The 137509-nt window shown below is 50.3% G+C and overlaps 10 protein-coding genes and 1 non-coding gene across 29 annotated transcripts; 4 read left to right on the forward strand and 7 right to left on the reverse strand.

The window, feature by feature from the left end:
- PPP1R10 (protein phosphatase 1 regulatory subunit 10) lies at positions 9294-25811 on the reverse strand. Of its 2 annotated transcripts, none has more exons than XM_018038847.1 (20): positions 25741-25811; positions 24833-25359; positions 18677-18795; positions 17699-17785; positions 17409-17544; positions 16930-16981; positions 15114-15191; positions 14793-14966; positions 14507-14612; positions 14299-14411; positions 13721-13821; positions 13323-13467; positions 13088-13246; positions 12733-12979; positions 12503-12566; positions 12211-12405; positions 12000-12075; positions 11661-11774; positions 10785-11495; positions 9294-10529 (listed from the first exon to the last, which is right to left on the reverse strand). In XM_018038847.1, the coding sequence occupies exons 3-20, from the start codon at positions 18781-18783 to the stop codon at positions 10420-10422; spliced, it is 2775 nt and encodes a 924-aa protein (XP_017894336.1). In that variant the 5' UTR covers positions 18784-18795; positions 24833-25359; positions 25741-25811; the 3' UTR covers positions 9294-10419. The 2 variants fall into 2 exon arrangements, with proteins under 2 accessions (XP_017894336.1, XP_017894335.1); XM_018038846.1 differs by lacking the exon at positions 25741-25811 and adding an exon at positions 25585-25681.
- MRPS18B (mitochondrial ribosomal protein S18B) lies at positions 26155-32493 on the forward strand. The gene is made up of 7 exons (XM_005696623.3): positions 26155-26316; positions 27632-27740; positions 28012-28109; positions 28237-28305; positions 29753-29819; positions 31287-31346; positions 31928-32493. Exons 1-7 carry the CDS (start codon positions 26239-26241, stop codon positions 32221-32223), a joined length of 777 nt encoding a protein of 258 aa, XP_005696680.1. The 5' UTR covers positions 26155-26238; the 3' UTR covers positions 32224-32493.
- On the forward strand, positions 32965-45802 carry ATAT1 (alpha tubulin acetyltransferase 1). Of its 6 annotated transcripts, none has more exons than XM_018038848.1 (13): positions 32965-33115; positions 33578-33638; positions 33751-33842; positions 33967-34027; positions 34406-34519; positions 34684-34785; positions 39899-39944; positions 40061-40129; positions 41704-41775; positions 41945-42188; positions 44878-44957; positions 45049-45091; positions 45440-45802. In XM_018038848.1, the coding sequence occupies exons 1-13, from the start codon at positions 33009-33011 to the stop codon at positions 45612-45614; spliced, it is 1266 nt and encodes a 421-aa protein (XP_017894337.1). In that variant the 5' UTR covers positions 32965-33008; the 3' UTR covers positions 45615-45802. The 6 variants fall into 6 exon arrangements, with proteins under 6 accessions (XP_017894337.1, XP_017894339.1, XP_017894340.1 ...); XM_018038849.1 differs by lacking the exon at positions 32965-33115 and adding an exon at positions 33122-33405; XM_018038850.1 differs by lacking the exon at positions 40061-40129.
- C23H6orf136 lies at positions 45913-49758 on the forward strand. Its single transcript, XR_001917084.1, has 6 exons — positions 45913-46753; positions 47550-47951; positions 48225-48313; positions 48490-48690; positions 49295-49364; positions 49455-49758. It is a non-coding gene; the product is annotated as a chromosome 23 C6orf136 homolog (transcript).
- DHX16 (DEAH-box helicase 16) lies at positions 49909-62173 on the reverse strand. Its single transcript, XM_018038854.1, has 20 exons — positions 61756-62173; positions 60168-60418; positions 59922-60084; positions 59572-59628; positions 57359-57613; positions 56956-57159; positions 56685-56876; positions 55956-56066; positions 55694-55809; positions 55020-55230; positions 54734-54832; positions 54475-54627; positions 52943-53083; positions 52585-52747; positions 52370-52488; positions 52207-52274; positions 51350-51512; positions 51089-51250; positions 50647-50820; positions 49909-50147 (listed from the first exon to the last, which is right to left on the reverse strand). Exons 1-20 carry the CDS (start codon positions 61960-61962, stop codon positions 50019-50021), a joined length of 3138 nt encoding a protein of 1045 aa, XP_017894343.1. The 5' UTR covers positions 61963-62173; the 3' UTR covers positions 49909-50018.
- Positions 65041-74634, reverse strand: PPP1R18 (protein phosphatase 1 regulatory subunit 18). The gene is given in 5 exon segments (XM_018038855.1): positions 65041-65924; positions 67308-67518; positions 71816-72720; positions 72723-73455; positions 74540-74634. Coding segments are annotated over 4 exon segments (1842 nt in total). The 5' UTR covers positions 73429-73455; positions 74540-74634; the 3' UTR covers positions 65041-65904.
- On the reverse strand, positions 75437-78973 carry NRM (nurim (nuclear envelope membrane protein)). The gene is made up of 4 exons (XM_005696626.3): positions 78162-78973; positions 77406-77602; positions 76626-76802; positions 75437-76272 (listed from the first exon to the last, which is right to left on the reverse strand). The coding sequence occupies exons 1-4, from the start codon at positions 78292-78294 to the stop codon at positions 75991-75993; spliced, it is 789 nt and encodes a 262-aa protein (XP_005696683.1). The 5' UTR covers positions 78295-78973; the 3' UTR covers positions 75437-75990.
- MDC1 (mediator of DNA damage checkpoint 1) lies at positions 81056-96712 on the reverse strand. 11 transcript variants are annotated; one of them, XM_013973976.2, is made up of 16 exons: positions 96695-96712; positions 94696-94858; positions 92316-92457; positions 91039-91419; positions 90884-90953; positions 89168-90588; positions 88313-88378; positions 88055-88144; positions 86502-87299; positions 86351-86394; positions 83820-85865; positions 83616-83735; positions 83313-83495; positions 82967-83092; positions 82763-82873; positions 81056-81829 (listed from the first exon to the last, which is right to left on the reverse strand). In XM_013973976.2, the coding sequence occupies exons 2-16, from the start codon at positions 94771-94773 to the stop codon at positions 81662-81664; spliced, it is 5844 nt and encodes a 1947-aa protein (XP_013829430.2). In that variant the 5' UTR covers positions 94774-94858; positions 96695-96712; the 3' UTR covers positions 81056-81661. The 11 variants fall into 11 exon arrangements, with proteins under 11 accessions (XP_013829430.2, XP_013829429.2, XP_013829435.2 ...); XM_013973975.2 differs by having other exon boundaries at positions 88055-88147; XM_013973981.2 differs by having other exon boundaries at positions 87078-87299; positions 88055-88147; positions 96695-96711.
- TUBB (tubulin beta class I) lies at positions 96921-101378 on the forward strand. The gene is made up of 4 exons (XM_013973992.2): positions 96921-97165; positions 98547-98655; positions 98912-99022; positions 99303-101378. The coding sequence occupies exons 1-4, from the start codon at positions 97109-97111 to the stop codon at positions 100358-100360; spliced, it is 1335 nt and encodes a 444-aa protein (XP_013829446.2). The 5' UTR covers positions 96921-97108; the 3' UTR covers positions 100361-101378.
- FLOT1 (flotillin 1) lies at positions 101915-113473 on the reverse strand. Of its 3 annotated transcripts, XM_018038858.1 has the most exons (13): positions 113153-113473; positions 112795-113002; positions 112382-112457; positions 112204-112294; positions 111830-111973; positions 111573-111692; positions 111386-111481; positions 111021-111173; positions 105050-105231; positions 104848-104893; positions 104628-104765; positions 104216-104380; positions 101915-102497 (listed from the first exon to the last, which is right to left on the reverse strand). In XM_018038858.1, exons 2-13 carry the CDS (start codon positions 112835-112837, stop codon positions 102468-102470), a joined length of 1284 nt encoding a protein of 427 aa, XP_017894347.1. In that variant the 5' UTR covers positions 112838-113002; positions 113153-113473; the 3' UTR covers positions 101915-102467. The 3 variants fall into 3 exon arrangements, with proteins under 3 accessions (XP_017894347.1, XP_017894349.1, XP_017894348.1); XM_018038860.1 differs by lacking the exon at positions 112204-112294 and having other exon boundaries at positions 113153-113168; XM_018038859.1 differs by lacking the exon at positions 112204-112294 and having other exon boundaries at positions 112795-113297.
- Positions 113775-115062, reverse strand: IER3 (immediate early response 3). Its single transcript, XM_005696631.3, has 2 exons — positions 114805-115062; positions 113775-114706 (listed from the first exon to the last, which is right to left on the reverse strand). The coding sequence occupies exons 1-2, from the start codon at positions 115012-115014 to the stop codon at positions 114446-114448; spliced, it is 471 nt and encodes a 156-aa protein (XP_005696688.3). The 5' UTR covers positions 115015-115062; the 3' UTR covers positions 113775-114445.

Here is a 137509-nt window from a genome sequence, read left to right on the forward strand (position 1 = left end):
GGAGAGATTGGGAAGGAGTGTTTATGCACTCAGGCTCCACTTAGCAGAGACTTCTGTGGGTTAGCAAGGGTCTTCCTCCCACTGACCCTGCCTTGTGCCACCCACCCTCTAGGGCGTTGTTCATGGAACCCACGCTGCTGATGTTGGACGAGCCCACCAACCACCTGGACCTCAACGCTGTCATCTGGCTCAACAAGTGAGTGGCCCTGGATTATAGGTTTGTATCGCTGGTCTCCTCTCTGCCCCTGACAGCTCTCACCCCAGTCTCTCTCTTTCGATTCCTGCCCCTGTCTGCACTCTAACCTGGAGATTGTGACATTTCCACACTCTTTAAAACCCAGCTACCTCCAGGGCTGGCGGAAGACACTGCTCATCGTCTCCCATGACCAAGGCTTCCTGGATGACGTCTGTACTGACATCATCCATCTCGACGCCCAGCGGCTTCACTACTACAGGGGCAATTATAGTACGTGGGACGTTGGGGGCGAGGAAAGGGGTGGTTCCTGGAGAAAGGCCTGGGAGGAAGGGACATAGGGACGTGGTGATAATTCTGAGTTTTAGAGAATTCTGGAAATGACCCTTGCCCCCACCATCCCCCATCCTCCTGGGGACAGGGACAAGCATTGATGACCCCCCATCCCCTTGCCCCAGTGACCTTCAAGAAGATGTACCAGCAAAAGCAAAAGGAACTGCTGAAGCAATATGAGAAGCAGGAGAAAAAGCTGAAGGAGCTAAAGGCGGGCGGCAAGTCCACCAAGCAGGCGGTGAGCACTGGCTCTTCCTGGGCAGGGATCTTCTCGGGAGAAGGAGGAGGCCTTGGACCCTGCCTGCCACTCAGGGCCTCCCGTCCAAAGCTTGGATGTCTCCCTTTCCCCGTCCTCTTCAGGAGAAGCAAACTAAGGAAGCCTTGACTCGAAAGCAGCAGAAGTGCCGGCGGAAAAACCAGGATGAGGAGTCACAGGAGGCCCCCGAGCTGCTGAAGCGCCCCAAGGAGTACACCGTGCGCTTCACGTTCCCCGACCCACCACCGCTCAGCCCTCCAGTGCTGGGCCTGCACGGTGAGCGGCCGCGGCCCTGCCTGCCCGCCCCTCCAGGGCTCTAGGGGGACTCTGAAGAGAAAATAAAGTGCTGCTTTTCTTGCCTTCTCAGGTGTGACCTTTGGCTATGAGGGGCAGAAACCACTCTTTAAGAATCTGGATTTTGGCATCGACATGGACTCAAGGAGTGAGTTGGGGGAGGCTCAGTGCAGGGTTCGGGGTGGGACTCAGGCCGTGGAGCAGGAGCCCCAGGGAGTTTCTGGGGACCTCACCTCTGACCTCTCTCTTCCCTTGGGCAGTCTGCATTGTGGGCCCTAACGGCGTGGGGAAGAGCACCCTGCTGCTGCTGCTGACAGGCAAGCTGACGCCGGTGAGTCCAGGAGTCGGAGGGCCGTGGTGACGGGCGAGCGGAGGCATGAGAACACGGCTGTTCCCTGGAGGCTCCTGGGGAGCCCTCTCTGCTGTGGAGAGTTAAATACAGAACTTGTCATGGATGGTTCTTTTCCTTAAGAAGTGCTGTAGAGGAGGACAGTTTAGATCACTCAGACCTGGAGACAGACCTGGAGAAGTGGGCCCAGATGAAGGGCGTGCCTCCGCCATCCTGCTTGTGTGTTCTGGTTATGTAAGAAATATATGCCCACTGTAGAATCGTTAGAAATTATGTGAACCAGGGAATTCCTGGCAGTCCAGTAGTTAGGACTCAGGGCTTTTACCAGCATGAGCCCCGGTTAGATCCCTGATTGGGGAACTAAGCAAGGGACAGATGAAAAAAAAATTACATAAGCCAGAGAAAAATCTAGAAATAACCCGTATTAATTTTAATGGATCGCTTTCCTTTTTTTTCTTACAAGCATATATGTAATTATTTTTCTTAATAAAAGTGGGTTATCCTGTGAATTGTTTTGTAGCTAGCTTTTTTCAGATAATGTATATGAAGCGTTTTTTTGTGCTTGTAGTCAGGCAGTGGCACCCCACTCCAGTACTCTTGCCTGGAAAATCCTATGGACAGAGGAGCCTAGAAGGCTGCAGTCCATGGGGTCGCTGAGGGTCGGACACGACTGAGCGGCTTCACTTTCACTTTTCACTTTCATGCATTGGAGAAGGAAATGGCAACCCACTCCATTGTTCTTGCCTGGAGAATCCCAGGGATGGAGGAGCCTGGTGGGCTGCTGTCTGTGGGGTCGCACAGAGTCGGACACGACTGAAGTGGCTTAGCAGCAGCAGTCTTACATGCATTTTTCTTATGGACCTATTATAATTTACTTGACGTCTGTTGTTTAGAATGTTTCTGGTATCTCACTGAAGGACAACAGTAAAGAGTCTTACGGTACTTGTTCATGAATTTAGTTTTTCCTTAAGATGAAGTCCCTAGAGTTGCTTCGGGGACTTTTGCGGTATATGTAGTGCCAGGTGGTTGTAACCATCTGTCTGCCCTCCAGGCAAGTGTGGAGAAGGCACATTGCCTTACACCCACAGAGTAGATCTTCAGAAAGGTGTCCTAGAGCCTCCTGCAAACTCATTCCCATCTGAGGTGGAACCCTGAAAAATTGTGGCTGGAAGGTGGGGACGGGGTTTTCTGCTCGTGGTCAGCCTGCTCCTGGTTCTGAATCTCCACTTCCTCCTCGCTTTTCCTCTTGCCTGATTTCCTGGCCTGCTGTGGCCCTGTTAGGGACACACCTGTGTTACCTTTCTTGTGCTAGCTCGTTCCCAGCCCCCTTCTGGTGTTCATTTCCCTTCAGAGTTGGGAGGTGGAGCTGTGGCTCCTCTCTGTCCCCGCTTACTCCGCCCCGCCTTGCTTTTTCCTTGCAGACTCGGGGTGAAATGAGGAAGAACCACCGGCTGGTAAGTGGCTTTGGGAATCAGGTAGTCAGAGGCCGAGAGGAAGTCTGACTTTCATTGACCACCTTCCTCTCCTCTTGGGCAGAAAATTGGCTTCTTCAACCAGCAGTATGCAGAGCAGCTGCGCATGGAGGAGACGCCCACCGAGTACCTGCAGCGGGGCTTCAACCTGCCCTACCAGGATGCGCGCAAGTGCCTGGGCCGCTTCGGCCTGGAGAGCCACGCCCACACCATCCAGATCTGCAAGCTCTCTGGTACCGGGCCCAGGCAGGCGCCCCCTCCTCAGAATGCCCTCCCGCACACTGTCCCTCGAGGCGGGGGGAAGAGGAACCGGGACTTGGGGGACCTCAGCACGCACGCACGCACCTGCATGCACACACGGGCGTTCAGGGCCCACCTGCAGACATGTCGGGTGGTGGAAGGTGCAGTGGTTCTTCCCCTTTGCTCCAGGTGGGCAGAAGGCACGAGTTGTGTTTGCAGAGCTGGCCTGTCGGGAGCCTGATGTCCTCATCTTGGTGAGTGAATGGGGTTGCGGGGTGGGGCCAGCACCAGGAAAGGTAGGGGTCGTTAACACTCAGTTTCGGGACGCCTCCTCCCCATAGGACGAGCCCACCAATAACCTGGACATTGAGTCTATCGACGCTCTAGGGGAGGCCATCAACGAATACAAGGGTGGTGAGTCAGCTCTGGCTTGTCCTCCTCCTACCCTGCTTGGGGATGGGACTGTAGGTGTCCTGGGGCTGGGCACCCTCCTTGCAGGTTTTGATTCCCCTCTTCCTTTCTGCCTGTCCTCCATTCTCACTGTCTTGCCTCGAAGCTGTGATCGTCGTCAGCCACGATGCCCGACTCATCACAGAAACCAACTGCCAGCTGTGGGTGGTGGAGGAGCAGAGTGTTAGCCAGATCGACGGTGACTTCGAAGACTACAAGCGGGAGGTGTTGGAGGCCCTGGGAGAAGTCATGGTCAGCCGGCCCCGAGAGTGAGCTTTCCTTCCCGGACATCCCCTGTCTCCTCTCCATTTGGAAGCTTGCTCTGGACTACAGCCGGCATGGCAGCTGCTCAGGCGTGTGAAGGTGGAGTGTGGTCTTGATGTGACCAGGATATTTGATTGCTTCCTTTTCTTTGAAAGACTCGTCTGTTCTGCTTCTCTTGAGATAACTGAGTGGGCCTTATCTTTGAAGTCCCTCTGTACAAGCAGAGGTGACATTTGTCATCATGGGGTTCCATCCAGCCAGCTCACGCAGCCAGTTGTCTGAGCCTCTGTCCTCACGGGGAAGCTTGCCTCTGGGCCGCCCCAAGCTTCGGGTGCAGCTGCCGCCTGGTCTGAGTGGTGCTGCCCTCCTCCGGTGGATTCAGTGCTGACCTAATAGATACCAACAGCTGCTATGGCTCCTGCCACCCAGGATCTGGTGCCTGCAGTATCTGGTCTGATGGGGGACTTGGGGACAGGAAAGGAATGCTGCTGAACTCGAATCGCCCTTTACAGGGGGAAGAAATAAAGGAAAGGAGTTGCTGCCGCCTTGTTGCTGTTTGGAGATTTGTGGGAGCTGGAACTCTTCTGAATCTTGACTTGCTGTGTTCGCTTTTCTAGCAGTGGCGGGCAGCCTCTCTTCCCCACCGGTGCAGCCGGGTGCCACTTGCAATCTTACCTCAGTTTAGGTAGTGCTCGCTGTTTGAGGAATGCAAGGGAAAGGGAGTCCTCCCTTCTAGCCAGGACTAGGACACTCAGGTTTCTCACTATCCAAGCTCCACCCTGGGGTCAGGGACCAGGGTGTCTATCCCCGCAGAGTTACTGTGTGCACTGTGGGGTATACGGGAAGGGCGCAGACGTGGTCTGCTTTTGTGCATAATCTAGACAGAAGACTTAGAAGACGTGAGTGTACAGCGTTGATACAGGTAATTGCCAAATGTGCGGAGTTGTAGATTCTAAGTGGCCTTGAGCTCATAGAAGAGAAAGGTTACCCAGAACTTGGTTTTGTGGCAGGATCACTTGAGGGAGGACCTTGAGAAATATTAAGGCTGTTAACCATGAGCAGGGAGCCATTTTTTAAATGTAGGAAAAAGGGCGAATCTAAGGAAGAAAGAACTGTTTAGGGAGTTAATGAAGAACATGGCTGATGTGGCCTCTTTTTATTAGTGTTAGATTGGAGAGACGGGTTTGGAAAGTAAAACCCAAGTGGCAAGTGGTTGGTTGGTGGTCATTTCAGTGAGTGATGAGTGAGGTGGACTATAGAGACTTACAGGACAGGCCCCAGAAACTTCCTGGGGGGATGAGGTGATACATCCTGAATTAGGATGTGAGAGAGGGGTGGAAAGGACAGGCAGATGGATAGAGCCAGGTGTGCAAATTGGAGAGAAAACAGGTGCATCCACTTCTCGGGAACGTGAAGACCCATCTCAAGGCTTCCTGAGGTAGGATGTCTTGTCTTTGGGAAGTTACGTTCTGGCCAGAAATAGTACTGGACCTCAGTTACAAGGTTTATACTGAAAATTAAGATTTGGTATGAAGATAGTCACAGAGGTAGTACCATCAGGTACGTGTCCAGCCAGATTAGAAAGGATCTTGGAATTTGAGGGAAAAAATCAAGGCTTTATGCCAGGTACATGTTAAAGTAGTCTCCATAGTAAGGTCCTTTGTAAAACAATGAGAACAGCCTTCAAGTCCAGGACTAATGGAGTGACCTTGGACTTAGCCTCTTGGTACCTGTTTCTGCATTTGTGACATGAAGGAGATGAAAAGTGCATACCTCACAAGGTTACTAAGATTTCAGATAAGTATTTATAAAGTGCGCTTTTTTAAAAAGTTTTGTTACATGTATTTCATGTACAACTTAACACTTTGCACTTTAGTTGTTCAGTTCACTAGTATAGATGACACGTAAAACAGAGAGGAATCTTATTTATAAGACGAACACCAGAATTTTGCATTTCAAGTATTTGATGCTAATTTCACTACAAATACTTCAGATGCTGAAAGTAACTTCCATCCACAGGCAGAAGTTTTGTTTGTTCCCTCAATATATATACTGTTGTAATGCAGCTAAATCTAGACAAAAGAATGCGCTTCTCCAGAAAGGGGAGCCTAACCCAGTACAGTGTATGGCTAACCCAAAGCCTGAAAAATGAAATTTCATTAATAAAATTAAATGTTTGTGTTCATGACAGTCTTTGTCACCTACAAATCAGGCACTGATGTGGTTCATAATGAGCACTGTAGGAATGGTTTAAAAAATTCCTGATTCTTCTGCACACCTTTCCAGTGAGGAAACAGACCCTGAGCTGCCCCTGGCCACCCAGCCTGGACAGGACTGTTCCTGCGATGGCGACCCTTGTTTTCTGACCCCAGCACCCTGGGCATTCTCCCTTGGCTGTAGGATGTGGACAGATCCTTACTATTTCTCAAGGGTCTTCCCTTACATGATCCTGCCAAATCATCAAATTCTGGGTAATCTTTCTCTCTTCTGAGCTCAAGGCAATTTAGAATCTAGAACACTACACATTTGGCAATGTGGACGAGGTGACTGAAGGATGAGTCCTCGGGGCACGAGAGCCAGGACAGGTGTGTTAGGGCGGACTGTCAGCACTACAGTGGGAAAGGTGAAAGGCTTTCACTTAGAGCGCTGCGGCCATGCAGAACTCAGAGGAGGCCTGGGTGCGTGAGAAGCGGCCCTTGTGAGGCCAGTGCTGATGCAGCAGCTCAGATGCTTGAACCGGCTGCTCTAGGACCACGGTTCTCTACGAGTCCTAGACCAGCAGCGGCAGCAGCACCCAGAGTTTGTTAGAAATGCAAAGATAGGGTTGACACAAGTCAAGTTACAAGGTTATTTGGGGGGTGGGGGTGGGAATGGAATAAGAAAGGAAGAAGAAGTCAGTTGGAACAGGAGAGCTGTGCCTGCAAGTCTTGGTGAAGAAGCAGAAATGGGCCCAGTAGCACCTTTGGAGTTTGTCACAGGAAATGGTGTTCGAGTGGAAGGTAGGGTCGCCTTTAGTTTGAGTGATGAGGGAAGACTTCTCAGGAAGTAACACACTAAAGACAAGGCCTATAGGTGGACAAGGAACCAACTAGATGGATAAGAAAGAGCCTTCATGGAAGGGACCAGAAAGTGCAATGGCTCAGAAGCTAGAAAGAGCTGGTCCTGGAAGATGGCTTGAGCTTAGAGCTTGAGCAGCGGCTAGGACACATGAGGCCTTATACACCTTGATAGGGAGTTAGGATACGGTTCTAGGAGCATTAGAAGGCCATCGGAGTGTATGCAGGAGTGTGAATTTTCACAAAATTGTTCTGGCTGCTGGGTAGAGTGGTGGGTGGGAGGGTGATAGGGAGAGGAGATGCCAGGAGTGCTGTTAGATACTCCTTTGGGCAGGAGAAGATACCCTCCCTCCTCTAAGAAAGGAAGGGAGATAACGTGAACTCAGATATTTTCAGGTGAAGAGAAGAAACGGTGCTCACATTGGATGGGGCTGACTTTCTCAGAGGATTTGGTGCCAGAGAGTCAGGAGGAGTTAGGAAGTTTGCCAGCCAGCTGTGAATGTTGAGTCACTGCTAGTAATTTGTACTGGGCCAAGATAGTAGGATTTCATGATTTTTCAACATTAGGTGTACTGCCTGGGAGCAGGAATGGGAGAAATAGAATAATGGTGATTCAGAATTGGAGATGGAACCAGTGTGCTTGGGGAAGGGTTGACAGAGGAATCAAAAGTTAAAAGGTAATTTTGGGGGTGGGGGTGGAAATGGAATAAAAGAAGAGGAACAGACCACCTGAAACAGGAGAGATGTGTCTGCAAGGCTTCAGTTCAGTTGCGCAGTTGTATCCGACTCTGCGACCCCATGAACCCGAGCACGCCAGACCTCCCTGTCCATCACCAACTCCGGGAGCCCACCCAAACCCATGTCCATCGGGTCGGTGATACCATCCAACCGTCTTATCCTCTGTGGTCCCCTTCTCCTCCTGCCCTCACTCTTTCCCAGCATCAGGGTCTTTTCAAATGAGTCAGCAAGGCTTAGAGAAACAGAAATGGGTACAGTGACATGGACCAGATGCTCAAACTCTCTCCCTGCCTTAAAAAAGGAAGCTCTCAAGTGACAGGTTATTTTGGATTTTCATGGAGAATTTGCAAGAAAAATGGCTGAATTTAGTTTTAAAATAGAAAAAATGAAGTTCTCTTAAAAGGTTCTTGTGGCCTGTTGCAGGAGATGGAGGGAAGAGGGGGAGAAGCAGGCATTCGATGGAACCAGAAGCACAAGAATTTTTTTTTCACTTGAACTGTGTATTTCGTTGGTTATTTCTTAGCGTGGCCCTTGTATTATGTCTTCTCAGGTCCTCTCCCAGTGCACAGAGCACCAGTAGGCCGACTGAACACTCTCCCAGGAAGGGGCAAAAGGATAAAATTAGCCAGTGCAGGTGGCAGGTGTGAAGTTTAGGGAATTGCTGTCCTCTTGTGGCCAATCCTGGAAACAACAGCCAAGAAACTTGTGTTCTAGGGCTGTGTCCTTTTAGTGTTTTCCAGATCAGCAATCAGCAACACTTGGGAATATGTTAGAAATGTAGAATCTTGGAATTCACCCCAGACATACTGAACCAGAAAATCTGCTTGAACCCCATGCCCAATTCCGGTGACACTGAAAGGTTGGAAACCACTGTTCTCAACCTATAGCCCCAAATCCCCATCCTCCCTTTCCTTCTCCTCACAAAATGTTATCTAATATAGAATTAGCAGGACTTCCTACTTAAATTAATCCTCCTTGTGCCTCCTGTCTCCCTAGGAGGTTTTTTTTAATATACTTTTTTTCTTCTTGGCTGCACAGCACAGCTTGCATGATCTTAGCTCCCCAACCAGAGATCAAACCCAGGTCTCGGCAGTCAAACTGCTGAATCCTAACCACTGGACCACCAGGGAATTACCATCCCTGGGAATCTTACTCCATCAATTACACCCTCAATACCTAGCCTTAAGATCTAAAAATAGCTGAGTCTACACCTAGCAGCAGGCGTGTTTCCCTCTACACTGCAGAGCTGTGGGAATAAGCTGTCTACACTCTAAAATTTTTCCACTGGAGCTGCTCATGTTGCAGGAATCCACCTATTTTTCCTTCCTTCCCTCCCTAGGAACTGCTCTTGGATTTTTCCTTCTTCACTTTTATCCCTCCCATAAGCTAGTCACGGGGCTGGTAGGATCAACTAGAAGCAACACGCCTGTACCTCCTGCAGTTTGGGTGATCTGTGAGCTCTGCCCTCCCCAGCATTGAACTGCACACCACCTACCCTGTACTGTGTGTGTGGTATTTATAGTCAAAGCACTCCTTCACCCGTGTTTCACTTACCAAAAACGGATTGAAAACCACACTCCAGAGGTACTGATGAACCTTTGACCACAGCTGATCATGGTTTCTAACAGAGTCCAAACACACTCAGAGATTAAATACTTCTCTTTCCACTGTTTATTATTAATGTACAAAATATACAAAACCAAAAGAAAAAGAAAATACTCATCCTCAAATCCATTGTGGCTCTAACCCAAGACCCTGCACAAAACCTAACCAATCCACTGTTTTCATAGAAAACAACTGATGCCGAGACGGGTGAAGGAGAGGACTGGGAGAGGACAGGTCATCATCGAATCCACCCAGGAAGGCACCTGGTGGGGATTCAGAGGTGGCTGACAGGGCAAGGGAGCTGGAGGCCTCACACCTACGAGGTTCCAGGTGGGGAGCAGGAGCGCGCTCACTCCCAGAGGCAGTGCATGTAGTGTGACTGTCAGGCCCAGCATGCCAGGCTTCAGTTGATGAAAAGCTGGTCTCACTGTTTAACAGTTTCCAGAAGGAGCTGTAGGCAAGGGTGGACCACCACCATGGCCTCACCTCTGCCAGCTAAAACTTTCACGGGCTGCAGATGTGATTTGCCATCATTGAACCTAGCACACCCAAGGTGCAAACTTGAGTGTCCTCAAAGATTGCAAAAGTCTCACTTGAGAAAAGGACTCAATGTAAAAAAGCCTATGTTCGGGGAGGGGTGGGGATGATGTGTTCCAGAACTCAAATCCAGCCTGATTGAGCCCTCTCACTCAGTGCAGCGGGGTACACGGTACCCCTTTACATCCCCACCCATGGGGAAATGAACGTGGCTGGGAGGATTTCATAAGTGCAGCTGATCCCACGTCAGAGTTCCGTGTGCATGTGGAAAGACCCACAGCAGGAGAGCAGAGGTGTTCTCCAGGATAACCAGCTCTAGGTTCTCAGGCGTGAAGGGCAATACCGGAAAGGGGCTCGGGATACAGGGCAAAACTCCTCAAAGAGTGAAGCCAACTGGGTCTCCTCTTCAGCAGTCCAGGGTACAGAATCTGTCCAGTCTCCCTCCTCCCCAGACTGGAGGAAAATATGTACATTGATGCGCACCAGTGATCAGAAAACCCCCAGAACCCAGGCGTGTGGGCACTGAGGGGCCGGCTCCTCATCAGCTGGGGGAAGGGGAAATGGGCCTCACAGAAGCCATAAGAGAGTGGAAGGAGCAAGGCTGCAGTCCACAGGGCGGGGCGGGCGGGGGCCTAGGGCAGGGGCGGCCCGTTGACGCCCGGGTGGTAGAAGGCACAGTTGTTCTCGTAGCGGCAGTTGCCCTTCATCATGAAATGCCGACACACGGGGCGGTTCGACATGTCTGTGGGGATGAGGATGGGATCGTTAGACAGGAAGGCTCAGAGGCCGGTGCCACTCATCCCCCCAGTCCAAGGAATCCTGAGAGCCATCTTTCAGAGACCTAGTCTTGGGGGCCTGGGAGAAGGGCAAAAGGGGCATGTGGGAACTGGAAGTGAGGTGACCTCGTGTTCTGCCTGACATACCCCCGTAGTGAGGCCTCCCGGACACTTGTACGGGACACCAAGAGCTGCACGTGGGGGACAGGAAGCACACTCACCTCCTCCGTGGCTGTGGCCGCCATCATGCCCTCGGTGGCCCCCTCCTCCATGGCCAGGGCCATCGTGGCCACGGTGCTCGTGAGGGGGTGGCCCGCGGTGGTCGTGACCTCGGTGACCAGGGACATCATGAGGCCGGTGGCCATGGGGCCCCCCGTGTCCAGGGCCTTCATGGGGCCGATGGCCACCACCAGCACCCATTCCTCCACCGGGGCCTTCATGGGGGCGATGTCCACTGCCTCCACCCATGCCACCGCCGGGGCCTTCGTGGGGGCGGTGCCCCCCACCCATGCTACCACCAGGGCCTTCGTGGGGGCGATGTCCACCACCCATGCCACTGCCAGGGCCTTCATGGGGACGATGTCCGCTGCCACTGTTCATGCCGCCACCAGGGCCTTCGTGGGGACGATGTCCACCGCCGCCAACCATGCCCCCACCAGGGCCCCCTCGTCCATTTGGAGGCCCGCCTCCAGAGCGACCTCCTCTGGCCCCCCGGAATGGAGGAGGAGGGGGAGGTGGTTCATTGCCTCCTCGGCCACCTCGGCCTCTATGGTATGGCCCAGGGCCAGGTCCTGGCCCACCCCGCATCGGGCCACCCCGCATAGGGTCACCTGGGCCATCCCAGAAGGGGTCACCCCCCCGGGGAGGGGGTGGGGGACCCAGGAGACGTGGACCCACTGGCCCACCAGGCCCCCCAGGGCCTCCATGGGGACCTGTTAGGAGGGGGAAAAAAAGGGAGAGACAATGTCAGCTACCTGAATTATACCTAGGGACCACCATCTCCCAACCTAAACCACCCCAGGTCTGGTCAGTGCTGTGCTGTTACCAGGCCCAAATCCAGCAGACAAGCCCCTTCCAACCACTTGCTCTCCACCTACCTGGCATGGGCCCCCCAGGTCCAGGGGGGAAGTGCTGCATGCCCTTGGGGGCCCCAGGGCCTCCGGGTGGGAAACCATTGGCTATCGGACCAGGGCCTAAAAGCCCATGTGGCACTGTTGAATAAGGAGTAAAGCAGTCAGCAAGAGGACTCGAGAAGAGTGGCATGGTGTCCTCCCGCTTGGGCGCGTCCAGCCAGCCCTTCCCACCAACCTGGCAGAGCGCCGCTCTCTGTCCAGTCTTCCCCTCCCGCGTCTTGCCGCCCAGTGGCAACACCCGAGCTCCCCCAAGTCCACTGCCGGTCCCCTCGCCCAGGCCCGGGGGCTGGCCCTGAGCATTACCCAGCATCTGCTTGATCTTGTCTGAATAGTCTGCTTGCTTCAGCAGTTCTTCTGAGGGATGACTGTTGGGGCTACCCTGTAAGGCAAGGTCGTTGAGGACAAGGTCAACAGAGAACAGGGGTAACACCCTGAGGCTCGAGCAGGTGGGGAGGCGAGCAGAGGGGAGTGAGGAGCAAGGGAGATAGGAGAGCGGCAGGAGGGGGGCTCGTACCATGATGGAGGTGAGGATCTCCTGCACGTTGATGCCGCCTCCTCCAGGACCCTGGGGGCTCTTCCCAGCACCCATGCTCCCCATAAGATTAGCCAGAACCGGAGGCAACTTGGAACCACCTGCTCCGTCAGGTGACCCACCGGCTCCCCCAGGTTCCAGGGTCTCAACATATGGGGTCTCATCCATGGAACATTCCTGGAAGAACAATCGGGACCAACAAGGAATGAAGAGATTGTCTCACATGAAAGAGGCATTAATACAATCACAATCTCCATCAGCACGCAATACTCACCTCATCTAGGGGGATGAGCTTTGGGGGGATAGGTTCATAGGGCTCAGGATCCGGCTCATGAGGACTGTCAGGAAAGCCGCAGGCGATAGAAAAAAATAAAAGAATGACAGTCAGATTATTTACTCAGGCCCTCCGCTTTCTTCCTAACCCCACCCTCTTCTGATTACCTCAAGGCCCGTTCCCCTCAAGGGCTCAATACCTAAGGGAGCGACCCCCCGCCTATTGCTCACCTTTCCTTGTTCAGGAAGAGCTCCTGAAGGATCCCCTTCTCCCGCTCAGCCTGGATGTACCGCTCCTGGCTGTTGCTTCCAGGGGTGACGAGGGGCGAGGGCAGCACCAGGGGCCGGGGGCACACCCAGGGCACCTTCTCCTCCATGTTGTCATGGCTCAGACGCCGGGCCGTCTCAAATGCATGTCGGTCTGACAGTATCTCTCGCTTAGCTGCTTCGCCAAAGTCCTTGATCTTATTCACATTTACTATCACCCAGAAGAAAAAAAGCAAGAGGGGAAAGTAAGCCCAACCAAGTCCATTTACCAACCAAGTCCTTCAACCCCACCTCCTACAGAGGAAACCAGATCGCTCACCTCGCTCAGTCTCATCCAGTTCAAAATAGAAATACTCTCTTAGCTTGCCCTCCTCCGGCCACGTCACAGTTTTCCTCTTCCTGCCTTTCCGGGTCAGCTGGCTAGGATCACTGGGACTCTCCACTGGCTTCACATCCAGAGCTCCTGGCTCCAAAGAGGCTGGAAGCAGAAGTGATTTCAGACCAGTCCCTTCCTTTCAAAGAACCCCCAAACCTGATCCAGGTTCTGAACTCACCAGTATCCATGAGCTCTGGGACTTCGACAGGGGGAACTGGGGTCCCGGGACGTTCTGTGTCCATAGCCTCAGGAGGTGCTGGCTCTGGGGAAGAAGGTTTGGCCACACTTGGTTCTGTGCTTGTTTTTCCTTCAAATGGGCTTGGCTATCGTGGAAGAAAAAGACGTCACTGGGCACACAGGAAAGGCCAGGTCAAGGCAGGGCAATCAGCTCAGGTTCTAGGAAGCACCCCCGACGCTCCCTGTCAAGGAAGACCGCCCCTGACAACGCTCTGCTGCCGCCACAGTCTACGTCTGAGACAACGCCTCTTGCCTTCCCCAGCACTCCACGCTGCTGGGCCCTTCCTTTCCCTGTACCTTTTCTACCTGGCCGCGGTACCTACTGCCCAGTACCCGTACCTTGGCAGCTGTGGGTGACAGCACCTTCTTCTTCTTCTTAATTTTGATGCCTGGGACAGGGGCTGAATTGAGCGCATCCAGAAAGCCCAGGCCCTCCATAGCTGCAAAAGAAAGAAAACATAAAATAGCGTCATCAGACCTCTTCATGAGCCTATTCTTACAAAGTCTGGGCAGAAAATTGGTCAATAGAGATGCTGCCTGAATGTTGGACACAATAAGCTCAAGGTGACCAGGAAGCGTATGTAGGAGGATTTGCACAAGAAATTCATGTCATTCTTTCTTTCAAAGGCAGGCAAGCCACGGCTCTGGATATGAATCACAGCTCAGGTAAGCGACAAAGCCAGCCCCCACGAATGTGACAGCTGGGAGCACCCCAACCAGTCACTGAGTAGCAAGCCTCCCTAACTCCATCTCTCAAATCACTCCTAAGCCATCCTCTGAACGACTCCCATGGAGGGAATTTCTGAGGTACACACATTAAAGGACACCAAGATGTCAAATGAAAATGGAGAGAAGTGTTTCATTCCCATGAAGAGTTGGCTCCCAATTAAAAGTACGTCCTCCCACTTTAGACTCACGCTGTGGTGGGATGATCTTCACTTTGATCTCTTTGGTGGCATTGGGTGTTGTGTTGAGTGGTTTGTATTTCTTCTCTGCCGGAGGGGCAGCATCTCCTGGGGCAGCTGCAGAACTGTGAGAAAGGGAACCGTCAGCACCAGACTTGCCCCTTCCTTCTCCCTCAGGGCCACACACCCTGACCATTCAGAACCCAGAATGTGTCTGTACCTCTGACGCTTGAGGGGGATGGGTTTAAGGTTGTACTTGTCAGAAACCACCACCGCACTGGCATTCTTCTTCACGGGCACCAGAGACGGGGTCTCCAGCTCTAGTCCTGAGGGAAAAGACACGGTGTTGGAGATGGACTTTCCCCTCTTAACCTTCATCAAGCCGTATAAACCCCCGTGACGCCTCACCCACTTGAGTTCCGTCTTCTACAGAGTTATGGCAGAAGTCTGTAGGCCCGGCTGTGTACCTACCCACAGACCCTCCGGAGGCCAGAAGGCAGTCTTACCGGTGGAGCGGAACTTGGCGTGACTGGGCGCTGTGGTGCGGAGAGACTTGGGCTTTTCCCTCTTCTTTTCCGGGGCCTCCTCAGCCCGAGTCTCAGCCTTCACCTCAGTCACCGGTCGCTCAGGAGGGGTGGTTCGACTCTTTCCCTCTTCTTTCCGTTTCTTCTTATCTTTCTCTGTTGTGCAAAAAAAGAGAAACAAAGGATTTTATTTAGACAAAGAGAAAGACTGTCAGAAGTAAAAAGCAGGCTATGGGCATGGAAGGCCACAACCCAGTGGCAAAGAAAGAAATCAATCCAAGGGATCAGGGCCAAAGAGCTTACCAGCAGGCTGCGTACTGCTCTGGGAGCGGATGACCGCCATCCAGTCGCTGACAAGGACTGAGGCCAACTTCCGGAGTTCTGCAGGTAAGAGAAAGAGGAAATGCCTAAGTAATGTAACATACTGCATGGAGATTCAAGTCATAAAACTAGAATATGGCAGAATAAACCCGTGCCTATGCCCTTCCTCTAACCACTTATTACAATAAAATCAGGAGAAAGGTGGGCAGAGTTCAAGCATCTGAAGGGCTATTAGATTTAAAAAGAAATTGTATTAGTCTACCTCGTCCTAAAGGGAAACTTAATGCAAAATTTCAAGGAGGCACATTTAGATCCTCTTAAAAAAGTATTTTCTAGGCAACCTTTTTTTCCTAGAATGCTGCTAGTGACAACAGCTTTTTAAAAAATCAATTAGATGTTGCAAGAGTGAAAAAAGAAATTGAAAAACAGACCAATTTAGGATGAATGAAACAGTCTATCTAGAGAAAAAAGATGATCAGAGAATTTAAAGATAAAAAACAATTTATTTCTAAATACATGGGAGAAAAATTTGTTGCCCTTTGTTTCCTTCTGTACTTGGCAAATAACATCTCCTATCTACAGGACCTCTTTCTGGGCCAGTGTTCCAACTATGGGCTCATTCAATGACGAGATTATGGTAGAACATCAAAACAAGTTTTCAAAATAGTCACAAACCCGGTAACTTCTATACTTAATGCAGTATGAACCCCAGTGCATCCCCAATGAAGAAATATAATATCCTAACATCTTTTGGGAGCAACTGATACTATGGTCCAGTGACACAGTTGATAAGGAATGTACAATTTCAGTATCTAAAGTCAGTACAGAATAATGAAGGCAGCATAATTAAGCTAGCTGAAAGAGGAGCCAATACACCCTAACAGATAATCAAAAGATGGGCAATGATTTAACGGGATCTTTCTGTGTTATAGACCACCCTACAAAACTACTCTGAGATGTCCCAAAAATAGTGAAGTGCTCATTATATAAAAGGATGGAAAGCCAGGGAATATTTTTCACTTAAACAACACAATGTGAGTTAAAACAAAATCAAGATCATTTATCCTGGAAAATGTTCCCAGGGTTTTCTGCTCCAGCTAACGGAACTACAGCTAGGCCTGCTGAGGCCTGGATGCTCCCACCACACCAAAGCCATAGCCTCTTTCCAAAGGGACCAAATACATCATTGCCCACGAAGAGCAGGCCTATATTCTGATCAGGAGAGCAGCTCTGCTGCAAGACTGTTCACTTGTGGGAAACTAGTATCCTGTGCTCCTGGATTACACCTTGGGTATAAAATCTGGGGTGAACTCTTGGATGGATGTAAATCCTTTTCTTCTCTAAAGAAAAGCCAGGGACTTCCCTGGTGGCACAGTCGATAAAGAATCTGCCTGCCTATGCAGGGAACACAGGTTCGGTCCCAGGTCCAGAAGATTCCACAGGCTGCAGAGCAACTAGGTCCGTGCACCACAACTTCCGAAGCCCACGCGCCCAGAACATGTGCTCCCCAAGGAAGAGTAGCCCCTGCTCACCGTAACTAGAGAAAGCCCCTGCACAGTAACGAACACCCAGCCCCACCAAAATACATAAATGAATAAAATAAAAACACAAAAAAGAAAAGCCAGAACTGTATGACCCTTGCCAGGAGCTCCAAAACCCTTTGTCTTAGAAAAGGAAAGAATCTCTTGCCATCAAAGCTAAGACATACCCAAGGAGTCGCGATTCTGCCATGCCCTAACAGCAGGGTGTTTACTGGGAAAACTAGCATATATGTTGTTAGGAAAGGACAGGCCCTCACCTTCATCGTCACTCGACTTGCTCAGCTGTTTCACCAGTTTGGCTGTGTTGTTCTACCAAAGAAAGGGAGCAACAGGACGGTAAGTGACAGGAGGAAAAGCTGCCCCCTCAGAGCTCACCACCCCCACCGACTCACGCACAGTCTCTCAACAGCCACTAACACTGCACACACTCTCTCTCTTATAAAGCCCTGGGAGACATATTCTTACTCTAAATCAACCCACTTAGGTAGGTTCAATCACTCCCATTTTACAGATGAAAGAACTGAGGCTTGGATATACACAGTGCCCCATGTCACACACCTATTAAAACAGACAGATTTGAACCAAATCTTGATTCTAAAGTCCTACTTTTTTTTTTTTTTTTAAACCATTCTACCTCACAGGTCCAAGACTGCAGCCACATCAGAGTGGATGTGGGTTTTTCATCTGTTAGGCTAAACCAAAAAGGAAGAATCAGGATTCTAAAGACCGAAGGTACCTGCTTGAGATGGTCAACAGTGAGGGGCAGGTGCTGCAGGGTCAGCAGAATCTGCTGTAAGAGGGGAATGTTGTTGGTTGTCTTCGAATACGTCAGCCAATTGTTAAGAAGCTTGTAACCACCGACGTCAATAAACCTGCAGGCAGGCAGGAGGATCTGTCATGCCCTTCCTGGGCCTTGGGAGTACACCCCACCCTCCTTGTCCCCCATCAAAGACCGAAGAATCCCATGCCTCAGCACCCCACTTCTAATTACACCTCCCCATCCCAGTCACCCAGGTCCCCGCTTACTTGATCAGTACTTCCGGTGAACGGGTCTGCAGGAGAATGTTCAAGTACGTGCACCGACTCACCATCTTCCGTGCCTCCTTCATCAGGCTGTGTAAGAGGAAGCGCAGTCAGAAATGCAGGGCGTCTAATCTGCAGAAGTGCCCGGAGATTCCTGAGAACTCGGGACTCTGCTCCCGGGCTGGGGACCACACAGGCCCCCAGAAGCATGGGGTGGGTTAGGGGAGATGTGGAAACCCCTAGAAGGGTGGAACACAATGGAGGAGACGCACTGAAGTCTCCAATCCGGGGAGGCGGGTGTCCCTGCTTCCCTCACACTCAGGACATGTCTGATGCTGCTTCCAGGTGAAAGTCTTTGCCTTCAACTACCATCTCTCAGGACTGACTCAGTCCTAAGTCACTTTCTCCTGGAAAACGTGAGGATTCCTGAGGGAAGACATAACCAAACCAAGACTCCTGTCACCTGGCTCCTCTGCTTCCTTCCTTCGCTTGGGACTGTGGCTCTCCAAATATCCAGAGGCCATTAGGGCCAGGGGCCAACTTTACTATCACCAGTTCTAACATAATTGGATTTGAATCCTAGTCTACTGACTCCCACTCCTCAGAAACACACTTCACTATCTGCTTTAAGGATAGTCATATTCAGTTCAGTTCAGTCGCTCAGTCCTGTCCAACTCTTTGAGACCCCATGAACTGCAGCACGCCAGGCCTCCCTGTCCATCACCAACTCCCGGAGTTCACTCAGACTCACGTCCATCGAGTCAGTGATGCCATCCAGCCATCTCATCCTCTGTCTTCCCCTTCTCCTGCCCCCAATCCCTCCCAGCATCAGAGTCAACTCTTCACATGATGTGGCCAAAGTACTGGAGTTTCAGCTTCACCATCAGTCCTTCCAGTGAACACCCAGGACTGATTTCCTTTAGTCATATTACAACACACAATATCCCCTACTCACAACAAATTCAAAGGGTACAGACTCACCTGAAGATTTTCGAAATCCCATCCACACTCTTGACTTCCCCATCTCGGTTAAGGAAACTATCCAGGCCCTTGAGAAGCTCTTTGGGGTCTATGGGACCCGAACCCATGATCAAGGTTTTCTAAGAGGATAAAACAAACAGAGAATAAATGGGTGGCAAGGACAGCTCCAACTGCCTCTAATAAATTCCATCTCTACATTTGACAGATTAGCAGTGACTCATTATTCAATCTACATTCAACTATATTCACCATTACCCAGATAAGAAAAATCAACACAGACCATTGTTCCCACTAAGAGAACAGCCCTGGCAAGTGTTAACACTGACTGAAGGGACAATAATTAGACTGGGAGACTGAGGCAGCACCTGTCCTCTTGCTGCAAGTGACATCCTTCCTAGGATAGCTGAACTTCACAATGTGTAACAGGTAAGGTTCACGTTCCCGAAACACTCAACTCTCCAAGGCATTTCTGCTTATTATGTATGGTTTCTCCTTAGTTGTTAATGAATCTACCTTAAAACACACACATACACCACCCCCACCCCCAAACTATTAGCTTGAGAATAACTGGGCCAATCATGGGTGTTGGGCTAAGTGTCTTTCATGAGTCAATTATTTTTTGTCTTAGCCCACAGTCAACTGCCACATGTTTCCATCAGTAGATAATCGTTCTAAGCTGTAGGTCAAAGAGAAGGAAATAAAACTTGAAAACTGATCCTCTCCCCAATGGGAGTTAGGGGTGGCTCCCAGAAATCAGACAACTGGAGGTAACGAAAATCAAGCAGGTCCTCTTAAGCCCTGAAAAAACAGGTCCCTCATGAATCAAACACTGCACAAGTTTTTACTGTTTCAAAGTTAAGGGCAATATTACTTTGTGGTTTCAAAAGCAAACAGGAGGCTCGGACTCCTAACTCCCCACCTAAATGAAACCACCACCCACTATCCCTGAGGAGGGCCTGAAATTAGAAACCATGAAGCCGAAAAGAAAGGAGCAAATAAAAGCAAACGCTGGGGAATGCCACTACATTTTCAGTAGCTACTTTAGACCAGGTTAGAAAAGGAGTTAATTAAAAGCTGAACACAGCTGTTTTGGGACAGAGAAGAGTAAAGCCATTTCTAGGCCAGAACCCAAGTTCAGGAGAGGCAATTTAGAATCAATATGGTTCTGATTAGGATTTTTATCCACAATGCCCCTTAACACTGGCTTCTGAGAGGCAGAAAAGGCACCTTAGTAATATCAACATCTGGGAAAGACGACACTGGGTAGGAAGGTGGCAAGGTGAAAACAGCCTCCTGCATTCAGTGCAAAGACAAAGACAGGAAACAGTGGCGTCCTACAAAGACAGCTATGCTTTCTGCAGAAAGCAGGCTTCTTTTAAGATCACGTCAGTTAGTGATATTGAGTCTCAAGCTAAAAGAGAAAAACAACCGTAACAATCTCAACCTTTTACTCTTCCCAACAAAAAAGTCAATAAATTGCTAAATTTCCAGGTCCTAACAACCTAGGCCAAGAACAGGCAGAGGCGGGGGTTGGGGGCGGTGGTGGAGAGACTTGGTTCCTAAGACCAGAACCTGTGGGTTGAATACAAGGAGCGATGAAGAAAGGTGAGCGAATCTGGGGTAACTGTGCTGTTGCTACTGCCTTGCAATCTCCACAAGGGCAGGTAGAACCTAAGGTCAGAGGAAAAAACATTCAAGTCCAATACCAGATAAACTAGAAGTCCACAGGCCAAACCCACTGAAGTATGGTGACTCTTACACACAGAGACATAGGGATAAAGGAATTTTCCCCAGGTAGTAAGGCACTATAAAGTGATATATAGACACAACAAAGGAATACATAAAACAGAGTTCTCATGTGCTAGAGCCTGGAAAAGCAAGAGTGACTTCCAAGTAATATATATCATTAAGTAACCAATGATATGTCATTTGACAAAAAGCTTTCCATGTAGCTTCACTTCAAACCAATACCCCCTAAACAGAGCTAGGCCCTCAGATTCAAAGCCAGAGCTGAATACACAGCACCTTGGAAAAGTCCCTTTTGCACCACCAGTTAGGCCAACAGACCCATTCACCCTACTTCCTTCACACACACATATAAAAAACCTGTCACCTGAGCTCAAATGTTCCTTTGCTTAAGAGGGTGGGAGATTAGAGAACTTTCTTTCGAGAGAAACCAAAACTCTGAGCAAACGGAAAAACTCTGTCCAGTGCCTTCTACTAGGAATGGGACCCAGGGACAACTTTTTAATTCCCAACTGTAACAAGCAAGAATAAAAGACAATAGCCAAGGAAAGCTAGAAAACAAAGCAGAAGAAAAGTTAAACATTCAATTTGTACTAGTTTTCCTATTATTTATATTCTGGAAATATAATTAAACTTAACTTTATCTCACAATCATGTGGCTTTAAAATCTAGGTGGATCTTCTCATGATGGTTTTTCTTCAGGGAGGATAGCTTTCACTCACTTAGAAGGACCCCAAGTGGCTTACAACCTAACTGCCTTATTTTGAAGTCAATACATTTATAAAGAAGGTCCAAGGCACTCAAGTGGAAAGGAAAGAGCCGAGAACTCTGGCACAGGCCTACTGCAGAAAAAGGCAAAGGAGCTGACCAGGAAAGGAGGGGCAGTGACCATGTGCCACAACATATCAAGATCCCGGAAGGAAAGCTTAAGGAAGTTTTCTGGCAACAAAAATAATCCAGGGCATGATATGTTTTGATTTCCTTGAAGGCAGAACATATAGGAGGGTGGCGGGCAAGCAACCTCTGGCATCATCTCTACTTTGTCCTAAACCTGGGCTCTCCTTTCAGAGAAAGTTGCTGGCAGAGACATGCAGACACAAGGCACTGGGCAATGTTCTACCTTTCTTACCAGAGATAATTAAAATTAAGTCCAGAAGTGACACCAACTCCTGCCTCCAAAATAAATTTTACTGAAGAGTTATCAAATAAGGTGCAAAGTTACTCCATACCCATTGCCAATGAATCAGAACTGAATTGGTTCAGGACAAAAATTCTATGCAAGTTTAAAATCACTATTCAAAGGAGGGAGTCCAAGTTTAACTTAAGAGGCCTCAGCACTTCTGGAAATGAAGGGCTTTGTAGCTTACATTCCCTGCTTCCTAAGGCATCTGATGCATTTCCTAGTCTGTCTCCACAGTGAACTAAATTATGTCTCAGGTGATTCGCAAGGTTGCACCTCTCAAGTAGAAAGTCCCTCCCCTTCAAAATCATTCTGGAAACCTGGTAGCCCCTGCCCTACTCCAAAGCCTTTTCAATAAAAGTGTAAATTCACTTCCCAACCCACAGAACAGGGTCCCAGGAGAGAACTCTGGCCACAAACTCTAATGATCACGTTGTCCGACGTTCTCAGGATGGATGTGGGTCCCCTAGAAGACCTTTTTCCCATCTCCCACGTTAAGGCAGATCTTCTTTATTATAATCCCCTGCTCACTAGAGATCAGGAACCCCAGTGGGTAGAATGTTCAGCTCCCAAGGTAGGTATGCTGCAGAGGCACATGGCAAACTGCTTAAAAGATAAAAAACTTGTGGTCAATAGGACATGTGGAAGAGTCCCTCCCACCAATCCAGACGTTGAGTCATTGAGAATCCATACCCAAAACATTAGCCCTATAGTCTCACCAAGTCAGCACAAAGCAGTTGTACAAAATTGCTTTCCAATTCTGCCTAGACCCTTCACAGCTTCAGGGAAGGACTTCAAAAAATGAAAACTGTATGTAGAGTCTGATTAAGATTTGACTTGGAAAAACTTGAGAGGAAGAAAGGTAAGAAAGGGACAAGACCCTTAAACCACCCTCACCTCGGGCATGGTTTTCAAACATGCACCTAATGCTACAGCACCGCACAAGCTGAAAAACGAGGACATCATTTTCCCACTGTTTTTAAGGAATTTTAGAGGGGAAGGAAAAAGAAATTCAAAAAAGGGTGGCTCTTTGGAAAAAAGAAATGAAGATTGTGAAATGTAATACCAGAAAGGTTTTGCTTACCAGAAACCGTAGCTTGAATCCCCCTGCCTTGAGCTTACACCTGCCGCCTCCTTTCCTAAAGATTCACTTCTCATCTTAGTACCAGTGTACAGGAAGGAGCTAAGCAACTGGAGAACTGGGACAGCACTGAACACAAAGAGCTCACCCCCAGACCCAAGGCGGGAATAAGGGCCATTTAGAAATCAGTCCTGAAGGACCCACTCTCCCCCAGATTTCCATTATACAAATCGACCACACGCAGGAGGCCCAAGGACGGACTCAGTCCTGAGAACAAACGGCACATTTCAGGGTCATCAGGCCCCAGCTGTTTACTCCTGTTTCACCATCTTTGTGTCTTCCCCCAGGATCCCCCCACACACACTCACACCCCCGCTAAAGCTTCCAGTCCTAAAATACAGCTGTTTGGTTTTCCACCCCAGGCAACTAAAGCAGGGAAAACTTCCAAGCAGTAGTGATGAGAGAGGGTGAAAATAAAAGCAACAGGCTCGGGATCCTTATATACAAAAACTAGAGCTGCCCAAGGAGACAGCTTCAAGATCTAATTGCTACAAGCTTTTTTTCCTTTTAAGATAATGGTTACAGAAGGTTAAGGAACATAAGGAAAATGGCTTTTCCTGTCTAGCAGCAGCGTGCATGAGGAATCCAGTAGGCATCTGCTCGGGGGCGGGGTTTCGAGAGGGTGGAGAAAGGAGGAAGAAAGCTGATTACATCACCTTTCAGGGCGGCTCCTCCCCCTTGACCAAGTTTCTAGGGCGGCCCTAAGCTCTAGATGGCAAACGGGGAAGGAAAAACAAAGAAGCTGGGACGCCATTTTGTAATGGAGAAGACTCAAACTTAAAGCTATCCAGGCTCCGCCGGTAGCTCTTTCTTTACATTAAAAAAAAACACTTTTTTAGTAAAAAACAAAAAAGAAAAAAGCAGCCCATCCTGAATAGTCTGACCTATTATGAATCAATAAGAGCTTTGTGAGAATACAGGCAATTAAAAGTATTTAAAAGAACAAATTTTCTGCGGGGAGGAACTGAATTTGCAATTGAGGTTCAACTTGCTACTAACGACCACCCACCGCCCCCCCCCCGCATCTTCCCTATAAAGGGAAACGGGGTGGGGGGAGGACTTGGACCCCTCTCAACAAATAGGGTTGAGGTGGGAGGACAGGAGAAAAATGGGTCAAGACACAACCTGCGACGCCGCTTGGAAGACAAAGGACAAAGAAAGTCGCCATATTGAAGCAGGGAAGAAAAAAAAAAATTCCTTTTAACGACACAAATCTTTTAGATAGCATTCAATTGCACTAAATGGCTTGTAAAATTAATACTCCTGAATTCCACATTCCCCCAACCTTTCCACCCTCTAACTGTATTCCCCCGACCAGAAAGTATCAAGTTAAAATGTTACTTCTTTTAAATAACCTATGCAATCTGCAACAATTACAAAACATTCTTTACCTCCCCAGCTATCAATCTTGTATGTATTGGCACTAAGATTATATTTTGCCCTGAATTAAGTGTCTTGCAATCTTTATTCCTAGATTGCCACCTAAATTAACCACACAAATATACCCCAAGCATATTACATTAAAATTGAGAGGAGTTAACAATCATTTAAAAAGATACCCAACTATTACTTCTCTCCGCCCATCTCCTTACCCTGCAATCTTTATGTACAGATTGCTTATTAATCTGGCAAATTGAAAAGCGCCCTGCTTGTCTCACACACAAAGAAGTGGGACTTCTGGGCCACAAGATCCACCATCTTTTGTATGTGAGCTCATTAACCCTTTTGAAGACTGCTAACGAGAGGAAGGTAACCATTCCTCCTTATAAAAAGCAAACACTTATAGCTTTGGCAGTCTGGAAATTGGCTGGATTACCAAGGGTTAACCATCAAAATCCTAACTCGCAGGCCCTCCCTCCACCCTCTCCTTGCCTGCGGCAGAGCAGGGAAGAGGTAGGTGGTTAAGGGAGAGAGAACACTGTTTTAGACCCAACGGCCCTTTTTAATGGAGATTAAGTGACCGGATCGGTCCTTCTCCAGTTCTCTATTTGTTCTATGGTCTCATTTCTTCCTCTCATTATTTTTGGTTTCACAACGGGAAACGTTGATTTCTTGTTGCAAGGCTGGTTTTTGAAAATTCGACACTTACTATCCAATTTTTTTGCGACGTCAGCACCTCGGGCTCAGGGGGGGAGGGGATTAAAATTTTGGAGAAAAAAATAAAACAACCAACCAGGACCCAAAACTCAATTATTTGGGGGGCCTCATTGGATCAAAAAATCTCTTTAGAAAAAATAAAGGCCAACTCAGTATTCATTTCCCCCCCACCCAACTCCATTTAGGGAGGGGGGTCGTAGAAAAAAAGTTCTGAGTGGATTAAAAAAAAGTAAACGCTGGATGAGTGGACTTGGGTGAGTTTGGGAAGGGTGGGTGGTTGATTATTTTTGAAGTTATGTGGTGACGGTCCTTCGGCCACAGATTTCAAGTCCCAGGCAGCGTGGGCTGGTGGGGTGGGCAAGATAGGTGGGAAGGGGCAGAAGACACAAGTGGTTGGGCTGGTGGCTGCTCTTTTCCCTTTCCCCCCTCTCTCTGGATCCTTTCAAGGGCTTAGATGTTGCTGCGGCTTGTTTCTTTTCTCCTGGTGGCCGGCCTGTCTTTCTCCGAGAAAATTCAAACCTGGGATAAAAGGAACACAAGGGAGAAAGATGTAATCAGTACGGGCTGCTATTAAAACACCCAAAAGTACCATTTTTGTTGTCCCCAAACACTTCCATGTCCCACCCCGAATACAGCCGCTTAATACGAATCATGGCTCTCAACTGAGCCCGCGTTTGACCCGTTCCCCAGGCCAACTCTCCGAGCAAAATTTTACCCACCAACCGACAAAATGGCAACACTTACCTCTAAACGAACCCCAGAATGGCGGCTGCCCGCTCGGGCGGAGTCTTTTATACTAGGACACCGCCCAACGCGCCCAAACGTGCTAGTGGAACGCCCCCTTCGCGAGACAATTTGCGCGAGGCGTGAATTCATTGGTCAACCAGGTAAACCACTCACCAGCTGATTGGATATCCGGCCTTAACCTTCGCTCAGCCCCTTCCCCCGGGCACCTTCTTCCGCCTCCTTCCTTGGTTGGGGGTGGGGGCCCTAACGCGTGCGCGTGACCAAGCAGCCTAGTACCTCCCTTTCCTCTGCTTCCACCACTTCCGCCCTCGAGAACATGTCTCAACAAGGGTTGGTAGAATCGGCCCGGCGCATGCGCAATGAAAGGATCAGGGTCAAAAGCGACTTCAAAATTGCTTAAAACACAGACTCTAAGAATGAGAGTGAAAAGTCATAGTGACTGGTCCAGCAAAAACGCAATTTTAAGGCCGAATTCGATTGTGACGCAGTTGAAATTGCCCTCTCCCTACGCCCGCCCCTCACGCTTCCGTCCTGACGCAGACGCGCGTCCGCCTTCCGCACTGCGGGGTCGTCCTTGGCCCCACCCTACTCTGGTTCCTGGAACATGCGCAGTCTCGTTTGCGGTCTCGCCTGCTTTGCGGGTACGTCAAGATGGCTGCCTCCATATTGAACGTGTTGCTGAGGCGCCTTCCTAACGTTTCGCCCTTCAGAGGTGCCTACGGAGTTCAGGTAACTCCTTGGGGCACATTTTGTACAACCTCAGATTTGGTTGTACTTTCTCTAGGTCGTCGCTCCACTGCCAGGGATCCTGGAGCGGAGAGCTTCCCAAGTGCTTATACATTGGCTGTCAAGGAAACGCTCTGCTTCCCCCATCTCCCCCTTCCCCTCTCATTCCTCAGCACAGCGCGTTTTCTAATCTCGAGACAAGGGTAAAGAGCCAGGGTTGGATGTCATTCTCTTCCCAGCTTTCCATCTCGGCTGGATATTTAGGCGATGGAATGTGGACCCCTTGGCCAAACACAAACCAACTGTTAACTGTATGGTGGTGTCTAAATCTTTGATGCCCAAGGGTGTCATTGGGTTTTGAGGGACACTAACTACTACCAGCCCGGCTATCGCTCAATAAAGCCAGAATACATTCTCACGACCAGGGGACTAGTTTCTTGGCTCTTTATCTCACTAAATCAGTTTCTTACTAAAGCATACATGGGAGCATAACTACTTTGGATGGAGGTTTCCCCTCAGTCACACGTACTCACCACCCTGGAGATTCTTGATGGGGCAGCGTGATATTGGAAGGCTTGCCCATCTGCCACTCCCTAAAGTGAGACTGAAGAGTGATGAGAGGGGCTACCACAGAGTTAATTATAGACTTGGTAGCTTGGGACATAGCGTTAGGACTCACGTTTGTTCTGCCATATGGAATGTTGACCATCAACTTTTTATAAGACCGGGCAACTCAGTGATTCAGGATTCAGTTGAGTTGGGAGACTCACCTGTCCTTTACATCCTTTTCGTAGCACACATCTTGACTCCAGGAAGATAGACGTTCTCCCTTTTTTCTCCATTACACAATCATCTCAGGAAGCACAGAAACCTTATGTGTGCCAGGTTTTTGAGTTGTATTTTCAAATACATTTGCTTCCCAGTCACCTATCCTATTTATCTTCTAATGTTACCTTTTCTTGCAAGATCCAGCTGGAGGCAGGGATACCGGTTGTTGATGGTGTAGATTTAATAAACCAGTCAGTTCTTGTGCTTGAACTCAGTGTCTCGTTTTCCCTCTGTTGTTCAGTCGTTCAGTTGTGTCTGACTCTGCGACACCATGGACTGTAGCACACCAGGCTTCGCTTCGCTCTCCTTCACTGTCTCCTGGAGCTTGCTCAAACCTATATCCATTGAGTTGGTGATGCCATCCAACCATTTCTGCTCTGCCCCTCCTTTAATAGGTTCCCCTCTGTTGCTGACGGTGTAAGTTTAATAAACCAATCATGTTGTGTCCTGGAACTCTTGTCTCATTTTCTCTCTGCCCCTTCTTTTATAGGTTCCCCTCCAGACTCTTTGCACCAAAGGCCCCCCTGAGGATGATTCTCTGCCCCCAATTCCTGTTTCCCCTTATGAGGATGAACCCTGGAAATACCTGGACTCGGAAGGTACTTGTTTATTTTTTTAATATTTATTACTTATTTGGCTGTGCCAGGTCGTGGCTGCAGCATGTGGGATCTAGTTCCCTGACCAGCAATCCAACCCAGGCCCCGTGCATTGGGAACGTATGATCTTAACCACTTGCCTAGACCACCAGGGAAGTCCCTAGAAGGTACCTCTAAATGGACAAGAGGCGCGTCAAGTGAGGTCTGAAATAAGTGGACAGAGACAGCTCACCACCATCACCCAGGAGTAGCTTGTATGGTCTTTTCATTTCAGAATACCACAACCGCTATGGTTCTCGCCCTGTCTGGGCTGACTACCGTCGAAACCACAAAGGTGGAATACCCCCACAGCGGACTCGAAAGATGTGTATCGTGAGTTTCTGAGGATGGCACATGGATGGGATGTGGAGTGGGGCTGAAGGCCATAGTGACAGAGGCAGCAGTACGTTCTCTGACAGGGCTTTGAACGTCTTCACCTGCCTGTTACTTTTCTCTACAGCGTGGAAATAAAGTTGCTGGGAACCCCTGCCCCATCTGCCGGGATCAGAAGCTGCATGTCGACTTTAGGGTAAGGAGAATCTTGTCTTCAGTATAAAAACTTAAAGCCTCTTTGCAGTACTAAAAGAGATTACCTTAGGTGCCCCATTCTTCATATCCTGGGCCCCTACAATCCATTTTGCATTGACTTTCTGGCAACGTGAAAACATTACTCTTTCCAGCTTTTAGTATTTATTTACTGATGGCTGTGTTGGGTCTTAGTGGCAGCACACGGGCTCTTCACTGTGGCGAGGGCGTCTCTCTACTGGAGACAAATGGACTTAGTTGCCCCGAGGCATGTGGTATCTTAGATTAAACCCTAGTCCCCTACTTCGGAAGGTAGATTCTTAACCACTGGACCACCAGAGAAGTCCCTCCTTCCAGACTTTTGCCTTCTACTGTGGGTTATATATAAAAGATTCATCTCTTACTTGTGAAGTTTACAGTCTAAATCGGCAAGAGAAATGCTCATTTCTAATGAGAGGGAAATGCCCAAAGGTTCATTTGTATCAATCAGTTACTTCCAGATAGATTGGACTAGTTTTTTCCTGAGATTTTCTTTATTTTGTTGTCATTGATGTTTGATTGCATGTCAAGACTTGGGCCGGGAGGGCAGATACACGAAACAGTGTCTAATCTAGTTATTTAAAAAAAAAAAAAAAAACCTTAATTGTGAGGAGGAGAGGACTTGAAACAAGGATTCAGAAACTATAAAGATGACAGTGGAAAAGTGCCCTTCTGCATTTGCAGTATTAGAAGATGGTAGAGCAGAAACTGGCTGGTCATCAGGGAAGTTGGAGGGCATTCATATGTCAGTCAGCAGAGGCAAGTATCTGATTGCTTCCAGGCTTTTTCTGATACAGGTTGTAGAGGAGTCAAGGAGATACTTGTCAATTTCAGCTGTGTACTACTAGTTACCAAAAAAGGCTGTAATCATTTGATACAATTTATAAGAAATTACATGACTAAGGGAGAGAGAAAGGTTACAGATGGAACAGGGCAGATGAGTCCGCCTGCCATTGCACTCTGCCAGTATATCTGCTTTTCCTTTGGGAGTCTCATCACCTGTGATTAATTGCTGGCTGGGAGTCATTCTAACTATTAAATCTTTAAAATTGATCTTAACAAATATATATATTACATATAACATACCTTCATATAAATTAGTCACTTACAAACATATAACACATACTGCACTTTCTGGGTGATTTCAAGGGTTTGCCACCCTGCTGTCCCTAATTTGTTGCATGAAGAGCTGACTTTTGAACCTCACCCCTGCAAAAAAGAATTCTTTGTGAGTCTCAGTGACAGAATGTAGGATGTGCCTGTGAAATGGTTAAGAGGCCAGGAAAGAGGAAAAGTTTGCAAGAAAATGTATTCAGTAAAGGGATGGGGCTGAAACTGGGACATGGTGATTAACCTCTAACCATTTTGCTGACTTCCTTTCCTCTCTGTTTTTCCACCACTTTTCTCTACAGAACGTGAAGCTCTTGAAACAGTTTGTCTGTGCCCACACGGGTATCATCTTCCATGCTCCATATACAGGTGAGCCCATCATCCCCATCACCACCAGAATAGCTTTTTCTTACGGCACCTCTTATATTTATTAAGACAGACAACAGGTATTTCTTTGATGGCTCCTACTAATGGCATAAAAAGTGGGATGGAACCTTTTGGAAATCTTGATCTAATGGGAATAGTCATATGCTGAATAAATTACACGTGGACAAAAGATCCAGATGAGTACTGATATAAGCAAACTATCTAAATGGAGCTCTTAAAAGATAAATGGTGCTGATTGTTTCTTTTCTCTAGGGTCTCTTCACATTTCTGGAAGGCTTTCTCATAAATTGACTGTTCTTTAATGTGATTGACAGTTCAGTTAGATTTCCCAAATTTGGTGTAAACTCAGCAATTCAAGATTACGTCTGTTTATTCCCTAACTACAACCACAGGCCAAATCCAGCTCACTCTCATGTCCATTTATTTTCATACTGTTTACAACTGCTTCCAGTCTGCAATGGCAGAATTGAGCTGAGACAGATGATAATATATGCCTAAAATATATGCCACAGTGCCTCTGGTGTATGGCCCTGTACAGAAGCAGTTTGCCAACCTCTGTTCCAAAGCAAGATAAATTTGCAAAGAATAATCAGAATCCACCCTTTTAGGGGGTGATAGCCTGGTCAGTGGAGTTTGGTTTTTCAAGAAGTTGGGTTTTTTTTCCTTTGGGCTGCACGTGCAGCTTGTGGGATTTTAGTTCTCTGACCAAGGGTCAAACCCAAGCCCTCAGCAGTGAGAACGAGGAGCCCTAACCACTAGACCCCCAGGAAATTCCCAGGGAATTTTAAGAAGAATTTTATAGTCAAGCTGTAAAAGGCTGACGGAACTATTTTGCCACTTTCTCAGATAATCTTCCCCAGATCTGAAATCCTTTCTTCCTTTATTGACTCTTTCTGGGTGGATTGTCCAAGTCAGCCCTTTAACCACACTTTCCTTTTCTTTTTAATATTTCTTTTTATTTATTCATTGGGTTGCGCCAGTTCTTAGATGTGGCACACAGGATCCTTGAACTTCTAGTTGTGGCACGTGGGATCTATAGTTGCAGCATGCAGACTCTTAGTTGTGGCATGTGGGATCTAGTTCCCTGAACAGGGATTGAACCCAGGTCCCCCGCATTGGGAGTGGGAGTCTTAGCCACTGGACCACCAGGGAAGTCCCAGCACACTTGCCTTTTGAATGGTGTTCTGCTCCCTGTCTTGAAGCCTTTACCATTAGATGGCTTCTCTGTACTGGCCAGACCCTCCTAAGTCTTCATCCTGGTTCTCAGAGAACATTCTTGCCACTGAGCAGAAGGGGAAACCGAGGCTCATGGAGAGGTCAGGGGAATGGGGTCATTAGGTAGAGCTGGTCTTCCATAACTAGCCCTCAATCACCATAAGGAAACAGGTGTGTTATTTATTTACCGTGCCTTATCAAATGACCTGTGAGTTACCTTTTTTCTCCCCACAGGGGTCTGTATGAAGCAACACAAGAAGTTGACCCAGGCTATCCAGAAAGCCAGGGATCATGGTAAGCATGAGAAGGGGCACAGGGCAGTTTTCTTAGGCATAAGGATACTGACTTAGGGCTGGAGAGTGGATATAAATCCTCCCAGCTATCTGAGAAGTAGCACCCAACATGTTCTTCTCAAGAGTCTCTCCTTTCATCATTCAACTGTCCTTCAGTTTCCTCTCCTGAGTCTCTTACCTGTCATTGCCCTGTCCCTTTGTTCTTTCTCTGCCTTCTTATTTTGTAACTGTTGGTCCCAGTGCCATGGCTAGATCTTAAGAGCTTTGTATAAATTTTTGACCCTGGGCTCCATGACACTTTTACACAAGTTAGGAAGAGGTAGCCCTCTGTTAGGGCAGATGCAGCTTCCTCACCCTGGCACAGGACTGCACAGCTTGGCAGGCAAAAGCCCAGGCAGCACGTCAGCCCACACTTGCCCCCTTGGCCAGTAGCCTTTGGGTGGCACACCACATGCATAAATGTACCCAGTGGCTCTGATTGGTCCCTTCCTCCTTTTATAGGTTATTTTCCTTATTACCTTTGTTAATCTGAATTACCCCTTTCCTCTCTCCTGGCTTTCTCTCTTATTTTTAACCCCCTAGGTCTCCTCAGTTACCACATTCCCCAAGTTGAACCTCGGGACGTTGACTTCAGTACATCTCATGGAGCTGTGAGTGCTACTCCACCAGCCCCCACTCTGGTTTCTGGTGACCCCTGGTATCCATGGTACAGCTGGAAACAGCCACCAGAGAGAGAGCTGTCCCGCCTTCGCCGGCTCTACCAGGGCCATCTGCGAGAAGAAAGTGGCCCTCCACCTGAGTCGATGCCCAAGGTGCCGCTCACGGCCCCCACTGAAGCCACGCCCACTGAGCAGGCGGGCCCCCAGAGTGCTCTGTAGGTGTAGACTGGGACGGGACCGGCGGGTCTCCTTCACAATACTCATCCTGAAGAGGTGTGCCTACTTTGTGGCCAGTAGCAAGCTCAATCACCAGAGATTGTTGGTGAAAGGGATGAATACACATGAGGCTGAGGGAAGGTGGTACAGATTTGTATGGGAAACCTCAGTCCCTGCTGTTGTAAATAGATGGGTTACACATTCAGTTACTATTTCAGACTTGTGCCAGCTGCATTTTCCCACAATAAAGCTGTATCCTGTCTCTGGGCTGAATTTCAAATGAATGAATGCTATGGTGGGGGTTGGGGTTGCTGAGGGATTGGGCAGTGGGTGCTGCTGTGGGGAGAGGGGTGGTCAGGTTTGAGCCAACCCTGCCGGTGGGCTCTTGGGACCAGAAGCCACCTGAAATGAGCAGTTGTGCCATTCTCTCTTCATCACTTGTGGCCCCCTATGCCGGAAGCACAGTCTTCTCACTATTCCCAGCTGTTCACTGAGGAGCTGAAAGGTTTGGAGAATGAGACACTAGGCCCCAAAAATGGGTTGCTATGGCGCCCGCTGCCGTGGGAGGTGAGGATGGGCTGAGTGCTGTTGCTAAGCGACAGCTGGTCTGGCAAGAAGATTGGGGTCTCCGGGGCCAGCTGCTGCGATACAAGCGGGTGGTGGAGGAGGGGAGCGCGGGGAGGGGCGGTCCCCTGGGGACCTGCAGGCAAGGCAGGGGAGATACAGATTGCGGTGGGAGGGGCGGAAGTGACGTCGCGCGGGGCGGGTCCGGCCGCGCACAATGGGCCATGGAGTTCCCGTTCGATGTGGATGCGCTGCTCCCGGAGCGGATCACGGTGCTGGACCAGCACCTAAGGCCCCCGGCCCGCCGACCCGGAACCACAACGCCGGCCCGGTGACATCTCAAATCTTCCCTACGGCCCTTCTCTCCCGGTTCCACTTGGAACCTGGTCCAGGCACCACGCCCCCTTCTCGCGTTGACTAGTGACCGCTCCTTTTGATGTCCTGGCTCGCCTTTTTGGTGACCTTTGACCCTAGACTTGTGGGGTTGATCGGGGCTTGAATCTGCCACCTTTCACCGCTTGGCCCAATGCATGGTCGCAACCGAAGGATATGGTTGACCTGCCCTTCCTGCTTCCCCACAGTAATTTTAATGGAGAAGGGAGTGTACCACCCTGAAAGGAGGTGTGGCAAAAGTTTGGGTTTCAGAGTAGGGTGGGAAATCGGATTGGAAGACTCCAAGATAGAGGGAGGGCGTGAAGTACTGACCTGGGGTTATGGCCTAAGTTCCCAGGGAGTGATTGCCCAGGACCCTTTAACTCAGTGACTATCTGACTCTTCATCTCTCTTTCTGTAGTGTTGATCTGCAGCAACAAATTATGACCATTGTAGATGAGCTGGGCAAGGCCTCTGCTAAGGTACTGGGGAGTCTACATATGGTAAAGGGGAGGCCTCTGGGGACAGCTGGTAAGGGAGGCAGGGGTCCTTTGGAAGGGACTTGTGGAAAATGTGTCTTAAAATTCCTGGCAGGCCCAGCATCTTCCTGCTCCCATAACCAGTGCATCCAGGATGCAGAGTAATCGCCACGTTATGTATATACTCAAAGATACTTCAGCTCGACCGTGAGTGTCAAGTGCTCTTCCATCCTGTGCTTAATTCCTTCCTCCCCCAGCCCCTTTCCCTGTTTTGATTCTACCTCTTCCAAATAGGTGCTCACTATAGCTTGTTATTTTCTTCATCCTACAGGGCTGGAAAAGGAGCCATTGTTGGCTTTCTTAAAGTTGGATATAAGAAACTCTTTGTACTGGTGAGTGTCAATGGAGACTGAAAATCCATATGCCTTGGCTCCTGAGAACAGAAGCGCTGGAGGTTGGAAGGTGGCAGTAATGTTTGAGTCCTAGAAGATCTTTTTAAGTTAAAAATTAGTGTTGGCTGCTCTGGATCTTCATTGAGGTGCATGCTCTTTGTTGCAATGCAGGGGCTTCTCCTATCTGTGGGGCATGGGCTTTTCTTATAGCTCTAGAACAGAGTTGTGTTGCATGGGCTTAGTTGCCCTGCAGCATGTAGGATCCTAGTTCCCTGACTGGGGATGAAACCTGCGTCCCCTGCATTAGAAATCGGATTCTTAACCACTGGACCGCCAGAGAAGTCCCTAGAAAATCTCTGTTGTTCTTTTACCTCCTAGGATGATCGTGAGGCTCACAATGAGGTAGAACCGCTTTGCATCTTGGACTTTTACATCCATGAGTCACTTCAACGCCACGGCCACGGACGAGAACTCTTCCAGCATATGTTGCAGGTATTGCTTATCTCTTTGCCAGCTCTTCCCAGAGGCCTTCAGTCCTCCCAGAGGCCCTGCCTCCCATCCTCCCACCCCCACCATATTCCCATATCCTTCCCAGGATTCCTGTTGGCCTGCTTTCCCAACACCTTCTCCTACCCTCAGTCTCTTATTCCTTGCAGAAGGAGCGAGTTGAACCACACCAACTGGCCATTGACAGACCCTCCCAGAAGCTGCTGAAGTTCCTGAATAAACACTACAACCTGGAGACCACTGTCCCACAGGTTAGAAGTTTCAGAGAATAGATCCCTACTGAGCGTTCCCACTGAATTTACCTAGTCTTTGGGGGGCAAAGAAGAGGGACCTTCCAAGCAGTCCCTACTCCCCATTGTATGCTGCTGCTGCTGCTGCTAAGTTGCTTCAGTCGTGTCCGACTCTGTGTGACCCCATAGACGGCAGCCCACCAGGCTCCCCCGTCCCTGGGATTCTCCAGGCAAGAACACTGGAGTAGGTTGCCATTTCTTTCTCCAATGCATGAAAGTGAAAAGTGAAAATGCAGTCGCTCAGTCGTGCCCGACTCTTAGCGACCCCATGGACTGCAGCCTACCAGGCTCCTCTGCCCATGGGATTTTCCAGGCAAGAGTACTGGAGTGGGGTGCCATTGCCTTCTCTGCCCCATTGTATAGGACTTCCTTTATACAGCTAAGCTCAGGGGCGGGATCGGGGGATACCATCTCTCATCCTGGAGCTGTTTCATTATCATCTCATCTATTTTTGTTCTTTATCCTGGACTGTTGTGTACACCTAAAAGCATGTTTATACCCCAAACATGAGTCAGTTCATTTTCATCTCTTCATTTTCACATAGGCCATTACTTAGTCAATCAAGATTTAATTTAGGGAGGTGGGAGGGGGGTTCATGTTTGGGAACACATATAAGAATTAAAGATTTTAAAATTAAAAAAATTAAAAACTAAAAAAAAAAGAAAAAACAAAAAAAAAGTTATGCATATAAAAATAAAATAAAGAGATAGCCTAAAAAAAAAAAAAGATTTAATTTAGTAAGGGCTCAGAATAATATACATTCCCTGTCTCCAGAGAGATTTGGTTTATTTGGGGGGAAGGTGGTTTGTAAGTAGATGCAATATAATGTTGCTAATACTGTCTGTCCATTCAGCATATATTTATTGAGCACCCAGCAATATTCTGGGCTTTAGGAATACTTCATTCAATAAAACAGAAAAAAGTCTCGGTTCTTACAGAGCTTATATTCTAGTTGGGGAGACAAACATAATAAATAAGTAGATACTCTTGTCGATAAGCACTCTAGGAAAACAAGAGCAAGTAAGAAGGTGTGGGAATGCCCTGGTGAGGATGGGAGTGTGTGGGATTGCAAGTTTAAATGGGATAAGCAGGAAAGGCCTCACTGAGAAAGTGTCACTTGAGCAGTAACTTAAAGAGATGAGACTGAGCCATTAATACCTGGAGGGGGAGCATCCCACACAGAGGAAATAGTTAGTGTGAAGGCCATGAGGTGGAGTGGGCCTATAAATTTGGCTGGTGTGGCTAGAGCAGTGTGAGTGAGTGGGGAGTGTTGTAGAAGAGATAAGAGCAGTAACAGGGAAGGAAGGACACTTGGGGCCCTGTAGGTTATTGCAAAAACTTTGGCTTTTACTCTTAGTGAAAAAAGGAGAGCCATCATAGGGGTTTGAGCAGAGGGGGAATATGATAGGACTTACTTTAATATTCATTTGGCTGTGCCGGGTCTCCGTCAAGGATGTGGGGTCTTTAGTTGTGGCATCCGGGGTCTTTTATTTGTGGCACGTGGGATCTAGCTCCCTACCAGGAATTGAACCCAGGCCCCCTGCACTGGGAATGTGGAATCTTAGTTACTGGACTCCAGGGAAGTCCCTAATGGGATGTACTTTAAACCAGAGCACTTTGCTTGTTAAGAATGCGCAGTAGAGGAGTGAGAGTGCAAGCAGATTAAGAAGCAACAATCCTGATGATAAATGGTGGTGGCTCAGACCAAGATGGTGGCAGTGGAGGTGGGAAGGAGTGGTCAGATTTTAGGTATTCTGAAGTTAAAGCACATAAGGTTTCTTGATTGATTGTGGAGAAAAAAGAGAGGGAGTTAAGGGTGATCCCAAAGTTGTCGGCCTGAGCACTTGGAAGGATGGAATTGCGTCAACTGAGATGGAAGGAAGAGCAGCTTTGGAGGGGGGAAATAGTAGGAGTCCACCTTGAATATGTTAACTGGAGATGTCTGTGGTGAGTTCAGGTTCAGTACACAGTTGGTTGCTCCCGTGGTGTTGGGAGAAGAGGTTTCAGGTAGAGAGTTTTCAGCACCTGTAGGATACTTGAAAGCAGCGAGACAGGATGAGAATCACCATGGAGTGAGTTACCGATCCAAGAACTTGAGCCCTCAGGCACTCTTGGAAAGTCTGGGAGGAGAAGTAGCAGCAAATGTAGCCCAGAAGTGACTAGTGGAGTAGATGCAAAATTAGAAGTGACCTGGAAGGCCAGTGAAGAAACTGTTTGCAGAAGGAAGGAATAGCCTACTGAGTGAGATGCTGCTGATCCATGAGGTAAGAAGAGGTCTGAGAAGTGACCATTGGATTTAGCTGCTTGAGGCCACTGGTGATCCTGACAGGCAGTTTCAGCTCAGTGGTGGGTGGAAGCCTGGATGAAGTGAGTTTAGGTCACAGCAGTCCTCAACCTTTTTGGCACCAGGGACTGGCTTTGTGGAAGATAATTTTTGCATGGACCCAGTGGAGGTGGGGGAAGGGGGGAGTGGTTTCGGGATTTTTCATACACGTTACATTGATTATGCTGCCGCTGATCTCACAGGAGGCGGAGCTCTGGCCGTAATGGGAGCAATGAAGAGTAGTATAAACACAGATGAAGCTTCGGCTCGCCTGCCACCGCTCACCTGATATGTGGCTGGGTTCCTAGCAGGCCATGGACCTGCTGTGTGGCCCAGGGGCTGGGGACCCCTGGTTTAAGAGATTAAGAAGCTCAGTACTGGAGACAGCAAGAATAGGTAACTCTTAAATCCTGGTTTAAGGTCAACAGAGATAGAGCAAGAGCTCGAGAGGGCTGTGGATCAAAAGAGTTGATTCTTCTTAGCTGCATAAGAACAAACAGCATAAGAATGACTCAAAATTTGATGATGTCAGAGAAAGTGGGAAGAACTGAGAAAATCAAGAGATCTGCTGAGGCAGTGTTGCTGAGTGGGCTTGGGATTGGGTTGACAAGCGAGCCTTGCATAGGAGCACAGACAGTTAATCCATTGTAATGTGATTCATTCATGTGCTTACAGAGGAAGCATAAAGTGAGTGCTTACTTGGGTAAAGGAAGACTTGACTTAATCTTGAAAAGTGTTTGTCAGGGGGACAGAAGTGGACAGGCTAAAGTGCTTTTCATGCAGGAAGAAACATGAGCAAAGTCAGAGAGGTATTAATATGCTTTTCAGGGCACTGCAAGCAGTTTTTTGTTTGGCTGGAGTGCTGAGCATATGCTTGTTGGAGGAGAATAATGTCATGGTAGACATTACAGCAGGGTCAAGGCAGGAGATAGACAGGGTCTGCTTAGAACGTGCAGGACATCATTTCTCCATTAAGAGGCAGCAGAGAGCAACAGAAGGAACATAGTATCAGTATCTGGCATCAAATGTATTACCCAAGTAACATGTAAGAGCAGGGCACTGTAGAGTGTATGCATGCTAAGTCGCTTCAGTCATGTCCGACTCTGTGTGACCCCATAGATGGCAGCCCACAGGATTCTCTAGGCAAGAATACTGGAGTGGGTTGCCATTTCCTTCTCCAATGGAGTGTATAGATATAGACAGACAGATAGATAGATAGTATCATAACAACTAATGTTTCATGAGCTCTGTGTGGTATCTACATTGCATTATCTCTGTTGATCCTTGTACATTTCTTTGAGGTAGTTCTTATTGACCCCATTTTGGGTTTATGTAGATTAGGGACTTGACCAAGTGTGCACAGCTAATGTTAGAGTTTGAATTTGAACCCATAGCCCACTCTGATGACTACACTGTATTCCTGACTGACATGCCTCAGCTAGAATCAGGAGTCTGGGGTTTGAGTCCCAGTTCTCCCCTGTGTAGCTACTTAGCTTTGGGCCAGCCATGCCTCCAAGCATGTATATTTCTAGTTTTCTTGGGTATATACCTAAGAGTATGTAAGAGTAGAATTCCTGGGTCATGTGGTTAATCCAGTGTTTAACTTTTTCAGGAACTGAGAAACTTTTTCCACAGTGAATGCAGCATTTTACATCCCCATCAGCAATGCATGGTAGCTCTAGTGCCTTGACATCCTCACCAAAATGTGTTATTTTTCTTTTTATAATAGCCATAATAATGGCTGTGAAGTTTCTCTTTGTGGTTTTGATTTGCGTTTCCCTTTTGACTAATTATGTTGAGCATCTTTTCAAGTGCCTGCTGGCCATTTGCATGTCTTCTCTGAGAAATGTTCAAGTCCTATGCCCCCTTTTAAATTGTGTTTGTTGCCTGTTTGTTCGTGGGTTGGAAGAGTTCCTTATGTTCTAGACACAACACCCTTATTAGATATATGATTTGCAAATATTTCCTCCTGTTTATGGGGTTTCATTTTCTTAATAGGAAATCAATGTCCCATTTAAGAAATACACCATTTATTTCTTAAACAATGTCCGAAGTAATCAAGATTTTCCTTCTAAGAGCTTCATAGTGTTAGCTCTTACATTTAGGTCTTTGATCCATTTTTTTCTTCTTCTGTTTTCTTTTTCTTTCTTTGGCCACACACTTATCTTTTCTTTGGCACACAGAACTTCCCTAACCAAGGATCAAACCCATGGCCCCTAAAGTGGAAGTGCAGTGTCTTAACCACTGGACCACCAGGGAACCCCCTTTAATCCATTTGTAGTTATTTTTTGATCCAAATTCAGTATCTTCCATGTAGATATTCAGTTGTCCAAACACCAGTTGTTGAAGAGGCTATACTTTCCCTTTTGAAAGGTCTTTCACTTTTATTGAAAATCAGTTGACTGTTTCTGGACTCTGTTCATTCCAAGGGTCTGTTTGTCTATCCTGTGTTTCTACCACTGTTTTGACTACCATAGCTTTGGAGTAAGCTTTGAACTTAGGAAGTGTGAGTCCTCCCCAAAGTTATTATTCCTTTGTTAATCCTGAAGATTATTTTGGCTATTTGAGGTCCTCTGCAGTCCAGCTTTAGGGTCAGCTTATCAGGTCCTGAAATTCTGACTGAGTCTGTCAACAAGGACAGGAAGGCTGGCTTTTGTTCCTGCTGTGGTTTTTCTAGCTCAGGGTTCTACACCCAAGTATGTGCTGAGTAGCTGAACGGACAACTATTATTTCTCTCGTTTCTTCTTACAGGTGAACAACTTTGTGATCTTCGAAGGCTTCTTTGCCCATCAGCATCGTAAGTTTTCTCACCTGTGTGTTGGTCAAGCAGTCGGGGTGAGGGGAAGGAAAGAGGTGAATTCTTGGTCCCCCCGGCCCCCTCACTGAGGGGCACCGCCGCTTCCTTCCTCACAGGGCCCCCTGCTACCTCCCTGAGGGCAACTCGACACTCTCGTGCTGCCGCGCTCGATCCTATGCCCGCTGGTAAAGCTGCACTGAATGGGTGGATCTGTAGTGCTGTGATGGCTAGTCACCCTGGAGGCCACCAGGAGCTCAGTGTGTGATCTGTGGGCAATTTGAGAGAATTCTAAAGCAACCCAAGTCTCCAACAGACATTATCCATGGGAGCTCAGTGTATTTTATACCTGGCAAGACTTTTAATAAGCAAACTCACTGGGAGCCTGTTTGACCGTAGGCATTGATGGAGCCTCTTGCTGCTGCAGGCCCATCAAAATAGGCCAAAAGTCATATTCCTTCTTAAACCCCTCAGGCTCTGTCAGCCAGTGAGCGACAGGCAAGTGCAGTCTCCCCTTCCGCTTCCTGTCATAGAACAGTGACATGAATGGTCCAAAGCTTAAATACTAGTTCTTGAAGGTAACACTCAGAATTTGTAACACTTCCAACCAAACAGTGGAGAAACCTAGCCTAGGAGGTACTGAAATGTTGCCAGGTTCCTCATTCCATCCTCATTCACACACATGCTGCGTGCCAGGCTGAGTCCTACCCTTTTTTCTTCCTTCTCAAGGCAGAGGGGTGTAGCCTTCTGCTGGCTGTGTGGTACACACCTGCACAGAAGGCCCCCCTTTCTGAAGGAGCTGCTCTGTGGCTAGTTCTCACCTCCTCTGTGGCCGGGAAACAGAGTAACCACCACCCAGACAACAGTGTCCCCAGTGACTAGCATCCACCAGTATCAGGCAGGGAGAGGCAGCTCATATCTGTGACTGGCTTTGATTTCCAAGACCTCCCCTCCGTCCAGCTCCTACTGACCAAAGGCTGTGAGAAGGAGAGAGCCAACAAGGACAGTGAAGACCAGGTCTACAGGGGAGGGGACCCTAAAGCTTAACTGGATCCACTGGGCAGTCTCCTTTGCCACACATGATGGAGAAAGAACCTCTTGAGAGGGAAAGGGAGGAGCAAGTAGAGAAGAGAGGAGGTGGGAGGCTGAGCTTGGACAGTCTGTTAGCCTCCCATTTACTTTCTCTGGTAGCTCCTTTCCAGATACCTGTGTTGTTTCCTCATCCTTTTTCCCCCCTCCTAATAAAATGTAAATTTCTTCCTGTCTTTGCCCTGGAAGGAGAGGTTCTGCCCCACCCCAACCTCCCCTAACCTCTCCACAGCAATTCCTGATTAACCAAGGGCTTTGTCCATCTCATCTAGAGGGACCTGGGGTCCTCGTTGGCCCGGCTGGGACCATTGCTCTGCCCCCGAATCCCAGGGGGGCCTGACAGCGCCCACTGACAGTAAGAGCTCGCCTCCCTTGGCCGCCCTTCTCCTGTACCTCCCAGGCCCCAGAGTCTCCCCTGGATCTTTCCCCCAACTCTGCATTCGGCCTACTCCTTCTGGCTCTCCTCAAAATGCTCCAGCCTTCCCCCCGAATTCCCTTCTGGTGTGATGGCACTGCCACAGAGCTGCTTCCGCGGCGGAGCTGACGTCTCCTTGCCCAGGAGGAACTGTGGTGTCAGGGACCAGAGGTTTGGGGTCGCGGGGGTAGTGGCCGGGAGGAGGGTGCACAGTGCGTCTCCCCATGCTCACCTCACCTGTGTCCTCTCCACTCCCAGCTCCAGCAAGGAAGCTGCCACCCAAGCGAGCAGAGGGAGACATAAAGCCATACTCCTCTAGTGACCGAGAATGTAAGACAGCGGGGGATCTGGGCCTGGGGGGCCTCAACCCAGGGGAGGGATTTGTTCTCTCTTAAGGCTCTGACTTCTCTTTTTCCTTCCCTGATCTTTGCTCTCACGACTCCCTTCCCTGTCCTTTTCCTTCTTTCTCTGTCTTGCTCTGTTTTCTCCCTCCCCCCAGTTCTGAAGGTAGCTGTGGAGCCTCCGTGGCCCCTGAACAGGGCCCCTCGCCGTGCGACTCCTCCAGCCCACCCACCCCCTCGCTCCAGCAGCCTGGGAAACTCACCAGAACGGGGCCCCCTCCGCCCCTTTGTGCCAGAGCAGGAGCTGCTGCGTTCCCTGCGCCTCTGCCCACCCCACCCCACCGCCCGCCTTCTGCTTGCTACTGACCCCGGGGGCAGCCCTGCCCAGCGGCGCCGCACCAGGTAACAGGAGCTGGAGAGTTAGGGAGCCTCAGGACTGTCAGACAGGGCAGTTAGAAGTGGCAGAGGGCAGTGTAAATCAGACATGAAGCAATGGGACAGGAAGATTGGAGACTCCTTAGATGTTTTGAGAATATATTGGAAGATATGTGTGGAAATGGTCTGGAAATAAATTACAGTTAAGGAGCAGAATAGGACTTAGGGGGAGCCTAGGGATGCTAGTGCCTAGAGGAAGGTTAGGAAGAACGCAGACCCACTGGTGGGGGGGTTGGGAAATCGTGGTTTAACACTTGCTGGGAGGGGGCAGGGTCTCTGACAAAGCCTGGGGAGCCACTGGCCCCGGCTCAGTGCCTTGTGTGGCGGGAGCCCACCCCGGCAGGCAGGGACTGGGCCTCTCCTTTATTTCTCTCCCCAGCTTTCTCTTCACCTCTGACTTCTCTTTCTGTTTTTCTCTCCCCTCCATTTTCCCTCTCCCCCTCTCCTGTCCATAACATCCTTCCCCAGTTCCCTTCCCCGCTCTGATGAGAGTCGATACTGACAGACTGCTAACCCCCTCCCCTCCCTGGGAGACCTGGCGAGGGTGGAGACCCTTCTCCCTGAGAACCCCAGACCCAATCTCCCATTGCATCCCCCAGCATCTAGGGGAACTTGGCAAGAACCCGTAGGATCCCCTTTACCCCTTTCTTGGACAACTGGGTGGTCAGGGTCCCAGGTGGCCTAACACTTCATAGCTTTTCTTACAACAGAAAGCAGCCCTTCTCTCCTAACTTGGGCTCTGAACACTCCCACAGACAGCCGATTTGCTGCCAGGCCTCTTGGTTGGGCAGCTCATACTAATTATCCAGAGAAGCACACTCTTGCTTGCTGTCAGATTCTAGAACATCACGGAAGGTCCAAAGGCCTCCTCTGCCAGGGAAACCTTTCTAAAAGAGTCTTGTCCATGGAATAATTCCTGTAGTCCCTCTGTCTGCTGGTAGCTCTAATACTGCTTTGTGCTACCGGCTGCAGCTACCCTATCAGCCTGCTGACGCCAGCCACTGAACGAACTCTGCTTCGTAGCAGTCCGGTCAGGTAGGACAGGGACTTACCAGCTCCCCACGGGATCCACTCAACATTGCCAAACTCTTAATCTCCACATGTTTCATGTATGTGTTAATCTGTCAGGACCCCTGAGCTGATGTCTGCTGTGGGACTCTAGACTCACCACGCTTCTATTGACACTACCACCTCCGCAGGTCCAGGTCCTCTGAAGGAGTCTGTTTCTTGGCAGTAGATCCCAGCCAACACCCTAGGATCACTCTTAGCCAAGTTTCAGAAGCTAAGCCTGAGTCTCAAGGCTCTATTAGCTCCTGGAATACCCTCTCACATCCATCCCTCCCCGGTAGCTAGATATGCTGATAGATTCCTGTCTTGTGAGATTGTCTTGATGATGATGGGGGAACTCTTCCTCTGGCCTTCCTCTCTTCTTTCCTCCATAGCAAGAATCCTCCCCTGCTCCATACCCAGGCTATAGAAATCCTTCCCTCCCTACCCTCTGGATGTGTGCTAGTTCAGGTACCCCTAATGTGTTCCCCCAAATCCTTGGGAGCAGGATCTCCCTCTTTTCTGACTCACTCCTCCTTTTTCTTCTCCCTCTCAGTGTTGTCTGAATAAAGCGTGAACTCTTTTGTGTTTTTTAAATGGACATTTTCAATGAAAAAAAAAAAAAAAAACCCAAACAAACCTTAAGGTCTCAGCCTCGTTTGTGCGTCACCCTGTATTTTCCTGGTCTCTCAGGACTTCTGGCCCTCTTCTTCACCTCTCAGATCTGCAGATCTTCCAGCAAGGAGGCTTAGAGCTCCGCTCGCAGGATCTGGTGTCTGCCTGTCCCCATCTTCACTGCTGGATTTTCTCCTGCAGATTCTGTCTCCTCCAATGTAGTCACTGGATCCCTCCATATAGGCTTCTGTATCTATTCCTCCATTCTCTCCAGAAACCTCTAGTCTCTCTGTAGTAACTCCTACTGTTTACCCCAGGCCAGCCCTTGCTGAGATATTAAGATTTACTAACATCTCTAGGAGCCAATTAATTGCCTTCTGATAACAATCCCCTAATTGTTTCTTGGATTATTCTTCTCTAAACCCTTGGATCTCTTTCTCTAGGCAATCCTTTTCCTAAATTCAGCTTTGCCACTCCCTCTTCCCCTCTGGCTAAGTTATCCCATAATTAAGGTAACCGTGTTTTCCAACTCAAAACATCAGAGCACCTGGTTCAGCAAATTTTTTTTGCCTTTATGTGAATCCATTTTTTGTTTTTGGCTGCACTGTGTAGCTTGTGGGATCTTAATGTCCCAGCCAGGAATGGAACCTGTTCCCCTCCCATGGGAAGCACAGAGTCCTAACCACCGGACCACCAGGGAATTCCCCTGAATCTTTTTATAACATGATTTCGATCACATTTAACCTTACGGTTAACACATTGCCTCAGCTAGAAATAATAAAGCAGCAAATCAGGATTGCTCCAGAAAACCTTGGGGTATATAGTGCTCTCCCTTCCCTTCTCTGGGGCACAACTTGTATTAAACCCCATAGGAATAATAACTACCCCCTCTCTGTTCCTGTGCTGTTCTTTTATTCTTCTTCCCTGATTCCTCCATACCCACTCATCTTTCATCCTGTAGCCTCTTCCCCATCATTTCACATTTCTTCTACAGCGGGACTCCCCCAGGGCTGGTAGCCCAAAGCTGCAGCTATAGCCGCCATGGGCGGTTGAATTCCTCATGTCCCAATACAGGTAAGTTACTCATCTCCTTACCCTCAAATCAAGTAGGCCATATTCACTACCTACTACAGCCTTCCCATATACATGCCTGGTATTTCCACAGGCAACCAAGAACTGAAGCAGGGGGAACAGGAAACAGAGAATAGGTGAGGTCTGAGCCCCTTCCCTGCCAGCCTCTCACCACCTCTGACCCCTCTTCTAACATCACTCTCAGCTACTTCCTCCTCCTAAATCTCACTCTCTGAACTGGACACCAGCTCCTCCCACAGAGCCTTCCACCTAACAGCCTAAAAGCCTCTTTCCCCATAGGTTCAACTCTGGTGCTTCCCTTTGGCGCCACTCTGTGGGGTTTCAGGTTTGGACATAGCACCAATGGTTCCAGCCTCATACCCCATCATTTGTCCAAGAGCCTGACAGACCTTGAAGAAGCTGTGCTCTTAATCCTCACTTTAGTACCCGTGTAACCCACTCTCCATCTCCCTCCCACCTACTAGGTGTGCCATTGAGGAGCAGGTCTTGTCCCAGCATGGGTCTGGGGAGGAACCTATGCACACAGTTCCTCCACAGGCCCAGGTTCCACCAGCCCAGGCTTGGACAATGGGTGGGGACATGTTCAACGCCAGGTTCATTCGGAACTTGCATGAACGTCGCAGCACCAGGCCTTGGTGACCGCAGCCCCCTCTCACACCTTCAAAGTCATTATTATTTCTATCTCACACAGGACCTAGTCAAAGCTTGCCCTCACCGTGGATGTATTCATTCATTCATTTATTCATTCTACAGGCTTTTTTTTAATCAGTGCCAAGTCATTTGTATCTTATTTTTAACCAGAGCAATAAAGTATTTTTTACCACGAACGTTACTGAGAACTGCGGATGTCGTCATTTCAGTCCCACTCCTCACCCACCAGCGCCCACTTTTGTGCAAGCGTACAGGTGAGAGCCGCGCTCTAGGCCGCTAATTTACTGCGCAAGCGCCCTGAGGCTCCTCCGATTCGGCGGGCGCAGGCGCACTTGCTGTAGACCTAGCGCCTCACTGCCTCCCTGGAACCCGCCGCAGTGCGCAAGCGCGCAACATCTCCGTTTCCCTCCCCTCAGCCCCTCACCCCCCTCCTTTCCCCTTCAAGAAGCCGGCTCCGGGGCGCGCTCACCCCTGTGAGGAGGCCGGAGGCCGGACACAGGAGGCGCTCTCTCCATTCCCGGAAGATCATGTACCAGCCCAGCCGGGGGGCGGCCCGGCGCCTCGGCCCCTGCCTCCGCGCCTATCAGGCTCGTGTCCAGGTGAGAGCCGAGAGGAAGCGGGAGGGGAGAGGAGGGGGCGGGGAGAGACCCTCCTCAGCCGGCGCGTGGGGCGGAGCGCGCGTCCCGTTTCGCGCAGGCGTACTGACGTCCCACCACTGCTTCCCACCTGTGCGGAGCCGCGAGTGGAGGGGCGAGGGGCCTCAGGGACCGGAGGGCGGCGCTGCCAGCCCTGTCGCGCACGGGACGTCTGTCTCCCGGATCTTGGGGGGCAGGCGGGGTTGAGGCTGGCGCGGTGGGGCGCGTCCGCATTTCTCCCGCGTCTTCGCGGTTACCTGTGTCTGGAGGTGATTTGAAGGACAGAGGGCGGAGAGGTTCGCGGCGCCTCCAGGGAGCCGACCAGACGGACCTGCGGGCCGCGCTCTGCAGCCCACGCATCTTGCACCGGGATAGCGGTCCCGGCGGGAAGGCCGGCCCGAGTGGACCCGGTTCGGGCCCTTGTGCCCGGGCGGGCAAGATGGCCACGCCCCCGGCGGAGACGGCGCCTCCGGGACACCGTCGGGGACAGAGGTACCCGCGCGGCCTGCCCGCCTTCCCCGATAATAAGACCCCTCGGGGCCTCCTTGAAAACGAAGGAGCTCGATTCAGGCCTGACTTTGAGTGACCTCTGCCTCATCGCAGTTTCAACATCAGTAACCCAGGGGCATCATGAGGTCCATCCAGCCTTTAACAGTCTCCTGGGCTTTTTCGTGTCATTAGAGGAGCCCAGCTTACATTTATATACTACTTTACAGGTCGCAGTTTTATGAACATTTATTATCTCTTAAAGCCCTCATTGTGACTCAGTGTGGCTTCATCGTCCTTATTTATAGGACATTTATGGGAAACTCAGGCTGAGGGAATTAGAGTGCCTAACGTCACATTATAGAATTGGAACTCCAGAGTCTCCTAGTTCCAGTTGTTCTTTTCTCTGCAACAGCCGCCTCACATACTCCTGGAGTTGTGTTAGAGGCCGCATCATTTCATCCACAATATAACCAGACCTGTTTGGTATTCATTCATTTGTTCATTCTTAAGTATGCACTCTTGTGATTCTTGCTGTAAGAGACAGACCTGCCCCCAAACAGGTTTGGAATCTTAAATCTAAACGTATTTGCTATTTTGGATAGGTATTTGTACTTAAGTCACAAAAAAGTATATCCTCCTGTTTTAAGCAGAGATGGAGATGAATTTTTTCTCTAGTAATTTGATCTTTCCTGTCAGAAGGAGCAGGTGGATTGGAAGCATGTTAATGGGCAGAGTTTGGATGGAGGGGCATTAGGCAGCTGGATTCTTATCTTTTTGCTCTTTTGTTCTTCCTCCTTAGGACCAGTCTTCTCCATGGGCTCTACCATTCCCACCCCTTTGGCCTCACTCCACAACCACTACTTCTCCATCTTTGCCTCTTTTCTGGTCTCCCCCACCCCCAAGCCCTCCCACCCGACTGCTTCCCCCAGCTCCCCCACTGCCTCTCCCTCAGGTCCAAGCCCTCACCTCACCATGGGTGGTTCTCCCCCCAGGAAAGGGGGAGGAGGGGCCAGGACCCGAGTTACATAGCGGCTGCCTGGATGGGCTCAGGAGCCTGTTTGAGGGGCCTCCCTGCCCCTGTCCTGGAGCTCTGATACCTTTCCAAGCCCCTGGAACCGCCCACCCTTCCCCTGCCACTCCATCAGGAGATCCGAGTATGGAGGAGCACCTGGCTGTCATGTATGAGAGACTGAGACAAGAGGTAAGTCCATTCAAAAGTGGCCTTTGTCCAAAATGGGGAGAGAGATAGGTAATTCTTAAAAATAAGAAGTTAGTCAGCTGGATTCTTTCTCGGAACCATGAGACAGGCATCGAAATATGTTCCAAACATTTCCCAAGGAAAAAATACTCCTTGGTTTGAATTAGGGATGCGATAATCTTTCATTCAAGAATAAGGAGACACTCAGTATAGAAAACTGAGGAGTAGGATCATCTTTTCTTTGCTCCTGGTCTCACGCCGCCTTCTTCCACCTAGCTTCCCAATCTCTTCCTTCACTCCCACGACTACACTCTCTACTCATCGGATGTGGAATTCATCAATGAGATCCTGAACATGCGTACCAAGTGAGAATCCACTGAACGGGTAGGGCCTTGGGCAGGAAAAGGACCCAGTGCTATTTTCACTTATTAGAGAAGGTCCTAAGTTGCTTCTCACCACCGTCCCCAATTCCTCTGTCAGAGAAGAGTTTGGTTTTCTGATTGTGCTGTCATGAGATTTCTTCCCCATCTCTTCCTCTCAGAGGCCGGACGTGGTACATTCTGTCACTGACTCTCTGCCGCTTCCTGGCCTGGAACTATTTTGCACAGCTTCGGCTAGAAATTCTGCAGCTGACACGCCACCCTGAGAATTGGACCCTGCAAGCCCGCTGGCGGCTTGTGGGACTGCCAATCCACCTGCTCTTTCTTCGTTTTTATAAGCGTGACAAGGAGGAGCTTTACCGGTAAGAGAAGTGAGAAAAGAAACACACTGCAACTTTCTAATCTCACCCTTTGGCGAGTCTGCAGGCTAGTCTCCTAGACAATCCTCCATTTACCCTGACTTGACTGCAGGCTCCTTGAAGGCAGGCTTTGTTTTAGTCTACTTTAATATAGCAAAAATAGGGACTTTGAGTATACAGGAAGCTTCTGAACTCAGTTTCTTCATGTACATTACCTGGCACATAGTAGGGACTCATATACTTAATGAACAGATGAAAATAACCTGTCTCGTAAGTTGTGCTTCACAGCCTTGGGTAAAGTACTTGGTAAATTTCCGGCACAGAGTAGAATCCCGAGAAATTCTTAGCCTAAGCCCACACCGGTAGTTCCTAAACTTTGCTGCACAGTGGATTCTTGGATTTTTTTATCCAAGAATCTTTTTTAAAATATTGGTGCCAGACATCCTGATTTAATTAGGCCCAGAGTAGAACTCAGGATTTTTAAAAGATCCTCAGGTAATCTAACACATAGCAAAGATTAAGAACTACTAGTTTAAACAAATGCTTGAATTAAAACTTTAGGACCAATAACCCTCTCTCTCAGTGAGCCTCTTTCTCCCTTCACCAGGACCTATGATGCCTATTCCACCTTCTACCTGAATTCCAACGGCCTCATTTGTCGCCATCGCCTAGACAAAGTGAGTGCTAGGGCTGTTGGGGGCGAGGGGTAGTGTGCGGGGTGACAGAGTAGAACATCACACCAGCTACATTAACCTTTCTCGCTTTAGCTGATGCCTTCACATTCACCCCCTGCACCTGTGAAGAAGCTGTTAGTGGGAGCCCTGGTGGCTCTGGGGCTGTCAGAACCAGAACCGAACTTACATCTGTGTTCCAAGGACTGATCAGGAACTGGGGCAAAGGCAGCACTGATGACTTTGCTACGCACAAAAAGAGGCGGTGGAGGCAGCTGAGAGCCTCAGGGCCAGTTACCTCCCCTCTTCGCTCTCCTCTACTTTGCATCTCATGCTATGTAAAGCTGCTGTGTAATTTAACTTGTAAATAATAAAATCTACATGAATATATGAGATCCAATTTCCACGTCACTTTTTTCTGAATCTCAAAAGTTCCCCATGGAATTTACCTGGTGGTCCAGGGGTTAGGACTCCACGCTTTTCACTGCGGAGGGCAAGGATTCAATCCCTGGTCGGGGAACTAAGATCCCACAAGCCAAGTGGCCAAAAAAAAAGTTCCCCATAGCTTTACTCTAAAAATATTTTTATTAATAGATATTAAATAAGGTACAGAAGGAAAAGGAGCTGGTGTTAGGTTCTGATTGTTCTGTCCCCTGCTCTTCACCCTAGCTCTTCCCGTGTCTTGCCTATTTTTTTGGGCATTTTCTTAGCATGGGGATCTTCTAACTCCTTGGCCTTGTAATAGTGGGGCGCCACTTCGAGAAGCCAACTGCTCTCAATCTCTAATACCTGCAGGAGGAGAGAAAATCAGCAAGATTCTCTTGTCCATACTAGATTCTGAGATGTGTGTGATTTTTAAAAAGGTTCTCCTTTTCCCTTCGTCTGCAGGGCAAGGGAAATGGGTATCTGGCTCTATCTAATACTCTAGATCCCAACACTCTGTTATATGTTGTTCAAGGGCACAAGTAAGCTAACCCTAAACAAAAGCCTGAACCTAACGACTAAAATACACTCAGGACAAAGGCCACACCTGCTGCTTTCACCATTATTATCACGGCAGCCCCTGAAGCACCGAGACAATGCATTCAGCGCTTAGTGAATGAACAGTTAGATCTTAACGGATGCTGAGACGGCTTTAGAATGGATGCCTTTCTGTCTTATCCTACCTTAAACCAAGTTGCTTTCCTCTTTCTCTGCCAGTCCCAGCAACCTGAACCTGGGTTTTTCGCATGCCAGAATACCATCTCCCACACAAGCCACCTGCCTGGGCAGGCCAAGGTGCCCTCACCTGTCTCATGAACTCTTTGGTGGTCAAGACAAGTTCATGGTAGAGCAGCCAGCGTGGCTGTTCCTCAAAGAGGGAAGAGTTGGGATGAATGAACACTGTCTGCTGCTGTTTGACTGTGCGGTAGCCGCTGCGTGTCAACCGTGCTGTGTGGTAGAAGTAGCCAGCAGTGATGGCCTAGAAGCAGGCGGGAAAGGAAGTCAAGGGGAAAGGCCGGTATCCAGGGACCCTCAGCACTCGCTACCTTTTTAGTGCAGGTTTTCACTTCACTTCACTTTGGGAGAACTAGGAAGGTAAGAACCTCCAGTGCCCCAGGAAGAAAGCACAAGGGGAACCCACCTTACCCAGGGAAAGGGGCACGTTCTCAGGTCGCTGGCCCCAGACAAGCTTGCTCCTCAGGAGATAATGGGTGGACAGCAGGAGACTAGACTAAGGAAATGCTGACCTTTCGGACACGGATGTAGTCCCCTTGGCAGGAACTGAGACCAACTTCCACACGTTCCAAGAGCCCTTCCAGCTGCTCCCGCACATCCCGGGCTCGGCGCATGGATCTGAACTGAACAAAGTTCTCATAGCACCACTGGGAAGAGTAACCACTCTCAGCCCACTGTGAAGAGAGGGGAGGGGAAAAGGGGGTGTTAAGTTTATACAGCAGGACCAGAGTCCCCTGTGCCCTCCTCATTCCCATTCACCCAAGCCCAGGGACCTGTGTATAAACATTCAGCAGAACCAGGTGGTCCCCACCAGGGAGGAAGAAGTTGACCCGAGCGTTGTCAGCATGGACGACCTTGTCCTTAGGTCGGTAGAAGATGGAGTTGTTGACAGAGAGCATGGCAGCCACTGTCAGGATCTCCTCTGAACAGCTGTACCTGGGGCAGGAAGGGAGAAACATGAGAGCTCAAAGCAAGACAGAGGAACAGACTCGGTGAACAGGAAAGGGACTGCGGTGTGATGGATGTCCTCACGCAGGGGCTGCAGGCTGGGCTGATGGCTACAAATCAGAGCGTAGACTGCTTCTGGTGGCAGGGGCGCAGGATGGGGGTCCAGGAGGTAAGGTCAGGCTGTAGATAAAACAGCAACAGGAGAGACGTGCAGGGAGGCAGGGGCAGGAAAAGGTCATGAGGGTTCTGCAGGAAGAAGATGTACATTACAGCAGTTCCGTTAAGTTCATGTAATGCCTTTAACTTCAACCACGGCCAAGGGATGGCATTACAAAGTGGTCCCGCCACGGCTGCATCTAAATGCTCTAGTCGGAAACCAGAGGAGAGAGTAAGTCTCCAAGCCAGCCCTCCCTCAGCACCCCTCACAGATAAAAAGTCTTCCAATTTTCTTCATGCCCCACATTTTCTACATTCTTGGCTATCTCACCCCTTTGATATCATAACCAAAGACAGGATGGTGTCTTGTGGACCTCAAAAGGGCAATAAGAGTTATCCAACAACTTGTTATTGGTTAAAGAATAATGTGGTGGAGAGAAAAAGGAAGCACACAAAGATGGCCCCAGAGACACAAGCAGGCATGGCCAGTGTGTGTGCCAGGGGCCTGGCTGAGTCAAGGGCTTACTTCTCAGAGGCCAGGATCATTTTAGACAGCATGGGGTCCACAGGCAGCTCTGCCATCTTTCGACCAGACTAAGGAGAGGAAAGAGAGAGTTGAGGCCACTCCTCCTCCAGGTGTCCCTCCGCCCCTCGAGGGGTCACCCCAGCCCACTGCCCTCCCACCTCACCGTGGTGAGCTCCCCAAGGTGGTTGAGGGCTCCTAGCGCATACAGCTGCTCCAGAGCCAGCAGCAGGGTCTCATATGGTGGGGGGTCCAGGAAATCAAAGTGCATTAGGTCATGGATCCCTGGAAAAGGATGAGCGGGGTTAGGACAGAGTCCTTCGCGTGACCAGTGATGGCAGCCCCACCCTCCCCTCTCAGAGGACTGGGGAGCCCAGTCACCTAAGCTCTTGAGCAGCAACACGACATTGCCCAGGCTGGTCCTCTGAATCTCAGGCACCGTGGTTTCCTCCAGCTCGTGCTGGTAAGCCCAGGCAGTATACAGGCGGAAGCACTTCCCTGCAGCCACCCGACCCGCCCGGCCAGCTCGCTGATTGGCAGAGGCCTGGAAAGAAAGGACCGTTTGTCAGGCCCATTGACAGTCTGGTGATGGAAAAGAGAAAGGGCGGTATTTCTGCAAGAAATCTGGGGGCTGTGGGTGTGGACCACTAACCCCTCTGCTCTGAGCCATCCCCACTGCTTCTGAGTTGGCCTGTTGTCCCCCTCGCCCCATGGAGACCCCATTCCAGCCCAGGCCCACCTTGCTGCAGGGTGTGACAGTGAGTGATTCCATGCCTGTGCGGGGGTTGTAGCTCTTCTGCTTACAGAACCCTGGATCCAGCACGTAAATGATGCCCTCAATGGTGAGCGAGGTCTCAGCAATATTGGTTGCCACAACCACCTGAATGAGAGGATGTGGGGTCACCCAGAAACTCCACCCACCTAGTTACCCAGAAAAAGTCATTTCTGGAAGATAAGGAGTGGACAAACAGGGGCAAAGGAGCAGGAGCTGAAGCGATCTGTGGCCAAGGTCAAGAGAGGGGAACAGACCAGCAGAGAGGGGAGAGAGACGTGGGAATAAGCAGGGCATAACAAGGAAAGGAAAGGAAGAGGGTTCAGGGAGTTTTTTTCAGAGATGGGAGCTGAGGGTGTTAGGCTCCTGCCCCATCTTTCCCACTGTTGCTTTCATAATCACCTTCCTATGTTAGTTCCTAAAATGAACCCCCCTGATAAGTCTCGCTGCTCTACTCCTGCCCCTGGTTATGTGGCATCCAGGATGGTCCTTTTAAAATGTGAGCCTCTTACATCACTGCCTGCATCCTTCAGTGGTTACCTTCCTACCTGACAATCACAGCCAAGCTCTTTTAGGCCCCAAGTTCTCCAGCCCCTGGCTACCCTTCTGATCTCATCTCAGCACCAGGGCTCCTTGCTCCACCCCTGCCCTCACACCCATCCTCCCAGTGCGAGATTCCCTCCACTTCACGCACTCTTCTTCCGGATTAGATATCAGCCTGGCACCCTCCCTTGCCAGGTTGTGGCTCCAGCTTCACTCTCACCTCATCAGACAGGGGGTGTTCCTACACCCTAAGGAAAATACCTTCCTGCCATTCTTTCCCCGCCACCACGACTCCCCTGGATGTGCACTGTACTTCTTCAGAGCCTTTGTCACAAACTGACATTATGTATTTATGTGTTATTTCCTAACCTCTGTTAGTCTAAACTCCCTGAGGCTAGAGGCTTTGTTTAGTTCATCACTGTATCCTCATCCCTTAGAACAGTTCCTGGAAAGTGGGAGGAGCTCTGTAAATATTTGTGGAAAGTTACATCTTTGCTCACAGTCCTTTGATGACCACTCATTGGTCTGAAGTCCACACTCTTCCTCCTGCCATCAAAGGCTCTCTCTAACCACCATCCCTTTACTTTGCCATGTGAGCCTTCCACTAAGCCTGCTAGATTACTCTGACCTCAAACACCCATTAGGCTTTCCTCTGATACTCCCCCAGCATCTTCTTTAAAGATCCAGTTCAAATCCTGCCTCCTGGCACACCCAGACCCTCCCTTCTCATTGCATCTCTGCCACACTCACTTTCTGGACCATGCATTTGACTGCCTCTCTGTCCTTGCCATTGTCACCCTCTCACTCCAGCGCCAGCAGTGAGGGGCTGGCTGACTGCCACCCAGCCTCGAAGCTGTGCCCAGGACACACCTTGCACAGGGCAGGGGCATTCTTTCCTTTTTTCCACTAACTGTGCGAACCATAGGGGATGATGAACGTGGGCTTCTCCAACTGACCTTCCGTGCCCCTGGGGGCGTGGGCTGGAAGATCCGCGCCTGCATGTCAGAAGGCAGGTTGGCATAAATGGGCAGCACCAGGAGCTCCCGGATCTTGGAGCCCAGGCGGCGGCAGCGATCCTGGAGCATCTCGCAGGCAGCCTCAATCTCCTCCTGGATTTGGGTGGGGAGAGCAGCACAGGACCCAGAGTCACGCAGGGCCGACCCGCCAGCCCAGTCTTCCCTGGGATACGTACAGCAGCCCTGCCCCACATCGCACCTGTCCTGTCAGGAACACCAGGATGTCCCCGGGGGGCTGAGTCACGTGGATCTGCAGCACGGACACCACACAGGCCTCCAGGTAGTCCGCCTCCGGAGCCTGGGCAGGAGGACGCGGGGTCACGCGAGGGCCACCTGCTCCAGCAAACCCCTTCCTCTCCTCCCAGCTCGACATACACTTCATCCCGGTTCCCCTCAGGACTCTCATCCCTTCCTTCCCTCCAAGGCCAATCTCCTCCAAGGCTCTGCTGCCTTCACACTTAAGCCCGCCCTCCCTGAGGGGGCACCTTGGTGTAGAAGATGTCAACTGGAAACCTGCGTCCAGGGATTCGGAAGATGGGGGCGTCATCGAAGAAGGTGGAAAAGCGGGCCGTGTCCAGTGTGGCTGAAGCCACCAGGACCTTGAGCTCAGGTCGGAACCGCGCAACGTCCTTGATCAAGCCAAAGAGAATGTCTGTGTGCAGGGTCCGTTCGTGGGCCTCATCCACCATCACCACGCTGGGGAAGGAATGGGGGCAGCAGTGAGCCGGGGAGGGGTGGGACACTGAGGCCCCCAGAGGAGAGAAACAGAAGAAAAGAGCCAAAGGGTGAATGTGGGAGGAGGGGGCTCCAAGGAGAGGCCAGTCATCCCAGTTAAGACAGATAACAGCAAGTCAGAGAAGGAGCGGGCTTGTGAGTCTACAGCATATCCCAGCCTGGGCAGACAACAGCACCCACGATCTAACCCCGACTCTCTGGGCCCATCTCAGTGCTAGGTCGGTTAAAACCATAAAGATTCACGAACCGGTGGATAAGTCAGAAAGGAAGACAATGGCCAAACTGGCTGTTGGAAGTGAGAAAACAGGGTGGAAAGGAAGGAGAGAAAAGCCAGAGATGAAAGGATAAAGGTGCTGAAGGTCGGGAGAGCAGCAGACGGGAGGGAGGCGAGGGTGGCCGTGGGAGCTGGGGGAGCTGTGCGGACCTGTAACTCGCAAGGTCAGGCTCAGAGAGGAACTCCCGGAGAAGCATCCCATCCGTCATGTAGCGCAGGACGGTTCGCTCTGACGTGCAGTCCTCGAAGCGGATGCTGTAGCCGACCTGTTGAGGGGTCCGGGAGTGATGGACAGTTGGGCTGGTGCTCCTGGGAGGGAGGGCCAGGGGACAAGGGCGAGCACCTGGACGGGCAGGGGCTGAATCCCAGACCTGAAGGGCTCCCCGAAACCCTCAGTCGCCACAGGTCTCACCTCATTGCCAAGCTTCACACCCATCTCCCGGGCCACTCGGGCAGCCACACTCATGGCTGCCACTCGCCGGGGCTGGGTACAGGCGATCTTCATACCCTTCCTTGTGTAACCCTGCAGGACAAGAATAAAGAGGAGGCTTTCCCTTTGCTAAACATGCAATTCAGAGAAGCTGGAAATGCAGGCCAGGGCAGCAGGAATGGAGGAACAGACAGAAGTCAAAAACCAGACAAAGATCAACAGATAGGATGGCAGACCTGGAGCTCCCAAAGGGTCCTCACCCAGCCCTGGCAGTCCCAGCCTGTTGGGTCACCAGGTTCAGGGCTCTGCGAGATGTGAGCTGAAAAAGGACTGACTGGTTGGGTAGACCCCAAAGCAAGGGGAACAAAGGAAGGCATAAAAGCAGGCGAAGTCTTTTCAGTCCTCATTCCCTGGCCCTGCAGAGGCCAGGCTGGTGGAGCGCAGGGTCGCGATCACACCCACGTGCCATCTATCCATCTCCACCTCCTGCCGCCTCAAAGGCACAGCGCACCCCCCAGGCATGGACCCCGTGGCAGGAAGTGAGAACAGAAACAGGAAAAGGGTGTGGTCCTTCCTTTGAAGACCCTCACCACCGAGCAGAAAAGACTAAAGGAGTGAGACGAAAATGGAAAGCAATGACATAAAACCCCACGACAAGGAGCTGCCAGCACAGCTTCGGGTCAGTGGCAACTGAGGGCGTGGCTGCCGTACCTCCTCAAAGAGGTACTGTGGGATCTGGGTGGTCTTGCCCGAGCCCGTCTCGCCTTCGATGATGAGGACCTGATGGTTCGCAATAGCAGCCAGGAGCTCCTCGCGGAACGGGAACACAGGAAGGCTGCGGCGCACGGCCTGGATGGACTCCTTCTGCTGGGCCTGAGTGGGGGCGGGCGGGGCCGACGGCTCCTAAGGAGGAGGGAGAGGGCCGTGAGCATCAGGGCCGGCGCCGGCCTCCTCAGGATGTCCCTGAGCCCCCCACCCTCACCTCATCGCCCTGGAGCTGAGTGGCCCGGACAAACTCAATGGTCTCCTCCTCCTCCAGCACCAGCTGATACTTGGGCTCCTGGGAGGCAGCATCTCGGGCCCCAAACTTCAGGGATGCTGCCCCGAGCCGGGCCTCCTCCCAGCGCCGCTGCTCCTCCCCAGGGGCGCCGGACTCCTCCTCCACTAGATCCACTGCACGTGCAGGCTACGGAGACAGGGGGACATGGAGACAGGGGGACATGGAGACAGAGCTGCCCTCTCTGCCCAGCGCCCCCTCCCCAGCTGCTACCGCCACAGAGAAAGGCAAGACAAGAGAGGGCCCACCAAGCCGCTGCCCTAGTCCCCGAAGCCTTCCCTCCCCTCCGCTCGGGCACCTGGGCTGGAGCGGCGACCCCTCGCCTCACCTGTCCTCGGGTCTCCTCGGGCATGTGGTAGCGATTGGTGGCTTCCAGCTTCTCCTGCTCCCCAGCCGCCCGGTACTCCCGGGCCAGATCCCGCACACGCCGCTTGTACCTGAGCTCCCGGCGCTCGTGTCGGCTCAGCTCCACATCCCCGAAGAGGAACTCCTCGTCCGCCAGCTCGGCCTCCAGGTCTTCCAGCTTCTCTCGCTCCCGCTTGGCCAGGTACTCTCGGCGGGATTTCTTCCTCAGCTCAGGGACCTGGGTCAGGCCAGGGCAGTCAGAGCCTCCCCTCGCTAGAAGAGTGACCCCTTTCCCCTGTCCCCCTAAGAGGCACAACCTCCTGGGCAGGCCGGCCCGGGGAACCTAAAGATGTGACCTCCACCGCCCTTCCCTTTTCACTGAACAGCCTAACGAGGAGCCCGACGTAGGGCCCACACGCTGCCTGCCAGCAGCTCAGACGGTCCTTCCAGGCAGCCTCACCATCTTTGCCAACATCGACTCACCAGGATGATTATGTGCGTATTTTCTATTCTACCCTCGCTATTTCATTCGACTCAGTGTAAAGGGAGAAAACATGATGATGTGGAGGCAGAGGTCTGCAACTGAAAACAACTGAGACACTCAAAATCCGCCAGGGGCCCTCCCCTCGGGGGCAGAGTGTATCGGGTTGACCAAAGAGTTCATTCCGGCTTTTCTGTAACATCTTATGGAAAAAATGCCAATGAACTTTTTGGCCAGCTCAATACTTAATTGCTTGGTTTTTTTGTTCCATGATACACTAAAATGGAGTTTATGCTCATGACCTGATCTGAGTACCACAATCAAATTCTCCTTCAGCCTGACAGGCACACCGCTGGACAGTACCCACCCCTCGCCCCACCATGGGATGTACACACCACCACCCAAGTGGCGCTGCTGCTACAGCTGTTTAATCTGAGTCTAAGAGAGCTGCAAGACCCAATTTCCACTTTAAAGTAAGCCCTGGGACAGAACTTAACACCACAAGATACGGATCAGATAAATCCAGAATGTAGGACATGCTGTACAAGATAAGACAGAAAGAAAGAGAGAAGGGGAAGATGAAACAAACTGAAAAGACCTCACACTCAAATGCAACGCATGAAACGTGACTGGATTCCAGTTTGGAAAAGCAGTTATTAAAGACATTTTGGGATAATTGAAGAAATCTTATTGTGGGCCGACTCTTAGCTGATACATGAGACTCCTCTTCTTGGCTATGACAGTGCAATGTGTGAGAATGTCTACAGGCACCAGGGACGTGCTGATGGGATAAAATGCCACAATGTCTAAAACTTTCACATGGTTCAAAAAGGACCAAAAAGCTGCCATTTACACAAACATTGAAAATATTGCACGTGGTATTAGCAATTTTTTAATCCAAAAAGCCTGGATGGATGTTGTTATGCTATTCTTTCAACTTTCCTATTTGTGTAAATTATGAAGATTTTCATAATTGAAAAAGGAAAGAAAAGTTCAAGCAAGTAAAAATACTACATCAGCACCAAGAGACATCTCAGAAGTCTCTGGCTACAGTCACTTTCTGGGGTGTAACCTGAGATGGATACATCGGGGAGACCCGATGGCCACTATGGCATTGTTAAGACACCAAGAGTCTCGAAATTCTTTGGGGGAAATCTAAGCGTGACTGACATGTGAAGGCCAGGCCTTCAGAAAACTGCAACCCTACCGAGGCTCCCCAGTAACAAGTCTAGGGCATGAATCGTTAAGGGCCCAGTCCCTGTACAGTGAGAAGACCAACTCTGAAAATCAGTGGGTGATCACAAAGCCCAGGGGAGGGGGAGGTAGGGTGGGGAAACGGAGGGATTAGATGATAGGAAGGTACCGGGAGATGGTGTGCACAAGCTCAGTGGTCAGCACATCCCTGGGCAGTATGACCCTGCCCTGCCCCTGTCCTCCAGCCAGCCCCTTGACCTTCCAGCTGCCTTTTGAGTACACCTCTTTAAGTCCCAGGAACAGGGAAATACTTCCCTCACTAACATACAGTCTGATCTGATCCTAAGGAGTCAGAGGGTTTCTGGGCCACTTCCTTCCCCCTACAGTTTAAGTCTATCCTTAGCTGGCGCCTCAACCAGAGACCCAACAGCCCCACCACACCTCCTCTGCATCTTTCCTCCCTACCCTAACCACTCCATCAGGAAGCCTTTCCCTTTGTCTTCCTGGGCACAGGGACTCACCATGGCTTTCCGGTCTTCCTCAGCCATCTTGAGGCGCTTCTGAGCCTCTTCGTAAGCCTAGGAGAAGGCAAGAGTGGTCAAAGTCCCCGTGCCCACAGCCATTCCGGTCTAGAATCACAAGGATCACTGAGATGTTCCTTAGCACAAAGAAATGTACCCCCTTCACTGAGGAATCTCTGTGGTTACAGGTTCAGCAGAGAGCCACCTTAGCCCAAAGACCCAAAGAGATGACCAGACTACTGGAGGCGGCCCCTTGTCTTCCCAGAGATCACTATCTGCGGTCACACCCAACCTCAGATCGGATCCAGGGGTCTGCCTGGGGACTGATGGAACGTGCTGCTCCAATGCACCTTCTTGTCTGACCGCTCCAGGACGTTGCGAGTCCGATCCTTGTCCCGCTGCCGAACCCGCTCAGCGAATGCATCGCGTTCCTCCAGGTCCTGAAGGCGCTCTCGCTCTGTCCGCTCCCACTCATCCTCCGACTCCGGCTTTTCCGTCTGCTCTTTCTTCTCCCTGCAGCCCAGCCCGGAGGATTAACTGAGGGCACTCAGAGGCTTCCTGTCCCATCACCCTCTCGCCCCCTACTTCTGACTTACCCTGTCTTCCTCTTTCCTTTCTCAGAAACTTGTTCCTCCTCCTCGTCTTCCTCTTCCTCCTCACGTTTCTTCCTGAGGTGTTTCCGTTTTTTCCGCTTCTTCTGGACACTGCTCCCAGCCCTGCTCACAGTCTCCTCGCTGCTCTCCTCACTGTCCTCCAACAACATATAAGAGCGGTTCTTTTCCAGCAGGGCTCGGGCCTCTCGCTCGGCTGCCCGAGCTGGCTTTTCCACCACTGCCTTCCGTGGGACCTGTCGGGAGAGAGAGAAGTCAAGGGGATGTAAGCAACTCCTGATCTCTGCCCACCTACTCTGCCCAGTTCCTAATTTAAGGAGTAACTGATCTTAAACCAGCTGTCATTCTGTCTCTTCCCCAAGGCTTCACACCATGTCCATCAGCCCGAATGGGGTCTCTCAGTTCCTAAGCCTATCCCGTGCACCCCCTGCTAAGTACTAGAGATATAGGGGTAAAGAGATAAAACTTTCTGCCCTCATGGACTTTACATTCTCACACTCAATTCTCAACTGCTCAGCCTCTGTTCTTCCCGATGACTAAGTCATTCCTACCCAAGGACTGGACAAGGATTGTCCAGATCGTTTTGCAGAGCCCTGTCACGGGCCGGCACTGTAGCGGCCTCCAGAGATACCCTGGTGAACGGATTAACACAGAGCTCCTACCCTCACATCAAGTACATTCTCATCTTTCACCAAGTGCAAATGGGACAGCCACACCAAGTTATCTGCCATGAACAAGTTCAACACTTTTAGTCTTACTGTATAATTTCTGAGCTCTTGTTCTGCAGGGTACAATTAGATGGTATGAATACAAAGACAAAAATCACAGTCTTGCCTTCCAGGAGCTCACCATTACACCTTTACTCTTCCCCTTTCTTTACCCAACAAACTCCAGACAATCTTTGGGCCTGCTTTTCTCGATCACAGCCACACCACTTCTACCCTCCCACAACACTGCCCACACATCTCTTCTATAGACTCACTCTTCGAAGGGTGGGCAACACCCAGCATCACCCGAAAACTTACAAGATTTGTTAGAAATGAAGAAACGAAGAAACCATCCCAGACCTACCGAATCGGAATCCTCATTTTAACAAAAGCCGTGGATGAATCCTAAACCTGTTTGAGAAACACTGCTCTGTAGACCCTTAGTTCAGTTCAGTTCAGTTCACTCGCTCAGTCGTGTCCGACTCTTTGCGACCCCATGAATCGCAGCACGCCAGGCCTCCCTGGTCCATCACCAACTCCCGGAGTTCACTCAGACTCACGTCCATTGAGTCCGTGATGCCATCCAGCCATCTCATCCTCTGTCGTCCCCTTCTTCTCCTGCCCCCACCCAAACCCTCCCAGCATCAGTCTTTTCCAATGAGTCAACCCTTAAGCCCTCCTCAATCTTCTCCACTGAAGTGGTCGTCCAGCCCGAAAGTGATAACTGCTTGCAAACTGAGCTTAATTCTCCGTTGGACAGTTAACCAAGTGAGCCCAAACTCCGTTGGACAAGTAACCTGGGGGCCCCTCCCCTGCTCCACCCACTTTCCCGCCGCTCCCACGCCCGGTCCCGCCTCTCCCAGCACCTTGTTCCAGAGTCTCAGGGCGAAGTCCCGGGCCGGCCCACTGAGGTCCAGGGTATCGGTGTCTCGCAAGCGCTGCACGAACTCCTCTGCCGAGGCACAGCGCTGCGCGGTACCGATCAAGAACTGGGCCACGTGCCGCTCGCTCAGTCCCAGCACCGAGTGCAGCTCGTCTTGCACCCAGCGCTCCAGCCCCGCCGGTGTCGCCATGGCGACAACACGCTCCCTATTCCCGGCCCTGAAAGTGTCTCCAGCTGCCACGTCGGCGGCCGGGCGGGTCGGGGGCCTAGAGCTCCAGGATGGAGCCTCTGCTCCGGAATGGAGCTGCCTGAGAACCGAGGGGTTCGGTTTCCGATAGTCCAAAACAATCTTCCTGGACCGCTGAGGCCGGAAGTGGCTGCTCTGTTCCGGCCTATGCACTACGGTGGCGAGCGAGTTCAAATCTCGCGTAATTGTACGCGAAGCTCGGAATAAAACATTTTCATTTCTTCCCCTACTGAATTTCTGTTGCCCTCTGTTGATCATTCGTGAGTATTACACCCATTCATTTCATTCAACTATATTAAGAACCTAAAGTGCCTGGTGGCTCAGGTGGGTAATGGCACCCCACTCCAGTACTCTTGCCTGGGAAATCCCATGGATGGAGGAGCCTGGTAGGCTGCAGTCCATGGGGTCGCGAAGAGTCGGACACGACTGAGCGACTTCACTTTCACTTTTCACTTTCATGCAGTGGAGAAGGAAATGGCAACCCACTCCAGTGTTCTTGCCTGGAGAATCCCAGGGATGGGGGAGCCTGGTGGGCTGCCCTCTATGGGGTCACACAGTCAGACACCACTGAAGCGACTTAGCAGCAGCAGCAGCAAAATGCCCGGTGGCTCAGGTAGGAAAGAATCTGCCTACAATGCAGGAGACCTAGGTTCTATCCCTGGGTGGGGAAGACCCCCTTGGAGGAGTAAATGGTAGCTCACTCCAGTGTTCTTGCCTGGCGAATTCTATGGGCAGAGGAACCTGGCCTACTACAGTCCATGGGGTCACAAAGAGTCGGACATAACTGAGCGACCACCACTTTCAGTGTGGGCCAGGCACAGTTTTAGTACCCAGGGATATAGCAAGGAACAAATCAGAAACAAATCGGTTACTGAATTTACAGTGGCAGAGTGTTGGGGGTGGGGACCAGCCTGACAGAGACAAGATAAAAATATAAAATACTAAGTTATATGGAGCCAAAAATAATGCAAGGTGTGTGTGGGCGCTTGTGGGGTGGGGCATTCAAATTAGAAGATCTGGTCCATGCTTGTTACAGATCAACTAATTAGGAGTGACCTTTGCTAGGACCTTCTGCAAGACGTGAATACAGGTTAGGCTTATCAAGGACTCCAGGCAGATGAAAACTCAAGATGTGGAGAAAAAGCAAAGGTACCCTCTTTTCTTGGTGCTATCTCATAATGTTATTTTAAAAGATCTGCAAACTAAGAAATATGCAAATTGTATTCTGCTTTTTTTTCTTTTGCCAACAGCTTGAGAAAGTCACTGGTGTCTGCTTAATTTTAAATAAGCAGAACTTGTTGCTTGACTGCTGTCTGGCCTCTGGTTCTGCTTCATACTTGTACAATTAATTGGATTTATCTGACACTGTGTTGGGAAACTAAACATTTGTTATTCCAACTAACAGCCACAAGTAGTTCCACATCATTGACGTCATGAGTGCACTGTTTTCTGTTTCTGAAATGGACTGTGAACACCCCTGGCATCTCAGAGCTTCTTACTTCTGCTTTCCTGGGTCAAAACTAATTAGGGTCTTTACCTAATTAGCTACTAATGTGAGTACTCTCCCTCCATACTCACACCCTCTCTGAAGTGGCTTATTCTTTTGACACCTTGCTTATTCCCTTGCTGGGAACATATCTGGCATGTGTTTAAGATCAATTTTTCTAATACATTTTGTTTTAAATAAAGGAGGACCTTCCTCTAGTGATAGGACTATATCTGCCATATCTTTATTAGCATGGAGAACTGGAAAAAAAATCTGATAAGTAAAATGTAAATATTCCACATGTAGAAGATACAAATTCAGTGAAACAGGAAAGTGTCCCAGTGCCAACTATAGTTGGGCCACAAAGCCATGAATTATCTATGGTTCTTAAAACTTTAGGAATGTAAAACCAGTTGTCTATCAGAGAAGACCGTTTTCAGGAATCTGCCCCTCTGTACTATTTTGCAGCAGTTTCAAGAGACTTATTACTTACAGTCTTGAGTCTTGGAGTAAAATCCCCTGGATTAGCTAGCCACTTCTAATCATACACTCTCTGGCTGCTTGCCTTGCACTAGGCTTCTGGATACCAGAATCTTTCAATTCAGAGTGTCCTTTGCTTCCAAATTTTTATCTCCTTTCATCTGCTCATTCGTCCATTCATTCTAAAGGTAATTGTGTGTGTCTATCAGGTGCCAGGCATGGGGATGCTGCAGTGAACCCAGCCGACTGTTTATTATCATGGTATGTCCAGTGTGGTGGATGATCCAACTGTCCTTCCTCAAACCAGCCCTAGACTTAAAAAAATAATAATTTAAAAAATTATTTTCAAATCATTTTAAATAGTTTATTTATTTTTGGCTGCACTGGGTCTTCAATGTGCATGAACTTTCTCTAGTTGCAGCAAGTGGGGGCTACTCTTTGCTGAGGTGGGCAGGAGGGCTTCTCACTGTGGTGGCTTTTCTCGTTTCAGAGCATGGACTCTAGGTACCCGGGCTCAGTCTTTGTGGTACACCAGCCTAGTTGCCCTGCAGCAGGCATCTTCTGGAGCAGGGATCAAACCTGTGCCCCCTGCATTGGCAGGTGGATTCTTAACCACCAGACCACCAGGGAAGTCCAAACAATTTTTAATTTTTTTAAAAAAGAGAGAAAACAAAACAGGGAGTTCCCTGGTGGTCTAGTGGTTAAGATTTGATGATTTCATCATGGAGGCCCAGGATGAGTCCCTGGTTGGGGAACTGAGATGCCGCAAGCTGAGAGGCACAGCAAGAACAAAACCAAACCAAAGCAACAACAAAAACTCCCCAGTCCCTCTCCTGTTGGTCCTTGGAGAGACCAGTGCCAGGTTCTCCCAGAACCCACTCTCCACGGTCAGTGCTGAGCTTCTGGTTCCCTGTCATATTTTCCCCTCCCACAGCCACGGCTGCTTCCTCTTTATGGCTAGTAAGAAGGTGAGAGAGGCCTGGAATGAGGAACCCAGAACCCACTCCATCCCCCCCCACCCCCATTCCCTTTTTCAAAAGAAAGAGAAGCAGCAGGAGAGTCGGAGAGAGCTCCATTTTATTACAGAAAATAAAAACAAAAAACAAAAACCCAGGCAATTGAGAAGGAAGGAGACACGGGGGGAAGAGAGTTGAGGTCCCTCATGACTCACCTCACACCCTCCTCGCAATTCAATTCAATTGTGAACCACCAGGAGGAACAGAATTAAATAACTAGAGGGGGATACAGAGTCAAGATTCCCAGCCTTCCCTCTTCGGGGAAAGTGAGACACGGGAATACTGAGCAAAAATGGAGGAAGCCGTAGTACCCCGGGTCCCCCCAGTACGGGGACTTCAGGGGACAGGGAAGAGGATTCTACATGGACACGCAAGTAGGCGTGGCTTGTAAACCCAGGACTTTGGCAGGTGGGGCTGGGGATGGTGGGGGTGGGGGGCTGTAAACCAGGCTGTAGTCAAGAGAAGCAGCAGGAGCTGGAAACAAAGGGGCAGGGACCTAAGGAACAGGAGGGAGAGGCGCTGGAAATGCAGTGGGGGCGGGGTCTCCCTGGGAGATGGGGGAGCCTCCAGGGGGCAGCAAGGAGTCAAGGAGAGCGTACCCTGCCTGTGGAGATGGCAAGGGTGCTCCATCTCTACCCCTGCCCTGTGAGCTCTGTGCTCCTCCCCAGGACTGGATGGGGGTCTAGGATCACCTAGGAGGCACCAGCCTGTCTGAGGAGGGTGGAAATTGAGCGGTTGCCTCTGCCCCCAGAAACAGGAAGAGGAAAGTAAGGTGAAAGATGCTGGTTGCCCTTCCCTGCCAGGCTCATGTTGAGGGTCTCTGTCTGTCTGCTCTGAACCTTCTGGGCTCCAGAATCTTCAGTTCCAGGAAGGAGGGAGGTATATCTCCGTGTTGGAAGAGGGTCACCTCCGGCAAGACTCATCTGTGCAAGAGGAGGCAGCAAGGATAGAGGATGAGAGAGGGTCTCCATCTCCCGCCTCCCCACCCACTCCCCACACGGAAGGCCAGTTGGCATGCAGAAAATCTTATAACATCTCCCACATCCTGAGTGCCTCTTGCTACTACTAGTAACAGCAGGATCACTCATTTCATTTAGCCTGGATTCTCTGCCAGCCATTCTCATAACTTGTTTAATCTTGCAATAACCCCAGGAGAGGTTAAGTTATTCAATGTCCAGCCGTAGTTCCTAAGTGCTTCCCCAAAAGTTCTTAACCCTCTCAACAATTCCAAGAGGTGGTTATTATTAACCTCATTTCAAAAATAATAAACTGAGGCCAGAGGTCAAGCAGTTACCCTGAGGTAATACCACAAAGTAAGAGACAAGATGGAATTCAAACTCAGGCCTGTCTGATCCAAATCCTGTGTTAACTACACTGTAGTGCTCAGAAAGAGTCGTGGTTTAGAAATGTGGAGATCTTATGTGCCCTTTGCTTCTCAGGACCTCAGTTTTCCCATCTGTTAAAAGGAACTGTGAAAGAGGAGAGTGAAAAAGTTGGCTTAAAGCTCAACATTCAGAAAATTAAGATCATGGCATCTAGTCCCATCAGTTCATGGCAAATAGATGGGGAAACAGTGGAAACAGTGACAGACTTTATTTTTTGAAGCTCCAAAATCACTGCAGATGGTGACTGCAGCCATGAAATTAAAAGATGCTTGCTCCCTGGAAGAAAAGCTATGACCAACCTAGACAGCATATTAAAAAGCAGAGACATTACTTTGCCAACAACGGTCCATCTAGTCAAGGCTATGGTTTTTCCAGTAGTCATGTATGGATGTGAAAGTTGGACTATAAAGAAAGCTGAGCACCGAAGAATTGATGCTTTTGAACTGTGGTGTTGGAGAAAACTCTTGAGAGTCCTTTTGACTGCAAGAAGATCCAACCAGTCCATCCTAAAGGAATCAGTCCTGGATATTCATTGGAAGGACTGACGTTGAAGCTGAAACTCCAATACTTTGGCCACCTGATGTGAAGAACTGACTCATCTGAAAAGACCCTGATGCTGGGAAAGATTGAAGGTGGGAGAAGGGGACGACAGATGAGATGGCTGGATGGCATCACTGACTCAATGGACATGAGTTTGAGTAAACTCAGGGAGTTGGTGATGGACAGGGAGGCCAGTCCATGGGATCGCAAAGAGTCGGACACGGCTGAGAGACTGAACCGAACTGAACTAAAGGAGCTGTTGGGCTAGAGTCCCCGCCAAGCTCCTTCCAAGCGCCAACATTAAATCCCCCTTCCTCCTGAACTGCAGTGCCCGCTCAGACCAGCAGGCGGCGCCAACGGGCCGGCGAAGTCTGCGCTCACCCACTATCAGGGCCTTGGTGCGCAGCCCGCCCTGAAGCTCTGGCTGCAGCAACAGCAGCTCCTCCTCCTCCTCTTCGTCGTCGGCTTGGGCCGCTGGCGGACTGGGGGCGCTGGGGACCTCAGGCTCTGGGCCCAGCTCTTCTAGCACCGAACTCTCCGAGGGATACTGATACGTGGTCTCCAGGGCTGTCTCGCTGAAGGAGATCTTGAGCTGAGGGTGGGAGAGAAAGCAGGGAGGAGGCGAGGTCAGACGGCAGGGTAACAGGTGCAGGACCACGGGGAGTGGGGACTGGGTTTGGGCACGACTCGCTGACTTTGCCCGCCCCAGCCACTCTGGAAGCCAGTTTTCCTTTCGGTACTCGCTACTCGCTGGCCAATCCCAGATTTCCCCTCTTCAATCATATCGTTTGAAAAACATTGACTTTGGCCTGAGCTTCGGCAGGGGCCTGGGTAGCAGGAGTGAGGAACCCAGGATCGAGGCTTCTGCATTTGGAGTGTGGGAAGTGGAAAGGTAAAGAGAAATTAAAAACCTGGATATAAGTCCTGTGATCAGAACTGAGTCTTTGGGCACCCTGGGAGCAATGGGGGGGCTCTCCAGGGGAGGTGAGAGCTGAGTTTCCTGGGTAGGAAGGAACTGGCTGGGAGGGAGTCACAGGCAAAAGCCAAGTCAGGCACATTGGTTTCCAGAGCCTTGGTCCCTTACTGTTCGGGGGAGAACCCAGGACCCTGAACACCAGCCCTTCCCACCTCACACACTCCTCTCCTGCAGCTGAAGTGAGCCCCCAGGAAAGGGTCTTGGCTCTGACAGGGGAGCGGAGACCAGCAGAAAAGCCAGAGGACCCAAAACCCACTGAGATGATAAGCCCAAATCCCTGAAAGCGGTAGCTGCGGGGGAGGTGACAGGGCAGAGAGGAAAGTCCAGGCAAACACAGGACGGGGGTGGAGATTGCACCAGAAGGGACGTGCAGTGACAGAGACAGGCGACCAGAAGGAATCTGGAGGGGGCAGAAAATCCTCGGAAACATACTGGAGCAAGAGCCGGCGAGCCCCAGCTGTTCTCACCACCTTTTTACCCTTCCCCTCTGCCCTCCTAAGAAGCTCACGGGGAAGGGGCAGGGTGAGATTAACTCTAGGAGCCAAAGCGATTAAGGAGACAAACAGGAGGATTCTACGTGAACTGCTCAGAAAGGTCCAGAGGATCTCCTCGGGCCTTCTCCAGCATCCTTTGGGGAACCTGGGGATTGGGGGCCCTGCATCCCCAAATCTCTGCATGAACTGGCGTATGAGAAGAGAGTAACCCGGATGGTGGCTGGACAGGTGGTTGCTAACACTTGGGTCCCCATGGGAAGCGAGAACTCAGAGACGTGTGTGCGTGTGTCACTCTCTAGGTCCAAACCTGGCATGGGCCCACCTCTCTGGGAAAAAAAGCCAGAACCTGGCCAAGGCCTAGGAGGGGCTCCAACGTGCCCCTCCCCACTCAACACTGTGCATCCTCCTCCACTCCAGCCACATGGGCTGTGAATTCCTCCAGGCTCACCCCAGGCATTCTTACCTCAGGGGCTTTGCACTGGCTGTTCCCTCAGCTTAGAATACTCTTCCCCCAAATATCGCTGTGGCTCCCTCCCTTTGGATCATGCTATTATAAAGTCGTATTTGCTCCTCCCACCATCTGGCCCTCAAAGTTCCATTTGTCCCTGTCCTAATTATTTCCCATAATCACTTAACCACCTTCTAACCTAACCTACAAAAAGAAAGTCGCTCAGTCGTATCCAACTCTCTGGGACCCCATGGACTGTAACCCACAGGCTCCTCTGTCCATGGAATTTTCCAGGCAAGAATACTAGAGTCGGTTGCCATTTCCTTCTCCAGGGGATCTTCCCGACCCAGGGATTGAACCCAGGTCTCCTGCATTGCAGGCAGATTCTTTACCTTTTGAACCACCAGGGAAGCCCTAACCTACCAGAGGATTTACATATTTGGTTACTTATTTTTGATGCTGTCAATAGAAGCATGGAAGTTGCTTCAGTGGGTAAGGAAGGCTCCATTCATCCAGATGTCAGATGGCATCCCAGCAGACCAACCCTGGGGGAACACTCTTGCCGGGCGGGGTGGGGGTGGTGCAGGCCAGCCTGCACACGGTCTACCCCCAGTCCGCGTCTGTGAACAGCCAGCTGGTACAGTTGAGGGACAGGAACCAGACCCCTTATATCCTAACTTCTCCAAAGGAACCACTTCTCCTGCTGACAGGTTTACCCAAACTTCTGGGAACCCACTTCTGTTTTCTTTTCATGTCACCTTTTGAGATAACGAGCTCTATAGTTTATTACCGCTCTGGCAAAAGGAGCCATTTTATTTGCTCTCTGACCATGTTTGTCTCTCCCCCAACCCTGCTTCTCTCACCACCCCCCCAACTTCTGACTGGGCTTCTCAGGAATGCACAGCCTTCATGGGGTGTGTGTGTTGGGGGGGGTGGGTACGGACGGGGTGACTCACTCACTCCTCTCTCATCAGCTATATAAGGTCACAAGGGGGCTGGGGAGAGGAGGGGCTGACCTCCCAGCCAGAGGGGCCTCTGGGGAAGGGCACGGGCCATGGCCCAACCCCTGGGCTCCGTGGCAGGGCTGGGGCTTCTTTCCCGGTGGCAGGGAGACCTTTGATGGAATTAGCCTGCAAACAGGAGTTATTTAGGGAAAGGGGGACAGTGTTAGATGGCAGGGTCCTCCTATCCCTGATCTGATAGGCAGGGCTGGACATGCCCGTCCCTGATGAGCAGGGTGCGGGGAGAGAGGAGAAGGCCTCAGGGAGAGCTGAGGGGAAAGTGTCTGGGCCCAGAGAACTCTGCACTGCTTCTTCCCCACCCCCACCCGAAGCAGCTGCTTCCTTATTCTCTCACCACATCCTGAGCACAGTTCTGGCCAGGCCCATGGCCCCATGTTCGCCACTCAGCCCCACCAGCCTTCCGGCCCCCACCCCAGGCTTCCTGTTTGGGCGATCTGCTTCCGGCTCCCTAGCTCCCTGACCTAGGACCTAGGACCTCCCTCACTCTCACAGGTCCTGCCCTGCACTCAGTCCCCAGCCTTTGGGGCCCAGACTTCATGTCTTCCCTTCTTTGTTCCTCCCCAGAGGCACAAGACAGCCTCTACGGTAGGAAGTGACTTCTCTGAACATCTCACCCTGGTTATTCCTGACCTAGTTCCTTGCCCAGCCCGGAGGCAAAGGGGTCACCTAGCAGTCAGCTCAGGACAGACCCAGGGTCCACGGCTCTGGGATGGGAGCTTAAGCTTCATGTGAAGATGAGCTGGGGTCTCCAGTGACTCCCGACCTTTGTGCTTTCCCACTGACACCGGGGACACGAAAAACAATCTGAGGATGACACACACGGGATGAGGGCTGGAGATGTTAGATACAGAACTTCTCTTTCCTTGGAGATTTTCAAGCTGGAAACTGGTGTATGGGGCAGGAGTTGGGCCAGCGCCAGGGTAAGAAGTCAGCTTGGCTGTTTTCAACTTCCCTGCACTGCCTTTTTTCCAGTTTAACCTCTGACCTTCTGCTGGCCCCAGTCCCTAACCCTGCCCTCGACTCCCATTGTGCTCTCTGCTCTCAGCACAGTGCCTCCAAATTCACTTCTCTTTCTTTCTACCCCAAGCGGAGGGAGAGGCCAGGAAGAAAGGGGAAAACCAACTGCTGAGCCAGTTCTGGGGAGGGAGGGGACGCCCAGGGAGGAAGGACTGGGAGGGAGTGGTGGGGCGGGGAGTATTTTGGAAGAGGAGAAGGCTTTTCTTGTCCCAAGAGAGAAGGGAGCACTGTCTGAAGCCGTGGCCCAGCTGGGGGTGTGCAACCCCGAGGTCACCCACTTCAAATGGCCTCTGTGTGCATCTCTCCCATGGGGCAGACTCGGGGTTCAAAAGCCTTCTCTCTGCTCCTTGGCTAGCCCCTGTTCCACTCCCCTCCCCCACTATCCTAGGATGTCCCCACTCCGCTCTGCAGCCCCCCCTTCCTTGGGTCTGTGAGATGTTCCTCCACTCGCTTCTCCCTGCCATTTCTCCCTAAAACCCGAACCCCTCTGCCTCCCCAGGCTTCCTACCCCAGCATTCTTTTGCCCACTTTTGCCCTGCAGACCCTGCCCCCATAGATTCCAGGCTGTGGCCTCAACTCTGGTCTCCCACCCAGATGGGCTGGGCTGGGTCAGAGACTCGGGAATGGAAAGCATGGGGGGGTGAACTCAGAGCCTGAGGGAGAGAAGAGTGAGGAGCCTGGGCACACCCTGAGAGAGACACACCCAGGACAGCGAGCCTGATTGCGGAGCAGGCTCCTTGGGCTGGGAAATGAATGGAAAAGAAGGGCCACAAGAAGGAAGGGTGTGTGTTCAGGGGAGGAAGGGTGGCAGCAGGAATGAACAAGAATAGATGAAGACAAGGATACAGAGGTATAAAAAAAGGGAGAGAGACAGGAGTCCACAGAGCAGCGATGGGGGGCTGGCCAAGAAGTCTGGGTTGGCTGCTCCCTACCTGTTTGTGGCGCCTTTCAGGGGACCCCTTGACAAGGCAGCTGCGGCTGAGGCGGAGGTAGCCCCCCAGAACCAAGATCTCCTCGGCAGTCGGGTACCGCTTCTTCCCAGCCCCAGGGACCGCCGTGTCAGCTGTGGCTGGGGCGGCTGGAGTGGTGGGGGCTGCAGGGGGCGCGGACCGCCGGGGGTTGACTGTGAAGGTGTGTCCGCTGCGGCGGGGGGCCCCCACCCCTGGCCCTGCCTTCACCCCGTAGAAGAGCCGGCTCATGAGGGGATCCCCAAGGGACTGGGGGGCAGGTGGGGCTGGGGGTGGGGGAGACAGAGGGGCTGCGGCTGGGGGCCGGAGTTGCCCTGCTTCCTCTTCCTGCCGTCTAGAGGCTCCAGTCCCGGCGTCCTCTGGGGAGAGGGGGGAGGGCGTAGAGCAGCGGTCCTGCAGGGCGCCCAGAGGCCTGCTCTGAGCGCCCGCCTCCTCCTTCTCAGCCTCTGCACCCAAAGGACCCACGTGTTTCTCGACAGACTCTGGAGTGTCTGGTTTCTGGGGCTGAGGCTCTGTGTCCCTGGGTGTCCAGTCTCGGGCCTTCCCAGAGTTCAGGGTCCATTTCCATCCTTCCGGCGGCCGCAGGCCCCTCTCGCCATCCTCTACGGGGCTGGGCCTTTCTTCTGCTCCCTCTGGTCCTGCAGAGCGACTGTCTGGAGCCTCCCTTGTTGGGGTCTCTGACGACGCTGTGGTCCCTTCTGGGTCCATTCTTGGAATCGGCCTCTCGTCTTTTCTCCCCCATTCCTCTGAGCAGTCTTTTCTTTCTTCTCCTGAACTCGGCCTCCACTCTGATGCCTCCAGTTGTCCCAAACTCTGTCCCGGAGACTCTTTGGGGTCAGGCCTCCATTTATGGGAGTCTGTCAGGCCCACTTCTGGTTGTCAGACTCTTCGGGGCTCCGTTTACTGTCCACCACCTCTGTTCTCCTGGGGCTTTGTTCTCGGGGCTCTGCCAGTCTCAAACTCCGCTCAGGAGTTTCTCCAGGGCTCAGCCTCCATTTCCGCACCTCTGACAGTCTGGAGCTCCTGTCTCCAGCCTCTCCTGGGCTCTGCCTCCAGTCCCGAGACTCCAAAGGCCTGGGGCTCGACTCTCGAGCGCCCCCTATCCCCAGCCTCTTCTCTCTGGCCTCCCTAGGACTGAGCCGCTCTTCCCTGGACTCTCTTCCCTTGGGGCTGGGATCCCGTGTCTCCCCGGGGCTGGGTCTCCGCCCCCGGGTCTCCAAAGGTCCAGGCCGTTTGTCCGTGAGTAGCTCTTCACTCCGCTGCTGTTGCTGCTGCTGCTGCTGCTGCTGCTGGCGCTCTTGCCGGATAAATCGGTTCTGGTGCACAGGCCCAATGGCCTCCAGGAGGACAGCAGACTCGTCTGGGTTTGGAGGTCCAGCCTCCGTAGTCCCAGGCGCAGGGCTAGGCTCCCCAGGAGACAGACCAAGCTTGGCCCGGCGGCGCTCCAGAAGGCCCCGCTTCCAGGCTGGCATCTGCGACAGCCGCTCCCGCTCTGCCGTCTCACGGCCGCGAACGGCTGCCTCTTCCTGCCGGCGCCGGGCTAGCAGCTGTAGCTTCCAGTCTGGGATGGTGGCCATGGTCGCCTTGGGGAGGGTGGGGGAACGCTGGGGGGCAGAGAACAGGAAGGAGAGGCTCCAGAGGGGCCCAGGATGTGAGAATGGGGGTGGGGGAGAGGAAGCAGGGGGAGAGGTGGGTCACAGAGGAGCTGAGGGTGAGGACAGTAGGAAAGGGGGCGGCGGAGGGGGGCAGAGAAAGGGGAAAACCTGAGAAAGTGAAGAGGAAACTAAGAGCCAGGTGATGGGGTTGGGGGAGGTGGGTCGAGAGGAACAGTGGAGATTCAGGGCAAAGAGACAGGAGTCAGATTTGTGGGTACAGGTTACTGGGCATCAGAGACAGTCCCCAGGTTGTGAGAAGAGGGAAAAACGAAAGAAGTTGGCACGAGGGAGAAGAGAGAAGAGAGGCTGGGGGTGAGCGGGGCAGGATCCGAGCGAGGTTGCCTGACCGCTACCTCAGGAGCGGCGGGAGTGGGAAGCGAGGTCAGCGGGATCCCCGGCGGAGAGGGGGCAGTGGGACCTGAAGGGGTGTCGGGAAGGTGGGAGGGCGGAGAGTGGACAGGTCCAGGGGAGAAGGGGGAATCGGGGGCAGAGGGGCGAGGGAGCTCGGCGGCTGTAGCCCGGCGAGTCTCAGCGCGGGCCCCGGAGGTCCGGGCTCCCCTTCCAGCTCCGCTTGAGCCACGCCTCTCAGACCCCCCAGCCCCCACCCCTCCGCCCTGCACTCCGCCCCGGGGCGGGCCAGGGGAAATACCCTCCCCCGGGGACTTTCGGAACCCGGCGATCGGAGCTGCCAGCTCGTTCCCAGAACCCTGGCGTCCACCCCCCACCAACCCTAACCCGGTCGGGGCCCCGCCACCGGCCTCCCCCACCGGCGATGCCCCGGGGTCCCGGGCGAGCGAGCGCCTCAGGCGTACGGAGCACCGGCTCCACACCGCTTCTCTCCGGAGCCGGCCAGTCTCGCGCCGGGGTCTCGGCGCTCATGGAACCCCGACCTCGCCAGCCGTCCCCACCCGGCTATGACCGCACTGACGGGCAATCTCGGCACAAAGAGAGGAGAGACAGCCCGAGGTCCGCGCCCGGGACGAAAGGGAGGGGACACCCCCTCCCCAAGTCTGAAGCCCCTGGGTCAACTCACATGCCGCGGGGCTCCCGGGGGAGGGGGTGCGAAGGAGCCTGACGTCCGGAGAGAGGAGGAGAGAGGAAGAGGAGGAGAGAGGGATAGAGGGAGATCCGGGGCAGGAGGTGGGGGGGGGCGCGCGGGGGGGCGCGGGAGGGGGGAAGGGAGGAGAAGGGGAGGGACGGAGACAGACCCGGGGGCCGAGCGGGGGGCGGCCGCCGCTTTGTCTGAGGACAATGGGGAGAGGGAAGGGGGCGCTGGGCGGAGCCGGGCACGGGGGCGGAGCCTCGCTCCCCGGGTCCCCAGCGTGGGGCCTCGGCCCCGGGACTCCTCTTTTCCCGCCGCGATCCCCGGCACTCCGCGGTCCTTCCCCAGGGCCTCTCACGCGGCTGCCGCCCGGTAACCCTGGACAGCCCAGGTGTCCAGACCCCCACCCCCAGCTAGCCAAGCCGGGGCGGCGGCCCGTGACTCAGACCCCTCGAGGGACTTCGGGAGGAAGCGGCAGCTGCTCGGAGCCGGGCCCGCCCTTCCCATCTCCTGCCGCTCCTCCCCACGCTTTTGCCTTCCCGGGCCAGCCTTTGTTACCGTGGGGGCGCTTGCGGGGCCCGTGGGGAGGGGGCTGCCACAGGAGCAGGGCTGGGAAGACAACGGTTTCGGAAGCTCGCTCCCTTACCCGAACCGTCTCCCCACTCTTCCGTTTCAGCCCGTCCCCCACCCGGGTCTGCAGCAAGGAAATTGGGAGATTTGGAGGAAGGGGGACCGGGTGCTCCGGGAAGGGGGTGGAGGGCTGGGTGCGCGGGGAGTGGCCGCCGCCCAGCGGTCACCAGAAGGCGCGGCCGATGCCCAGACTCCAATGTAACTCGCCTTTCCCAGAGTCAGCCCTGCAGCTTTGAGAGACACTGACAGACTGCATTCTACACGTAGAAAAACCAGACTGAATTTTATTTTCCTGTAGCGTGAGTTCCTCGGGAAAGCAGGGAGCCTCTAGTCACCTTAGCTAAGAATGGGAGAAACCGCTCAACTAGGTTCAGGAGGATGGAGCCTAGGGTCGGGGCCTAGGGAGCTGAAAAGGCCAGACAGTGGGCCTCGGTCCAGCCCCTGGGAGGGAGCTAGACGTGGAGAAAGGAGCCCTGAGGCACAGAGGGTAGTAACAGGGCTAAGGGAGTGGTCAAGCCAGACTCTTCTCTTGGTGAGGAAATTGTTAACGGAGGGTCAAGCCCTGAACTGTGAGAAGACGGATAAGTTCCCAGCCACTCTTCCTGGCTGGTGAGAAGTGGCCGTTGGAGTCCAATGGCTGAAATTCAGTATGGAGCTGGAACCAAGGAGTGGAGGCTCAAGCAAGGAAAGGGACCACTCCTTCAGTCCATGGATTTGGGCCTCTGGTCTGAAGCAGCCAAGGCCTGGATGTTAAGGGAATTTGGGATAGGAGGGAGAAAGGAAGTACAGGGCTTGCAACCAGGGTTAACCCCTTACTCGGCCTCCCCATCCTGGGGCCGGGAGAGCAGGTGGAGTTTTCTTTGTAGCTGGGCCCGGAGATAGCGGAGATCATGCTGGTCCAGTCCGTGAGCCAGGCCCAGGTAGAGGGTAAGGAGGAGAGCAAGGAGCAGGCGGTCAGTGCCCAGGGTGGGTACCACCCATAGCACTGTCAGCAGCTCCACGCACACTGGATGGCGCAGGTGGGAGAAGAGTCTCAGAGCCCGGGGCGACTTCAGGGCCAGAGGCTCGCCCAGCCCCAGCACATGGTAGTACACCTAGCAGAGGGAGAATGGCTTAGGAATGGAGTCGAGCCCTTGTCACAACTTAACTGCCTCTTTCCTCCCCTCCTGGGCACCCTCCTTCTATGACAAGCTCAGGAACCACCCTCCTGAGACTGGAGGTCCCTGACCCTCATCTCTGGCCCATGAACCTTCCCAGGCCCAAGAAGCCCATGATTCCTAGCCTTTGAGGGAGGGCTGGGGGGAGACTGTCTTATAAGAAAGGGAGGTGAAGGGCTCAAAAACAAGAGGCAGGTGGAAGACAATGGGAGGCACAGGGACATCCTTGGAGGGGAAAGAGGTATTCTAGAAAGGATCAGATGTCTTGGGTAGGGATCTGGGAGCCTCACCTGTTTCAGGCCCATGAGCTCTGCGTAGTCGAAGACGAGAAGGATGCTGAAGATGAGGAGCCAGGAAATGACGTGGAGGACAAAGCAGAGGAGGGGCACCCAAGTGGCCCATGGCTCAGCCCGAGCCTCCCACAACACAGGACCCCTGGGCACAGGCTCCCAGTACCGCATCACCAGCTGAGGAAGGAAGAGGAACTGGGTTTCCCAGCAGCCCACCCTTGACAGACCCAGACCCAGGGGCTGCCTCCAGTCCAGGCTGGCCAGCTGTTCCCCCCACCTCTATCATGAGCATGTTCACCATGTGGAGGGTGCTGGGTGGGGTCCTAAGGATGTAAGAATGACTTGTCTCCACTCTGAGGACTTAGAGAATGGATGAGAGTGACCAGATAGGCACACAAAATAGCCTATGCCAAGCACCCACTGAGGGGACAGGTGAGTACTAACCGGGAAGCTTTCTCTTGAGATCTAGGGAAGTGCTTTTGAAGAAAGGATAAGACTGAAGAGGTGTTACCAAGGCACTCTCAAGCGGGACAACAGGAACGAAGTTGCAAAGGTGAGAATGCACACATCATGCTTAGGGGATGACAAGCAGTACATACTTCTTGATAAAAAGGAGAATGTGTGCTGTGAAATAATGGGAGCTGAGACTAGTCCTGAACACCCTCAGTTCTCCTCCTAAACCCACACTTTATCCGAAGCCTGAGGTTCTTGCAGCTCCAATCAATGACATCCTTCACACATGCTGTTTCCCTTGAGGACTCAGCTGCCAGGGCTTCATACCTGCAAGGCCAGGGCAGTGCATGCCACGTACAGTGACCTCTGAAGGACCCCAAAGTACCGGGACATCCATTCCTTCACGGTCTCAGTTGCCATGAGGCTGTGCTGCCCCACAAACAGTAACAGGAGCCCCAGATCCCAAACCAGCGGGACAAGGATGCTTTGGTCCTGCAGGGCAGCCAGCCATCCCTGGCGGGCATCTAGCGGGAGTTGGAAAAAGGTACAAAAGATCAAGAAGACTGTGGGAAACACTCTCTACCTTCACCTCCTCTTGGGGACCCCAGGCCATGTCCCTTAATGTGTTCAAGAGCCTTATCGCTTCCTCTCTAGGCTTTGCCCACCTCACTTTGCTATTCCCTGTTTCTCCCCCTTTCGCCATGCTTCTTCCAGAGCTGGGGAAGAACATTCCTGTTGGGCAGTCACGAAAGGCATGGCTGGAGTGCCCTTCATGTTTCGGTTCTCCAAATGCTGCCTCTTTGTAACACCCTCTATAGTCCTCTCTACGAAGCACTTTCCTGAGAATTTCTGTTCATTGCCCTTTCCCTCCCCATCAATCCTCACTCTCCCGCCTCCCCAAACCGCTAATCCCAGAGTTCCTAATTTAGCCCTCCGGTCTCCTCGGCCTTGTCTCGGCGGCTTTCAAGGCTCTAGTTCCCTCTCCAGGACTTCCCCTGTCATTTGTCTCCAAGCCCCGCCCCACGCTCCCTCTGCTCCGGCTCCACCTCCCTACCCTACTCATCCTCCGTCCCTCCCGCTCACCCGGATTGCCAGACTCCGAGATTCTTCCAAGAAGTGGCCGAAGGGAGGTAAATCGTACGAACTCCACTCCGGTGCCAAAGGCCAGGATGAAAGAGGCGAGGGCAGCAGGGACCAGGAGCAGTGCAGGGGCCATGGCAAGAAGTGGAGGGGTGGGGAAAGGGGCGGGTTTGGGATTCCCGCGGCGGCAGGCTCCGCCCCGGCCCCGCCTCCCGCCTGGGACCCTGCCCGGGGGGGCGGGGCTCCCGCGCGTCTGCGCCGGGTTTCCGGCCGGTGCGCGCAGCTCGCTCACACCCAGCTGCGGAGCAGCTCCCCTGGGTTCCTTTCCCCAGCCGGCGGTCTCCGCGTCACAGAAGGGAGTGTTAGAATCCCGAGTGAGGGATGAAAAGGGCAGAGATTGTGCAGTCACTCACGTGGGTTGAATTGCAGCCAAGTTAGTTTTCTCATCCAAAATGAAGACTATTTCCCTCTTGCAGGGTTCTTGCAGAAACAGCACTATGAACCAACCCCCTTTCCTTTAACAGCTTTGACTTGAAAACAGCCAGAGTCAGAGGTTACAGAGCCTCAGTTAACACTTTAGTAATGAGCGGTGAGAGAACGGAAGACTGTTGACCTAGGCTGAGAACCCAAAGCTCTGAATCACCTATTGCAGCTTGTTAGGTGAAAAAGAGTGACTATTTTACCACAAATTAATGCTTACTCTGTAATGTATTATAAAGTTGCGTCTCCACTTGCCGAGGGCAGAGAACTTGTCTGTAACACTGAAAGACTGGGTCTAATAATGCCAAAAACAGCCAAGGTTGGCTGTTTTGTAACCATGAGTGTAACAATATGTTAAAATATTTGTGATAGAAAACTTTGTTATAGTTGTAAATTTTGTAGTAGGTTAAACTTGTGATAATTAACTACCTATGACTTTAGTCTGAAACCTCATTAGTTTGACTCCACTTACTAGTCAGAAAGCACTAAGATCTTCTGTCCAAAATGTTTTCCTACAGATCTATTTGTAATACCTACAGATGAACATTCACATCTAAAAATCAAAATAAAAGCAAGGTTTTTCTCCACTAAATATCATGTAGCTAAGGAGCTAGGCATAAGCTGGTAAGGACCTTAGAGATCATTAAGCTAATTCTTTCAGATGATAGATGAAACATAGGCCTAAAGAGATAAAGAAAATTTCCTAAGATAAGGAACTGCTAGTCCTGTGGGCTCAGGGATGACAAAATTGCCAAACAGCATGCCACAGGCTCTACATTCCTTTCCCCTCCCAGAGACTCAGTACTCCCATTCTCCTCTGAATCAAAGCTACTGTGAACTGTGCTACCAGACAGCACGGTTCCCTCCTGATTCACTCTCCATCCTGCTTTCTGCCTCAGGAAGCTATCCTGAATGTACCTCATCAAACAACATCACAGCTTTAGAGGGAAGCCTCTCTATATAACTGTTCCATCCTTGCAAACCCTTTGGGTTCCATCCTTGCAATAGACCTTCAGGTACTGGGATACTGCAATATACTTTGTGATTGCTCTACACTCTGCCTCCTAATTTTCACTTCATTAAACTCTCTCCAAATTATCTTAATTTGACTTGCCATCATTTGTTGTTAGGCTCCTGATGGATTGACATTACATGATGTACTATGTATGAGCTGTAGGATTCATTGGCAGTGTAAGAAAAGATCTCTTCTCTAGAAATTTGAATTGGGGCACTTAAACGTTACCAGTCATAAGTGGATGTGCACATGAGTGGTAAGTGGGGCTAGAAAGGCAGCAGGTGCTGTAAGAATGTTCATCTGTAGTCCAGAACCTCAAAGACTCAGACAGCGTCAGACAGTACAAGCCTTTGGGTAGGGCAAGGGGACTAATATTTATCTAGGTCCTACTGTGGGCCACACCCACAATGGCTGTGCTTAATATATATTGTGAGGTTGGGTATGGTTCTTTTTAAATTTTTTATTCGGCCAGCAGCATGTGGGATCTCAGTTCCCTGACCAGGGATTGAACCCATGCCCCCTGCATTGAGAACACAGGGTCTTAACCACTGGACCACCAGGGAAGTCGCAAGATTGGGTATGTTTAAAAGCTAGCACAGTGTTTGGCAAAGCTAATGCTGTTTTTACTACACCAAAGTTTTCCAAACTTAAGTATAACTTAACCTGCAGAAAAGTGCACAAAACCAATCAGTATTTTTTTTTAATTGAAGTGAAATTCACATAACAAAATCATTTTAAAGAGAGCAGTCCAGTGGCATTTAGTACATTCATAATGTATGCAACCACCACCTCTATCTAGTTCCAAAGCATTTTCTTTTCACCCCAAAATAAAACCGTGAACCTGTTAAGCAATTACTCCCCATCTTCCCTCCCCGAAAGCCCTTGACAAGCACTGCCTACTGTCTCTGTGGACTTACCTATTCTGTGTATTTCCAACAGGTGGAATCATACAATGTGACTTTTTGTGTCTGACTTCTTTAACTTAGCATAATGCTTTTGAGGTTCATCCTCAAAATACTGTAGCACAATTAGTACCTCATCTCCTTTTATGACTGAATATAATACTCCATTGTATGGATATGCCACATTTTGTTTATCCATTCATCTGCTGATGAACATTTGTGCTTTCATCTTTCGGCTCTTGCTAAAGTGTTGATATGAACATTTGTGCAGAAGTATTTGTTTGAACATCTGTTTTAATTCTTTTGGCTGTATATCTATGAGGAGAATTGCTGGATCATATGGTAATTCTATATTTAACTTTTGAGAAACCGTCAAACTGCTTACCACAGTGGATGAATCATTTTACATTCCCATGAGCAATGTATATGGGTTCTAATTTCCTCAAATCCTTATAATCAACCAACTTTTAAGATTTAAAAAATAAAACTGCACTACACCATAAGGCACAGAGTGAATATTTATTTATCACAGACATTAAACCTAGGCTTTAAATTTATAAATACTAGAAAAGCAAGCCAAAAAAAGAAAAATTGCAGAGATTAGCTCAACGTCAAAGCTAAAGGATGCTTCTAACAAGATGGGGTAAGGAGAAAGGAAATTTTAGGAGCGTTCCATAACTCCACCCTCAAACTTACTCACTCCAAGCATCTTTTCAAGTTCCTGACGCTAAAATTGTTTTCACTATCTTGTACAGGATGAGTAAGAGTCCCAGAAAGAAACGACGAGGAGAAATAAATGGCTTCCAAACAGGAGGCAAGACACTGTGTGCCACAAAGCAATCAGTACAGCAGGCCAGCCAAACCTGAGCGGCGACAAGACATCTGAGCCTGGGACTGGCCAACTTTAAATGGCCATTTAAGAAAACCCATGGCTCCCAGTCTCCCTATCTTTGTTTACCAAAAGGCCTGTTTTGGCCCCACACATGTTCCAAGACAAATCAGATCAGACACCCCAATCTTTTCTAAAGCCCTAAGTTCTTTCTTCTGAATATTTCTAACATTTTCTATATTGGTCTGGGAGGGAAAAGGGTACCAGGGTGGGGTTTTCAGGTGGATGACATTTCCACAGTGGAGAAGGCAAAGGCCTCTGGCTTGACTTCCTGCTTCAGTACTCCCGTCAGCAGGAATTCGGGTGAGAGGATAGGCAGCCCAACCCGATATGGAACAGCACATCGAGGAAAGTCCTGGGAACATGTGATCACGAACCTCTGAGGCTGGAGAAAGACAAAGAGCGAAAAGAGAAAGTCAGGGGTGAAAAAGAATCCAAGAAATAGGTTCAGGACTCATTGATCACTCTGAGCATCACTAAAACAATACTTCCTGATGGGAAGTCACATGGCACACACTGTCTATGCAGAACTCTTGCCAGAAAGTTGAACCTGAATTTGTTCAAGTTTTTTAAGTGAACTATGATTTACAGGAAATACAAAAGATAGAAAAACAAGGTAAATGATATAACAGAAAAATGCAGACCATGGGACATTCTAAAGGGAAACTGACCTAGTTTCTGCTAGAAGTCAGTGGCAGAAAAAAGGCTGGGTGGGTTGGGGTGGATGCTCTAGACTAAAAGTGAATCAAGAGATACAGCAATTGTGGCAATACATGGACTTTGCTTGAATCCTTACTTGAACTGTAAAAAGACACTTTCAGATGACTGGAGAAATTTGATTAATGGACTATGACAAAGTGACAGGAAACAACTTAATTTTGTTATTGACCAATAGCGACATGTGATTATACAGAAATGTGCATATTTCTTACAAATGTATATTTTAAGTATGTAGGAAAAAATAATAATGATGTTTACAGATTCCCTTAACAACCTCAGCAAACAAAATGAAACAAAAAGAAAAAAAGGGAGCAACAGAGCAAATGCAGCAACATCTAAATTAGTCTGTTGAATCCGAGTGATTGGTATACGGAGGTTCGCTGGGTTGTTCCCTTTGTGTACATTTGAAAAGACTGTAAATATAGGAAAAAACAAGTCCATTTGTATCAGCAGACTTCTTCCGTCTTCTCCACCCGTTTCTGTACCACAGGACTTCCCCAGCCTCTCACTGCTCCGTGCTGCCAGCTGCACCTCCATTTCTCCTCTCACCTGTACCCATTCCAGCCACCTCTCCAGACCCTCAGCACACCACCCCTACCTTGTAGGACCGGGGCATGCTGGGCAGGATGGCGCCTCCACAGCAGCTGATGATTTCTCCCATCTGAGGTGGCGGTGGCTGGACTCCGGGGGTCACGTGAATCTCATAGCCCTAGGAGGCAGGAAACAGTGGAGACAGTAGATGCTCTGAGAGGCTGTGGACGGCTGGGAAATGGCTGAACCAGGGGTCAGCAGACAGCCTCACCTCCAGCAGCCTTCGCTCCTGAGCTCGGCTCAGGGCCTCCCGAAGGCTGAAGCCGAAGTTCTTCTCCTGCTCAGGATCAGTCACCAAATATTCGTCCGGGGGCAAGAAGCAGCCTGCCTTGCGGGACTAAGGACGGTAACAGTCAGCACCAAAGCTCAGCCCAGCCCTTCACACAGCTTTTCTGTCTAGAGTTTACAGTAGGGAGCTCAGGGAATGAAGCCTTCTGCTTCACTAACCTCATTTTCCTGTAGCCACGCTCCTCCCACCACTTCTTAGAGCCTCACCTGAGCAGCCTTCTCCCGTCACTGTCTCTGCGGGTGTGTGTCACCATCTCCTGGCTTCTCACCTCATGCAGCCAGGCCAGGGAGAGGATGGGGATGCCCCGGCCCAGGGCACACAGAAACTTGACCGTCCGGCGGATCCGATCAGTCACCAGGTGAGAAGCCTCGGCCACCGAGCTGGCCAAACTGCCCCCCAGGGCCAGCACCGTCCTCTCTCCGCGAGCATCCACCACACCGGTGAACAGCACCTGTGAAGGCGGTTAGCCTGAGCTGGTACAGCAACCAGCCCCTCCCTCAAATCCCCTGGGTCTCCTTCCGTCCTCCCACATCTCCATCTCCCATGAGGCCCCTTGGGCCTTCTCCCCTACTTTGGGGGCCGTGGACTCCTGCATCGGTTTGGTCCGTCGCAGGCTGCGGCTCGGTCTTCCCTGGGACTCCTCCTCTGTCTGCTCTCTCTTTCTCTTGCCTGGACCTGGAATCACTACACCCTGGGGGATTGAGAGAGAACTTGGTGGAGGTTTCCGAGCCCCCAGGCCCTTTCCTAACTTCGTGGCCCCAAGCCTTCTTCTCACCTCTTCCTTCCTCGGCCTCGCTACTGGATTTTCCTCTTCTTCCTTAAGGGATGCTGCCTTCTGAGGGACTCTCCCTCTCTGGAGCCGTTTTTGAAGTGGAGGTGAATGTGCAGTAGCTGAAGGCCTCTTGTGGTTTTGAGAGGCCCTAGGCTGGGGCTCTGGGGTGAAGCCTGATCCATCTGCTGCCTCCTCCTTTGGCACCTGGGGAGTGTGAGGCGGTGCCTTGGGGAGCTGGGCAAAGGCAGGCTCAGGAATGGTGCTAAGGGGCTTGGCTGCTTTCACTGCCCCATGTCTTTGGTTCCTTGAAGAGCGGGAGTTAGGTTCAGGGGGTACGGTGCAGGGCTCATGAACATGAGCTATAGGAGACCCATGTTTCCTAGTGGCCCTCAGCCTCCTGCTGCAGTTGACTTCGGGGATGGGGTCAGGGGGAAGAGGCTGTTCTGACGGGACTGGAGACTGGAATTCAGGGGTAGTAGGAACCAGCACAGCACTTGCTGTGGAAGCCCTTCCTGTCCTGCTTGGACCACCCTGAGCTATGACCTTGGGAGTGACAGGCTGGTCTGTGGGGGAGGAAGGTTTGAGGTCAGGGGCTGTGGGTTCCATTGGCTGGGATGCCTTGATAGAGGACCTATGTGTTTGGCTCTCAGTGGCCTGAGATGGGGGCTCAGGAGTGACAGACTGGTCTTTAGAAGTGGAAGGCTGAGGTTCAGGGACTGTGGGGACAACTGGTTCTGGGGTCTTGACAGAAGACCTATGTCTTCTACACTGAGTGGCCCAAGGACCAACAGGCTGGTCTGCAGGGGCAGAAGGCTGGAGCTCAGAGGCTGTGGGAACAACTGGTTCAGGAGTCTTGGCAGACAACCTACGTGTCCTGCCTCGAGGGGCCCGAGATGTGCATTTGGGGGTGACAAGCTGGTCTGTGGAGGTGGAAGGCTGGAGCTCAGGTGTTGTGGTGGTAACTGGATCAGGGGTTTTGACAGAGGACCTCTGCGCCCGGCCCCGAGTAGCCCTAGATGTGAGCTCAGGAGTGACAGGCTCATCTGTGAGGGCAGAAGGCTGGAGCTCAGAGGCTGTGGAGACAACTGGTTCAGGAGTCTTGGCGGAAGACCTAGGTGTCCTGCCCCGAGGGGCCCGAGACGTGGGTTTGGGGGTGACAGGCTGGTCTGTGGAAGTGGAAGGCTGGGGCTCGGGGGTTGTGGGCATATCTGGTTTGGAAGTCTTGATAGACCTCTGTGTCCTGCCCCGAGTGGCTCTAGATGTGAGCTCAGGAGCAACAGGCTGGTCTTTAGGGGCAGCAGGCTGGAGCTCAGAGGCTGTGGGGACAGCTGGTTCACGAGTCTTGGCAGAAGACCTAGGTGTCCTGCCCCGAGGGGCCTGAGATGTGGGTTTGGGGATGACAGGCTGGTCTGTGGAAGTGGAAGGCTGGGGCTTGGGTGTTGTGGGGTTATCTGGTTTGGGAATCTTGACAGAAGACCTCTGTGCCCTGCCCCGAGTTGCCATAGCTGTGAGCTCAGGGGCAACAGGCTGGTCTGTGGTGACATTGGGTTCAGGGGTTTTGACAGAAGACCTCTGTGCCCTGCCCCGAGGGGCCCGAAGTGTGGGCTTAGGGGTGACAGGCTTGTCTGTGGAGGTGGATGGCTGCAGTGCAACGGCTGTGGGGACAACTGATGAGGCAGTTACATCAAAGGAACTACGTGTCCTGCTCCGAGAGACCCCAGATATGGGTTCAAGGGCAATAGGCTGGCCTGTGGAGGTGGTAGGGTGGGGCTCAAGGGGTAGAGAAGAAACTGGAGAGGACGCCTGGAGCCTGACTTTGGGTTCTGGGTGGACAGAGTTCAGCTCTGAGGAGAAGGGAGTCTCTGGAGCTTCCTGAGTCTCATTTTGTCTGGTCCTGGGAATAGGCAGTTCTAAAGGAGCTAGAGAGGGAAAAAGGAGGGACTGAGGAGCGGGAGGTTTTTGGATCTGAGAGATGAGGGAATTTGGGAGTGCGGCTGAGGCTTCAGGCGCTGCAGGAGGCAGACAAGCATCTGGGGATTCCTGATCACCCTGGGGAGAAAGAGAAGCCAGTGAAGAAGAGGCAGAGAGAAGGGAGAGAGGACTTGGATATTGTTCTCACTACTTGTTTAGACAGTGTGCTCATGGCACTTCTCTTTCTGTTTGTTCCATTAGACTGGAATTAGAATTTTATTAGTTCCATTAGAACTGGAATTTCCTCTTTCCCAAAGACCCCGCCCCAAAAGGCCATATATGGACAATAGTAATAAAGAGGATGGTTGGGAGAAAGAAGGGAGGAAAGGGACATGAAAAAAGGAACGTTCTGAGACAGGCAGAGGAAGACAGAATGTGGGAAATAGATATGGAAAATAACCGGTGTCAAGGTAAACAGAAGCTAACTAAGGAGCAGTGAAAATGGAAGAAAAGTAATAAGAAAAGGAAAGGAGTAGATGAAAGCAAGGTCAGGGGAAGGGGCTGTGCAGGAGATGCAGAGATGACCTGTGGAGTGGGGTGGGGGTAAAGACAGCAGTTCTCACCCTGGAAGCCTTCTGAGCAGGTGGCATCTCGCAATTCAAGTCACCTGGACAGAGGGAGAGACAAGCAGCTGAGGTCTAAGCAGTCAGTCACCTAGGAGTCAATTACCATAGGGATGTGGACCACTTTGGGCTCCCCTCTACCTTCACTTACCTCTCTGCTGCCTCCTGGGGCTCCCTGGGGCTCCCCTTCCTCCACCTGCCTGGCTCCCAGAAGCTACTGGGTCTGAAGCAAGTCCCTGAAGGTCTCCTGCCCCTGCTCCAGGCTCTGAGGGCAGACCAGAGGCTTGGCCTTTCTGGTCCTGGTCCCCCGCCTCTGTCTCCCCCATCTGTGGGCTTCTGTCCAGTAGCTCTTGGGGTCCCTTGACTTCTAACCCATCTGCCTCACTCTCTCTCTCTACTACCGGTTTCCCTGCTTCACTCTCAAATATTTCCTCTGCGAGAGTCTGCTTTTCTCTCTCTTTCTCTTGTGTTTCCTTGGGTGTCTCAATTTCTACCTTTACAATCTCCATTCCCCTTCCAGTACTTGCACTTTTCACTTTTTTGTCAGATTCTTGGCTCTGAGTATCTCTAGCTAACACCTGATTTTTTTCTCTGCCCTGTATCCCCCCGATTAATTCTTCCTCTCCCGTCACATCTTCCCTCTCTCCTTCTGAGGGCAGTTTCTTGGTTTCCTCCTGCGGTGGCCCTCCCTCAGGGATCACCCTCTCTGCTGTTTCTCTTGGGGTACCCATTTCTTTCTCCACAGTCTGCATCTCTCTGCCTTCCATCCCCAGTGGCTCTTCATGGACTGGGCTCTCTGGATGTTGCTCTTGCTGTGCTGTCCTAGATGGAGGGGGCCAAGATGCATGGGTGTCAAGGAGGGTGACAACGGTTTGGGTCTCGGAGGCCTCAGATTCTCTCGGACAGAATGGCTGTGTTGCCAAGGCCTCCCATGACTCATCCAAGGAACCTGGAAGCAGAGTCAGAGAGAGAGGGATGTAGGTTAAAGAGGTAACAGCTTGAGAAAAGATTAAGACAAATTCATGCATAATAAATTTAAGTGAGTTATTAAAGGAAAGCTGGGAATAAGGAAGAGAGCCATAACATTTCACTGGTGGTCCAGTGGCTAAGACTCTGAGCTCCCAATGTAGGAGGACCAGGTTTGATCCCCGGTCAGGGAACTAGATCCAACATGCTGCAAGTAAAGAGTCCTCGTGCTGCAACTAAAGACCCTGTGTGCCACCACTAAGACTCCGTGCAACCAAATACTTAAATTAAAATAAGCTAGTTGCTAGAGTAGTTGCTCTCTGGGTCTGACTTAATGTAGCATTCTTTTCTGCTGAGATGGAGGAACATCAGCAAAAAAATGTCAAAGGCTATAAAGACAGGCTTTGGAAGGAATGATGCTAAAGCTGAGACTCCAGTACTTTGGCCACCTCACGCGAAGAGTTGACTCATTGGAAAAGACTCTGATGCTGGGAGGGATTGGGGTCAGGAGGAGAAGGGGACGACAGAGGATGAGATGGCTGGTGGCATCACTGACTCAATGGACGTGGGTCTGAGTGAACTCCAGGAGTTGGTGATGGACAGGGAGGCCTGGCGTGCTGCGATTCATGGTGTCGCAAAGAATTGGACACGACTGAGCGACTGAACTGAACTGAACTGGACAGAGGGGAAATAAGGATGCCAAGTTAAGGGCACAGAAGAGGCGTGAGTTTCTCATACCTGTGGCCTGGGAGCTGCAACAGGAAGGGCCAGGCTCTTGGGGCAGAGGAAACAGGAAGGCCTGGGTGGGCTCATCCTCCATGCTGGGGGCTGCTACACAAAAAAGCATGGCCTGAGCACTGCTCCTCCATAGAACTCTGAGGGCCCATTCCCAGTCTTCTCTGCTGCCTATGCCAGCCTTCACATCCTTCAAGGACCACCAATCTAATCTCCCAGCTCCTGCTTGTACCAGTATCCACACAACAAAGATGGCCTCACCTTCCAGGCTCTGATTCTTTCTGTCTACAAAGCACTGGGTAGCTGGTAGGTCCAGATCTTCAGAATCTGGTGGGGAGGAATGCAGGATAATTAAAAAACCAGAGCTGATCCTAACTCCTTTTCTCTACAGTTCTCTCCACAGCCCCAATCCTATGCAATAGCCTGAATCTGTGTCTCCCCAAATATTCTTATGTTGAAACCTAATTTCCAATGTGAGGGCATTAGGAGGTGACTGGGAGGTGACTAGGTCATGAGGGCGCAGCCTGCATGAATGGTATTAGTGCAGGCTCAGCCGTGGCTCAGTGATAAAGAATCTGCCTGCCAATGCAGAAGACACAGGTTCAAGCCCTGATCCAGGAAGATCCCACATGCCCTGGAGCAACTAAGCCTGTGTGCCACAACTACTGAGCCTGAGCTCTAGAGCCCATACTCAACAAAAGAAACCACTGCAATGAGAAGTCAGTGTACTACAACTAGAGAGTAGCCTTGGCTCCACATAACTAGAGAAAAGCCAGCGCAACAAGGAAGACCCAGCACAGCCAAAAATAAATAAAGTCATTTAGAAAAAATGAGAGAAAGACTCCAGAGAGCTCCCTTGGGCCCTTTTGCCATATGAAGACATAACGAGAAGACGGCTATCTGTAAGAAGCAGGGCCTCATCAGACACTGAATTTGCTGGTATCTTGATCTTAGACTTCCCAGCATTCAGAACTGTGAAAAATAAACTTCTGTTGTTTTATAAGCTACCTAGTCTATGGTCTTCTGTTATAGCAGCTCACATGAACTAAGATACGCTAGAAGCAAGAAGCATTCTTTATCGCAGGCCTCCAGGGAGGAAGAAAGGCCAGCACTTACCGTGGAGGTTGTCTCCAGAGTCTGTGGCCCTATTCCCATGTGGTTCTCTCTCCCTTCCTGTAGTGGTCTGGGCCCCCTCTCTCTGCGGTTGGGGCTCCCCTGGAGTGCCTATGTCCACCACCATATCTGCTAGGTCTTCCCTTGAGACCGGGAGAAGGTCTTGCTCTCCTGGTGCCGTGGATGACCCACCCTGGGTCCCGATGGCAAGTGCTCTGTCCTGTTCAGGAACGGCTGCAGCCCACGTGGTCCCAGCATCTTTTTCCGCCGGAAGCTGGCTCTTTCTGACACCAGATGTGTTCTCCGAATCCAGTTCACAGTCCCCAGCTAGAGGAGGCCGGGCTTCCTCCAGACGCAGCACGGGGAGCTGTGCCGGGTCCCCTTCTGCCTCCGCATCGGTGTGATGTGGCCACACTATGCCTTGTACCTGACGCTTCTCCGGAAGTGCAACAGCTGGCCCCAGTGGGACCTCATCCTCCACTTGTGCAGAGGCCTGGCTTCTCTCCAGGTGGACCCCCGGTGAGCTCTCATCTTCCTTCCCCTCTGTATCACTGTCCCTGGGAGGGTGCTGGCTCTTTTTTGAATATTCCCTGTCCATGTAACCCTTGGGAACCATTCCCCTCCTTTCCACTGGGAGCCCCTCTTCCTCCACATCTGTGTCACTGTCTCCCCCAGCAGAGGCCTGGCTTCGCTCCAGAAGGGCCACGGGTTGGGCCCTGGTCTCTTCTGCATCTGGATCTCGGTTCCACTTACCAGCCTGGCTCTCTCTTAGACGTGCCAGTGTCAGTGCTGCTGAGACTTCTTCCTCATCGTCTGTATTGCTGTCGATCACCACGGAGGCTTGGCTTCTGTCCCGGGGGGCCTCCCCCTCCTCTATATCTGTATCACCATCAGCTGGGCTCTCCTGCTGACGTGCCACACCAGGTGCCTGAGGGCTCTGTGTACCAGCTTCGTGGAAGATCTGCCTCTCCTTCATGGGAACCACTGCTGGGGTAGCAGGGATCCCCTCGTCCTCTCCATCGGTATCACTGTCTATGAAGTTACAAGACCAGGCCCTTTTCGGACGGACCCCAACAAGCCTTCTTCGAGGCCCACTCTCATCACTCACATCTGTGTCACTGTCCTCCCCAGAAGGCTGGCTCCTCTCCAGAATCACTCCAGTCGGAACCACCCCATTCCTCACATCCCTCTCAATTTCTGTGTCCCTGTTCCTCTCCTTCACGGAACACTGATCCTTCTCAATCTGGATCTCGGCTGTGACAGGTTCAGGCTGTTCCGTCTCTGCAGCGGTACCTCTTCTGGCAGCTGAAGAGGCCTCCCCTGCTCCTGACTCCTGACTTTCTTCCTCATCCGTGTCACTGTTCAAGTTGAAGGCAGAAGGTGGCCCGGGCCCATCTGGGGCAGGGGAAGGCCCTTCTTCATCACTGTGAAGGGAAGAGAAGAGAAGAAACCTATAGAATCAATTCTCCCAGAAGGGATATCCCACTCAAGTAGGAACTCCTTGAGAGCAGACGCAAGGTAGTACTTGCTGTTCTGTCTCCAGCAATTAATTCTCTAGTTGGCACGTGAGACGCTCAGTAAAAATTCAGTTGAGTGAAGGAGTATGTGTGGTTCCCCAGCCCAGACTTTGATGGTAATTAGCTCTCCCAGAGATGGCTCCTCCAGCCCCTGCTTCCTCATCCATCTGAAGACTCAGATGCCTGGCTCTTTGACACTCACCTCTCTGGAACGACTGTTGCCGAAGAGGAGGTCCTTGGTCCTTTCACCACACACTTGTCCAAAAGGGAATCTGTCATGAGTAGAAATGAGTAAGTGGAGAGTTTCACACTCACCGTCCCTGTCTCCTCACCCACCCTCCTGATACACAAACTTACCTACTTCTTCCTCTGAGTCCTCAGCCAACAGAAGCCTGGGGGGTTGTGTTCCTCCCTGTACCCTGGGTGTCTCCTCTACAGTTAGAGGGCCCCGGGAGACAAAAGGCCGGGGGACATCCAAGCGATGGTACTGGCAGGGCAAGTCAGCAAAAAGAATCAACTCCCGGTCCCGCAAACGATGACTCACCCCAGGGCTCAGGACCTTAGGAGGCCGCAGGATTTGAGTGCCATTGAGGCTCCCGCAATCCCGAAGGACAGGCGCCTTGTCCCAGGCAGAGATTTCAATCACTGCATGTTGTTTGGAGATTGATGAAAAGGGCAGGGCCACAGAGCAATCAGGCATTCGGCCTATCATGTTCTTTCCAAGGTAGAGTGGGAAGTCTAAGAATTAGAGAGGTAGGTGAGTTCCAAAGCCATACTCCTAACTTGCTATTAAGAAAAACATTTGTTAAGTTCCCCACGACTCACTCAAGGTCCCCCTCATGCATTAGAAAAATAAAAGGCCCTAGAATAACTAGCTAATAAAGAATATGTGCAATGCATTATTCATAGTCAACATTCCATCCATCTACACTGGATTGTTTCTATTGTGGTAAAATATATATAAAATTTGGGCTTCCCAGGGAGCTCAACTGGTAAAGAATCTGCCTACAATGCAAGAGATGCCGGTTTGATCCCTGGGTCAGGAAGCTCCCCTGGAGAAGGGATAGACTACTCTCTCCAGTATTCTTGGGCTTCCCTGGTGGCTCAGACTAGAAACAATCCACCTGCAATGTGGGAGACCTAGGTTTGATCCCTGGGTTGGGACGATCCCCTGGAGGAGGGCATGGCAACCCACTCCAGTATTCTTGCATGCAGATTTCATGGACAAGAGTCTGGTGGGCTACAGTCTATAGGGTCACAAAGAGTCAGAAACAACTGAGCGACTAAGCACAGCACAGCATACATAAATTTACCGTTCAGCCAATTTTTAAATGTATAGCACAGTGACATCAAGTACATTCACATTGTTGTGGAAAACATCACCACCTTCCATTTCCAGACCTCACTGGATTTTTATCTGAATTCGAATTCCTTCATCTTCTCCTAACAAGGTAAAATCACCCCCATGGAGTCCAGGTTCCTTGCCTGGAGCAATGAGATAATCATCCCCACTTTTCCATCCCCAGTAAGACATTTTTTCCAGATCTCACAGATGCATATCTAAGCTTGCAATCATCCTATTACCTCCCCACAGAAATAAGAGGCCAGTACTTTAGCACGAAATTACTCCCGACCTTTTTCTGGTCCATAGGAACTACTGAAGATATGCAGCTGTGCTAGGGGCTCCAAGCTATACCCCAGAGATTCATTGGGGCTCTCTGCAACCTCCTCCTCTTCTTCAACTTCCCAGTTTAAAATCTGGGTGTCTTCCATGATCTGGGAAAAAAACACATTATCCCTTCCTTCAGTGGCTCACACACACAGCCTCAGGGAGGAGACTGGTTACTACAGTCTCCTGGATAGCTATGGAGGCTGATGCTTCTCTTTCTGCCAATCATTCTGTTGTTATTCCTCTGAAGCATTTAAGAAATATCTCTGACCATGACACAGAATAAGAAAGAAATGTAACAGAGTTCCAAGTACAGAAATATAAGGGTCTTCCCTGGTTGTCCAGTGGTTAAGACTCTGCACTTCCACTGCTGGGGGGTGCAGGTTCCATCCTTGGTCAGGGAACTAAGATCCTGCATGGCCAAAAAACCAAAAAAACAAAAAAACAAAAAAAAACCACAAAACACCAACAAAACAAACAAACAAAAACTGAGTTGAGAGACTTCTCTGGCGGTCCAGTGGCTAAGACTCTGTGCTCCCAATGCAGGGGGCCAGGGTGCAACGCCAGGTTAGGGAACTATAGCCCACATGCCCCAACTAAGGCCACACAGCATGTGGGATCTTAGTTCCCTAACCAGGGATTGATCCCCTGCCCCCTGTAGTGGAAGCACGGAGTCCTAACCACTGGACTGCCAGAAAACTCCTTATTTTACTTTCTATTTCTCAGATAAAGAAACTGCAACAGGGATGGAGTAACAGATTTGTCTAAGATCACTCAGATAATGGGGCTTCCCTTGTGGCTCAGCTGGTGAAGAATCTCCCTGCAATGCGGGAGACCTGGGTTCAACCCCTGGGTTGGGAAGATCCCCTGGAGAAGAAAAAGGCTACGCACTCCAGTACTGTGGCCTGGAGAATTCCAGGGACTGTAGAGTCAGACAAGACTGAGTAACTTTCACTCAGATAATGTCTCTTCCTGTTTAATATTCTTTGATGGTTTTCCATACCCATAGGATAAAATATATCTAAACTCCTTAGCAAGACCCTTAACAATCAGAACCTCATCTCCTGAAATGTGTGTCCCATCCCCACCCCGTCCAAGCCTGTGGTTCTACAACATGGACCTTCTCCTTAATCTCTGAACACACTATCCTCGTTCTCTCACATCTGCAGGCCTTAGCCAGCTCCTTAGGACGTTGCCCCTAGTGTCGTGATCCAACTCCAATCCATCCTTTTAGCTCAAATGTCACTTTCGAAGCAAAGCCTTGCCTTTAGTCTTCTCTGTGTTCTGGTACTTTCCCCTATTTCCCATGTATCCTAAGTGTTTCACGGTGGTTGGTGGACTTATATTATCCTAATAGGTCTCACCATAGTGTAACTATTACATTCCATTTCTGCCTCACACATCCCCCTTGAGAACTGGACCAGTTAGAACTGTCTTTTCCCCAAGGGTCCATCATGTTAATTCAACAGTAGTTACTGTGTACCTGATACCATTAGAGATATTTCGAATACATTCATGAGTCAAACGAAAATTAACTCTGCTCTCCTGATGAAATAATAAGATGAAAAGTCAAACTAGTATGGGTGGGAATTAAATTTGAAAGATGCTACCTTAAAGGGAAAATGTAGACAAGGAAAGTGGGACACCTCCATGGAGAAAGTGTTAACATCGTTTCATGAAGGCGAAATGAGCGGCGCCCATGACCTTCGGCTCCAATACAATGGGCCTTCAACTTTGATCTCGATCCCAAGGGTTCCCTCTGAGCCCAACCTCTCCCAGTGTCTTCATACCTAAACTCAGGGAGGGCCGTCAAGTGAAGATGAGGGTTATAATCCGAGAAGCAAATTTCCAAGAATCCTCCGCCCAGTCGTAACCAAGGCACGCCCCTCCCGCCCTCCGGGAGAACCAAGATGGCATCCGGGGAGTCGTGGGCGAGGCCCCCCAGAACTCACCTACTTTGAGTCCCCGCGCGCGCCACCAGTAACGGCCGCGACAGGGGTGGTGCCAGTGCCTGAGCGGGGAAGGGGCTGATTAGCTGATTGGCTGAAGCCTTTGTCTTTCTCGGCCCTGCGGCAAGCAGACGGAGCAATCCAACGCGGAGGCATAGCCGGAGCCCCGCCCCCGCCCCGCCCCGCCCCCTTACGGCTCAAAGGGGCGGCTTCTCCGGGGAGACAGATCCGTTGGACGAGGCGGTAATCGGAAGCCTCGGAGGCGCACAGAATAGCGCACTTCGATTGGGCAGCTCCAAAGGGACAACCCACTGCGGTTTCACCACCCACTTCCCGCGTATATTTCCAAGTTGCGACCACAGAGTCTGGATGCCAGCAGCGGATAGAGGGGCTTACCACAGTCGTCGACCTAAGCATGTAGTGCGGCCAGAGCGCCTTCTCTGGTCCTCCCAGAAATGGTGTCCGCTGACTCATGAGAAATATAAGGGTTGCGGGCTGCAGTCGTGGCTGAAGACTTCAGTCTGGAGAATAGCCCGTAGGCGTGGCGCTTGAGGACTCACTACAATGGAAGTTCATTTCCTTTTGATTTAGCTCATCTAGAAGTCATGTCATTTCCTCCCTGAGAATCCATTCCTGATGGACACTTTGAGGTCATTATCCTAGAGTAAAGATATCTAGGCAAACGGAGAGAACTCTTTTGTTAACCATCTTAAAGGCTGACCGAGGTCTTTGAAGGGCTACAGAATGATAAATTATTTTGCTAAATTTCATACTAAGACAATTTCACGGGAATAATTTAGGAGGACCGTTTGCATTCGTATTCTCACTTCGTTCTGACCAGAAATAAGAGTTCTGCGGAAGTTAGCTTGCCTAGGCTCCTACGGCTGTTAGAGACAAATTGAAACTTTAATCGTGAATTCTGAACTCTCTTCACTACCACAAAATAACTACTTTCACTGTGATTGTGCCTTCAAACATAAACATTTTAACTGGGTAGACGAGTTTTACAGAAATTTATGTTCTTTTATTTAGAAGATGAGAAATGTGTGTTGAATCCAGTGTGAATTAACACCTTGCTATCATCTAACCAAGTGCCTCATAGGTAAACAGCCCTCTTGCCAATTCAGGAGACGCAGGAGAAACGAGTTCGATCCCTGGGTCGGAAAGGTTCCGCGGAGAAGGAAATGGCAACCAGCTCCAGTATTCTTGCCTGGGAAATCCCATGGACAGAGGAGCCAGGCGGGCTGCAGTCCATGGGGCCGCAAAGAGTCGTACATGACTGAGCACATACGGAGCCTGATATCCCATGTCCTTTAATCATGGTGCTTACCACACTAGTGGTTATACACTTCTCACCAAATTGCAAGATCCTGGAGGACAGTGAGGTAAGGTGAAGGTGAAGTCGCTCAGTCGTGTCCTCTTTGCGACCCCACAGACTGTAGCCTACCAGGCTCCTCCGTCCATGGGATTTTCCAGGCAAGAGTACTGGAGTGGGTTGCCATTTCCTTCTCCAGAGGATCTTCCCAACCCAAGGATCGAACCCGGGTCTCCCACACTGTAGGCAGACGCTTTACCGTCTGAGCCACCAGTGAGCTAATCCTTAATCATTTTTGTATTCCTAGCTCCTTTGGTGCACATTTAATATCGCTCAAGTTGAATTAATCCCTGAGAAGAAACATGCCACTCAGATTTGAGCTCATCCATTTTTTTCCCATCACCCTCCCTACTTTTATTTTAATCCCGAGGTTCTTGAAAGATTGCAATGGTCAACCACCTCTCAGTGAAATCAGCGAATTGAAAAAACACTGACTTCATCAAAGTGCCTATCAGGTATCTCACCCCACAGTTCGCCTCTTGACAAAACTGTGTTAAACGCTGCTCTAAGGCGCAGATTCCCCACATGGACGGAGACTTCCGGCATATCTGCTTCTCTATTCTTGAACATACCTTCCAAACAATTACTTTTTATACTGAAAAGTCCTTGATGCAATTTTGTTTCTTTCTAAATATTATCGTTAGAAAGCTCCCAAGGAAATAGCAGGAAGGCAATGCCCTCCTCCTTCCCGAGATATCTGGGGGAGCCGCAGCTCACTGGAGTTCATGCCAGTTGGGTCACCAGGGACCAGCTGTTAGCAGATCAGGGTGCCGCATTTCTCCCCGTTTTCGCTGAGCTAAGCAGTCCTGTCTTCCCAAGAGCTACCGCAGCGGGGAGCTTTCAGGGCGTGCCCTCACTCCACCTTCCAAAGCCTGGCACACCAGAGTTCCCAATTCCTGTACCCTGCTAAAACTACTCTCTTTTGATACCAGAAGAGTCAGGCATAGAGGAAGGAACCCTAGCGCCAGGCCGTTTTTCAGTCAAAACACCTAAACCAAAACCCCCAGACCCAGTACCCACCCATTCGTCCTTTCATTTTGCAGCGTGGACAACAATAGAGAACTACAACTCCCAGGCAGGACTGCGCTCGTCCAGCAAGGACCAATGGACTTGTGATACAGGACCGGCACGGACTAATCAGGGCCAGCCTAGTGAGGCTTTGTCTCTCCACCGCGGCGCGCGGCGAGTTCTCCCGCCTCCAGGCCCCCGCGCACGCGCGCCCCGCCCTGCCCGCCTTTCCTCCCGCGCCCTCCCCTCTCCTTTCTCCCTCTCAGAACCTTCCTGCCGCCGCGTTCGGACCTCGCTGCTTCAGCCTCCGGGTCCCGTTCCATCTTTTCACCCTGCGACCAGCAGCAGAGAAAAACTAATTCCGTATTATTTTTTTGCCCCGTACATACTTTGAGGCGAGCAAAAAGATTAGAATAAATTTTAACAATGAGGGAAATCGTGCACATCCAGGCCGGTCAGTGTGGCAATCAGATCGGTGCCAAGGTAAGGATTTTTAACCTCTTTTGACTGTATTTATTTTTAAGGAAAAAAAAAACAAATCCAAACAGGTATATTATGACGGATGGTTGTAGAACGTTTGCATCTTCCATTCTTAGTCCAGATTTGCCCCTCAAAACTTTTATATATAAATGCACCTTTGAACCTTAGGATTTGCTTTTGAAAAATGAGGAATTATTTTTCTTGGCAGGCTTATTTTGGGGAAGCTGTTAAAAGCACCCTTCAGGGTTAGGGGGCGGGAAAACCGAGTTTCTGTAAAATTTTACTTAGAAAGGGGATCTCCTAACGGTCCGAGGACCGGGGAGCGAGGGAGATGCGGAAACGGCCCGAGACAAAAGCTGGATGAGGTTTTCCCCATGTGCATCCCCCTTGGCGGGGCTTCGTGGGGCTAACCCAGAGGGGGGAAGGGGCGAGGATGGCGGGCAGCTGCCGAGAGGTCAGATCCAAATGTAGGGGCGCGCTGAGCCAGGTGGGCTGGGCGATATCCTTTACAAATGATCAGGAATCTCCGGGCGCCCGCGATCCCCAAGGGGCGGTCCCGCAGTTTTTCGTGCATGGAAGGCTAATATGTGCTAGACTAATTTGTTCCTTTTATTTCCCCTTAACAGACTCTTAAGGGCGTGGACAGATAGGGAGAAAGGGCGAGGAGGGAAAGGGAGTCCATTCTTTAAAGGGGTTCCTCAGAGCTGGAGAATAGGACAAAGGAAGAAAAACCTCATTTAAAGCAAGGGGGTTAAAAGCTAGCAAAGAAATGAAATTTTGAGGCCAAGGGGGAGGGTTTTTTTTTTTTTTTTTTTTTTGCGCGCGGTTACAGTGTAGCGGGGGAGGGGCAGGGAGGAAGTGCGGCTGCTACGTTGTAGCAGAAGGGCGGGACCCGGGCGCCCCTGGCGCGCTGGGACAATGCGGCCAGGCTGGCCGGCGGGGGGCGCGCGAGCCCGAGCCAAGCCCCGCCCCTGGCGCGCGGAATTCGCCCTTCGGCCCCGCCCTCGCGCGGCACCTCCCTTTGTCGGCCGCCTGGCGCGTGCGTGCGCCGCGGTCACGTGCAGGGCGGGGTGGGCTGCTGCAGTGCCTCCTTTTCTCGGCCCCCCCCCCACCCCGTCTCTTTGTGCCCAGGGCGACTACCTCCATCTACCCACCCCGCGCAATCGCCGGACCCTTTAAGCCACACAGCATCTCACGTCCCAGGCAGTGAAAGCTGCCTTTTTCCCGAAGGTGCATGTGGCTAGGGGAAGGGTGTGGCAGGCAGAAGAAATGCTAGATGTTTGGGGAGGGCCCGCCAAAGGCGAATCTGGAGCTAAAATGGCAGTAGGGGAGCATAATTGGCTGGACCCTGAGATGCTGAAGACTCTTTGCTCTTCCCTGGCAGTTCTGGGAGGTAATCAGTGATGAACATGGCATCGACCCCACCGGCACCTATCATGGGGACAGCGACCTACAACTGGACCGCATCTCCGTGTACTACAATGAAGCCACAGGTGAGGGCAAGAGCCCGGGAAGCAGGGGTCCCATCTCTCCCACTTCTTTGGGGTCTCTGCCTCCCCGGGACACCTTTTACCCCCTTTGAATGAATCTATCTACACTCACTGGAGACCTTTCTCGCTTTTCCCAGTGTCTCTGCTGCCACCTGGTGGCAATGTCTGAAATCACACATTTGGGTCCCCGGCTCTCTTGGCCCCAGTTTATTTATCTCTACGTCTTCCAGTTTTCACTCTTCTACTTTATTTCTTCCAGGTGGCAAATATGTCCCTCGTGCTATCTTGGTGGATCTAGAACCCGGAACCATGGACTCTGTTCGCTCAGGTCCTTTTGGTCAGATCTTCAGACCAGACAACTTTGTTTTTGGTGAGTTAGGGAAATATCAATAGATAGTGCTAATCGAGTTATTTGGGTGCAGCAAGAGTTAGAAATGATTGTACTGGAGTTTATACAGACTTGTGTTTTTAAATCTAATGGAGAGTGGTGGTAGTAATTTAGATAGCAAATTATACAGGGGCAGATGTATCATCAGGGAGTAAGAAGGAAGATAAATCCACTGGCCTTAATCCAAAAGTTGAAAGGTAGAAATGGGGCTGTGTATCTTTCACACTTGACTGAACAAGCTTGCCTTTTAACCCCATCACAGGTCAGTCCGGGGCAGGCAACAACTGGGCCAAGGGCCACTATACAGAGGGAGCCGAGCTGGTTGACTCGGTCCTGGATGTGGTTCGGAAGGAGGCCGAGAGCTGTGACTGCCTGCAGGGCTTCCAGCTGACCCACTCACTGGGTGGGGGCACTGGCTCCGGAATGGGCACCTTGCTCATTAGCAAGATCCGTGAAGAGTATCCTGACCGCATCATGAACACCTTCAGCGTGGTGCCCTCACCCAAAGTGTCTGACACTGTGGTTGAGCCCTACAATGCCACCCTCTCCGTCCATCAGCTGGTGGAGAACACTGATGAAACCTACTGCATTGACAACGAGGCCCTTTACGACATATGTTTCCGCACCCTCAAGCTGACCACGCCAACCTACGGAGACCTGAACCACCTCGTCTCGGCCACCATGAGTGGAGTCACCACTTGCCTCCGCTTCCCTGGCCAGCTCAATGCTGACCTCCGCAAGCTGGCCGTCAACATGGTGCCCTTCCCACGCCTCCACTTCTTCATGCCTGGCTTTGCCCCTCTAACCAGCCGTGGCAGCCAGCAGTATCGAGCCCTCACTGTCCCTGAGCTCACCCAGCAGGTCTTCGATGCCAAGAACATGATGGCTGCCTGTGACCCCCGCCATGGCCGGTACCTCACCGTGGCTGCTGTGTTCCGTGGGCGGATGTCCATGAAGGAGGTAGATGAGCAGATGCTCAACGTGCAGAACAAGAACAGCAGCTACTTCGTGGAATGGATCCCCAACAACGTCAAGACAGCTGTTTGCGACATCCCACCCCGTGGTCTCAAGATGGCAGTCACCTTCATTGGCAACAGCACAGCCATCCAGGAGCTGTTCAAGCGTATCTCAGAGCAGTTCACGGCCATGTTCCGCCGGAAGGCCTTCCTCCACTGGTACACAGGTGAGGGCATGGACGAGATGGAGTTCACCGAGGCTGAGAGCAATATGAACGACCTCGTCTCTGAGTACCAGCAGTACCAGGATGCCACCGCAGAAGAGGAAGAGGATTTCGGTGAGGAGGCCGAAGAGGAGGCCTAAGGCCAAGTCCCTATCACCTTAGGCTTCTCAATCCCCTCAGCCTTCTTCCTCAACGACCCCTTTCCTCTCCCTCAGAATTTGCATTTTCTGCCTCTATCTTGTTTTTCTTTTTTGGGGGGGATTCTAGAACAGTGCCTGGTACATAATAGGCGCTCAATAAATATTTGTTGTTTGTTGAATGTCTCTTCTCTCTTTCCACTCTTGGCGAGCCTAGATTTCTGCCATTCTGGGTAACCCTGTCATTTTCCTTCTGGTGCCCACTCCTCCCATCTGTCCAGTTAACATTTCCCTCTGTTTTCAAGATAGCTCTTGAAGAGGCTGGGTTTCCTCAAATCTCATTTAGAACTGTGTGCTGAAAACCTGGATTGGTGACTGCCATCCTAGGCCATTGTGCTGGCCCAGGGGAAGGAAAGTGAGCAGCGGGTAGAAGTCCCTACCAGAAAGGGTTGGGTTTGGAAAGGGGCATCCAGGGTACTGAAGTCCTAGGTGCCAGGTATCTCCCCGCTCCTCTCAGCTTCTGCAGAGCTGTTGACAGTATTATCTTCATTTTCAGTCTCCTTACAAGCTCTGTCCTGAGCTATTACCTTTGCAAGTTTCTGGCCCCTACCCTATCAAGTGGGAATCCCTTCCTCTTCCACTTTATCTCCTTCATAATAACGTTGGATTCCCTCCTTTCCCCTGTTTGAGAAAGGGGGTCAAGAGAAGTAAGAGATAGCCCTGGTCTCTAAGCCTCTAGGAAGCCCCTCCCCACCCCCATCTTTTCTTACCAAAAAAAAAAGTCAGCCCCTTCTGTACCTATATGGAAAGGTATGTGCTGCCACCTAAATGTCATTCCCCAGAGAGAGGACAGAACACCTGCCGTCTTGGCAAACATCTCATCTCTTCTGCTACTGCTTCCCCACCTCTTGATTTTGTCCTATTCTACACTTCAGATTTCTATTGTGTTGAACTTGCTGCTTTTTTTCATATTGAAAAGATGACATTGCCCCAAGAGCCAAAAATAAATGGGACCTGAAAAAAACTTCGCGACACGTGTGCTCATTCAGGGAAAGATTGCTGGTGGAGGAGGCATGGGGCTCCAGGTCAGTTACACAATATACTCTGCTCCCTATAAACAGGTGAGAATATCCTTACACCTTAATCCCTGGTACCCTGTCTTAGTAAGTGGGATAGAGGCTCAGATCGGAGATCTAGGGATAGAAAGGAGAAATGAGGTGAATGTCATAAGTGGTTGCCAGATGAACATCCCTTCGAACTCAGAGAAACAGATTCTCCCACCTGCCCAGATGTACTGAACCAAAAGTGGGTTGGACCCCTGAAGTCTTTTTTTTAACAGTGCTCCAGAAGAATCTTGGGAAATGCACAGACACTATTTACCACTTGGAACACACAGTACCTCCAGAGTTCCTTTTTAGTTATGGGTATGTGGGTTTTCTCGGCCTAAGGCAAAAGACACCTGGGGAGGGGTGGTGTCATATCATAGTCCCATTCTAAACTGACAGTTTAGTGTTCCACCTAATAACTCATGCTATAAAGAACACAATGTTAACAGTCTCAAATTTCCCTTTTTGCTTTATTTTCAGTAATTCTAGGGACTAACGTTAATTACTGATACTGCTTCTACTTAAGGATGCTTTTCTGACTAATGAACTTCAGGGTAGAGTGGGGGTATTCTACAACTCTTATCAGTATACAAGTAACTGCCGCTTCACTCCCACTGTAAAAACCACATTGACTGCAAGAGAGAAAGCTACACTCAAGCATTTTTTGAATTCGTTACACTGAACTAAGTATCAGTACTTACTGATTTATTTCACAAAGTTGAGACCTGCAGACCATCCCTCAAGATTTGGTCAGGGAAGAATTCTGGACAACAGGCTTAGTTTAAATAAGTTGGGGGTGGGTCATCAGAAGGCATGGGAGCCCTAGGGGACTGGCAGTCTTGGCAGTATGGGATTGGGAAAGGGAACAACTCCCTTCCAAGGCAAGGCACAGGCTATTTGGCAAGGACAGGTGATGTGCTCAGGGAACCAGCTGAAGTGCGTGCAGTAACGGGACCATTCAGGCAACTTGAGTTATGAGATGGGGCATCACGAAGGTCCAGGGCTCAGGCTGTTCGCAGAGGCTTGTGGTTCACCTAGCAAAAAACAACAGTGGTGACTGTGTGAACCAGGTACCCTGTTCTCCCAGGCTCCTATATGGGTGAATGGGCTGCAGGGAAGACATTCTTACAGAAGTATTCTAGTTTTCCCTAGTATCCTATCTCACCCCCTTTGCCAAACAGTCATTCAAATTCTTGCATGAGTGAAGAAAGGGATGAAGGGGGCCAGATCTCTGCTTGTACAGGCCCTCAGCTCCCAATCATACAGTGCAGCCCTCAGGGAGACTCCAAGGAACCCAGCTCAAGGGTCACTGATTAAGCCCAGTGCTTTTATTTACATAGGCATTTATTTAACACACTCTTCATATAGTACTATGTGCTAGGCACTAAACTCTGCAAGTATTTACCCATTTAATCCCCTTAATTCAACAAGGTGGTTACTTCTAATTGACCTGGCTTTAAGGTGAGGAAATAAGTGCAGAGAAAATGAACTTGTCTAAGGTCAGCTGGCATGCACTGCAGCCAGGATTCACACCACAACAGTCTGGCTCCAGATCCCACTCCCTGATCCCTACCATAACCAACAGGTGACTAAACAGGCACCAAGGAAAGCAATGATACGCCTTGGAATTCAACGTCAACAGGCTGTAACCAGTTCCTTCTACTAGTGGGTTAGTTCCCTGGTGACCCAGAAGACAGTCTGCCTGCAATGCAGGAGACCCAGGTTTGATCCCTGGATCAAGAAAATCCCCTGGAGAAGGGCATGGCAACCCACTCCAGTATTCTTGCCTGAAGAATTCCATGGACAGAGAAGCCTGGTGGGCTACAGTTCATAGGGTTGGATAGAGTTGGACACAACTGAGCTACATACACAGAGCCAGACACACACACACACACACACATCACAGTTCATAGGGTTGGATAGAGTTGGACACAACTGAGCTACATACAGAGCCAGACACACACACACACACACACACGTCACAGTTCATAGGGTTGGATAGAGTTGGACACAACTGAGCTACATACACAGAGCCAGACACACACACACACACGTCACAGTTCATAGGGTTGGACAGAGTTGGACACAGCTGAGCTACATACACAGAGCCAGACACACACACACACACACACACGTCACAGTTCATAGGGTTGGACAGAGTTGGACACAACGAGCTACATACACAGAGCCAGACACACACACACACACACACACACACACACACACACGTCACAGTTCATAGGGTTGGATAGAGTTGGACACAACTGAGCTACACACACACACCCCCCCATACACCCACACCCACCCACACACCCACACACAGACACACACCCCCATACACACACACACACACACACACACACACACCCATACACCCACCCACCCACACACACACACAGACACAGACACACACACACACACACACACACGTTGACCAAGAAGAGCACAAGCTCTACAGACAGCGGGCCTGGGTTTGAAGCCCAGCTTCACCATGTATGAATGACATGGGCTAAACTGAAAGTTCAGTTTCTTCACTTTGTAAAACCCTACACACCCCAAAGGAAGTTTGATTTTAAAAAGTTTTCTAAACCATTTCTGCAGGAGCTTAGCACTCTGTCTGGCACACGGAAAGCAGTAACTAAACGTCAGCAGCCCCAGGCCTCCTGGGTGCTAGCCCCATGCTGGGCCAGCTGTGTCATGTGCCACAGGAACCTGGCAATTTGGCTCCCAGCCCCACCCTAGAAACACTCACCTGGGAGATGCTGACGCCTGTGAGTCTCTCGACGCTCTCCGGCAGGCGGCTCAGGATGTCCAGCACTTCCCCGGTCACTTTGGCCGCCCCCATGGCCCCACTTCCACTGGACACCAGTGTGATCTTATTGGCTGAGGTCAAGGGACCACTGATCTCCTCCGCCACCTGGTAGGTAAGATGTCCACTCAGCACCAGGGTCTCACCACACCCATCCGAAGACTCCTTACTCTGGGTTTTAAGACCTTGTTCTTCACTTTTGTGAGGATCACCCTTCCTTGTTCTGGTCACTGGCTTGTAATTCCCACCCCTAATTCATGGCCCCTAGCCTGGTTCTCCCCGGCCCCTCGTTCCCTCCTGTCCCTCCTCTGCTCTTGTTCATATGCCCTCCACCACCCCCACCCCCACCCCAGACCTGGGGCAGCTTCTCCAGCAGCATGTCCAGCTGAGCAGCCTCCTGGTACAGCTGGAATGCCTCTGCCTTCTTGGCCATCTGCTCAGCCTCGGCCCTGGCTCGGGCCCCTATTGCAAAGGCCTCTGCTTCCCCACGCATCTGAGGAGGGTACAGGACACGTGAGGACAAGAGACCCCAGCAGCAGCAGCACCCCACTCCCTCCACCAATTGGCTAGCTCACCCGCACAGCCTCTGCTTCTGCCTCCGCCTGCATGATCAGCTGGGACCTGGGCAAAGGAGAGTTGAGAGGGTAGCTGAAGAAGAGCCCTTGCTCTGGGAGAAAGACTCGGCAGAAGGAGGACAGGTAGAAAAGGCCTCAACTTTTTGTCTGGGGACGCCCAGATGGTGAAGGAACCCTGAGGGGGGCAGGGAGGGGTGCTTACTTCTCTGCCTCCGCCAGACGCTCCAGCTTGTAGCGCTCGGCTTCCGCCGGCTTGCGCACGCGGGCCTCCAGTTCCTTCTCCCGGCGGGCGATCTCCTGCTCCTGCACTGCCACCTGCTGGGCCCGCTCCACCACCTGCACCTGCACCCGCTGCTCCTCGATCTGCTGTTTCGTCTTGGCCACCTGCGTAGGAGGGATGCTCAGAGTCAGAGTTGCAGAGCAAGCACCTGGGAAGCAGGGAGGGCCAAGGCTCCAGGGCAGGATATTAACACAGAGCACAGCATGTGCAGCTGGTCTCTGTGGGCTCAGCCTGCCCAGTGCAGTCCATTTCTGGGACAGATCTGAGGTATGGCCTGGGGAGGGTTCTGGTCCTCCCCCAACAGAGCCAATATCCATGGTTAGGGCTGTTGCCCAGACAGTCTTAGCTAGCTTCAGGGCTGAATAGGGCTGCAACCCAGCCTCTGTTTGCCCTCAGGCCAGGTGAAGCATCCCTCCACTGAGCTCCCCAACCTCCTATTTCACCACCAAGTCTTCCTGTAGAGTATGAGCGCCTGGAGAACACTGCACGCATGGTGACCATCCCTCACCTCCAAGTCCAGCCATTTCTCTCCATCAGTGCAGTGGTTATCATAGTGCAAGCCACTGGTGACTGGCTTCTGAATAGCCTCTCGCCAGCTTTTGGGGAATAGGGGGACAGTGTGTGTGTGTTTATCTTTTGTAGGTCATCCAAATTCAAAAGAAAAAAAGCAAAGCAAGATCTCTTCCCACCTGTTTCTCAAGCTACCTGGTTGGTTCCCTTCCTCTCAAACCACCACTGTGACCAGCTTGTTGTGTATCCTTCCAGGGCTACTGTAAGCAACTACAAGGGTATGTATACATCATAGACTACTTCCTCTTACTTAGGCAGATTTCATTTTCTTATTCCTTGGAGAGTACAGGGGTCAGAAGGCTCTTGCCAACAAGTCAGTGAGCAGAGGTCTGGAGGAAGAACATACTTCTTGCCTCATTGCTCTGGCTTAGCCATGCACCATCTTGCCTGTGATATATCCACATGAGAGATGGAGCCCCTGCCTTTAAAGGGCCCATGTGTTCATTCCAGAGGAAGGGGGCTTCTAGACGTGGTACCCTGTCCTCTTTGACCCTAAAATTTCAAACCTGTTCCAAACTGGACTAGTTAATGCTTGACCTCAGCATGCAGCTCATGGTGCTCCTGTGTTAGAGCCCCCACTTCCACCCACTTCTTTCTCTTCTTTAGACCCAGCCTCCAGCAGTTCCCTCAGAAAGAGTACACGGGATATAAGTTTTTGAGATTTTGCTTCTGTGGGTTTTTGATTTTGTTCTTCTATTTGAATGATGATACAGTTGAGTACAGGTTGTGAAAGTGAAAGTGTTAGTCGCTAAGTCGCGCCTGACTCTTTGCAACCCCATGGACTGGTAGTCCGCCAGGCTCCTCTGTCCATGAGATTCTCCGATCAAGAATACTGGAGTGGGTTGCCATTCCCTTCTCCAGGGGGTCTTCACAACGCAAGAATCAAACCAGGGTCTCCTGCATTGCAGACAGATTCTTTACCGCCTGAGCCACCAGGGAAGCCCCCTGAGTTCAGGTTACTATGCTGTTATTAATTTTCCACCAGAATTTTGAAGGCATTGCTCCATGGTCCTCTAGCTTCTTGAGAAATCTGAAGTCATTCTGCTGCTTGACCCTTTGCTTGAGATCTCGTCATTCTCTCTGGAAGCTTTTAGTTCTTTCATCCTTGGTGTTCTGAAATTTCAATGATGTGCTTCAAGGCAGATGTTTTTCATCCAGTATGTTAGGTACTTGGTGGATCATTCAATCTAGAAAGTCAGATAAACATGTCTGATTTTTTCCACTGATGACTTCCTTCCATTTTGTTCTGTTTCATCTCCTGGTCTGGCCTCTAATATTCTTTCCTAATTTTTCCATCTGTTTTGTTCTATCTTCTGACAAATTTATTAGAATTTCTCTTCCATTGTTTTTTTTTTCTTCCATTTCTGCCACCTTATTAATTTTTAAAAGCTCTGTTTCCTATGTCCTGATTTGCTGGATATGAATTATTCTTTTATCTTACTGAGGATATTACCTTTTTTTAAAGCTTTCTTCTCTCTGCATAGCACATATCCTTCAAACTGCTTTGCCCTCCTTGTGGTTTTGGCCTGTCCTTCTTGTTGCAGGACCCTTCATATGTCAGGGAGTCCGTGCTTGTCTGCTCACAGGGAGGAAGGTCAGAAACACTGAAGGGAAGCTCTGGGTATGTGGGTGAGGCTCAGAGGCTTTCAGCTTCACTCTAGGGTGACCCGGGTAGTTCATCTGCTGAGGAACCTCTGATTTAGGACCTTCAAGTCTTTCATGTTGGGTTGGTCATGTTCCCCAGAGCAATCTTCTGATCTCTTCTTTGGAATATGGGGGTTCTGGGAGTCATGTGGAATAAGGGGCTGGGGAAGCAGTCAGTATTCAGCATTCAATAGGCAGTCTCTTGGCTGTTACTGGGAGATGGAGCATCGCTCAGAGGCAGACAGCTCTGAGAAATCACTTTTCACCTGTTTCTCCTTATTTCAACTGACTTATCCCAGCTCCAGAGGCCCCTGGTGCTGACAACTTCTGTGCCTTGGGTCATTTCATTGTTTTCTCCCCTGCAGCTTTGCACTCAGCTGTCTCAGACACTTCTTTAGTCGTCAGTTGCCCTGACTTTCCAGCTTCCACAGCGATGCCATTGTTTCTGTTCCTTCTGTTCCTATTCGCTCCACCTTTTGTTTCTCCCCCAATTACTCTATGTGAATTTAGTGAGATTTTAAGAGAGAGTGCAATTAGCTGCATTTATGTCATTCATCAGCTTTGACAAACCTTCTAATTCATCTTCTTGCTTCCTCTGTTCTCTTTTGACAATCAATTCTTGATGCAACAGCTGGACTGCTCTTTGTAAAAATGTAAACTAGACCAGACTGGTGTTGGAGAAGACTCTTGAGAGTCCCTTGGACTGCAAGGAGATTCAACCAGTCCATTCTGAAGAAAATCAGCCCTGGGATTTCTTTGGAAGGAATGATGCTAAAGCTGAAACTCCAGTACTTTGGCCACCTCATGCAAAGAGTTGACTCATTGGAAGACTCTGATGCTGGGAGGGATTGGGGGCAGGAGAAGAAGGGGACGACAGAGGATGAGATGGCTGGATGGCATCACTGACTCGATGAATGCAAGTCTGAGTGAACTCCTGGAGTTGGTGATGGACAGGGAGGCCTGGCGTGCTGCGATTCATGGGGTCGCAAAGAGTCGGACACGACTGAGCGACTGAACTGAATTGAAACTAGACCAGAGTACTTCCCTTCCTGAAGTTCTCCAATAGTTTCCCCTCGTGCTTTGAATCTCCTTCTAAGTTTCCATCTGTTGTGTGCTTAGTTGCTCAGTCATGTCCTACTCTCTGCGACCCCATGGACTGTAACCCACCAGGCTCCTCTGTCCATGGTGATTCTCCAGGCAAGAATACTGGCTCCCCAAACCCTAGGAGATCTGGTTCCCTCTGCCTCTCCTCACTCACAGCACACCAGTCATGCTGGATCAGAAACCTCCTTTGTGTTCCTAGGACACAACCCCTCTTTCTTACATCAAGATCTTTGCATGTGCTAGTCCCCTGCCTAGTCACTTGCCTTATATAACTAAGTTAAAATAAAAAAATTATACAGCATTTCCATTATCACAAGTTCTATTTGACCAGCACTGGACTAGAGCGTTCTTGGCTCGCAACTCTTAACATTGCTGGCTCTCTCATCTTCAGGGTCATCTATCATTTTCTCACAGAAGCTTTCCCTGATCATCCCAACCTAACAAGAGTATCCCTCCAATAGAATACCACCAATTTATTTTCTTCATAGCACTTAAACAACTTAATTAAGCCAATGAAGATTATTTATTTGCTTATTAGTTGTCTCATATATTATAATGTAAAGCTCCATGACGGCAGGAATTTTATTCTATCTCATTCATACTTATATACTCACTTCCAAAACAATGCTTGGCATTTAGTAGGCATTTAATAAATCTCTGTTGAACAAATCCTTATTTTTACAGCACCTAGCACAAAGTCTCGGAGAAGGCAATGGCACCCCACTCCAGTACTCTTGCCTGGAAAATCCCATGGACAGAGGAGCCTGGTCGCTGAGGGTTGGACACAACTGAGCGACTTCACTTTCACTTTTCACTTTCATGCATTGGAGAAGGAAATGGCAACCCAATCCAGTGTTCTTGCCTGGAGAATCCCAGGGACGGGGGAGCCTGGTGGGCTGATGTCTATGGGGTCACACAGAGTCGGACACGACTGAAGTGGCTTAGCAGCAGCAGCAGCACAAAGTCTGACACAAAACAAGGGTCTAATAAAAGTTGAACAGAACCCAAACCAGGCCATCCTTTGATTAGCAGACAAGGAAAGCCATGTTGAGAAGATAAAGTCCCACGCAAGCTGGTGATTTTCACTAAATCAATGCTTCTCAAACTTCAATGTGTACATGAATCACCTAGAGATTTTGTTAAAATACAGATTCTGATTTGGTCTGTTGGGCTGGAGCCTCGGATTTTGTATTTATAACAAGCTCACCAGGGATGTGCTGGGAGGCAGACCACACTTTGAGCAGCAAAGTACTATGCCACACTCAGGTACCTGTCAAGCCACCCAGGGATTTAACATCATAACTAAAGATGTGCTACACTTAATGCTTTCAGCCTGCACCAACTCTTGGCAAAAATGAATCTCATAATATTGGGTAAAGGTTTCAAAGTACAGTTGATCCTCATTATTCATGGTAGTTCCGGTTTTCATAAAGTAGCCATGAACGTTGAATTAACAAATACTTATTGTGGGATCTTAGTTCCCCAACCAGGGATTGACCCCTGCACTTGGAAGCACAGAGCCTTAACCACTGGATTGTCAGGGAAGTCCTATATATCTTTGTTTTATCTATTTCTGCGTAAAGACACCATATGTAATGTATTTGTTGATTCATTAACAATGAACTCACATCCAACAGCACTATAACTCATGCCTGAAAGAAGCTTATCTAACACACGTTATTTTCTCCATCAAGCACATCAAGTCTTCTTGGACTTAGGAACGCTAGACGGCACTCATTACACTTGGGGGCATTTTGAACTGTGAAATCACCAACACAGAGCACAAAAGTGCAAAATATGTAGCAGTGAATATACTGCGAAAATGACATTGTTTACAGCAGGAGCTAAAACAAGAAGGGAAAAACATCTTGTTCAACCTCAACTGAGAGGCACGTTATCAGGCAACTGAAATTTTTCTCCACTCTGTGCATGTCTGCAAATGGTCATCAATACAAAGAGCACTAGGGAAACCAGTGTTCTTTTAGCATTTAAACCAGTGCTCATTTAGCATTAGCTCTTTAAAACATTTTAGCATTGAGGCAAATTCTCAAATACAAGATCTGCAAATAATGAGGATCAACTACACTTTGCTGCATTATCAAGGCCCTCCCAGGTCACTTTGTGGGATTCAGAGCCCAAGTCCACGTTTCTCTTCCTCACATCCTGTGTGATCACCAGGGCTGCTGTGAGCCTGTGGAGGACTGCCGTGCAAATCAGAAAAAGGCACTTGTTCCTCTGGGGAGATGCAAACCCATTCACAATGCACAGCTTGGGGAGTGGAGCACAGACCGATCTGAGCTCTGGTTCACCCTTCATCCAGGTGCCCTTGCCCAGGATACAACCCGCCCCAAGCCCGTGATCAGCCCTATCTACACCCCCTTTCTAGGCCTTTTCTTTGCTTTTCAGCTGAAACATTTAGGTCTTTTAAATCTTCCTCATATGGAGGAGTTGGGTCAGAAACTGAGAGTCAAAATAAGGGGATCAAAGTCAGGATATGAGAGAGAGTGGTAGCCGGAGGAGAACAGGGAGGGAGTGAAGTACAGCCTGGCCGCAGGGCCAGCATGGGGACTCTGACCTGAAGCTGATAGGCCAGGTCAGCCTGTGCTCGGCGCGTGTTGACTTCGATGTCGTATGCGGCCTTCTTCAGCTCGTAGTCCCTCTGTGCCTTGGCCATCTCGATCTCACTCAGGTACTGAGCAGACACCTTCTCCTGCTTGGCTTTGGCCTCCTGTTCATGCAGAGATTGGGTAGTGCATCCGAGTAGGCAGAAGAAGGCCCAAGGGAGAGATCCTGCTCTCCACTGAGCTCCTCTATCTTCGCCCTGGGCCCGGCCTCATCTACATCCTCTGCCAACCCTGCTCCACTAGCCCTCGCGCCACACCCTCTCCCATCAGGTACACAAAAAGCCCTCGGAGACCAAGCAACCCCCAGCTCTCTCACCCGGATCCCAGCGTCTCTTTTGGCCTCTGCTTCCCCAATCCGAGCATCTTTTTGGACCTGAGCTGTTCGAGCCTTCCCCAAGGAGTGCAAATAGTCCTGTGGAGAGATGCAGATGTCTCAATCCTCAGGAGAGAAGGTTTACCAGATGGGAGCAGGGAAGCAGGTAGGACCAACTGCTGAGGTTTACCTGATCGTCGTGAATGTCCTTCAGGGTGTAGCTGACCACGCTGATGCCCATGTTGACCAGGTCTGAGGAGGCCACTTTGAAAACCTGCTCTGAGAATTTCTGCCTGTCCTTATAGATTTCCTGGGATAACAGGATGGAAGGAAGAAGGAAGGGACGTGCTCAGATCCTCTGGCCATCGTCTTCCTCAGACTAGCTGGGTTCTTAGGCCCCTTGCAGTCTGGCATCCCTTCCCCATCTCTCCCTGCCCTCAGGCCCACCTCCACGGTCATGTGGGCCATGATAGCCCTCTGGTGGCCCTCCAGTGTCTCCAGCGCGATGTGGGCGATCTCTGCCTCCGTCTTCCCCAGGAACATCTGGCAGGCGGCGGCCAGCATCTCCTTGTTCTGACCCTGGATCTTTACCTGTAGCCAGAATAGAGTTGGGGAGGGTGTGCGGAAGGCCTCCTGAAGCCAGAGTAGAGGCAGGGAGAGTCAGGTGCCTTGGGGATCCCTGGAGATGTGGAGACTTGCAGAGAAATTGCTCCACAGGCAGAGATAGGGAAAGCCGTGGTCAGAAGATTCCTAATGTCTGGGGACACAGAAGATGCTGGGTGGGGCAGTGGACTTTGGGGAAAAGGCTCTGAAAGCCTCACCTGGGCAATGCCAGTGACTGAGATGGGGACCCCATGGCGAGTGTAAACCTTTTCACTCTTGACATTGAGGGTCAGTGTGTTGAGTGAGATCCTAAGGGAAAGAGAAGGGGTGGACAGCGTGAAAAGGAAGAAAGGGAGAAAACGGGGGTTCCCTTGCCCCAGTTTTCTTGCTACCTACCTCTGGATTTGCTGGATGCAGGGCAGGACAAAGACACGGCCTCCAGCCACCATGACTGGGGGGCTCCGGCAGAAACCTGCACGGGGAGGGGGCAGTGAGCTGTGGTGGCCGGTGGCCGCGGTAGAGCTGTAGCGGTAGAGCTGTAACGTGGGAGACAGACCTTGGGGAAGGAGAGGGGAGCAACCTCCACGAGGAAAGCTGGAAGCTGACAAGGGCCAGGGGCAGTCTAGGCCTTGGAAGGCTACGCAAGGAATAATCACAAGTGGGTGGCATGCAGCCATCGTGGGTGGGGTGGACAGGAGGCCTGGTGCTGGGGAGCTGGTAGGGAGAGAGGGAAAAGGCCTCTGCAGGGACTTCCTCTGAAGGGACCTCTGCAGGGGGTGCTCACTGGCTGAGCAGAAAACAATACTTACCGGAGACCACCATGGCCTCATTTGGGCCACAGGTGAAAAACATGGCTCAGGCTGGAGATGGAGGAGGGGGAGACAAAGCCTTTGCGGATGCGAAGGGGCGCCGCGCAGTCCACAGGAGCGAACTCTTTCCCTTTCCAGTCAGTCCCGCCCAGCCTGCAGACGCCGAGGCCCAGGCTCTTCCGCAAGCCCGGATTCGCTAAGGCTTTTCCTGTGAAATTTCGCAGCCAGCGATCCTCAGCCGCTCACCGCGCCCCACCTTCAGTGATATGAAGCTCTCCAGACCCGGAGAGGTCCCCAGACCCTTGCGCTACCCTCCCTGATCCTCTGCAACCCACTCCATCTCCCCTCCCCCACCTACCTTCCCGGACTGGGGCGGCGGCCGGGCTGGGGTCCCGGGGAGGGCGGGGCTGCGTAGGGGGCCTGGGAGTCTAGCAGGTGCCACTCGCGTAGGGTCTCCCTGGGAGCTGGGCCCGCGCCCCCAATTCAGCCGCACCCCGTTGCTGCTGCAGACGCGACCCCGCCCCCCGCGGAGGACCACCCCCCTCCACCCCACCCCCGGCCTCGGGCGTCCGACCCGCCCCTTTCCCGGCAGGCCCAGCTCAGATCCGCAGCCCTCGAGAGCTGCAGAAGCGGCCCCGGTATGGGGGAGGAGGCCACACTTAGCCGCCCTTCCGGGGCCGGAAGTCCCGCCCAGGCAGCCCCACGCCCCGCCCCGTGCGACGTGACTTCCGTGAGTACCGCACTCGGGCAGAGGGAGATTGACTCACGTCGGATTTGCCCCTTGCAAACTAACTGAGAAAAACCGCAGACTGGGCAACGACTGACAGCGTCCGGTCACAAGATGCTGAGTTCCATGGCTCCGGGAGGAGGGACTCAGGGGCCTGGGGAGGAGCACCAGCTGGGGACTTGACCGCGGCTCCTCCTCCTCCTGGCGCCTTGAAAGGGGGGGACCGCCGCTTGTAAAGAGACACACACATGACTGCCGACAGTAAATCAAGTTTATTTGTGTTCATAGAACATACGGGGTGACCCCAGAGCAGCCTCCTGACAGCCCACCAACCCCGCAGCCACCCCCTTGGAGGTAACTTCAAGGAGATTGTAGGCCAGGGACCTTATTCTCAACGGTTCCCCGAATCTTCACAGACTCGCGAGTTGAGATGCTGGAGAACTGAGAGTGTCACTGCGACCCACCACCGTCTTTGACTCCCAGCCCGGGCGCCTTCTCGACTTGGGTTTCCTCCATCCCTTTTCCCGGCCTCGCTCAGTTCTGGGTGCTTGCCTCCACCAACCCCACAGAGCCCAATAAATACCCAGAGACCTGCATTTGCAGCAAGGTGCACATCTCGCACTCCTGCATAAGTTAAAATAAATATTACATACACCCCTCCATCACCTAGGGGGACACACATAAATACACATAAATATTATTAGGAGCAATGAGAAATAAGTTAACGACGCACTTCTTCCCCACCCGTCCTAGCCCCGGCGTGCCGGTGCCTGTCTCTCCCAGGCTCGGACCGGCGTCTTCGCCATAGTGTTCTGAGTGCGAGTTGCCTCGCGAGTCCCAGTTTGGGATACGCTCTCGCGCACCAGGTACACCCAGTGTTTTCTTGGTTTTTCAGGTTCTTTTGGGGGAAGTGGGGAGTCCCGGTTAGAAGGCGGCCGGGTGTTGCTGGAGAAAAGTGCTGAGATCCAAAGCGTAGTCCGAGGGCTCCGAGGTCAGATTAAGGGGCTCGAAGACCGGGGCTGCAGCGGTGGGTGCGGGGGACGGTGCGCTGGAGGCGTCCTCCGGGGCCAGGGGTACAGACGCACCGTCTTCAGCCATCAGGATCTGACAGAAGATGATGGTCAGCAGGACAAAGAGCAGCCTTTTGGCAGGGTTCGGTTCCTCTACTGGCAGCTGACGCCGGACCTGAGGGGAGGTGATAAAAAGAACAGGTCATTCGGGCCCCGGCGTCCAGTGGTTCACCCTGCTCTTCCCCCGGGTCTGTCCACTTCGGAGACACTCACCACTCGTGGGTAGAGGACCCTACGGCTGCGCTTTCGATGCCCGCGGGTGGCGCTAGGGCGAGCAGCGGGGGCCACCGCGGGCTCCGGGAGAGGGTCGAAGGTGAAGATCTCGGGACCGGAGCCCCGTCGGGGTCCCGGGCTGGTGGAGGAGACCGGGGTCGGAGCCCGCAGGACGGTCATGGTGGGGAGGGAGCTGCGAGAGTGACACATTGTGCGCTGAGCTGAGCCGGAGGACGAGTGGCTCCGCAGTCCCGCAGAGCTAGTTATGTACCCCGAGAACTGGGCGGGTCCTTCTCAACTCCACCCTGGGCTGGGAGCTGTTGGAAGGTCGGCTGGAAATTCCGAAGATTAAGCAAAGGGAGGGGGCGGAGACTTGGCCAGTGCCAACCGTAGGCACTCCAAGTGTGTGTTGTGAGCGTGTGAGTTGAGTGGAGGCGGGTGAAATCCCAGACTGCGGGCACATGTCAGGACATGTGGCAGCTGGAGAGGGGCCCACAGACAGTTTGAGACGGTTCAGCCACAAATCCCCATCTCTGGGGACGTGCAGGAAGGCTTACATAAGGAAGTCTGGCCCTCTTGCTACAATCCTGATCCAGCAGAGTCTAGGAACCACAGTTACAGTGCATAGTCACACGTTTGTAGGGACTCAGAAAACAGCAGCCTAGGAGGGAAGTCATTAAGAAACAGTCAAGAAGCCCAAGAGAAATGAACACACTAGCACACACAGACACAAGTCTGCCTGCTTTAGCTAGCGCACACACACACACACCATGTTGTAGAGGTGGAAAAATTTCTCCTTCTAGTTTCTTTGGCTGGTTCAATAATTAAATTGACCTAGGACAGATCAACAGGAGAAAACAAATTTAATTGCATACTTAACAGAAGCCCAAGAAAACTTGAGACTCAAAGGCAGTCAGGCAATTGAAGTTTATATGCCATCTTTAGCTAAGGAATGGGAAAGAGGCCTGGGGCTTTAAGGGGAGGTGGGTAATTCACAGGAAGATGGGAAGAGCAGGTGATTGCTAATGAGATGTTTGTCCTGCCAAGCAGGTAAGTTTTTCTGGTGAATGCTATCACTGGACCAGGCCTCCTACCTCAGTTATTTAGGCCGTGAAGGGAGAGGTGCAAGGCTTCTTCTGATTCTGCTGGGTCTTGATTGCTCCAAATAATTCACATGCCAGAGGAGCACATTTTGGGGTGGCATATTCTGCCCCCCTTCAACATGCATATTACACACACATATGCTGCACAGGGGCAACCCACAATGTGCAGAAATGTTCATTCATGGGTGGAGCAGAGGGCCACAAAATATAAAGGAAAGAAGTTAGCCACCTGGGTTTAAGTTTATATGAAGAACATTTAAACTGTGAGACATTATGCAAATGTTGTGGTGATGATAATAACGCAAGAGAGAATGGACACATTTTCATAACTGCCTTAGAGACAGCTGCTCTGGACACAGAATTTAACATCTCTTGAGCATTCAACAGGACCAGTGTGTGTGTGTGCGCGCGCAGAGTTGCTTCAGTTGTTTCCAACTCTGCAACCCTATGGACTGCAGACTGCCAGGCTCCTCTGTCCATGGGATTCTCCAGGCAAGAATACTGAAGTGGGTTGCTATTTCCTCTTACAGGGGATCTTCCCAACCCAGGGACTGAATTTGTATCTCTTACATCTCCTGCATTGACAGGCGGGTTCTTTACCACTAGTGCTACCTGGAAAGCCCCAACAGGGCCAGACACCCTGTTAAAAGGTACTATTAAGTACTGGGGTAGGTTCCAGCATGTGTGTTGGTGAGTGAGCTAAGCCAGATAAAGCAAGCACATCAGGTTCTAAGAAAATGGAAGACTAAGTCTAAGAGGAACCCAACAGAGCAACTGTTCTTGTGTGTCTAATCAATCAGACAAGGCAACAGGGAAGAATGGCATTTGAGATAACCTTGAACAGTGGGTGGGATACCACAAAGTCAGATGTGGAAGATGACTGAGAAAGAGAATGGAATCAGCAAAGGCCTTGAGCTGGAAAAGTACAGGATGTGTTTGGGGAATCACAAAAAAAACAATCTCAGGATAAGCTTCCCGTCAAGCAGTGGTGGTGAAACCCAGCAGGACCCTGTGGGGCCCTCCTGGGGACCAAAACCCTTCTGTGTCCCCTGTTTCTTGTTTCTAGGAAAAAGGCTTCAGCTTCTTAGATCGTCCCTGGGCTCCAAAGGGCAGATGCTAACAGTTACTAATTAGGGAAGGAAGGGAATGCAGAAACAGAGGAGGAGCAGTCAAGAAACAGCAGTGCAGGGCTTCCCTGGGGGTCCAGAGGTTTAAGACTCTGAGCTTCTACTGCAGTGGGCGTGGGTTTCATCCCTGTTCAGGGAAGATGCCACATGCCTGCACAGTGCGGCCAAACAATTAAAAAAAAAAAAATACTGCAGTTAAAGCAAGGTCCTGATTCCTCCTCATGGGATATCCATGAGTGCTAAGTTGCTTCAGTCTTATCCAATTCTTTGCGACCCCAAGGACTGTAGCCCCCCAGGCTCCTCTGTCCATGGGATTCTCCAGGCAAGAAGACTGGAGTGGGTTGCCATGCCTTCCTCCAGGGGATTTTCCTGACCCAGGGATTGAGCCCGTGTATCCTGTGGCTCCTACACTGCAGGCGGATTCTTTACCACGGAGCCACTGGGGAAGCCCCCTCAAGGAATATACATACCAGTATATCTTAGTTCTCTATACAGGAACTGAGGACCCCATTCAATTGGAGGATGGCACCTTCCAGCTGAGCACAAGATTCCTGGAGCACTGTCCTGTTACCACCAACCAATCAGAAGAAAGTCACACACCCCGCAGCCCTCACCCCAAATTTTGCCTATAAAAACTTTCCCCAGAGGGAGGGGGGTTCAGGATGGGGAACACGTGTATACCTGTGGCGGATTCATGTTGATGTATGGCAAAACCAATACAATATTGTAAAGTAATTAACCTCCAATTAAATAAATTTATATTAAAAAAAAAAACTTTCCCCAAAAAAACTATCAGGGATTTTTGAGTACGAGCCACCTGTTTTTGCTCGGCCCTGCAATAAACCTTTCTCTGCTCCAAACTCTGACATTTCAGTTTATTTGGCCTCACTGTGCATTGGGCTGGTGAACATGAACTTTGTTCCTTAACAGTATCTTCAAAATCTCATTTCTTCCTCTCCAAATTCATTTTAACCTTTCTTCCCCTCTTCTGCTATGCTCCAGCCACCCAGAGCCTTGGCCTTTCATCTCCCAGGACTTACAAAGCTGTTTCTCACCTTAGGTCCTCTGCTTATATTGCTCTGTCTGGGCACTTGCAGCTTTTGGCACCTTCTCATCCTCTTCATAAAACAGGAGGGAAGGAGACAGCGCACAATCTTTAGAAGAATGACATAGCCCTTGAAGATCCAAATTTTGCCTTTAAAAACTCTTCCCTGAAAATCACTGGGGAGTTCTGGTGCAGAGGGGTTGTTCTTGCTTGGCGCTTCGCATAAGCCTTTCTCTGCCCCAAACGCTGATGTTTCTGTTTGTTTGGCCTCACTGTGCATTAGGCACAGGAATCTGGCTGGGTTCGACCACAGTGGGAAGTGACGATGGCCGGGAAGAACTGGGAGGTAAGGAGAGCTTAGCTGTCCCGCCAAGGGATAGTGTTTGACTGTAGACCATGGAGCTTGTGGATCACGGGCTGACATCAAAGAAGGGCAAGTTCAAAGCTGGGAACTGAGTGGGATGAGGAGTATGCCCTGTGAGGAGACACTGAGCCGGAGACACTGAACCAGAGGCAGGGAACAATTGGAGAAGTTCGGGCAGAAGGAAACAGGGGCCTGAAATGGGCTATGACACAGGAAACCAAAAGAAGGAGTGGCTTCAAGAGATGTCGCCAGCATAAAATAACCAGAATTTAGTAATAAAATGGGTAACATTAGAGTCAGGAAGCATGGAGAGTTGGGGTGCTAACAGCGAGAGGATGAAGGGACCAAAGCTGGTTCCATAGATGTGAAGTGCCTCTGGCACAGAGCTTTGTCCTAGATCATATTATGCCTGGGGCACAAAGATTGAAGGCAGGAGGCGAAGGGGACAACAGAGGACGAGACGAGATTGACTGGATGGCATCACCGACTCGATGGACATGAGTTTGAGCAAGCTTCGGGAGATGGTGAAGGACAGAGATGCCTGGCATGCTGCGGTCCATGGGGTCGCAGAGTGGGACACGACTGCGCGACTGAACACAACACAAGGTGAGCACGTGTCTGACTGACCTCTTCCATCAGCGGCTGTGTCACACGCGTCTTTGTGTCTTCCATAAAGCCGGGCGGCGTGCCGTGCTTGTACTAGTTGTTCAGTAATCTTGATAAATGAAAGATGAAAGCACAGAACTAAAAATGCACATATAGCACACATAAACTGGCTGGTCACCCCAAGCTTTTGACACAGGTATAAGGGAAGTGAAGTCGCTCAGTCGTGTCCGACTCTTTGCGACCTCATGGACTGTAGCCCACCAGGCTCCTCCATCCATGGAATTTTCTAGGCAAGAGTACTGGAGTGGGTTGACCATTTCCTTCTCCTGGGGTTCTTCGCAACCCAGGGATTGAACCTGGGTCTCCCGCATTGTGGGCAGACACTTTACTGTCTGAGCCACCAGGGAGTCCCTGAGACAGGTATGCACTCCTTCACACACATTCTTGATTGAAAATGCCCTTAGCTGTTCCTTGTTTGCTGTCTGTGTAAAGCTTGTTCCAGCTTTTCTTAAGAAATTCATATGTGGGATTTGAGACAGGTATACACTCCTTCTAATCCCACATATGAATTTCTTAAGAAAAACTGGAACAAGCCTTACACAGACAGCAAACAAGGAACACCCAAGGGCATTTTCAATCAAGAATGTGTGTGAATGTAAATAAGAGAACAGCTCCAAACTGGGCTATAAATAGAGACATTCCTGCTGTATTGGGCTTATTGGTTGCTTTATTTAACACCCACCACTCCTGTCTAAACACAGGAGAAACTTCCAGCATTGCCCACCTCTTCCTGATGAGGTATAAAACACACCTCCTCTACAAAGACATATCGCTTTCCCACACCTGCCTTTCACACCTGCCATCAACCTTACATTTACACCCAAGCACAGTGAGCCTACCCACCTACCCACGCTCTCATTCCAAGGCAACCTGCACACAAGGATCAGCATCAATACACGACGATTTACATGTGTGAACAGGCTCACATGCTCACACAGACATAAACTGGGGAGGGGGGAGACGGTGATGTTAGAAGAAAACTGCTTGTGGGAGAAGGGGAGAGTCACCCAAGGTCAGGAATGCATAACTTGTTTATGATGGAAAATTTCTCTAGGGCACTTAGGCAGGGGAGGGGAAATGAAGGGGATGTCAGGATCCTGTTTCGCACTACCTCCCACATCTGGAATCTGGGGCTCCAGCTGGACCTAGTTATCCCCAGTGTCCTCCTGGCACAGAGAGACCTTTCTTTGTGGCAAAGCCAGAATGGGACCAAGAGAACAAGCAGAGAGCCCAGATGGCTCTCCATTCATTCCGACCAATCCCATCCCTGGTCCTGGGATAGTCGGACAGCCAGGGCTCTGCCCCACCCCCTCCCTGCCACACAGGAAGCTGGGGAAGGTTGAGAGTGAATCATTAAGTCAATGACGGTGCGGGGGTGGGGGCTAGGGGATGAGTTAAGGCCAGAAAGGGCCAGGGGCTGAGACCAGCTGCTGCACCGGTTCTCACTGCCCTAAGGCTAGGGAAAGACCTTTGCCCCTTTCCATTTCCAGTTCTCCTCATTTCCTCCCCATCTGCCCAAGATCACCAAGTCCCTTCATTCCTCTCCTCTGACCTGTGTTCTTGACTTCCCACTAACCTTTCTTAGCCCCTTGTTTGTTTTCTTCTTAAGGCTGACCACAGTAGGGAATCATTTGATGTGTTTGTTTACTTTCTGTTGTTGTCTCTCTTGCCCACTGGAATCTCATCACGAGTATATAGGACCATATCCTCCTGTTTACTCTGTGGCTTCTCTTGAAAGTACTTGGCCTTTCACCTAGTGGGGGCATAATAAATATATGTATTTTAAGTGAGTTTTGTTTTATGTACCATATCTATTAGTTTCAGGTGTGTGATATAGTAATTCAATATTTTTATAGATTATACTCCATTTAAAGAAAGTTACTATAGGGACTTCTCTGGCGGTCCAGTGGTTAAGACTCCTCACTTCCACTGCAGGGGGCATGGGTTCCATCCCTGCACAGGGAACTAAGATCCTACATGCTTCATGGCACAGCCGAAAAATTAATAAGAAAGTTAAAAAATAGAAATAAAGTTCTTACAAAATAATGACTCTGCCTGCCTGTGCTATACAATATATCTTTGTCATTTATTTTATACCCATTTATTTATAAATTAAGTTTATATCTCTTAATTTCATACCCCTATCTTGCCCCTCCCTCTTTCCCTCTCCCTATTAGTAACCACTAGTTGGTTCTCCACATCTGTGAGTTGGTTTGTTTTGTTATATACATGAGTTTTATTTTTTATATCCCACATATAAATGATAACAGAGTATTTTCTTTCTCTGTCTGACTTATTTCAGTGAGCATGATGCTCTCTAGGTCTATCCACATTGTTGCAAATGGTAAAATTTCATTCTTTTTTATGGCCAAGTAATATGGCTAAGTGTATACACACACACACACGCACACACACACACACACACACACACACATATATATCTCATGTCTTCCTCCATTTATCTATTGATGAACACTGAGGTGGCTTCCATATTTTGGCTATTGTAAATAAGGCTGCTATGAAAATGGAAATGAATGTACCTTTTCAAATTAGTGTCCTTATTTTCTTCAGATATATACCCAGGGGCGGAACTGCTGGATTATACAGTTCTATTTTCAGCTTTTTAAGGAAACTGCATACTGTTTTCTATAGTGGGCTGTACCAATTTACATTCCCACCAACAGGGAATATAAATTTACTAAGGGAACCTCAATATGCCAACAAATTTGGAAAACTCAGCAGTGGCCACAGGACTGGAAAAGGTCAGTTTTCATTCCAATCCCAAAGAAAGGCAATGCCAAAGAATGCTCAAACTACCGCACAATTGCACTCATCTCACACGTTAGTAAAGTAATGCTCAAAATTCTCCAAGCCAGGCTTCAGCAATACGTGAACTGTGAACTTCCTGATGTTCAAGCTGGTTTTAGAAAAGGCAGAGGAACCAGAGATCAAATTGCCAACATCCACTGGATCATTGAAAAAGCAAGAGAGTTCCAGAAAAACATCTATTTCTGCTTTATTGACTATGCCAAAGCCTTTGACTGTGTGGATCACAATAAACTGTGGAAAATTCTGAAAGAGATGGGAATACCAGACCACCTGACCTGCCTCTTGAGAAATCTGTATGCAGGCCAGGAAGCAACAGTTAGAACTGGACGTGGAACAACAGACTGGTTCCAAATAGGAAAAAGAGTACGTCAAGGCTGTATATTGTCACCCTGCTTATTGAACTTATATGCAGAGTACATCATGAGAAACACTGGACTGGAAGAAACACAAGCTGGAATCAACATTGCCAGGAAAAATATCAATAACCTCAGATATGCAGATGACACCACCCTTATGGCAGAAAGTGAAGAGGAACTAAAAACCCTCTTGATGAAAGTGAAAGAGGAGAGTGAAAAAGTTGGCTTAAAGCTCAACATTCAGAAAATGAAGATCATGGCATCCAGTCCCATCACTTCATGGGAAGTAGATGGGGAAACAGTGGAAACAGTGTTAGACTTTATTTTTGGGGGGCTCCCAAATCACTGCAGATGGTGACTGCAGCCATGAAATTAAAAGGCGCTTATTCCTTGGAAGAAAGGTTATGAGCAACCTAGATAGCGTATTCAAAAGCAGAGACGTTACTTTGTTGACTAAAGTCCATCTAATCAAGACTCTGGTTTTTCCTGTGGTCATGTATGGATGTGAGAGTTGGACTGTGAAGAAGGCTGAGCACCGAAGAATTTATGCTTTTGAACTGTGGTGTTGGAGAAGACTCTTGAGAGTCCCTTGGACTGCAAGGAGATCCAACCAGTCCATTCTGAAGGAGATCAGCCCTGGGATTTCTTTGGAAGGAATGATGCTAAAGCTGAAACTCCAGTACTCTGGCCACCTCATGCAAAGAGTTGACTCATTGGAAAAGACTCTGATGCTGGGAGGGATTGGGGGCAGGAGGAGAAGGGGACGACAGAGGATGAGATGGCTGGATGGCATCACGGACTCGATGAACGCGAGTCTGAACTCTGGGACTTGGTGATGGACAGGGAGTCCTGGCGTGCTGCGATTCATGGGGTCACAAAGAGTCGGATACAACTGAGTGACTGAACTGAACTGAACTGAAGGGAACCCTTGATAAATATTCCTAAATCCATCTCCTTTGAGGAGACACCCCCAGAGGTGTCTGTTTATACAGCTGTGTCTCTTCAGAGGCCTCTACATTTCCTCTTCAAAGAGGGAGTTGGGGGATGCTAGACTGTGGCTCAGGGTGAGCTGCCAGTGAATCAGGAATAACTGTGCAGTTGGTGGATGGCAAAGCTGTGCCCCTCACCCTTTATGAGTGACATAAGATTGAGTCATGCCTGCTGCCCCAACTGTAATACTGCTGCATTGCTGACCGCCAGCTAGAATGGGGGACAAAGGTAATGGGAAGGAAGCAAAATGGGCAGTGGAGAGGGAGACAGATATTTGGAAGTGGGAGCTTCTGAGAAAGAGAAACAAGGGGAGAGGGATGGATGCAGGGTCTTGGGGTCAGAGAATAAAAACTGAAAGCTCTCAGCTGCACTGGCATTTAGTAGATGCTCAATAACTATTTGTTGACTTAAGATGGGTTTAAGATAGAAGGGGAACATGGGGTAGCAAAAAGAATATGTTATCTAGTGGCATTTGAAGAAAGTGGGTTTAAATTCCACCTCTGTTACTTATTAACTACAAGGTGCTGGGCCAGCTACTTAACTTCTCTGACAATGTTTCCTTAACTGAAATATGGGTCAGTTGGCCTTAAGGTTGTTTCAAGGATTAACAATATGAATAGGCACAATGTAGGTGCTTTTTCCACGGTGGACATTATGATTAAGGGAAGAGGAGCTGCTTTGGAGCTGAAATGGACAGTGATAAACTAGCCCAGGAACAGAAGACCAGGATGGGAAAATAGCCTCCAGGTACCAAGATCATCAGAGGATACAGCTTTTTTTTCCATTGACCTTTCCCTCCCTCTCTCCACTTCAAGTAGGTTTTGTAGCTCTTCCTTTTCTCCAGAGAAGCAAAGCCTTCTGCATTCCTAGCTTTTGTTCAGCCAATGAGCATGGCTGTAAATACCTTTTCCCTGTTTGCCACATACACACACATTCTAGCCAGAACAGTTCTTGCCAGAGGCATGGTGGTGGTAGGGAGCAGTGGTGAGTTCTAGCCAGCAACTTAATAAATGACCCCCAAGACTTTCATTTGGGCCTTAAAGAGGGCCAAGATCAGGCCGTGGCAGTTTTCCCTGACACAAAAGGACGGCAGGGGTGCCTGGAGCCCCAAGGTCACCTTGATATCCCCTGCCCTGGATGCAGTCTAGCCTGGCCTGGCCCAGCCCAGTCCCACTCAGCCAAACCTCCCCAAAAGCTGCTCAGAGTGGGGAGCTGGGAAAAGAACCCAGCATCCCTGTTCTGGTCCAACACTGGCTTCCTAGGACCCCAGGGTTGTGACTCCTCTCTCTGGCCTCAAATTTCCTTTCAACCAGATTATACCTCCTTGAGAGCAGGACTTTATCCATCTTGTTAATCAATACAGCTGCCTGGATGGGAGGGGAGTTTGGGGGAGAATGGATCCATGTATACGAGTCCCTGAAACTATCACAACATTATTAATCTGCTTTGTTGTTCGGTCTCTAAGTTGTGTCTGACTCTTTGCAACCCCATGGACTGCAGCACGCCAGGCTTCCCTGTCCTTCACTATTTCCTGGAGTTTGCTCAGACTCATGTCCATTGAGTTGGTGATGCCATCCAACCATCTCATCCTCTGTCGTCCCCTTCTCCTCCTGCCCTCATTCTTTCCCAGCATGAGGGTCTTTTCCAATGAGTTAGTTCTTCCCATCAGGTGGCCAAGGTATTGGAGCTTCAGCTTCAGCATCAGTCCTTCCAATGAATATTGATTTCCTTTAGAATTGACTGATTTGATCTTCCGCCCAAGGGACTCCCAAGAGTCTTCTTCTGCACCACAGTTCGGCTTACCCCAATGCAAAATAAAAAGTTTAAAAAAATATAGACTGCCTGAGAAGGCTAGAAACGCAGGGCTCTTTCACTCATTAATGTTAAAGTTGTTCATGTGGATATTGCTCTATCCACTGCTCCAGTGTCAGCACTGGAGTGTATGATTGAGATTTAACTCAAACCATGATCATGGGCTTCCCTGGTGGCTCAGATAGTAAAGAGTCTGCCTGCATTGCAGGAGACCTGGGTTTAATCCCTGAGTCGAGAAGATCCCCTGGAGAAGGAAATGGTAATCCACTCCAGTATTCTTGCTTGGAAAATCCTATGGATGGAGAAGCCTGGCAGGCTACAGTCCATGGGGTCGCAAAGAGTCCGATGTGACCAAAAGACTAATCCACATAATCATGGTGGGGGGCGGGCAGGAAGTGTAATAAATAAAGTATTCCCCTTTTGTCTTGCCTTTTCAGACACCCTGTATTTACCGCATGAGTTGATCTGTAAAGTCGAGCTTAAGATTAAAGGCTTTCCTAGGGGCCTCCCTCCCCTGCAGCTCTGTGATTCATTGGCGTCTCCTCTGTATGTTCAAAATTCAGCCGTGCCTCCCTGCTCGCTCCAAAGCAGTGGCCATAGGCCCTTTTTCTTTGAAGATTGGGAGAGACCCACGCTCCTCCCAGAGAGGCCTCGCGGGGCGGGGCGGATGCTCCCCGCTAGTGCTAGCCCGTTTACAGCCGCAGAGAGGATCGCGTGTTAGGACTGGGGCTTGACCGGCTGCCAGGGGTGAGCCTTGAGGCGGTTTTCTGGGAAGGAAAGTTGCCCTGTGTGACTCAGAACCAAGTTAGGGAAAAAACAAGCTCACTCAATCGCTGGCACCCCCTGCTCTGGCCTGGCTTTGACCATGAGCTCATGAAAGAGGAAGCTGGGCCTGGCTGGCCGGTAGCCCTGCTTTCCCTCATGTTCTCTCTCCATCACCTCACGGATTCCCAGGAGTGTCTGGGCCTCATACTACGGTCATCCTGGCTCAGCAGCCCTGGCCCTTTTATGACACTTTCTCTTCCCAGACCATTGGTCACTTGTTTCCCCAGGTTGGAAATACCACCCAACAGTGAAGGGGATTGCTCACAAGGGGAGGCTGAAAATATCATTGCATCTCTTGACTCTGATGATCTCTGCTGCAGACCATGACTACTTGGGTTTGCTCCTGTGATGGCTGCAGCTCCCACACAGACCAACTGATGCTAACCCTGGGAGCCTAAATGAAGAGGTTGCTTGGGACTGAGGGTTCCCCAGTTTAGGAGAAAAGCAGAGGGTCCCAAAGTACTGGGCAGCTGAGCCACCTTCAGGGCTGATGTACCCTGGTTGAGAACTACTTACCTAACACTTTTGGTATTCAGAAAGTCCACAACCAGAAAGGCACATTTCATTTCAATGGAAATGATGACAAGGACGGGCTGCAGAGAACGCTTCTAACTCCTCTCCCTACATTCCATCTTCTGTGCATTCTCCAGAGCTTTCTTATGAAAAGATGGACTGGACCAATTCAGTGTCTGGGTGGCTGACTTCAGTGTCTCCAGACTCTCTGGTGGGGCTGACACTGGCCTCCCATCCTGAATCCAGGCAGCTTTACAGGCTTCTCTCTCAACTCCCGCATTGCTTTCCCTGTGCCCTGAGCTAGGGCACTATATATGATTTTGTACTGTTTCTCATTCAGGCCAGGCTCATCCATTAGACCCTTCACACATGCTGTTTTCTCTCCATCCTCCTGAGAAAACCCCACTGGTGACTCCTTGGTGCAGACCAGTCCGTCTATTAATACCTTTATATACATGTCTTGAAGCATCAAACACAGTATATTAAGACATTTGTCTGTAGATCTTTCTGACTGCTTAGAAGTGCACTTGTGTTGTGATGCAGCCATTTTGATGCCAGGGACCTTTTGACAAGGCCTTCTAAAGTTATTAAATTGTCAACATTTAAAGCAAATCAGTAAAAATGGGACTTGCCTGGTGGTCATGTAGCTAAGACTCTGGGTTCCCCATGCAGGGCCTGGGTCTGATCACTTGTCAGGGAACTTGATCCCACATGCCACAGCTAAGAGTTCCCCCGCCATGACTAAAGACCCCATGTGCTGCATCGAAGGTCGAAGATCGCGAGTGCTGCAAGTGAGACCTGGTGTAGTCGAATAAATAGAGTCAGTAAGGAATGTATGAACAGTATAGTCTCAGCCCATCCCTGTGGATGGTGCTCATCCTGTCTCTATGACTCCCACCCTTTCACAGAGAACTTGGTAGTGCTTGATGATAGTACTTTTTTGGAGGAAGCACTGCGTGTCATGGGGGAATCTTAGTTCTCGACCAGGGATTAAGCCTGAACCCCTTGCAGTGGCACTGCCAAATCCTGACCACTGGACCAACAGGGAATTCCCTACATTTTCTTTTTTTTTTTAATGCCCAGTATATTGAAATGGTTTCCCAGGTGGCTCAGTGATAAAGAATCCACCTGCCAATGCAGGAGACCTGTGTTCCATCCCTGGGTCAGGAAGATCCCCTGGAGAAGGAAATGGCAATCCACTCCAGTATTCTGGCCTGGAAAATCCCATGGATGGAGAAGCCTGGCAGGCTACGGTCCATGGAGTTGCTAAAGAGTCAGATACAACTTACCAACTAAACAACAACAACATATTGAAATATAGCTTCTTTTACAGTAAAATCTATCCTTTTTAGGAATGCAATTTTATGAGTTTTGACATACTCATAGAGTTGTATAAATGCCACTACTATCATGATATAGAATATTTCCATTGCCCCAGAAAGTTCCTCATGCCCTTCTTCACTCCTAGCCCCTAGTGACCACTGATCTGATTTCTGCCTGTAGTTTTGCCTATTCTAGAATGTCATATAAATAAAACTACAGTAGGCACTCTTTTGTGTCTAGATTCTTTTGCTCAGTATTTCTATGATTCATCCATTTTCTTTGTTGAATCAGTAGTTCTTTCCTTTTGATTTCTGACTAGTATTTCATAGTATGATATAGTTGGCTTATTCATTCACCATTGATGGACATTTTTGTGTTTTTTTTTCCCCTTGGTTTTGGCTATTCTAAATAAAACTGCCATGAGCAGTCAGTCATATACAACTCTTTTTGTGGATGCGTGTTTTTATTTCTCTTAAATAAATATCTAGGAGTAGTATAACTCAGGATATATTTAACTTTATAAGAAATGGCTGAGCTTCCCTGGTGGTCCAGCAGTTAAAATCCCATGCTGCCACTCCAGAGGGCAAGGGTTTCATCCCTGGTCCCTCCGATTACAGAAGTCCCACATGCTGTGGGGTGCAGCAAAAAAAAAAAAAAAGAAAGAAAGAAAGAAATAGCCATCATTAGCCATTTTACAGTCTAACAGGGCTGTTCTAAGAAACTACATCAAATGTCTCCAGTGTAAGTTCTTGCATCAGATCTGCCAAGTCAAAATGTTTTCCTTGTCAGGGAAGAGGTTCACACGCAGGGGACAGGGATGGGCCGGAACCCGCTGCGCCCTGAGATGCCTGTCATGTCCTCAGGAGGCCACAGTGGATGCGAGGGCCACCCTGCTGTTGAAGCAGCTCTGTGTCTGCCTCTGCCGCATGGCTCTGCACTCCCCGGGACAGAGTGTCAAGGAACGTGGGCCCACGCTGTTTGGGCCCACACAGTGCCTCCCAGGCACTGTCCTGAGCACTACCGAGGAATCAATCCATTAAACCTTCACAAACCCCCCACTGTCATCATTGTCTGTCCCCTCATTTTACCGAAGAGGAAACTGAGAGGTTCCATAAGGCAGTTCACTTTCTCAAGATTACATAGTGGGAGTTAGATTCAAACTCTACTCTAGCTCATCCCACAATCCAGCATTGTACCACATCGATCAGAGAGTGGAAGCTGGAGAGTCAGTTCCATGTTCAGGTTCAGTTTCATGTTCTAGTTCATCTAGTTTTCGTGGTAAGTCTCAGAAGAAGGCCTTTACAATATCCGTTTCATGGACAAGGAGACAGCGCAGAAACTGCACAGCCATGAGGGCTAGAGCTGGCATTGAGTTGCAGGAAGTTGGCTCCAGAGACAAAGCAGCCAAATTCTATGCTTCCCTGCCTCTCAACAGTCCTCATTGTTAACACGATCGCCTGGCTCACTGCTCTGGCTCTTGTGTCTTTGGGGTTTCACGGTGCTTCAAGTCTGCCTCCTTGCTTGGGTCTTACTTTCAAATTCTGAATGGGCTATGCACACATGCCCCAAGGTAGAACAACCTTGTTGGGCAGCCGTGTTGGGTAGTCTCACCTCTGTTTATATCGTTGGCCTCTTGCCAGCCCTTGGGAGATGTGTCTAGCTGGGGCAAAGATCCTAACCCAGCAGGGGAAGTAGGGGAGGTAAGGACATCCGCAGGGTGACCCTAGCCTAAGATATCTCCAGCTACTTTTCTCAGGAGGACGTGGTGTAGCCACAAGACACGTGAAAGTCTTAAGTTCATCTCAAAAGATCGTTTCCTCCAACAAATGTTGAGCTCTTCCAGATAAGAGACTGAAGCCCCTGTGGGGGCTGAGTACTGTGCCTAACTTATTCTCAAAAATCAGAAGATTTTGGTTGAATGATGAATGAATAAATGAACAAAAAGAATCAGATTCTCTTAATTTAGCCCTGTGCTGTCCCATATGGTAGCATGTGGCTATTTAAATTTCAACTGATTAAAATTAAGTACAGTTTAAAATCCAGTTCCTTATTCACATCAGCCACACTTCAAGCGTACGATAGCCTCAGGTGGCCAGTGGTTATCATATCAGGAAGTACAGATACAGTGTATTTCCATCATCACGGAGTTCTATTGGACAGCGCCAGGCTAGACGGTGAGTGGAGTGAGAAAAGAAAACTGCTGCCCTGTGAAAACGTTCGCTGATGGCGAATGGCTTTCATTTCCTTTCAGTACTTTTAAAGCTGTCATCATCCGCCTGTTCTCCTTAGATGATGTCTCATACCGCCCATTCAGAGGTCTAGAAACCACTTCTTCAGAAACCTATTATTGAAAAAGGGAAATGTGTTTCTGATCATATACATGACCCAAACTTCTGCGAAAAGGAAGAAAAGAGGTTGAAGGGGGAACTAAGCAGTTGAGTTCTTTCTCTCACAGGCCACATGGAACCAACCAATCCAGGGTGCTCTGCACCCATTATCTCATCCAGCCCTCCCAGAAGTGGCCCCAGAGGACACAGGAGGGCGGTGGAGATAAGTGGCTGAGGGTCACAGAAATGATGGAGGCTATTCTCTGCACTCAGGTCATCAGTAGATTGTCAAATGTGATCCAATTGTGAGCAGCAGAAGGCAGACAGATGGATAAACAGGGCTTCAGAAGTTTATAGTCTAGTTAAGGGAAAACAAGAGCCAAACATGTAATATATAAAACTGTACATACTATACACACATATGTACAGTGTATACTTATATGTATATATTTTATATATGTACATATATATGTGTACATATAAAATATATGTACACACTAATATGGGCATCCCTGATGCCTCGGTGGTAAAGAATTTGCCTGTAATGTAGGAGACGCAGGAGATGCACTTTCAATCCCTGCGTCCGGAAGATTCCCTGGAGGAGGAAATGGCAACCCACTCCAGTATTCTTGCCTGAAAAATCCCAGGGAGAAAGGTGCCCAGCCAGCTAAAGTTCAAAGGCTTGCAAAGAGTCAGACATGAATGAGCTCACAACACACATACACTAATATGTGCACAGACACAATAACATAATAACTAGTAATTATTTATTTGGTATATTAGAGCTTAACAAGTACTTTTCCTCATATGAAGACCGAGCAAATTAGTGTTGAATATCAAATGAATGGAATGTTGAGACAGAAAGCAAGCATTTTAGGAATTCAGAGCAGGGTGAGATCATTGCAAGAAAGGGTGATGGGGAAAATTTTGGTGGGGCGTAGAACTAGCAGAAATGCCGGTAGTCACACAAACCCAAATACAACTCCTGGCTTCCCTACCAGAAACCTGCCAGGTTCTTCACTGCTAATAGTTTTAAATGAGATAATTTTAAGTTCATTTTACCTTCTAGAAGATAAAATGCTGCCTAAGAGTGCTTACTGGTCTGTGTTTTGTCACTGGTCCTCCACCCAAATGATCAACATATTAAAAAAAAAAATACTCCCATGTATTTCACAGTGATTCTAAAATCACAGAGTAACTTGGATACTCTAGATGTGAAATAGTTTGAGTTGCCTTTATTTAATGACCCAGTGACGAGCAACTGATGATACAGCTCAAATGCCTTATTAACACTCAGAGTTACACAAGGTCAGCTCTGCCCAGAATTTCTGCAGTGTACAATGCATGGAAATCCAGCCTGCGAGTTGACTGGGCTTGCCTACGTTCTCCTTACATAATCATAACTATTTCTCTGCCAGTAGTGATTGAGGAATGTCTTTTTGAAGCCCTGTGCTCTCAGGTTCCTTCAATTTTTCTAAAGCCTCTGCCCTCTTCCTTAGCATTTGGTTTGCTTTGGTTTCAAGCCACAGAAACTCATTATGGCTAACTTAGAAAAGCTGAGTGTTGCGAGGATATTGAGTAGCTCGCAGACTCAAAGGAAGGCTAATGAGCCAGGCTCGGGGAACACAGGAACCAGGGCAGCTCCTGGGACTCCATAGCAGAAATCAAGTCTCACCCTCCCTACCTGATGAAATGAATGACAACTAGTTTTTTCTTTTTTTCCATTCCTCACATTCATGTTCTTCATTCAAACTCTGGCAGAGAGAGTCTGATTAGCCTGGTTTAGTAGGGGCCCAGGGAATAAAGGACATCCTAACTGACAGCTCAATGGGACTGCCCACAGATAATTACCCCCCAAAATCCAAAGACCATTGTCAGAAGAGGAGGAGAAAGTCATTGCTGCTTGTCAAAACCCAGAAAGCATCCGCTTTACCCCACTTTTCCTTCCTAACCTTCATTTCCTACTTTTTCTAATTATCCACAATAGGAATGACCAATGTATCTTTTAGGGTTGTGGAAAACATATAAATATAAATATATGGAATTTATTTATAAATATACTGGAATTTTTCTCCCCAAAGAGTGATGGTTGGGGAAGTTTGGCCTTACCTCTTAGGGTTGAGTTAAAGGATACTTGTTGTTTAGTAGGTGAGTCATGTCTGACTCTTTTGCGACCCCATAGACTGTAGCCCGCCAGGCTCCTCTGTCCATGGGATTTTCCAGGCAAGAATCCTGGAGTGGGTTGCCATTTCTTTCTCCAAAAGACTTCCTGACCCAGGGATCGGATCTGTCTCCCGCATTCGCAGGCAGATTCTTTACCACTGAGCCACCAGGGAACCCCTTTAAAAAGTAATAAGATTAAGGAAGATAATAAACGTAAAATGCCTCTCACAGTGCCTGGCACCTAGTGAGATTAATTACGTGAATTGCCATTTTAACTCCCCTGCCCCTCATCCATTTGCTGGAGCCAGCACATACCAGCTCAAACCAGCTCACAAGAGCAGATCGTGATGTTTTCATGAATTTTGTGAGCCAACTGCCATAACACTGGTAGCTTTTAGGTGACCTGGATGAGAATATTTACACCATGGAAACTGGAAATGGAGCCAATTTGACTCCCCCCAACCTCCAGGCAGTTGTTAAATGTTTCTCAGCACAGGAGTTCAACCACCTTATAAACACTCACTTATACAAGGTCAGCTCTGCTCAGAATTTCTGCAGTGCATGGAAATCCAGCCTGCATGTTGACTGGGCTTGCCTAGGTTCTCCTTACATAATCGTCGCCACTTCCCTGCCAGTAGAGATTTAGAAATATCTTTCTAAAGCCCTGTGCACTTTGCCTCAGCTTCCTTGAATTTTTCTAAAGTGTTTACCTTCCTTGCTTGGCATTTGGTTTCCTTTGCTCTCGAACCATAGAAACTCATTATGGCTAACTTTAACAGAAAAGTTGACTATGTGTATCAGTTAGGATTAGGTTCAGCTGTGAGTGGCAAAAAATTAGAATAGTGGTTTACTAGCTATAAGTTCATTTTCTCTGACAGAAGCAACGTCTAGATTGAGATCGGCAGTTCAGGCATGGCTAGAAGCTCTATTTTGTTGTCTTATGTCTTGAATACATGGTTTTTTTCTTCATGATCTCGGATGGCTGCCCAAACTCCACATTCCAGTCGGTAGGACAGAGAAGGGCAAAGAGACACATTCCTTTCTGTAAATTCATTGACAGAAGCACAGAGTTTCTGCTTCTATGAAATAGGCTGAAGCAAAGTCATTTAACCATATCCAGCAGCAAGGGAGGCTGTATGTCAGTCACTCAGTCGTGTCTGACACTTTGTGACCCCATGGGCTATAGCCTGCCAGGCTCCTCTGTCCATGGAATTCTCCAGGCAAGAATACTGGAGTGGGTTGCCATTTCCTTCTCCAAAGGGAGGCTGGGATATATCTTATTTACTCAAGGCAGCCCTGTGCCTAGCTGGAAACGGAGAGGAAGGGAAGGGTGGATACTGGGAGACTGCTGGCTGGCCCTCCCACTGCTGGGCAGGGTTTAGGAAAGCATAGGAGAAAGGGGAGCGCGGCGCTAATGTGATGGGAATAAATGTGCTTTGTGCAGTTTTGAAGGCGCCAGCTGGAGTAGAAGATTAGAAATACTGGAAAATGAAGTTAAATAAGCAAGGTGAAAGCGAGATCTCAGTGAGAGTCCAGGAAAGCAGACAAAAGAATCTTTATCTAGTGCCATTAGAAACAGGACACAGTGAACTTTGGGGTAGGGGAGCTGGATGATCAAAGGCATTTGAGAGATTTTAATCTGGCATTTACATGTGAGTCCGGTTGGTGGGGTTCGGGCGGGGGAGGAAAAACAGGAAAGGGCAGGGAGGTTGGAGAGGAGACCAGTTTTACAACCCAGGTGTGAGGTGATTATGTGGGGGCAGTGGGAATGAGAAGGAAGAAATACATCTGAGAGGCATTTGCTAGAAAATATGTTAGGATTGATGGCTAACCTGATAGAGAGTTTCAGGGTGGGGTGGCCAAGAAACAAGTAAACAAGTGAACCTGGCTTGATAGATGTATTAGGCTGGGTCACCTAGAGGCAGAGCCTGGCACGGAAATTTTCTCCAAAGGACTGATAGGGGAAGGAGAAGAAGGGTGAGGGGAATGAAATGACAAAGGGAAGAATCCAAGCAAGGATGTGGGTTAAGCCATAATCTGAGTCTACAGGGAGATTCTCTGGCACAAATTGCTTCAGAGCCACCGCCACCTTGAGGGGAGGGGGCTGGTGGTCTGCAGCGCGCATCAGGTAGTCAATGGTGGATGTCGGTCCAAAGCGTGTAGTGGGGGCCGTGGCTTGTCTACCATTGGGTCCAGGTCAACTCTCCAGAAAAGGAGACAGTTGTGTGGGATTATCAGACAAGCCTGATTCCTGGGGATGAGTAGACCAGCTGTAAAGTGGATCTGGGTGAGGCCCAGACAGCAATCCTTTACAGAGGGTCGACTTTGGATGTGTTGGATTCAAGGGGGCAAAGAAATAAGGTGTTGACACATGACCAGAGGGAAACTAGAAATACAAGATAGGAGATCATGTTGATGAATAGGGCTTCGCAGGTGGCTCTGGTGGTAAAGAATCTGCCTGCCAAAGCAGGAGACAATCCCTGGGTCGGGAAGATTCCCCTGAAGTAGGAAGTGGCAACCCACTCCAGTAGTCCTGCCTGGAGAGTTCCATGGATAGAGGAGCCTGGTGGGCTACAGTCTGTGGGGCCACAAAGACTCGGATGTGACTGAGAAGAGTGCAGTTGATGAATAGGACTAGTTATGGAGATACTGGCTTGGGAGACTCTACACACAGGTGGTGGTTCATCAAGGAGTGAGCTCTTTGAGAGCCAAGGTTAGAGAGAGAGGAGCAAGCCTTTGGGAAGCAAATTGGTTACAGCCTAGTAGGAAGGTGGGAGGGATAAGAAGAGCCAATGAGTAAAGCAAAGCAGAGAGGGGTAGAGAAGCACGTCCGTGTGGTAATTGACTGTATATTTTGACGGGAAGTCAAGGAAAGAAGTTGAAGGAGAATGAGCATGGAGAAAAGCCTGAGGTGTTTGGTCATTTGGGAGTTTGTTGGTGGCCTTTGAGGGAGCAATTTCACAGCAGGACAGAATTAGAAACCACGTGGTCAAAGCTAGTAATGCTTTCCACATTTAACGCCATTCCATCTGACTAACTCAGTTCCTCTAGGGCACTTTCTCCTTCAATTTCTATGCTGCTCAGAGGGCTGAGATTTGATCACTGATTCCACATACCACAACTAAAGATCCTATATCCTGCAAGGAAAATCAAAGATCTCTCAAACCACAACTAAGACCTGGCACAGCCAAGTAAATAAATACGAAAAAATTTTTTTTCTACATTGCCCATTCAGGCTCTAAAATCACTGCAGATGGTGACTGTAGCCATGAAATTAAAAGACGCTTGCTTCTTGGAAGAAAATCTATGGCCAACCTAAACAGCATATTTAAAAGCAGAGACATTACTTTGCTGACAATAGTCCATCTAGTCAAAGTTATGGTTTTTCCAGTGGTCATGTATGGATGTGAGAGTTGGACTATAAGGAAAGCTGAGCACCAAAGAATTGATGCTTTTGAACTGTGGTGTTGGAGAAGATTCTTGAGTCCCTTGGACTGCAAGGAGATCAAATCAGTCAATCCTAAAGGAAATCAATCTTGACTGTTCTTTGGAATTACTGATGCTGAAGCTCCCATATTTGGCCACCTGATGCAAAGAGCTGATTCATTAGAAAAGACCCTGATGCTGGGAAGGATTGAAGGCAGGAGGAGAAGGAGCCAACAGAGGATGAGATAGTTGGATGGCATCACCGACTCAATGAGCATGAATTTGAGCAAGCTTCGGGAGTTGGTGATGGACAGGGAAGCCTGGCATGCTGCAGTCCATGGGGCTGCAGAGTTGGACACGACTGAGAAACTGAATTGGACTGAACATTCCTGCTAGTCCTAAATGATCTGATTATCTAACATGGCCTAGAAGATTACCCCAAGATTTAGCGGGCATGACACTCTTTGTTACTGTCAACTACTAACTGGCACTTGCCAAGAGCATTTGCCAGCAACTGAACATCAACAAGGGCATTTGCCATCTGCCTGTGCTGCTGTGGCTGCTGACTTTTGACCCTCCCTGAAGAGAGTTCAAGGTAGAAAATGAGGCACTCTGTGCTCCAGGGAAACTGGTGGAACAGGTCTTTAGATAGTTGTATTTTTCAGGAATTTATTTCATGATCCCAATCTTTGCAGCTCCTTCTGTCTAGAAAAGCACTAAATCCCTTCATGGTGACATCAGCTCCTTGTGACTAGCAGAATACCTTTTGTAAAATGAGTGCTTGATTACACTGAACTCCCCCTTCACCAAAATCTTATATATTGATTTCTCCCCACTGCCTCTTTGGAGCAGTCTCTAAGAGCTATCTGAGGTGCTGTCTCCCAGGCTGTCATCCTCATTTTGACCCAAATAAAACAACTCACAACTCTCACATTGTGCTTTCCTAATGGCTCAGTGGTAAAGAATCTGCCTGCCAATGCAGGAGGCATGGGTTCAATACCTGGGTAGGGAAGATCCCCTAAAGGAGGGCATGGCAACCCACTTCAGTATTCTTGCCTGGAGAATCTCATGGACAGAGGACCCTGGAAGGCTATGGTCCATGGGGTTGCAAAGAGTTAGACACAACTTAGTGACTAATCAGAATCTCACATTGTGTATCTTTTTAGCCAACATTACCTTTAGGGGTTGTGTGGATCAGGAGTTTGGATGGAGCGCAGGGGGGATGTGCACGGCTTGTCTGTGCTCCAGGATGTCTGCGGTCGAAGCTGGGAGACTGGATGCCTGGAGACTGGGGTCTTTCATCTGCGAGATCCTTCTGTCAGCATTTAGCCGAGGATGCTGGCTACCACCTGGGGGCCTTAGTTCCTTTCCCGTGGTCTAGATTGGGCTTCCCTTGCATGGTGTCTGGGTTACTGAGAAGGAGAACTAGGCATGGACTGTGTTCTTTCTATGACCTCACTTTATTATGATCCATATTGCTCTCCTCGTATTCCATTGGTTACGGCAGTCACAGCCCCACCCAGATTCATGGGGAAGGAACGTGAACTCACCCTGGAGTGTCAGTCCTGGGACCAGACGAGCAAGGGGGAGGGGCACACATCTTTGGAAAATGCAACCTTTCATCCTCTGTCAGGGTTCTCCATTTGCTTCTTATGGGTGGCTCCACTCGGTCAATGCTGCTGCTGCTGTTATGTCGCTTCAGTTGTGTCTGATTCTGTGCGACCCCATAGACGGCAGCCCACCAGGCTCCGCTGTCCCTGGGATTTTCCAGGCAAGAACACTGGAGTGGGTTGCCATTTCCTTCTCCAATGCATGAAAGTGAAAAGTGAAAGTGGA

Source organism: Capra hircus, chromosome 23 (assembly GCF_001704415.2).
Source record: "Capra hircus breed San Clemente chromosome 23, ASM170441v1, whole genome shotgun sequence".
In the NCBI taxonomy this organism is placed as follows: Eukaryota; Metazoa; Chordata; class Mammalia; order Artiodactyla; family Bovidae; genus Capra; species Capra hircus.

Excerpts from the sequence above, each read along its gene's own strand:
- PPP1R10 (XM_018038847.1), bottom strand. The coding sequence starts at position 18,783 with ATGGGTTCGGGTCCCATAGACCCCAAAGAGCTTCTCAAGGGCCTGGAT. Across the intron at positions 14,613-14,792 it reads CGCCAAGTTCCGCTCCACCG|GACTAGAGCTGGAGACCCCG; the intron begins GTAAGACTGCCT and ends CTTTTCCCTCAG. Across the intron at positions 10,530-10,784 it reads CGGCCACAGCCACGGAGGAG|ACATGTCGAACCGCCCCGTG; the intron begins GTGAGTGTGCTT and ends TCATCCCCACAG.
- MRPS18B (XM_005696623.3), top strand. The coding sequence starts at position 26,239 with ATGGCTGCCTCCATATTGAACGTGTTGCTGAGGCGCCTTCCTAACGTT. Across the intron at positions 26,317-27,631 it reads GAGGTGCCTACGGAGTTCAG|GTTCCCCTCCAGACTCTTTG; the intron begins GTAACTCCTTGG and ends CTTCTTTTATAG. Across the intron at positions 28,306-29,752 it reads AGCTGCATGTCGACTTTAGG|AACGTGAAGCTCTTGAAACA; the intron begins GTAAGGAGAATC and ends TTTTCTCTACAG.
- ATAT1 (XM_018038848.1), top strand. The coding sequence starts at position 33,009 with ATGGAGTTCCCGTTCGATGTGGATGCGCTGCTCCCGGAGCGGATCACG. Across the intron at positions 33,639-33,750 it reads TGGGCAAGGCCTCTGCTAAG|GCCCAGCATCTTCCTGCTCC; the intron begins GTACTGGGGAGT and ends AATTCCTGGCAG. Across the intron at positions 45,092-45,439 it reads GAACAGGAAACAGAGAATAG|GTGTGCCATTGAGGAGCAGG; the intron begins GTGAGGTCTGAG and ends CCCACCTACTAG.
- DHX16 (XM_018038854.1), bottom strand. The coding sequence starts at position 61,962 with ATGGCGACACCGGCGGGGCTGGAGCGCTGGGTGCAAGACGAGCTGCAC. Across the intron at positions 55,810-55,955 it reads GTGTGAAGCTTGGCAATGAG|GTCGGCTACAGCATCCGCTT; the intron begins GTGAGACCTGTG and ends ACCCCTCAACAG. Across the intron at positions 54,628-54,733 it reads TGGTGTTCCTGACAGGACAG|GAGGAGATTGAGGCTGCCTG; the intron begins GTGCGATGTGGG and ends ACCCAAATCCAG.
- NRM (XM_005696626.3), bottom strand. The coding sequence starts at position 78,294 with ATGGCCCCTGCACTGCTCCTGGTCCCTGCTGCCCTCGCCTCTTTCATC. Across the intron at positions 77,603-78,161 it reads CTCGGAGTCTGGCAATCCGG|ATGCCCGCCAGGGATGGCTG; the intron begins GTGAGCGGGAGG and ends AACTCCCGCTAG. Across the intron at positions 76,273-76,625 it reads AGCTCATGGGCCTGAAACAG|GTGTACTACCATGTGCTGGG; the intron begins GTGAGGCTCCCA and ends TCCCTCTGCTAG.
- MDC1 (XM_013973975.2), bottom strand. The coding sequence starts at position 94,773 with ATGAGTCAGCGGACACCATTTCTGGGAGGACCAGAGAAGGCGCTCTGG. Across the intron at positions 88,379-89,167 it reads CTCTGGAGACAACCTCCACG|ATTCTGAAGATCTGGACCTA; the intron begins GTAAGTGCTGGC and ends CCTCCCCACCAG. Across the intron at positions 86,395-86,501 it reads CCCCAGGAGGCAGCAGAGAG|GTGACTTGAATTGCGAGATG; the intron begins GTAAGTGAAGGT and ends CCCTCTGTCCAG.
- TUBB (XM_013973992.2), top strand. The coding sequence starts at position 97,109 with ATGAGGGAAATCGTGCACATCCAGGCCGGTCAGTGTGGCAATCAGATC. Across the intron at positions 97,166-98,546 it reads GCAATCAGATCGGTGCCAAG|TTCTGGGAGGTAATCAGTGA; the intron begins GTAAGGATTTTT and ends CTTCCCTGGCAG. Across the intron at positions 98,656-98,911 it reads GTACTACAATGAAGCCACAG|GTGGCAAATATGTCCCTCGT; the intron begins GTGAGGGCAAGA and ends TATTTCTTCCAG.
- FLOT1 (XM_018038858.1), bottom strand. The coding sequence starts at position 112,837 with ATGTTTTTCACCTGTGGCCCAAATGAGGCCATGGTGGTCTCCG. Across the intron at positions 111,974-112,203 it reads CAGTCACTGGCATTGCCCAG|GTAAAGATCCAGGGTCAGAA; the intron begins GTGAGGCTTTCA and ends TTCTGGCTACAG. Across the intron at positions 104,381-104,627 it reads TGCTGGAGAAGCTGCCCCAG|GTGGCGGAGGAGATCAGTGG; the intron begins GTCTGGGGTGGG and ends CTTACCTACCAG.
- IER3 (XM_005696631.3), bottom strand. The coding sequence starts at position 115,014 with ATGTGTCACTCTCGCAGCTCCCTCCCCACCATGACCGTCCTGCGGGCT. Across the intron at positions 114,707-114,804 it reads GGGTCCTCTACCCACGAGTG|GTCCGGCGTCAGCTGCCAGT; the intron begins GTGAGTGTCTCC and ends ACCTCCCCTCAG.